This window comes from Cibotium barometz, chromosome 52 (assembly GCF_041138505.1).
Source record: "Cibotium barometz isolate CiBa-2024 chromosome 52, ASM4113850v1, whole genome shotgun sequence".
Lineage (NCBI taxonomy): Eukaryota > Viridiplantae > Streptophyta > Polypodiopsida > Cyatheales > Cibotiaceae > Cibotium > Cibotium barometz.
Genome location: NC_141097.1, coordinates 17,489,982 through 17,634,160, shown reverse-complemented (window position 1 = coordinate 17,634,160; position 144,179 = coordinate 17,489,982). Strand labels below are relative to the sequence as shown.

At 43.3% G+C, this 144,179-nt stretch overlaps 1 protein-coding gene across 3 annotated transcripts; it reads left to right on the top strand.

The window, feature by feature from the left end:
* The first annotated feature begins 44,107 nt into the window (after positions 1-44,107).
* Positions 44,108-127,166, top strand: LOC147608884 (uncharacterized). Of its 3 annotated transcripts, none has more exons than XM_086788384.1 (20): positions 44,108-44,269; positions 44,390-44,499; positions 44,905-45,013; positions 45,592-45,690; positions 53,289-53,375; positions 53,501-53,589; positions 53,786-53,896; positions 53,975-54,112; positions 77,199-77,323; positions 112,468-112,528; positions 112,616-112,714; positions 115,722-115,890; positions 116,386-116,469; positions 116,572-116,732; positions 116,900-117,066; positions 117,250-117,421; positions 125,010-125,099; positions 125,340-125,512; positions 126,670-126,793; positions 126,883-127,166. In XM_086788384.1, exons 1-20 carry the CDS (start codon positions 44,233-44,235, stop codon positions 126,964-126,966), a joined length of 2,289 nt encoding a protein of 762 aa, XP_086644510.1. In that variant the 5' UTR covers positions 44,108-44,232; the 3' UTR covers positions 126,967-127,166. The 3 variants fall into 3 exon arrangements, with proteins under 3 accessions (XP_086644510.1, XP_086644511.1, XP_086644512.1); XM_086788385.1 differs by having other exon boundaries at positions 44,111-44,269; positions 45,598-45,690; XM_086788386.1 differs by lacking the exons at positions 44,108-44,269; positions 44,390-44,499; positions 44,905-45,013 and having other exon boundaries at positions 45,599-45,690; positions 53,506-53,589.
* The last annotated feature ends 17,013 nt before the right edge of the window (positions 127,167-144,179 follow it).

Here is a 144,179-nt window from a genome sequence, read left to right as displayed (position 1 = left end):
ATTGTTCTTCTTCTTCTCAACAAAAGGTTCTACCAAAAGATAATGGAAATATAACATAAGTACTAAAATGCTATGTACATGTGGTCCATAATGTGAACACGCTAAGTGAGTGAACTGGCAAGATAAGTATGCCATAACTCAGTGGTGGACTAGTAGCTGGTGTAGTCCAGTTGTAGAATCACTGGTGAAGATCTATCATGTCAATATCCTACCAAACATGCCAGTGATGTAAGTGGCGGAAATGGTCACCCAAGCATATCATGAGTATCATCTCGTGTTGAGCTTGACATCTCAACACTCCCCCCTCAAGCTCAACTCCATCTCATAGTCCGAAATCTGCGAAACTTTCTTGCTCCCATGGCTTTCGTGAAAATGTCAGCTACCTGCTCCCCTGTGTTGACATACATAAGATCAATGTCTTCTACTAAGACCCTCTCTCTGATGAAGTGATAGTGGACCTCTATGTGTTTGGTCCATGCATGAAAAATCGGGTTCCTTGCTAGCCGTATACTGCTAAGATTGTCACAATAGATGATAACCTGTCGGTCAACCTCTGCAGCCCCAAATCACCAAGTAGCTTGCACAACCAAGCTACCTCACATGCTGCCATTGTAGCATTCCTATCCTCTACCTCTGTATACTCGACAAGGAAACTGTTATGGCTGCTTCTTGCTGCTCCATGTCACAGCGCCACTCCCAAAGGAGAACATAAATCCACTGGTAGACCTCCTATTATATCTGTAGTACTACCAGCCCAATCTGCATCGGTGTATCCAAACACCTGCAACTTTGTACCAGCCTCATAATAGAGACCATAGTCTATTGTAGACTTCACATAGCGCAATGTGAGCCTCACACCATCCAAATGTGGCTTCCAAGGAACCTACATAAACTAACTCTGCAATCCAACTCTATAGTTCAAATTTGACCTAGTGATCGTCATGTAAATCAAGCTGCCCACTATCTTCATGTACATAGTGGGGTTCTCCAAAATCTCACCTGCAACTACACTCAACTTGCCATTTGAATCTAATGGCATAAAAATTGGCTTACAACCAGCCATACCATATTTGGACATGTCCAATGCATATTCCCTTTGTGGCAACCATATGCCCTTGGTCGTCCTAATAACCCCAATGCCAAGGAAGTGCCTTAGCTTACCCAAATCCTTCATGTAAAATTTTTGCTTGAGGAGACATTTCACACTCTCAACTTCCTCTCCACTATCACCCCCAACAATCAAGTCATCCACATAGATTTTGATGACAACAAGGCCCCTATCACTCTTCCGCACATAGAGTGAATGATCAACATCTGCCACATGCAAGCTAATGGCAATAATATATTGTGCTATCTTATCATGCCATGCTCTCGGTGCCTATTTCAAGCCATATAAAGCTTTACACAACTTGCATACAAAATCAGAGTGACCCACATCTTCATAACCTGGTGGCTAATCCATATACACTTCTTCTTTGCAAAGCACCATGCAAGAATGCATTCTTAACATGCATTTGCTATAAAACCCATCCTTTTGATTGATGCAGCCACCACCGCAATAACAGCTCTCATAGTTGCCATCTTGGCAAAATGATACTAAACGTTTCCTCATAATCAATGCCATAGGTTTGAGCATAACCTTTGGCAACCAATCTTCCTTTATACCTACTAATACTTCCATTTGAGTTGTGCTTTATTTTGTACACCCACTTGCATCCAATGGCCTTCTTATCATCAAGGAAACGACATCCAATGGCCTTCTTATCATCAAGGAAACGACACCAATTCCCAAGTCTCATTTGCATCTCATTTGCATCCAATGTAGCCATTAAATCTTCATCCATGGCTTTTTCCCAATCTAAATTCCCAACAACTTCTTCAAAACATGTTGGTTCAACATCTTGCACAACTTTAGCCATATATGCATAATGATGAGTGACATAACCATCATATGTCAACTTGTCAATAGGTTTTCTAAATCTCCCTGACCTGGTTGTCCATGATCACTACCTAGTATTTTTACAGCTTCTCTTGCCTTTCTTAGACTAGGTGTTTTAATAGCTAGAATCCCAAGCTCATCATCAAGGCTCTGCTCCGAGCCACTAGACTCTCCATCAAGAATGCCTTGTAGAAATGTCGGGCATACCAACAGGTTCACCAACCTTCTCTTTGCCTTTCCGTGATGTATCAAATGCATTCTCAAGACTAGTATTTTTACGTAGTCTGCCACTCCATGGTCTATCAAAACAGATGCAACACAAGAGGACTCCCCAAGTCCACTTAATGACTGTGATTGCTGACTTGCATTTTGTGTAGTCACATTTCCAGCTACATTAACCCCAACATCTTTTTTAGCAGCATACTAGCTACTCATTTCATCAAAACAACATCTATGCTTACCCTCAACTCATGTGTAGTAGGGTTATAGCATCTATATCCCTTTTGCTCAAGGGAATATCCAATAAACACACTTTTTCTACCTTTGGATCCAGCGGCACTATGTGTTGTTGTTGTGATTCATGGGACTATTGTTGCTGACCATAATTTTGATTACTTATTCGGCCACCACCTTGACCACGGCCTCAGCCTCTACCTCATCCTCTACCTACACTTGTGTAGAAGGCATGTTGCCCCAAACTGCCTTTGTTTTGTGAAGACTGGTCTTCACCCAAACTCTTTTCTTCAATGATCAGCATTGACACCAAATCTGTAAAGCTGGGAATATTCTCTCGAGTTTGAATAGGCGTCTTGAATGCCTTGTATTGTGGCCTGAGACCACATAGACATACTTCCACCTTATCATCTCATCATCAAACAGAAACACTAATAGATGCAAGGGATTCAAGATAATATAGTTGCCATGCAGCTCCACTCTCGCGAAGAAAGCTCCTCAATCAGAGTTCGTTTTCCGGTGCCTCCTGAAGAGCTCCCGACAAGGGTGTAGTAGCCAACACAAAGGGGGAAGAGTAGGTGAAGCTCTTACCCTCGTACCGCTTCCTGTGCTTCTATTTCTTACTGCTCAGCTTCTTAGCATGAACAAGGCTCTGATACCATGAAAAGATGCAGGGAGGAAGAGAGCTTGAGTTCTTGCAAGCACACACACACTCACACAAACGCAATATGAGAGGCTAAAAATTGTTCTTCTTCTTCTCAACAAAAAGGTTCTACCAAAAGATAATGGAAATACAACATAAGTGCTAAAATGCTATGTACATACGGTTCATAATGTGAGCACGCTAAGTGAGTGAGCTGGCAAGATAAGTATGCCATAACTCAGTGGTGGTGGACTAGTAGCTAGTGTAGTCCTATTTAGAATCACTAGCAAAGATCTATCATGCCAACATCCTACCAAACACGCCATTGATGTAAGTAGCAAAAGATGAGGCAAATGTGGATGATGCAGTTGATGAGAAAAGAAGGAAAATTGATGAGTCTAAATGTATGCCAAAATGGCTGGTGCAAACACTACGTAATTGGCCACTCCTTTAGCTAGCAGAACACGTGAAAGCTCTCATCATGCATCTCTTGTTGACACAGGTTATGCTCTTATTTCCTATTTATGTGATGAAGAGGAACATGTCTCCTTTAATGAAGCAAAGTAATATGAAAATTAAATGAGTGCTATGCAATATGAGTATGATTCAATACTAAAAAATGATACAAGGTATTTGGTAGACTTGCCTCTTGACAAGAAGGCCATTGGTACAAAATGGGTTTATAAGCTCAAATGTACGGAAGATGGTAGCGTTGAATGATAAAAAGTTGGGCTTGGTGCAAAGGGTTATGCACAAGAGAAAGGAATTGACTATGGTGAAACCTTTACACCCACATGTCGTACGACTACTATGCGGACTATCATTGCATTTGCACCACATAAAGGTTGAAATGTCTGTCAATTGGATATCAAAACTGCTTTCTTGAATGGAGATTTTCATGAGGAGGTCTATGTATCTTAACCTTGTGGTTTTGTTCAAAAAAGTCAGAAATCAAAAGTATGCAGATTAAAGAAAGATTTATATGGTCTTAAGCGAGCTCCCAGAGCATGGTAAGAAAAAATAAATGCATACTTGGTTGAACAGGGTTTTTACAATAACCCAACTGACAATACCCTCTATATTAAGGGAACTAAGGATGTTTTATTGGTCATCATGTTATAAGTTGATGACATGCTGCACTCATAGGTCCCAATGATGATCATATTTCAGCTTTTATATATAGCTGATTTAGAGAAGTCTTTTGAGATGTCAGATCTTGGACCTTTGCACTATTATTTGGGCATTAAGCTTTAGCAGTGTAATGGTGGTATTGTTATGCTACAGAGGAAATATATAGATGCATTGTTGAAGAGGTTCAATCTTAAAGAGTGTAAACGTGTGGCTACACCTATGGAGCTAGGTTTATGACTAAGTCTTGAAGATGCAGGTGACTCTTTTGATGATGGCTTATATCAAGAAGCTATTGGATGCCTTATCTTTTTGTGTAATACTAGGCTTGACATTCAATATGTGGTCTCAATATTGAGCAGATTTATGCATAGCCTAGGCACAAAGCATTGGCAGTCTATCAAACGGGTGTTCCTTTACCTAAAGGATACTAAGCACTTTGGGTTATCCAAAGGGGGGTAAATCACAGCTGTATGTATTTACAAACTCTGACTGCACTGTATGTTATGAACATGAGTGTCCACGAGTGGTTTTTTCTTTTTCCTTGGTGATTCATGTGTATCATGGCTCAGCAAGAAGCAACCCACTATGGCCACTTCTAGCTATGAAGCTGAGTGTAGGGCAGTGTTTATAACTACAATTGAGTGTAGGGCAGTGTTTATAACTACAATTAAGTGTGTTTGGCTCAGGCACCTTATTGCTAATTTGGGTATTGGTGATTCCTCATCCACTACCATCTTCACTGGTAGTCAGAGTGCTATGGTAGTTCTGAGGAATCTATTCTTTCATGCTCACACAAAGCACATTGAGATACACTATCATTATGTCAGGGAGAGATGCTCTATAGGGGAAATCAGCTTGGCTTATGTGCCAACACAAGACAAATTGGAAGATTTGTTTATGAAGGCTCTCACATGAGAGAAGTTTGAAGATTTTTACAAAGCTTTAAACTTAGTTCCTTTTGGGAACTACTCTAGGCTCCCTATCACAGTCGAAAGAGCTTGGCACATCTCTCACATGAGAGAAGTTCGAAGATTTTTACAAAGCTTTAAACTTAGTTCCTTTTTTTGGGAACCACTCTAGGCTCCCTATCACAGTCGAAAGAGCTTGGCACATCTCTGTACTTCTAGTGCCAGCTCACCTCTTGTTCACATCATCACTCCCAGGGGGATTTGTAGCCATATTTGGTAGTGATGTGTGTAAACACACTTGGACCAGCTAGGGTACTTTTCCTCTCTTTTAGGAGGTTTTTTCCCTCATGCTAGTGTACATCCATCTTGGGGTATACTTATCATCTTTGTACAGCACACATTAATTATCTATCTATCATCTCATTGTGTGCTCCCTTGAGCTTCTCCATTGTGTGTGTATGTGTGTGTGTGTGTGTGTGTGTGTGTGTGTGTGTGCGCGCATTTTTGCAACCCTATTTCCAACACCCTTACCCATGTATCGCTTCCTTTTCTTGACTTTTGAGCTCTTTACATAATTCGGCACTTTGATACCATGAGGAGAATGCTGTGGAGGGGATGAGCTTGAGCTCCTTGGCAAACAAACACACACATAAGAGAGACGGATGGCTATTTTTTATTCCATAACATACAGAGATTTGCTTGTAAATTAAAGGGAAAGAGATCAAGTTATTCTTATACATGTAGCACTTCCTTTGCTTTCCTATTGATCTCTTCACACAAATCAACACTTTGATAACATGAGAAGAATGTAGGGGAGAGGATGAGCTTGACCTCCTTGTAAACAAACACACACAAGAGTAGATAAGCACACAAGAGAGATGGATAGTTGACTTTTCTTCCATAACATAAAGATATAAGAGTACCTACTATAAGGGAAATAACTCTCCTAGTATAACATATAAAGGTTGATCCATATTAATGTGAATATATCTACATGAGTTGGCACTATAACTGCCATAACTCCAATACACCAAAGTGGCTATATTATAGAGTCTATAAACCACTACTACTAGTGACATATCGCCCATAATCTCACCAACCCAGCCAATGGCATAAGTATGAAAGCTATCACCCAGATGGGTCATCAGTTCAGAGCACTAGTTGAGCTCAATATTTCACAACTTCTCGGACTGAGGATAAAAGCTGGTTTATTCAATCCAAAACCTTTTGGATTGAACCAAAATGGTATAGATGATTGGATAAGATTTTTTTTAAGCTTTGAGACTAGCTCTATCAAGAGCTCTATTAATCCATTTTGGGGTTAACAAGGGTTATCACTATAATGCTACATCAAATAGCAAAGATGGAGACACCAAAAGCATGTATAATCAAACTATGAAGCAATGGTGTCCAAATCTACAACTTGGATGGGGATTGGAAATGGTATGACAAAATATTTATGGCAATTCTTGCTCCCCAAGAGTGTGTGGCAACAAGCTAGAATGTATTTTCTATAAATTTACTTCATGTGTATACTATGTGATTAAGCATTGTATAAGCAACCCTTTATGAGCCTTGGGAGCTTAACCGAACATAGTTTAAGTGTGTGTGTGAACACTTATGTCCTTGTATATAAGTCACTTTCTCTCATAATATAGGATAGTTTTCATAGACAACGACATTAGTAGAGTTCTCTTTCTTTGAGCTTTGATTTATTAGAGGTAGAACTATTGGGACCCACATTGGATTTTAGGATAACAAGGGTTACCACTATAATGCTACCTCAAATAGAAAAGACGAAGACACCAAAGGCATGTATAATCAAACTATGAGGTAACAAAAATGGTATGACAAAATATTCTTGGCTATTCTCACTCCAAGAGTGTGTGGCAACAAGCTAGAATGGATTTTCTAGAAATACTTCACATGTTATCAAATTAAGCATTGTATATGGAATCAGCCATTTATGAGGCTTGGGCACCTAACGGCCACATTTTAAGTGTTTGTGAACACTTATGTCCTTGTATATAAGTCAGTTTCTCTCATAATATAAGGTAGTCGTCATGGACAATGGCATTAGTAGAGTCCACTTTCTTTGAACTTTGATTTGTCAGAGGCAAAACCGTTGGGACACACATTGGATTTTGGGGCTAACAAGAGTTACCACTATAATGCTACATCGAATAGCAAAGACGGAGGCACCAAAAGCATGTATAATTAAACTATGAAGCAACAATATCCAAATCTACAACTTGGATGGGGGCTTGGAAATGTTATGACAAAATATTTATGGTGATTCTCTCTCCAAGAGTGTGTGGAAATAAGCTAGAATGGCTTTCTCTAAATTTACTTCACATGTGTACTATGAGATTAAGCATTGTATGAGTAATCAACCATTTATGAGCCTTAGGCACCTAATCGGCCACAATCTAAGTGTATGTGAACACTTATAGCCTTGTATATAAGTCACTTTCTCTCATAATATAAGATAGTGTTCATGGACAATAACATTAGTAGATTCCTCTTTCTTTGAACTTTGAATGTCAGAGGTAGATTTGTTGGGACCCACATTGGATATTCCTTTTCTTCTTTGAAATCTGATTTGTCAAGTGGTGGAACCATTGGGGCCCACATTGGATTCCTTTTTCTTCTTTTCCTTACTTTCAAGTTTTAATTAATTTTTAATTGTATGGTCGAGCTTCTTGTAATACCGGCAAGTCACCTTCTTTAGCTTTTCAAAATCACCCTTAGCCTCAGAAGTTTTGTTTGAATTGGTCTGTTGAAATTTCTCGCCCTCCTTAGCCTTGGCTACTAAAGTGTAATAATTATTAGAAATCTTAGAGGTATTCTTTCTGGATTTTTCCTCCTATAACAGTAAGCTTAGCCTTGGCTACTAAAGTGTAATAATTGCTAGAACTCTTAGAGGAATTCTTTCTAGATTGTCCCTCCTATATAACAGTGAACTTACAAGCTCCTAATAGGTAAGAGAGATTGCATTGCCTCTTTAAAAAATCTATAGGGAAGTATTGAAACCCATATAAGACTTATATAAAGAGTTAAGGGTAATGTTAACTATGTCTTTGTTAAGAAGAATTTGAGAAGTTGTTCTCTTAAGTCCTGCAACTTGGTTAAGTTTTCACTCATGGACCCCTTCTCCTTCATTTTCTTATCAAGTTTCCTTTTAAGAGAAAAGCAACTCATGCATCATTTTTAGCCTTTTATACGTAGTTTCTAAGGTATCCCACGAAAGATTAGATGATTTACAAGAACTAATATGCAGAATAATAGACCTTTTAATTGACAAGGTAATCAATGCCAAGGCTTGAGCATCATGGGAATCCCATCTTCTTTGGTCAATAGTAGTTTGAGAGACTTGAGATTATGTCTCTTAGCCCTGACTCCTTTTAGGAGTAGCAAGATAAATTGTTCCAGGGCAGGGTTCATCACTACGGATAAAACCCCTTTAGCCCTTTGTGCAATAAGTACATTTATGACCATAAAACTCTATAGGGAGTAATTCAACCCATCTAATTTATCCTCTATGGAAAGAATGCCAAATAAATAATTTGTAGAGTTGTTAGCCATACCTAATTGTTAGAGAATTTAAGAAGGAAAGATGCAAAAAGAAAGCTTAAACTAAAGTCAACACATCAGGTACTATTGAATGAACAATCAAAAAACTATCAAAAAACTATTAGAAAGTAGCTGTAGAATCATCAATTGGAGTCTTGGATCACTGACGGCAGATCAAAAAATCTAACTTGGAAATGGGATGATCACAAAAAGTGGAATTGATTGATCATAAAAAGTGGAATCACCAAGGTAGTTAGATCACTGAAGTAGGGTTATATCACTGACAACTTCAAAACTAAGCATCATCCATCAAAAGGTAGAATTGAGTGATCAGACAAAGTGGAATTGATCAAATGACCAGTTGGATCGTCGTTCGAAGAAACCCACGATTTAATAGTTGAATCAATCAATTGTAGACCAAAAAATGATTACAAAATTGAGAAACTATACAATTAGATGATTGCACATAAAAATAATTATAGAATCAGGTGATTTTATTTGTCACACATCACCATTAAAGCGGTGTCGTGAATCGCTAGTTAAGTTGGACCATTTGGATAATGACACTGTTGGATCGTCGTTCGAAGAAACCCACGATTTAATAGTTAAATCAATCAATTGTAGACCTAAAAATGATTACAAAATCGAGCAACTATACAATTAGATGATTGCACATAAAAATAATTATAGAATCAGATGATTTTATTTGTCACACGTCACCATTAAAGCGGTGTCGTGAATTGCTAGTTAAGTTGGACCATTTGGATAATGACACTGTTGGAACAATTTGACGACTACAGTATGTGCATTTTCATGGTGGATCAAACATGATGATGAAGGCAACATTAAGCTAAGCAAAAAGAGTTAAGACAACCACATGGGATGAGGGTTAATAGCATCATAATGGTGGCAACATAATGATGAGAAAGAGAATGAGAGTATTTTACCCTTCAATTAGATGTGAGCTCTTATAGGCTAGAGTATAAGTGATTAGGCATGATTAACACTTAAGCAAAACCCTGAGAAACTCTTGAAGTGAGCATCCATTGCCTAGTTTTGATAGAAATCAAGATCCTCCTCCACTTGAGCTAGGTGCCTAGAATATGCCTCCTTGGATACTACATTGACCATAGTCTCCCAATTCTACTAAGTCTATTAGACTTATGAACCATATGCCCTTATCCCCATTGTCACATGTATGGTGAATTATTTCAACACTCTCCCTCTCAACAAAATATCCATGGCTACTAAGATGTCAATGATGCTAGCTCTAGTTACTATTTACAACTCTGGTTATGATGACCATCCAAGTGCCCATAGGTCTTACTAGGTGGTTTACAATGCCAAAGATGATGACAGATGCTAGGAATCTATTTATGTTTACATTTCACTTAGGATAGTGGGATGACAATAGGTAGGCTGGCCCTAGCTAGAGTCTAAGTAGCGTGTTTGCTGATGTAGCTCTTGATCTACATCCTTGATTTCATAAACCCATGTAGGTAAAGATAAAACATTTTCTCTCAATGTGTTCATAAAGCCTTACATGATGATGATGTCCATTCCTTTCAAAAGATAATGCAACAAATATGCATAAGGGAGTCTTAGTCTTATTCATGACCAGTGTCTTACCCTTGTATAATTGATTAATGAGTATGATTAATGATTACATGATGCATACAAAATCATAAATCACATTATTCTAAACAATTCTTATACAGATTTATATAATGTATTGGATTAACAAATTGACCACTCAAATCAAGGGAAAAATCTAATTGATGCTTTATAGAGGTTTAACAACATCCAAATATTTAGATCCAATCATGAAATGCCCAAAAAAACCTTAGATCATTAGCACTAATCAAGGTATTAGTGAACGCAATTTTTTGTTAATTGTGCAAAAAATACCCTAATTTGTAGTAGAGTACCATCGGAAGGGAAAATCAAGGGACTTTCTTAAGATGAAGCTTTGGCAAGTTATAACAGGTCCCCAATTGTATGATTTAACCCCCAATGGTCCAAAAATACTAGGATTAATGTTGATTAATCACTGATTAGTAGAGGCAATTAATTGTTTGTAGTGCAGAAGAAGGGACAACTTGGAGTGATGATTTAGAGTGGATAGGGCAATAACAGAGTAAAAGTGTCTTTGATAAGGCCTTCAATAGCAGCATATTGCTTATGATTCTAGCCCATAAGCATATGTTTAGTGATAGTAATCAAAGAGTAATCCAAGGTTTAACAAAGAGGCTTAGTGTGATACACAGAGTCGATGTGGCACTACGACCGTTTATTCAAAGTTTATTCAAAAATTGACGTCACAAGCAATTGTCCAGAGCACGATTTCATCCAGTTGAAGTACTTGGTGATAGCTATGCCTTTAAGCTGCGGAAATGCCCCAAGTATTGGTTTCAGCTCTAGATTAAGTGTGGGGAGAGAAATCACTAATTCAATGGCTGTGTTTCTATCCCACCAAAGATAAGACCAAAATCCTACATTTTCTAGTTAAAATTCCATAGAGAGAGATAATATTGAATATTGAAAATATAGCTGAATGGGATTCTTTCTTTTGACCTTGAGAACTCATGTGTTCAATTAGAATTCAAAACTGAAGTCAAATTGACAAGGAAACTTAAGTAGAAGGATTCCCATAGAAACACCCCCCTGAGGCCATAGAATTTAGAAAGAAATATTAATTTAGTATATGTCCATAAAGTGGCTAGTAACTTCTACTCCTAGTTGTTACATGAGGATTCAAGTGTCTTGGTCAAAATAACACATATAATCTTATTGGTACTTTTTGCTTGACCATTAGCTTAGGGGTAGTAGGGTGAGGATTTGTGGTGTACAATCGAAAATTTTCTTAGCAAGAACTTGATCACAACAACATTAATGAAGTGAGTTTCTCTGTCGCTTACTAGTTTAAGTGGGCACCCAAACCTAGTGATAATGTTTTCATAAAGAAATCTAGCTATTGCTGCATCTGCTTTCCTGGTGGCATGGACCTCAACCCATTTGGTGTAGTAGTCTATTGCTACAATGATGTATTGTACTTGTGTTCCTCATGTAGCCGGACGGATTGGACCAATAAAGTCAATTCCGCACTTTTCAAAAGGTTGCACGAAACTATCAAGTGCATGGGCATCTTGTCTCGGTTGTGAACCCTAGCAAAGTGTTGGCATTCATCATAGTCTTTTAAAATTTCAACTGCATCCCCAAACAAGGTAGGCCACTAGAGGCCTATCTAGAAGTACCTTTTTGCGGTTGTGTCTACGAAGAAATATCCTTTGGCCACTCCAGAGTGGGCCTCCTCAAGGATGTCAATAAATTCAAATTCTTGAGGACACAACCTCATAATTCCATCCTGGCCTAGTTTATATAGTTGGCCTGATCAATTAATAAAGGGAGTGGCCTTGTTAACAAGGTGTCATGATCTATCTTGGTTAACAAGTCCCTCTTTGGGAGTTCATTAGCCAAATAATGGGTTGCTTCTTCTGCCCATTGTGGAACAATGTAGAGTTTGAATAATGGAGCATCATGTAGTTTGTCTTCTACCCTATTATCTCCATTAGGGATGCATGATAAATGGTCAGAATGCACAAGTTGAGAACCCTTCCATACTATGATGATGAAATCAAACTCTATCAAAATCAAAAGCTAATGAGTTATCCTACCCATAGCGTACGGCTTATTGACCAAGTAAAGGAGAGCCTAATGGTGGTCCACAAAAATACGAATTTGGTTGCCCAATAGATAATGGTGATATTTGTTACTGCGTAGACTATCAAATGTCTTTCCCTCTCCATCATGGTGTAGTTCTACTCAGCATCATTTAGCTGGCTAGCAAAGCTTACAGAAAAATCCATGTTATGCTCACCCAATTATGTTAACACATAGCCCATTTCAAAGGCCGAAGCATGAATGTGCAGGTGGAAGATAATATCCCAGTTGGGAGATCTTAATGCACTTGCTAAGGCTTTCTTGAGAGTATCATAGGCTCTCTGACATTCCTATGTCCACCATTCGAAGACAATCAGCATCCTATACAAAGGTCTTGCTATGCCAGCATATAGGATTATGAACCATCTATAGCCGTCATGTCCCATGAAGCACTGGACACCTTTAAAATTTGTAGGTGGCAAAACCCCAAGGATGAGTTGTATCTTACTATCATCAGTAGGAAATTTTGTGTTTGGATATGATGTGGCCTAGTATAACCCGATGTCTTGTCCAAAATTGGCATTTAAGAGGGTTTAACGCGATTTGGTACAACCTGCATTTCTCAAGCACTTTCCTTAGGCAATTAAGGTGCACTTTCCATCTAGAGTTGACACAAAGATCATCCATGAAAACCTTAAGCACTTTCCTTAGGCAATTAAGATGCAGTTTCCATCTAGAGTTGACACAAAGGTCATCCATGAAAACCTCAAGGAACTCTTGAAGGCATTTCTCGTATGCTGTGCACATGAGTCTTTAGAAGGTTCCTAGGGCATTGGTTAAGCCAAATGGCATAACCCTATATACTTGAAGGTTCCTTGTATGTTGTGCACATGAGTCTTTGGAAGGTTCCTAGGGCATTGGTTAAGCCAAATGGCATAACCCTGTATACTTGAAGTGCCCCACACTATATCAAAGGCCATTTTATGTTGGTCTTATGGGTCTATGTCTCAAGGGCTTTTCTCCCTCTACAATAGGAATGGTATGTTTGACCACTTTGGGAGGCACACCTTTCATGTCAATGTATTTCCATGTGAAGTAGTCTTGGAACTCTTTGAGTGCATTTCTCCTCTTCTTGAGTTAGGTCCTACCTAATGTAAATTGATTTTGGATCCTCATTAGGTCATACCAGGTTGACTTTAGATGTTCAAGGTGTCAAGATCTCTCCTTTCCTTCTCAAAATGTACAAAGTGGTTGCCCACGTTCAAGGTGTCAAGGTTGACTTTAGATGTTCAAGGTGTCAAGGTTGACTTTAGATGTTCAAGGTGTCAAGATCTCTCCTTTCCTTCTCAAAATGTACAAAGTGGTTGCCCATGTTATACCATTTGAAGTGATCAGTGACTTGCATTGTAAGATCCTCCATTTGGGTACTCTCTTATAGAATGAGTTTGGCCTCTTTTTCTACCTCTGTCAGAGCTTTGTCCTTGGGCTACCCTTTTGGATGATTCTTCTCTTTCTATTGCCAAATAGCTTGATAGGAACTTTGGGGAGACTATTGCTTGAACATATTGTAGCCAATGGTCTTCATTTTTCCCAATGGAAAAGATATAAATATTCTCCCCTTGAGTGTTTAGGTCCCCAAGCTACTTTCTCTTGATCGCATGAGTGTGTCTCTTGAATTCTGGATTATGTTGCATCATTGGCGGCACTCAACATATAGGCTGAGAGGTAATATCCTTCCTCATGCTGCATGTCCTTGTTGGAATGATGGGTGTGCATCCATATAGGCTGAGAGGTAATATCCTTACAGTCTGTGGTGTCATTCCTCATGCATGTCCTTGTTGGAATGATGGGTGTGCATCCAATTCTCAGAGTCTTCCTACTCCGATAGTGAAACATACTGCAAGTTCTCACATTCTCGTCCAACGTTTTATGATAGGTGAGACACATGTTTAAGTCTATAGTATTGCTAGCGTAATTGAGGCTTTGGCAAAAGGTCCACCACCCATGGGATGAGTCTTCCACATCCTTAGATTCACCTTGATGGTTTCACTCCTTTTGCGTATGTAAATGTGGTATGTGTCCCAATCATGGAACATTCTAGCCTCTCTCATAAAAGGTATGCCTAGGATGCAATCATAGGAGTTGGGTTGCTGAGACAAGTTTGTGACCACAAAGGAGTGGAAAAATCTTAGGTCAAATGTCTTGATTCTGAGGTTGTGTAAAATCCCCATGGGTTTTTTAATGTCTTGATTCTGAGGTTGTGTAAAATCCCCATGGGTTTTTTAGTGTCCCCATTAGCAAGCTTGAATATGAGGCTGGTGGTGTCTAGGGTAGGTTGTCCCCATTTCTCCTAGCATTGCTTCTAGCCCCACCATTTAGGATGGCTATGACTTGACTATCCATATATCTTACTGGGAAAATAGTATTCATGTCCTCGATCTCAAAGTAGTGGGCCAAGCTTATTTAATAAAAATTTTGGAAAATCTTGGTGAGATGCCTCTCCCCTAGAGGTTTTCTCCTCATCAGACTCGTTGGATGAGTATGGCAAATGATTGCTCATCCATGCGTGCCCGTAGGCTTTCATCTATTCAATCTTTTATGACCTTCTATAAACTTGGCCTTCCTTTATAGCAAGGAGCCGATAGATATATGGACTTGAGAGGAGAGGAATGCAATGAGTCTTGCTATGTCTCATGGTGGGGGTATATGGGATGCGCATGGCCCTTCTGACTATGGAATTCTCTTGTTCTGTCCCAGGATCTTGGATGCCATGGCTTCAAAACGTTGGTCCTCTTTGTCCAGCCCATTTTTGAATCTTTTTTCATTACAAAACCAACTGGTTCCTATTCTGAGATCCTCTTTAACAAAGTGAAACTAGGACCCACTTTGGCTCTGGTCCCTATCATGTGAGCAACTGGAAGTTCTTCTTCCATTTATGCTTGGCATGCTCTTACCAATTCTTGAGCAACTTCTAGTCTGCTTTTTTTAATTGAGATATCGAGCTCAACTAGTGCGGTGGACATTGATGATCCACCTGGGGAGGAATAGGCCCCGCATTTATTCCACTGACATAGTTCATGAGATTACCGTTGATATGCCACCAATGGGGATGACAAGCTATGTGGCATGAACATTTAGGTCACAAGAGTATGGCATAGTTACAGCACCAGCTCATATAGTTGGGTTCACACTATGGACCAACCATTTGTATATTATAGTGTGGAGAGTACTTTCCCATATACTATGTACTATTATCCTTATGTTCATTAAGTAGAGAAGAAGAAGATAGAGAAAAATTCAGCCATCCATTTCTCTTGTGTACTTGTCTATCATTGTGTGTGTGTGTGTGTTTGTTTACAAGGAGCTCAAGCTCACCCCTCTCCCCCAAATTCTTAATATGGTATCAGAGCCTAGTTTGTTGTGAAGAAATTGAGAGGAAAGCTATAGGCAAGCAAGAGGTAAGCAAGGAAGTGGTACACGGGTAAGGGTATCTTCATCTCTTTACCTTTAAATTCAAAGCAGGTCTCCACATGTAGCTTTGCGAGACGAGCAGGTAGCGGGGTGGCAGACAACAAATCCTATAGCCTCAAATTGGGTTGACCTTTTGGGTGAAGGAAGTATACCCTATTGTGCTCAATAACTTGTTAATAAGATTTTGTAGTCGGATTAATGTTTCGAGCGCGTTTCGGGCCCCATTTTGGCTCTGCAAGATTTTTGCAAGCAATCTGAGCAGAAGTACCGATGGTGATAGTTTTTTATTGTGCACTATTTTTGTGTGGCATTTGCACAAATTATTGTGTGTGCAGTGGGTTGATGTACTGTTCCCATAGAGTTTTGGGAGATTACATATGTACATTCATGTGATTAGTTCACATACAATGACTGTGTAACATACATACTGTTCCCATAAAGTTTTGGGAGATTACATATGTACATTCATGTGATTAGTTCACATACAATGACTGTGTAACAGACATACAGTTCGTAGGTCATTGTAGACAATTGCAAGTGCAGAAGTTTTCTGTAAATACTATTTGGTGTGCAGGTAAAAGTTCCTATTTTAGGTTAAAGATGGCTAACAGTTTGTCTCAAATTGTTGGTGAGAAGCTAAATAAGAATAACTTCCAAGGATGGAAGTTTAGGATGACAAACTTCCGCATGGGTAAAGGTCATTGGGAGTTTGTCTCAAGTGAAGAGGAGCCGTAGCTTCTAGAAGAAAATCCCACTCCACAGTAAGTGCTGACCTTTAAGACATGGCATGAGAGGGCCAAAAATTGTTGGTGTGAGAAGCTAGATAAGAACAACTTCCAAGCATGGAAGTTTAGGATGACAAACTTCCTAGTGGTGGGTAAAGGTCATTGGGAGTTTATCTCAGGTGAAGAGAAGGAGTTGTAGCTTTTGGAAGAAAATCCCACTCCACAGCCAAGTGCTGACCTTTAAGACATGGCATGAGAGGGCCAGAAAGGTCATGTATTAGATCTCTCATTATTGTGTCAAATGCTATGGATCAGATACTTCTGGATGCAGCAACACCAAAGAATGCATGGGATACCTTGTTTAAGTTGTACAGTACAAACACCAAGGCAAGGAAGATGTAATTAAAGCAAGAGCTGCATCAAGTGTAAAAAAACAAGTTGAGTATCAATGAATACTCGTTGAAGGTGAAAGGATTTGTAGATTCTCTTGCCTCTATTGGGGGCACCAATGGAAAATGATGACATGGTATCCGTTACATTGAATGGGCTAGGTAAAGAGTATGACTAGTTTTGGACATCTATCTGAACTCGAGAAAATTTAACAAAATTTGAGGATCTGATAGCCCTTTTTATCATAGAGGAGATGAATGTTGGAAGTAAGTCATCTTTCAGGAATATGCAAAAGTAGTCCTTCTACTCTTACACAAGTAGAGGTCGATGCAGATCATCATCTAAAAGCCAAGGGGAGCAAGGTGGTTTGGAAGAGGCCACTCTAGAGGCAAGGGGAGCTAGAGGGGCCATGGTGGATGGCAAAGAATCTAGCAAACAGATAATAGCATGGAGTGCTATTATTATGGCAAACCAAGACATATGGCAAGAAGCTGCTACAAAAAGTAGAATAACATTAAGAATGGAAAGTTATAGCAAGGCAACTATGCATCCTCAAGCAGACAAAGTGAGGACAAAAGTGAGCAGCTGTTTGTGATGCATATCATATGCTCAATTCTATGATAGGGGATGTATCAAAAGAAGAATGGAAAGTTATAGCAAGGCAACTATGCATCCTCAAGCAGACAAAGTGAGGACAAAAGTGAGCAACTGTTTGTGATGCATATCATATGCTCAATTCTATGATAGGGGATGTATCAAAAGAAGAAGATATTTGGTATACAGATTCAAGTGTCTCTAACCATATGATTCAAGTGTCTCTAACCATATTTGGTATACAGATTCAAGTGTCTCTAACCATATGACCAACATGGTGAATGGTTTAGAGATATGTAGAGATTGGAGAAACTAGGATATATAGAGATAGGAGATGATGCTATTGGCACATCCTATTGCACATGTTGGCAAAGTGCCATTATCCATGCGTAGGATGACATTGAGAATGGAAAGTTGCAAAGCAGCAAGGAAACTATGCATCCTCACAAGCAGACAAAGTGAGGACAAAAGTGAGCAGTTGTTTGTGACGTATATCATATGCTCAATTCTATGATAGGGGATGTATCAAAAGAAGAAGATATTTGGTATATAGATTTAGGTTCCTCTAACCATATGACCAGCATGGTGAATGGTTTAGAGATATGTAGAGATTAGAGAAACTAGGATATGTAGAGACAGGAGATGATACTGCTGGCACATCCTATTGCACACATTGGTAAAGTGCCATTATTCATGTACTTCACATTCCAAACATCACCAAGAATCTAGTTTCTATTAGATAGATGGTTGAATAGGATCTACAAGTGAGGTTTCATCCTCAAGGATGCTTTGTGGAAGATTTCAAGAATGGCTATCGCTTAGTTGCCAAAGGAAACAAAAAATGGCAGAATGTTTACTTTGGATGTTGGCATGCTTGAGATAAAGGTAGCTATGTTTGTGCATAGGATGGGTGTCATTAGATATTAATATATGTCACAAGCACATTGGACATGTAAACATACAACAACTGAAATCTATGCAGGCCCAAAATATTGTTATAGGTTTGTTGAAGTTCAAAGTGGATGTTATGCATAAAGTCTGTGAAGCATGCCAGCAGCAGCTGGCAAGTAGCCCAAACATGATTTTCCACATGATAAGCATGTAAGTGCAAGGCCATTAGATGTGATACCCTCAGATGTATGGGGACTAATGAAGACTGCATCATTGGAGGTTGTAGGTATTATGTAACATTCATTGATACAAGAAAGGTGTTGGTCTATTTTATGAAGGAGAAAAGTGAGGTGTTCTCTCACTTTTAGAGGTTCAAAGCATTGGTTAAGAAAGAAAAAGGCATACTGATTAAATGCCTAAGGTCAAATGGTGGAGGAGAATATTTCTCTAATGAGTTCAATAATTTCCTAAGAGATCAAGGAATCAACAAGCAATTCACATATGTAGGTACACTTCGCAACAACAGAATGGTGTAGCAAAAGTGGCTCGTGCATTGATGTGAGTGAGAAAGCCATCCCTGATTATTTTTGGGCTGAAGTAGTAACAACTATTGTGTACATTATCAAAAGGACCCCACTACAGCAATTCATAGCATGACACCTGAACAGAAGTTTACTGGTAGAAAACCAGATTTGGCACACTTGAAAGCATTACTTATGTACATGTGCCATATATGAAGTGAGAACTAAGCTGTATCCTAAGTTAGGAAAAAGGCATATTTATCGGGTATTCCCTAGAGCAGAAAGGGTATAGATGTTATATCCTTGTTACACATGAAATGAGGGTAAGCAGGGATGTTGTCTTTGATGAAATGAGTAGGTTGTATGCACCTATGAAGCATGTTTCTGAGTATGATGCAAGAGACATAGTGGTTGCCCAAAGTGAAGAGCAGCAATCATAGGTACTTAGTGGACCTGGAGAGTCATCTAACAATGGTTTTACCGTAAGACCATGGTCAGGCAAGTTGAGGTAGAATGTGAGACATTCTAACATGTCACTTGGTGGTACTACAAGTGCTAAAAATTCAGCAAATTTACATGTATCAAACACAAATGAAAATAGAAGGTTGATCATGTGATGCTTGATGTATTAACAGGACATTCCAAACAAAGCTTTAATGAGGAGTTTGGGATAGAGTTGTGATACCAGTAGTTAGAACACCTAGTGTAAGAAAGACAAGAGCAATCTTGAAAACACCTACTAGTGAGCCAAGTGTACACAGGTCTAGTTGGGTTAGATACCATGTTGGCAGATTAAGGTTTGATGGGTATGCAACACATCATTATGCATACATGGTCAATGCTATACACGAGGTTGAGTCCACTTGCTTTGAGTAGGAATTTGGTAATCCAAAATGGGAAGATGCCATGGATGAGGAAATGGAAACTTTGGATGCTAATGTAACATGGGAGTTGGTGCCTTTGCCTAAGGATAAGAAGGCAATTGGATGCAAGTGGGTGTACAAGGTGAATCATGTGAGTAGGTATAAGGCAAGATTGGTTGCCAAGGGTTACGCGTAGACCTATAGCATTGATTATGAAGAGACATTTAGTCCTGTTTATAGGATGGAAATTGTGAGAGCAGTCATTGTCTAAAGCTACAACAAAATGATGGTCTTTACATCAAATTGATGTAAAGAATGCCTTCTTGCATGGTGATTTTCCAAGAAGAGGTTTACATGATGTAGCCACCAGGTTATAAGGATGTTGCACATCCCAATTTTGTTTACAGGTTGCTCAAGGAATTGTATGGTTTGAAACATGCACCTAGAGCATGCATGGTCAGATAAGATAGGACCATATCTTGTCACTATTGGATTTCATATATCCAATGCAAATTTTCCACTTTATGTGAAGAAGATAAACAGGGGGATTGTGCTTATAGTCATCTATATTGATGACTATGTTCTCATAGGTGACAATGATGAGGATGTTCATGATGTGAAGATGCTATTGAAGTAGAAATTTGAGATGAAGGATTTGGGTGAGTTGCGGTATTTTCTTGGCATAGAGGTGGTGAGATCACCACATGGCATTATGTTGTTTTACAAAGGCAATATGATTTGCATATATTGTCCAAGTATGACCAAGTATGACCAAGTATGATCTATGACAAGTTATAATCCTATTTCAGTGCTATTAGAGCAGAACAATAAGCTTTCTACATATACATGTGATTTACTAGAGGACCCTACTATGTACAAACACATAGTAGAGAGTCTTATCTACATGACTATCACAAGGCCAGATTTGAGCTACGATGTTGGACTTGTGAGTCAGTTTATGCAGGCCCCTAGAAAGCCACACTTAGATATGGCTAGATGAATTCTCAAGTATATAAAGTCCACAGTTAGATATTGAATTGTTTATGAGGCTGGAGTGCAGGTATAGGTACAAGTGCAAGGTTATGTAGATGCTGATTGGGTTGGTAGTATTTTTGACAAGAGTTCTCCCAATGGTTTTATGTTTTCATTTGAGAGTGTTGCTATGAGTTGGAGCACCAAGAAGCAACCAACGGTTACTTTATCGAGTACAAAGGCATAATATAGGGGTGTTGCTATGGCAGCATGTGAGGTAGCTTGGTTACAGAAGCTACTTGTAGATATGGGAGACCCCATGGATAGGAATGTTGTCATTTATTTTGTGACAACATGAGAAGCATATAGTTGGCCAACAATGTAAGATTCCTCCCCAGCCTCTCAAGATGTCCAGCATCTTCCCCCAGTAATCAAATCCCTCTTTAGAAATATAAAAGATCTTGTTTCTACCTATTATGACCTAGAGAGAGAATATTCAGATTTTGAATATTTTTGGATGGAAAATATTTTTGAATATCTCTTCTTATTAAAATAAGTTCCCCCGAAATAGGAGTTCAAAAAGATTTTCAGAAGGTGCATTAGAAATCAAGTATAATCTATTCATCAAGAGGCCTTATCCTAGAGATCCATATTTTCAAAAATTTTTAAATTAAGGTTTTGAAGGGCCAATCAAATTCATCCAAATATATGAAGAAGATAAATAGAAGAAATAAAGAAAATCTCCCCAAAAATGAGTAAATACTCACATAAGATGAAGAGTGGACTAAGGACCAAAGGAAAAGCTTAAAAAATGGATTTTTGACACCTCACAATGGGGATTCCCCCCTCATGAATGAGGCACCTACTTCACATGTGGGGTGGAGTTTTAAATCTTCAAAAATTGAGATATTTCATCTCTCCTCTCTCCTAATTCAAGTCTAGCTCCAAAAAGTAAGCTAAACTGACCTAAAAATGGTCAAAAATTGACCAAACTGATTTGAAAAATTCTAGAATCAGTTTGCTTGGTTAGGAGCTCACTTTTTCCTATAAATAGAAGCCTCCCCCTTTGATGAAAAATAATAGTGTTTATGCACTGTTACTCTACTCCTCCCAAGAGCCAAGAATTGTGAATTTCTTAATAATTCACTAGTTTTGGACCTTTCCCTCTTCCAAAGATTTGGTGGCCACTCTTGATACAAACAAGAGTAGAACCCTCAAACCATCAAGCCAAAGGAAAGCTTCCAGAATTTATGTAAGTTAGAAATTTTATATTTTTCTTTATTCTTTTTATGCTTTTCTAATTTTTGTGTTGTTTGAAATGATAAATGGATGCTATGCCTTGGTCGAAAGGCTTTTCCCCTCTCTCATTCTTAAAATCAGCCCTTCTTTATCCTAGTTAAGTGATAATAGTTCGAATTAAACTTTTTATATTTTTTTCTCTTTTATAAGTGAATTTTGATTACTTTAAACCAATTAGAGTTAATTTTTAAGAAAAATTAAATAGAAAAATTTGAAAAATGATCAACCATACAAAGGAGGTTATGGCAAAAAATTTTAAAATTTTGAAAATAAGTATTATCTTTTATTATTCAAAAAGAGTAATCCCTATCGTTTCTATATTCTAAAAGTGTCATTTTCATGCATAGAAGATGCATATTGAATATTTTTTTATGCATAAAAGAATATATATTTTTTTAATTATGAAAGTGTTCCTTTCATCAAAATGGATTTTTATGCATAAAAGAATAATTTTTATTATTATGAAAGTGTTACTTTCATCAAAATGGATTTTTATGCATAAAAGAATAATTTTTATTATGAAAGTGTTACTTTCATCAAAATGGATTTTTATGCATAAAAGAATAATTTTTTTATTATGAAAGTGTTACTTTCATCAAAATGGATTTTTATGCATAAAAGAATAATTTTTATTATTATGAAAGTGTTACTTTCATCAAAATGGATTTTTATGCATAAAAGAATAATTTTTTATTATGAAAGTGTTACTTTCATCAAAATGGATTTTTATGCATAAAAGAATAATTTTTTATTATGAAAGTGTTACTTTCATCAAAATGGATTTTTATGCATAAAAGAATAATTTTTTTTATTATGAAAGTGTTACTTTCATCAAAATGGATTTTTATGCATAAAAGAATAATTTTTTTTATTATGAAAGTGTTACTGTCATAAAAATGAATTTTTATGCATAAAAGAATAATTTTTTTTATTATGAAAGTGTTATTTTCATCAAAATGGATTTTCATGCATAAAAGAATATTTTTTTTTATTATGAAAGTGTTACTTTCATAAAAATGGATTTTTATGCATAAAAGAATATTTTTTTTATTATGAAAGTGTTACTTTCATCAAAATGGATTTTTATGCATGAAAGAATATTTTTTAATTATAAAAGTGTTACTTTCATCATTATTGATTTTTATGCATAAAAGAATTTTTTTATTATAAAAGTGTTACTTTTATCATTATTGATTTTTATGCATAAAAGAATTTTTTTATTATAAAAGTGTTCCTTTCATCATTATTGATTTTTTATGCATGAAATAATGCATAAAAGAAATTTTTTTTTTGTAAAAGTGTTACTTTCACCAATATCAATTTTTATGCATAAAAGAATTTTATTTTTATATCAAAATAACAGTTCTCTTTAATCCTATGTCTAATTTCCATGAATATTGGTAAATGATTAAGTAAATACTCTGTGAAAGAAAATCCTACCGTTTTATATTCTCTAAGATGACAATGAGAAAATTCAGTGAAGCTATCGAAATCGAAATTTTAGATAAATGATTCCTCATAGGAATTCGTGATTAGTTTTAAATTCAGTAAAGTAGTAACTGAAATATTTCCCTTTGATAAAGATAGTTCAAGAAGAACCTTTCCAGACTCAAAACCTGAATCAAACTATAACCAAGATATAACTCCTTCGTCAGTTTCAAGAAATGACGATGTGACCAGTTCCATAATCTACACTCAAATCACCCACCAAATCTGAAACTAAGTTGAGACCTTTGATTTTGATCTGAGGATTAAGAATTCAGAATTCGAGAAATTCTGTTTGGGAATCCAGACTGTGATCTAGAAGTCTTGGGATACGGAATTAAGATATACTCATGTATTCAAAAGAAAATCAAAACTAAAAACTTGCATAGAAACCTTGTTTTCTTAAAAGACTGTCTTATGCCAGAATGCTGGAGGGAGCATTTGGTATATGTGTTTTCTAAGGGAAGCTTGGTTGCAACAGCTGGGGCGGCGGGGAGTGTTCAAAGGACGCGACAAAGCTTGCCCAGGTCTTGACCAACCTCGGTATGGTTAAAATGGTGCGCTTCCGGTACGATGGACGAGGGCCGATGAAGCGGTCCCTGAGTGAAGTGCCAGGACACCTAAGGAGGATCCTGGAGGGTTCTGACCAAGCGATGCACAGGCTCGCGATGTCGAGGACACCCATGCGTATGTCGAGGAAGATATTGCAATTATGATGGACCAATGTTTATTGTAATCTATTACTGGATCTCGTTGTTGACCCGCTGGTCTCAACGGAGAGTCCAGAGTGATCCTGTTTTGTGAGAAACAAAGACTCAATGGAAATTTCGAGTTATGACATGTGTAACCAGTAATTGTTTGTCAATGGATTGTTTTATAAGTTAAAGTTTAAAGAGGAGTGTGTGCGTACCTGTATTCTAAAGCAAAAGTTAAGAAAGGCATTCAATTATGGGTGGATGCGTACTTGTCTGGTTCTACTATTCCAGTGGTTGGGCGGTGGCTAACCCATGGGCCGCGGATGGGGTTAGGCTAGAATCAGTAGAGTTTTAAAACAACAAAATTGAATAATAGGAATACGCTTAGAACTTGAGTAGTTAATTAGAATCCTGAAGACTTCTCTAAAGAATAAATCAACGGCTGTGCTTGATTCAATCAGGAAAAAAACGTTGATTCCTTTAAGTTAAGTCTGTATAGTTTCCCTTCTATCTGGTTTATTAGAATGAAGGTTAGTTCAGTATCTTGACCTCGTTAGAAAAATCCATTTTTTTTAAATGGTGGAATCGTCCCCGCTTTCTGGGCATGGGAAATTTTCCCGGTTTCGGTTTTTGGAAGGACCACCAGCTTAGTCTCGTGCCCGGACATTCGAGGGCGAGGCCCCGAGTGAGAAACCCTACCCCGCGCAAGAGAAAGCTACTTTCACTGCTACCATCTAGGAATCCGGTGCACATAGGGGGTAGTGGGATCTCACAGTTGGTATTTTTGTGTTGTTTGAAATGATAAATGGATGCTATGCCTTGGTCGAAATGCTTTTCCCCGCTCTCATTCTTAAAATCAGTCCTTCTTTATCCTAGTTAAGTGATAATAGTTGGAATTAAACTTTTTATATTGTTTTCTCTTTTATAAGTGAATTTTGATTAGTCTAAATTACTTTAAACCAATTAGAGTTAATTTTTAAGAAAAATTAAGTAGAAAAATTTAAAAAATGGTCAGCCATACAAAGGAGGTTATGGTGAATTTTTAAAAAAATTTAGAAATAAGTATTATCTTTTATTATTCTAAAAGAGTAATCCCTATCGTTTCTATATTCTAAAAGTGTCATTTTCATGCATAGAAGATGCATATCGATTATTTTTTTATGCATAAAAGAATAATTTTTTTATGCATAAAATAATGCATAAAAGAAATTATTTTTTTGTAAAAGTGTTACTTTCACCAATATCAATTTTTATGCATAAAAGAATTTTATTTTTATATCAAAATAATAGTTCTCTTTAATCCTATGTCTAATTCCCATGAATATTGGTAAATGATTAAGTAAATATCTGTGAAAGAAAATCCTACCGTTTCATATTCTCTAAGATGATAGTGAGGAAATTCAGTGAAGCTATCGAAATCAAAATTTTAGATAAATGATTCCTCATAGAAATTTGTGATTAGTTTTAAATTCAGTAAAGTAGTAACTGAAATATTTCCCTTTGATAAAGATAGTTCAAGAAGAACCTTTCCAGACTCAAAACCTGAATTAGACTATAACCAAGACATAACTCCTTCATCGGTTTCAAGAAATGATGATGTGACCAGTTCCATAATCTACACTCAAATCACCCACCGAATCTGAAACTAAGTTGAGACCTTTGATTTTGATCTGAGGATTAAGAATTCAGAATTCGAGGAATTCTACTTGGGAATCCAAACTGTGATCTAGAAGTCTTGGGATACGGAATTAAGATATACTCATTGTATTCAAAAGAAAATCAAAAGTGAAAACTTGTATAGAAACCCTGTTTTCTTAAAAGACTGTCTTACGCTAGAATGCTGGAGGGAGCATTTGGTATATGTGTTTTCTAAGGGAAGTTCGATTGCAACAGTTGGCGGGGAGTATTCAAAGGACAGCTCACGCGACAAAGCCTGACCAGCCTCGGTATAGTTAAAATGGTGCGCTTCTGGTACGATGGACAAGGGCCGATGAAGTGGTCCCTGAGTGAAGTGCCAGGACACCTAAGGAGGATCCTAGAGGGTTCTGACCAGGCGATACACGGGCTCGCGGTGCCGAGGACACCCATGCGTATGTCGAGGAAGATATTGTATGATGGACCAATGTTTATTGTAATCTATTACTGGATCTCATTGTTGACCCGCTGGTCTCAACGGAGAGTCCAGAGTGATCCTGTTTTGTGAGAAACAAAGACTCAATGGAAATTTTGAGTTATGACATGTGTAACCAATAATTGTTTATGGATTGTTTTATAAGTTAAAGTTTAAAGAGAAGTGTGTGCGTACCTGTATTCTAAAGCAAAAGTTAAGAAAGGCATTCAATTATGGGTGGGTGAGTACTTATCGGGTTCTACTATTCCAGTGGTTGGGCAACCATGGGCCAGATGGGGTAGGCTGGAATCAGTAGAGTTTTAAAACAATAAAATTGAATAATAAGAATACGCTTAGAACTCGAGTAGCTAATTAGAATCCTGAAGACTTCTCTAAAGAATAAATCAATGGCTGCGCTTGATTCAATCAGGAAAAAACGTTGATTCCTTCAAGTTAAGTCTGTAATAGTTTCCCTTCTATTTGGTTTATTCAGATGAAGGTTAGTTCAGTATCTTGACCTCATTAGAAAAATCCGTTTTTTTAATGGTTGAATCGTCCCTGCTTTTCGGGCATGGGAAATTTTCCCAGTTTCAGTTTTTGAAAGGACCACCAGCTTAGTCTCGGGCCCAGACATTCGAGGGCGAGGCCTCGAGTGAGAAACCTTGCCCTGCGCAAGAGGAAGCTACTTCCGCTGCTACCATCCGGGAATCTGGTGCGCAAAGGGGGAAGTGTGATCTCACAGTTGGTATCAGAGCGTTGTTGTAAAATTTACTTAATCGTAGCAGAAACTGCTTAAAATTTTAAAGTAAATCTGGGAAATAATGTTTTCACCTGTTAATGTTATGTTGAATAAACTTCAAAAAATTTGAAAACTTATATATTGAATTGGAAATTATAGATGGAAGTTCCATACTTATCCGGTATTCCCGACCTCACCTAGTCTCAAGATATGCCTGCGTTCGCCTTCGAGCATCTCATCTCTTCCACTTCAACTCGAACAAGCCGAGCAAGACTCACAAGCCATTTCGAGAATTTATATTTTCCTGACAACCCAACGGAGAGACGACAACATAAGTGGTTTGCAGGGCAGTATGTCCACGCCTCTTGTGATCGGCGTGCAATGTTAAGGCAGAACCTCTCATTGGCAATGATTCTGTTAAAGCTGAAAATGGTGCGTGGTGTCATTCTATATCATTCAACGCCTCGGAATTTCAGACTTTCATGCCAAGTCTACAGACTCCTTAGTTGCTTTATTCCTAAGGAGAAGATAATAGCTCCCTTGTCAGTAAAGTGAACGTTTGTATCAAGGCATGGCTATGGCCTAGCTATGCAGTACTGTCGTCTTATGCATCTCCCGAGGAGATTTTGAATTCTAGAGCCGCGAGCTGCTCTATGTACATATTGCAACTTTTATATAAAAAAAAGAAATGTTTTCTGGAGAAAAATTCCCTGTTGTATAAGTGATTGTTTATGGACGATATGATAAAGAAAAAATTCCCTATTGTATAAGTGATTGTTTATGGACGATATGATAAAGAAAAAATTGTTATCGGACATAGATCATTATCTTGTTTAAGAAATTGTTTTTCGAACCTCTTAAGTCTTAGGATCTCGTGGATGATATCAAAATAAAAATTTTTGGCAGAATCATGATATCTCGTGGATGATATATAAATTTTTGGCAGAATCATGAGACGAGGAAACCATGGCCGTCAGCAGACCCTATCTCTGAAGATGACGAGCTTGACCCTGATGTTCGCAAGGCTCTTCATATGACTCAGCCCACAGGACCCTTCAAAGGAGAAAGGGAGAACCTGGGCGAGGCTGTGGAGAAATGGGTGGAAGCCATGGAAGAATATTTTGACGTCATAGGCTACAATGAGCGGAGCAAAATGCTGGAGTCATGTTAAGTAGTTACACAATGTTAGATAAAAGGATGGTGAAACTATCCGAGATTACATCAACAGGGTATTAAGATATCTCCACTCCCATTGTAGTGCCAAAGATAAGTTCTCTGACGACGAAAGGCTAATTGGGAGATTTCTAGAAGGCCTAGATGGCGTGCCCCTACACAATTCTTTGTATACCTTGGCCCATACCTCCTTTAAGCAATGTTGCATGAGTGCTATGGACTTCGAGCAAAACTTTAAGGGAACAAGTTCCGAAGAACTCCACGAGGGTACGTCTAAAGCCTTATTCAAGACCACCAACACCAAATCTGAGGAAAAAAGCGAGTCGACCTCGGGACAACAGGTCGAGCAGATGGCCGCCGCCGCCGCTGCATTAAATGCAGCAAATGACCCAGCATTGGAGAACCAGTCAAGGCTGGGATCAAGTTGGTCAACCCCATCTCTACCCTAAGAGGGAGATATTATAGTGCCCGATTTGTCGAGCTAGCACATGGAGTGTCCAAATTTACGACCTCGTCCCACCCTCTACTGCACATACTGCTAAAGATGGGGCAATCATGAAATCACAAAATGCTATTAGAAGGGCTGCTCAAGCCCACGCCCTACCTCAAGCCTTGCCCCACAGCAAACCCAATGCAATCTGGCCTTGCCAACACATGTGCTTCACAACGTACCTCAACCAGGCTAGGAAGTGGCCCAAAGAGGAATCCTTAGGGTACCAGAGATGCCCTTACCACCTCAATACTCCCACCTCAACCCCCATTGCCACGAGTCACACATGTTCGTTAGCTAACCCTAACAGAAATTTTTGAAGAAGGGGATGAGGGAGAAGTTGCTGCTGGAGGTCCCACTTACAAGCCTTCGGAGTCAAATAGTCCACCCTCCTAGATTTTAAGCCATTCCATGATGGAGAGGGACCAAATGTTTCATGTATACTTAGCCGCTCTGATTCCATGCAGCCTAGACATGAATACTATGGCTAAACGACCACCCATGTAATGTTACCATTTCGCAGGACCTCCCCAAGTAGCTGAGTGTTGAATTAAAAAAGGGATGGCAAGTACCTCTGTAGGTGCTTCCACATTAACACCTTTATGCATTGGGTGTGGGATAGACCACATGTATAAGGATTGTCCGCTCAAAGCAGGTACATTAGGAAAACCACGTGAAGAAAATCCCAACGCCAACATTAACTTGCTGAGTGTAAGAGACGGCTTCATCCATACGGTCCCTCTCAACGCCGTGACCAGATCATAGAACAGACAGAGGGCCACAGCTTACATTGTAGCAAAGACATCTACCTCGCAAAACCAGGGACATGCAAAGGTTTTATCTTCAAAGAATGTCTAGGAACAAGCGCGTGCAACTAGACGATGCTTGAGAAAGAAAACCATGAAAATCGGCAAAGGGGATAGCCAGGTAGTTATTAAAAATGGTTTGGAAGATAGCACAACCACCCATGCATCAACCTCTTCGTCAGAAGAGGAACATCTGCTACCATCAGCCACCCGTGCTAGGGAGCCACCCGACACTAACCAGCTCCCTAAAAAGCTAGCCGAATACCCTAATCCCATTCAAAGAAAAGGAAAGGCTCTTGGTAGCCCAAGAATTGGTCAGGGACTACCAAGCTCAGATAGAAGATGAGCCTCCAACTGTTTACCTAGAACCATGCCCCTTGATCTCTAACATATGACCTATTGAAGAGGCTCACGTATATAATAGAGAGCTCCTAGAGTAGTCACCCCCTCATAGGCCAACACAAGCAGTAGCATCTACTGCAACAACTACTCCCCACCACCAAGGAAACGAGGTAGCTGAATATCTCAAAAACCTGGGGGATGACCATCTCAAAAGAACAGACACAGAGGTCCCAATCCAAATACCCTATACAAATAAGATCTTGAGGACAAGCTAAATTGAACTTCCTCAAGGAACACCCTCTGCTCCTATAGACATTGTAGGTCTCTCTTCCTTCCTCTCTTCTCAGATCTAGATCCCCATTGGCACCTTGCTTCAAGGTAGCCCAAGCTTATGGAAGGATCTAAAAGATTAGATGGAGGGATGCCTTGAGGCAGGAATGTAGGAATCTGTGGAGCTAGATAGCTCTAATGAGACTGAGGAAGATGAACTCATTGAACCCCACGAGATCACTAGTACTCTCAAAGTTCGAGTCAATAAACTCGGACAATATTTTGAAAGTGATGAACTTAATGCTGCATTGCCAATAACCTTCGACGTCCTCCAGGTCACTGCAATCCTAGATGGAGGGCAGGAGTGAGCATTGTTTTACCAACAAACAATGCTGGGAAAAATGGGGGCACCAGCCATGGATGACACAACCTTACTGTGGTAAAACTCACTAATGGAGCCACCACTAGACCCATTGGTCTTTTGAAGGATTTAAAATAAAGATCCTTGGAACCACCTTCCGCCACACCTTTGTGGTGATGCACTTCGGCCGACAACCAGTTTCATACGACTGCATCCTTGGACAACCCTTCATGAGGGAACTAAAATGATCCATGACTGGGATACCAACCACATCTACATTCAGAGGAAAGATCAAATAGTTAAGATCAACCTACGCACGTGGAAGGTACATTCCATCAGTAACAATTACCTGATCCATTATAGTCCACCTGTGTCAAACGTGCCATAAAACAAGAAATGAGGAACAAGATATCGAGGAATGTGCACCTCTTTCAGAGCTAGAAGACTCTGAGAATTGGATGCATATCCTTGCTACCTTGGACGAGAAAAAGGTCGACGTGCTGATGGACACCGCCACACGGAGCTCCCTCTCCTTGCCATTCCTCCCCCCAGAGCCCATACCAACTCCTCGAGCTCCATTTCCAAACCATACGCCTTAATCTACTCCAACACGATATATTCCTCGATGAACCCCTCTTCCAAGCCACCTACTCCTACATCCAAACCAAACTTCCACTTCATAGCATCGCCCTCATGGCATCCTTCTTCTTTCAGGGCTAGATTTCATTCACCCACCCCACCATCTTCTTAGACTTCCTTACCCATCCCCTCCAAGCTAACCTCATCAACTAGTCCCATCTCCTCCACTTTTGGGTAGCCCACTGATCAAAACGACACCATAGACCTCTCCATCCGAGATGGGCTATGCCCTTACCGCAACCCCCCCCAACCGACACCCTCCGCTACCTCCACCGCATAGGCTGAGAGATTGTACATGTTGCCTACAGATCCCTCTGGTCGACGAGCTCCTACTATACTCAGCACCATGCCTCCTCATACCGGTGATGCCATCTACAGATGGAGGCTATATAGGCCACCAACATCATGCAGTTCAATGATTCACATGTGGCATTTCCCATGAAGTTCACTCCCAAAGAAGCCACAGAGGCCAAGGCATTCTTCCACTCCAAACTCCTCGTCCACTCCTAAGACGAGATGACAACGAGAAGGAGAACCAAGTACCCAACCCCCTCAACAACCACCACCCTTATCTCCCCCACATCAACCTCCTTCTCCTTGCTCCTCTCACCCCAGCATAAGCACACCACCACCCCCACCACCCGACACCACAACACTAACTCTTTTCCCCTCATATTCCTCTACACCCCCCCCCATCTCCACACTCCTCCTCCGTCACCAACTCCTCCCTCACCTACCACTTTAACCCTCAACTTAGACCTACCCAACGCTATCATCGATTTACCCTCAACATCGGCCAGTTCTCCCCCATTACTTACCGTAAGCCTCACCACCACCATCGCCTCGACATCAGCCACCCCTCCACATGCCACCCAAAATCCCCTCCCCCCACCCTTGGAAGAAGGAAAAATCCCACTGCTACCACCACGAGAGCAAGAGGAGATCGGCCATATGAATCCTACTCGGTCTAGACAACTCCAAGCGGCACCCACCATCACCAAAGTCATGGATCGAATGGACCTCCACATCATGCGACCTTACCTTGATGCCAAGCATCGCAAGCTTGAAGCACGAGCACCCTCGTCGACAACGCAACAGCTACCACAAGCCACCCGCGGCGGCTGCTTGTCCCATCACGTTCGATCTCATGGGCGAGCAGCTACCCTGGTGGCATCCATTCCTTCTCAAACCTTACATCTGGGACCAATACTGTAAGGTGTCACGCCAACTCACGAGATCAACCCCAAGTATTTATCGATTCGCCCCCATCGATGGGCATGGAATATTTTCCATAAGTAGGCCAAGAACCCAAAACTCCTCTACAAGTTCCCATGGTTCACTCCTCCAACGCCACAGAACCCGTGCACCGAAGCCAGAATGCTCAAGCGCCTAATTGAGTTCATCAAGCACCAGATCCCATTGTGGTCACCACAATCATATTCTTCAATCTGATCATCACACTGTTGGAGACCTTCCTAGATTGGAGCCATTACCACAAAGGCACTTAAGGCTGGGCCTTCGACATCAACAAGGGGCCAACACTGAAGCAACTATTTGGCTATTACGAGGCATCCATTGGATGCCTACATGGTGCCTCTAAACCTTTGATACGATGGAGACAATCTTCTGGACGAGTTACCACATCTTCCATCGAGCTCCCCCACATCCTACCTTGTGACGCAACTTTGTCCGGCAGACGTACTTGATCTACTACCGTTTGATCTTTTACTAGCTCCAAGGACGGACCTGAATTAGGGAGGGGGTATGTTAACCACTCTAGTTAACATCATTTTCAAGAGTGGTCATGCTTCTTATAACTTATCCTTTTGTAACCACGCAAAGCACTTATTTTGATAAACGATATATGGGATAACTGAGCTTATGACTTGTGTAATGCCAGTCGTAGGAATAAGCTAGATGTACAGAGAGCCAGAAAGCCCCTAATTGTAAATGGGTGGCCAGCCATTGTAAAAAGTGAGCTCATGTATATAAGTCATTTTATGGAATATGAAAAGGGACATCCCATTTGTCTCAATTGAGTCTCTCTCTCTCTCTCTCTCTCTCTCTCTCTCTCTCTCTCTCTCTCTCTCTCTCTCTTATGGTTGCATGCTTGTGTTGTATATGCTTGCTTGCTTGATTGTTGTATATGCTTGCTTGCTTGATTGTTGTGTATGCATGAAAGGGATGGTGTTAATCTAGCTTCTCTTCTCCTCTCCCTTGTCTTGTCTCTCTATCAAGATCCCTCTTCATGAAAGGGATGGTGTTGTGTATGCATGAAAGGGATGGTGTTGTGTATGCATGAAAGGGATGGTGTTAATCTCTAGCTTCTCTTCTCCTCTCCCTTGTCTTGTCTCTCTATCAAGATCCCTCTTCCATACACATTGGCATAGAGTGGAGGTAGAGCTTTCCATAGCTCCCTTCTTCTTTGCTCTTTACCTAGCTAGTGAATCTCCACTTGGGTGTGACACAAGTGGTGGTGGAGTGAGCCCCTAGCGGCCTCACATAAGGGAGTTAACCCTCATTAGGGTTGGCTAAGTGCTATTGTCCGAATCGACCCTTGCATGGTTGCATTTTCTTCTTCTCTCCCTCTCTTGTGCAAGGTAGTATGTTTAGGTTAACAAGGGATCAAACTATGAAAGGTGGAGGCCTCAGTCTCTTCCATGATGTCACTTGGCACATCTAGAGATGTGGGAATCTCGGTAGGTGCGTGAAGGTACTAGGGTGTACAATATCTAACACTCTCACTTGCTTGGGTCTTGGTTCAAGCTCCTCTTGTGTTTTCATAACTAAATCACTAATTTCTTGGAATTACTCAATCTTGTTCTAAGGGTCAAGATAAGAGCCAAGTTTTGTCATGTGTGATCTAGTTTCACGAATCACACATGTTCCCGTGGGGTCTCCTTCCCTGTGCTCTTGGTTTTAGAGGGTATTTCCCTACCCTGTTCAAAATCAGCCCTTGTGTCGAAGGAGTTTGAGTCCTCATCTAGGTCCCTAATCAAGACTGGCTCTTAAGGCGTCCCAAGATTTGTCTTTTTGTTTTCCTTCATTTTTCCATTTTTTACTGACTTTTTTCTCCAATTTTTCTTCTTCTTTTTAGATTGGGCTATGGAGGCCATAGATCATTGCTCAAGAACATGCGAATTTTGGGCTTTTAGCCGGGTGATAACATTCAAATGTGTGTGATCTTGATTTTAAGGACCTGCCTTTGAGTTTAATTACTTACCCCAATCATGTTTAGGGGCACGATGATGGGTCTTGTTTGTGAGCGTGTCCCCACAATCTTGTTGGGCCGCCTTAATCCAACGATCTTTGCCACAATTGTTACAACGGCGGCATGTTTGGAGGCAGTACTTGGTTGAGTTGAGGAAACTTCAATGGGCATTGCGAAGCTTAATGGGAACCTTGACAATGGTAACATTGAAGAGGCATTCTTCTAGATGTGGCGTTAATGTCCCAATCCCTTCCCATTGCAGCAAGTTGGTAAAAACTGGCTTGACTCCCTCTCTCCCATCTCATGACATAATAGTTAGGATGAAGCTCTGTGGGGTCCTCAAAGAGGTGGGGGGTGGGTTCGACATCTACCTCATATTCTTTGGTAATCAATAGGCTCCTAGAAGATTACTTGATTAAGAGGTGTCGCCCTTGGTGGAGGTGGTTGAGATCTCAAAATTGGTGGAGGTTATGACACATTTTATTCATTGTAAATCCCCCTTGCAATAGGTTGTTGTATCATTTGATCAACATTGGAGTGAGACATTGCCGTAAGAATTATGGATTGTGGTTGTGTGATGGGGACAATAAAGCCAATTGTTGAGGCCTAGAAGCATTAGCAAGGGTTTGCAAACGTGTACAGCACTATGAAGCCTCATGACCATAACGTCCACAAAAAGAACAATTGCCATTATAGCGTGCCCTTAGGACTAGACACTCACACTGGTCGAATGTCCTTGTCAGCAGATTTGTTGAGAAATGTGGTGCCATGGAGCACAAGAAAGGTAGGGAGTGAGTCACATGAACAAGAGAAAGAGTATGCACATTAGAAAAGGAATAGACTAAGAGTACATTGGAAAATGTTGATTTGTATGGTCATTTGTAAAAGGTGAAGTCAAAGGTCAAAAAGGTAGTATATGGAAAGTGCAAGGGAGCACGTGTAGTGTGAGCATTAATGAACACATGGTTGGCACTAGGGTGCACACAAAGCATGGATTGGAGCCCTTCCTAAGGCTATAAATATGGGTGTATGGAACTTGATTATTGCAATGAGATTATGTGACATTTTGTGAGCATACCATTTGTTAACATCTTGTTTACTTTCTTAATAACCTTATTATTCTCCTTAATCATTTCTTTGTTGATCACTTGCTTTGAGCCCCCCTAGATCCACATTTGTAACATGGTTTCAAAGCCTTGGATCTTAACAATAAATTAGATTGATTGATTAGGATTGTTGTCTTTCATTTAGATGTTTTTTTGCCTTTCTCTCTCATACCAGCAATTTTGCTTGGTAAGGCACTAGAGACAAGCAAGCTTGCTTTGTAGATTGCTATTGTGAGCCTCATACAATAGAAGCAGAGCCTCATCATCACCTAGAACACATCGGGGACCAAAAGAGAGAGCACAGCTTGCAAGCAACAGCACAATCAACACATTTTACATTAAAAAGACGCCAGCAACAACAAAGAAGAAGGCGATTGTCAGGCCAAAGTAGAGGATGGGGCAAGCCGTACTGGTTGTGTGGCAGTGAAAAAGGTAGATAGCAACACACAAAAGCAAAGTCAAGCTGGGATAAGCGGTACTGGCTATGTGGCATTGGCAAAGGTGGAGAGCAACACACAAAAGCAAAGTCAAGCTACTCTAAACAACCATGAGAGAGGAGAGACAATAAGCTCATCAGAGGTCTACAAAACGAGCAGGTTCAAGTCCTATGCGAAGGCTGCATCAGAAAGGTGCAGAGCCCATAAGAAGCAGGTCGCATTTGTAGGTATATCAGCAATATAAGAGAGAAAGGTCATGGGCGTTGAAAGAGAATGTATTGGTATCTCTCCCCTTCGATTTGTTGTTTATTTTTTTACCTGCTCAATTTTGTGCACTACTGCATATGAGTGCAAGGATGTAATGAAAGGGGCTTGAGTTTGTACATAAAGAGAGGCTCATGGCATGGATATGGTCGGGCAAGTATGAGGCCCAACATTAATGAGTGTGAAAAGGTGGGTAAGTATATAAGTGAATATTGTAACTAGGGGCATTAATGACTAATCAAATCATATTTTCTTGGAGCTCTATGCTTCTATGGCTATGGTGGTACTCCCTTGAGTGCATGTGGTACTCCATCATGAGTGCACTTTCTTTCTTTCTCTCTCCATCATTACAAAGGAAGCACTATTACTAGAGATATCTTGCTTCCAGTCGTTTGATGTCCTTGAGCCCACGAACAATAGCTCCAAAGGGTGATATGAAGAATCAGAGGAAGGCAAATACAGTAGCACAGGTCCATCCAGATCGCAGATGCCTGAAAGCGATAAGGTTGTTTTTTTTATTTTAAAAAAAACAAATGGCAAAGAGAGCTACAACAACGACACTGACACAAGTCGCAACATCGATATTATTATCATCGTCAATTATTTTCACGTAACCCTTGTAATTTTCACCACCAAATGGGCAAGTGCTCACACTACATGTGCTCCCTTGCACTTTTCATGTGCTACCTTTTTGACCTTTGACTTCACCTTTTAACAAATGACCTTTCATGTGCTACCTTTTTGACCTTTGACTTCACCTTTTAACAAATGACCATACAAATCAACCTTTGCCAATGCACCCTTAGTCTATTCCTTTTCTAATGTGTATACTCCTTCTCTTGCTCAGGTGACTCACTCCCTACCTTCCTTGTGCTCCATGGCACCACATTTCTGAACACCCCCCCTTGGTGCCATATTTCTAGGCTACTCAAGGTGGTTGGATGCGGGGTTGGCACTAGGGTGCACACAAAGCATTGATTGGAGCCCTTCCCACGGCTATAAATATGGGTGTATGGAACTTGATTATTGCAATGAGATTATGTGACATTTTGTGAGCATACCATTTTGTTAACATCTTGTTTACTTTCTTAATCACCTTATTATTCTTGTTAATCGTATCTTTGATCACTTTCTTTGAGCCCCCTTATATCCACATTTGTAACAAGATTGAGCACCATTGAAGCTCTCTCCTTGGGTATATATATATGTTTTTGGGGGCTCTGTTGGCTTTCATTCCCTCTTGGAGTGCTTTCATGAAATTTGTGAAATTCATCTCTGCTAAAGTGTTGCCTTTAGCAAGGGGTTTAACTGTAGAAGTGCTATGTCCCATGACTTCGGAAGCACTAGATTTAGAATCTGATGCTTTAGCTCCCTTGACCATGAGAATATCTTCTAGTTGGATGGCATTTGTTGTGACTTCATCTCATGTAGTGATCCCTCTAATGACACGCTATTATAGATCGCTTCATGGTTAAGCCCATGGATGAATCTAGCCAACAATTGATTAATTAAAAAAAGCGTTCATGTGGAAGGCAACGAGAGTTTAAATACTTGAGATGGCTAATGAAATCTCTAACAAGTTTCTCTTGTTCTCTCTTGGCTTTATGTAGCTGTGAAGCTACACCCCAAGAGACTCCTTCATGCACAAATTGCTTCAAGAACAATCTCCTAAGAGCAGTAAAGTTCAAGCATTCCTCAACCCTGAGAGTTCTATACCAATCCCTAGCCTTACTATCTAATGTTAAAACTAAAGGCATTGGTCTTGGAAACCTTATTTTGTTCTCCTAGGGCCTTACACACTTGATCAAATACTTCCAGATGTCTCCTAGGATCACCATCTCCAGTGAACTTATGAGTTAGCTTAGCTATCTGCGTAGCCTTTCCATGGCTCTGCTGACCACCATCTCTCACAACAGGCACTATGCTTTCCGCTACCGCTCTTCCCAAGGCCTATGCAAAAGCAACTGGGTATGTAGGTAGAGCTGGTGCTGGAATAACAAGAGCAATGATAAGAGTAGGTGGAGGTGCAACACGTGGTACTGCATGAGGATGCATTGGTTTAAAACCCTGGTGAGGGTGGATGTGCTACATAAGGTATGTGTCCTACTAGCGCCCCAATAGGTGCTTTAGTCATGTGGGCTTTAGGTGCAGTCGGTCTCATAGCAGGAGTTGGTAGCACACTCACTCTAGGGAAGGGATGTTTCATGGGTGCAGATGTGACCCCTCTAGGAATGGTAATACTAGATATGCTAGGCGGCGCAGGAGGCGGCTCCATGTGTGAAGTGGTTTTGGCTACCATAGTAACCATGGGCATGTGGCTCAAAGGTAATTCTACGTTAGTCACATAGGTGCCATAGTCGGTGATGTGGTGCTTACCACCACTAGATGAGGCAGTGTACTAATATTGTCTTGTGGTGGGTGGGGGCAATTCTAGGATCTAAGAAGGTGAAGCTAATGCTAGTATGCTCTTGAGTCCCTGCAACATGGCCTTGGGAATTAGAAGATGTAGGTTGGTCCATGGTATAGCCAGTGATACTACAAAAGTAGGATCCACTGGGCTCACAGGAGGTTTACCATTTCGCTCATTGTGGACATTCTTGTTTTGGATGTCCCAACTTGTGCCATAGGTCTCTGGATCCTTTCATGTTCAATGACCCTATATATGCAATCGTAGATACCGTGCAATTGTTCCTCCTCTGTTGTGGTCCTAGATATGGATTGGTCAATCCCCTCCCAACTAACACCATAAGCTTGGCCTGTGGCGAAATCAACAAGAGTCTCTGTTAATGCGTTATACTTCCAATCATTTGTGATGAGAAGACGTTGATCCATGATTTGCAAGCCTAGCTCTTTCCCTAAGGTAGATGTAATGTTATTACTTGTGTCGAGACTATCGAGCACTTCTAGCGCAGTCCTGGCTTGGGACTCATTTTGGGTGTATTGGGCTGTTTGGGCTGCTAATCGTTGTTGTGCCAATTGCAAAGTCTCCTCTTCCTTTTCTCTAGCTGCTTGGATTAGTGCCTCTACTTCCTACAGCAATTCTTTTAATGTCCTACCATTAGGCATAAGCACTTGTGCAGGGGGTGGTTCGATGGTCACAGTTGTAGCAAGTGTAACAGGAGCTGTATGGATAGGGATATCAATGTGAATGCTCCCTGCTTGCAACGATGAGGGTACACTAGGTGTTTCTCTAGAGTTTACCTCAACTCCTTCATCATATGGTCTATAAGATGTAAGATTTGGCTCAGAGGTAACGGTTGAGGCCGAACCTCTGAGGTAGCTAGCTATATGGTTAAAAAGACTGGTGGCTGGCTTAACTGGTGAGACCTGGTTAGGGTTCTCACTTCTTGGGACTGGGGATCCTTTCATTGACTCAAAATTTGACGATGTATCACTAATCCCTAGTACAAGTCCTTATACAATGCTAAACTGGGTTTCGATTAAAGGTCTTGAGCCCAATGTAAATTGGTATGCACCTAGCTCGATAGATGCACTATCGTCTATATCGGCCTCTAATACATGCCTAGATCATAGGTGCATGTGAATATGGGGTGTTAGAAGGTCCTACAGATGCCCCATACAAGTTTGAAAATTTTTAAAAAAATTAATTTATATTTTTTTCATTTTTTTTGGACTGACCAAAGTTTTTCTGAAACACGTCTAGTACGAGAAATAGTGTATTTTTTTCGGGTCAATCAAGCACTACGGGTGCTGGCTCCCATAGTTAAGGAAGCTCCTTAACTATGTAAAATTATAAATTTTTCGAGTGTCACGCAAGTTGTGTTAACACGATCACAATAGCCTCAAACATATATTAAGCAAGTTTGGGTGAGCACTTTCCGAAAAATTTATATATAGTCCTTGGACCTTTTACCTTTTCACTTTTCACTTTTTTATTTTTATTTTTTATGTTTTTTGTTTATGATTTCGATTTTCGGGTTTACCAAAAAGAGGTTTTCCTTGAGTCTTTGACTTGGCGCCTGCACGCATTAAATGTGTATAGCCACTCAAAACAAACTTTTTGCTTTTTCGGCTACCTAGTGGCCTAAAAGCCTGCACACATTAAAAATGCGGCCAAAAAATCAAGATGCCCCAAATTAGAGAGAAGATTAAGAATAATTAACTCATTAATTACACTAATATAAAAACGCAAAATGTGCAAAAAACACAAAAAAAAATGTGTTGTCAATCGTTCCCTAATTTCTGTTTTTATCCCAATTTCGTGAAAATTCAAAATTGGAATAAATATTATGTTAGGAAACCAATTTTGTAGTCTATTTCACCCAATTCTTTTAATTTAATGTTTAATTGACTGTTTTTTTATTTCGAAATTATAAAAATGCAAAGAACTAGAACATGCAAAAATCACAATTGAGCTTGTAAATAATATGTGGGAGAAGAATTAACCTAAATGCACAAATTGTAGAACTAGAACATGCAAAAATCACAAATTGTTGAGCTTGTAAATAATATGTGGGAGAAGAATTAACCTAAATGCACAAATTGTAGAACTAGAACATGCAAAGAACTAGAACATGCAAAAATCACAATTGAGCTTGTAAATAATATGTGGGAGAAGAATTAACCTAAATGCACAAATTGTAGAACTAGAACATGCAAAAATCACAAATTGAGCTTGTAAATAATATGTGGGAGAAGAATTAACCTAAATGCACAAATTGTAGAACTTGCAGGAACTGAAAAACATGTAGAAATTGGGGAAATTTAACAATATACAAAAATGGCCAAAAATTACAGATTTCACAACAATGCCACAAAATGGACACATTTTTAGCAATTCATTTCTACCCTTCTTGAAAAAATAAAAAACAAAATTATAATATAATTCATTCATGCACACATGTATTCAAAATGCATTGTGGCTATGCGGTCATGCTATTCCTCGGCAAAATGACGTCATTTATGGGAAGCCCTTGCACCATAGAAAGAGTGCAGGAACTAACCAAGGTTGTAGGGCTTTGCCCAACCGCACTCGGGAACATAGAACAACTCAAACCAAGAAGCTAATCTTCCATAACCTAGTTCATAATTGCATGAGCAAGGTGTCACTCACCTCGTGAACACTTGTGCTCGGATTCTCATAGGAGACGATGTTGCCACACAACCACACTCCAAAGCTCCACTCCAACGAAAGCTCGATGCTCCTCTCACTCAATCTCTATCACATACACTCACACGTACACAATTAAGCATATAGAATTAGGTGAGCAAGCAAGACACATAAGAGAGCAAGAGAGTAGAGAAGAAAAGCACTCTATTAGTTGCATAAGAGAATGAATGATGAGAATACAAATTGACCCTTATCTTGGCCCCTAACCTTCACACCTTGGCCAGCCATACTTAAAAAATAGGTCCATGGCTATCGAAGGGCCGCCTAGGCTTGTGCAAACACTTAATTTAAGAATGCAATCTCCATAATTAATCCCATCGCTTGCCTTTAGACAAGCGGTGATCGTACACGTAAAATATACAATGTTAGCATTTTTAATGTCAATGGCCAAATGAAGTGATGGTTGCCAATAGATGGCGTCGATGCTGGAGAGGTGTCCAATGAGGGTTAACAGCCTATGTTTGGGTTGGTTGGGTAATAATTATACTTAATATCAGGGTTGGTTAGCAATTATTGGGTAATAATTATCCTTAATGCTCTAATAATTATAACTAATAATTGTAAAGGATAAGAATTTTTCTTAGAATTTCTTGCTAGTACAGATTGTGTGACATGAGTATGTATGTCCTAAACATGAGTATGTGTGTCCTTACAAGTCTTCAAGGCAATTTTACTTAGTCGGTATAATATTTCTAGACCCATATCTCTAGACTCGTGTCTCCAGGCTCATGTCTACCTCTAGACTCATGTCTCTAGGCTTAGGTCTCTAGGCTTGTGTCTATGTCTAGACTCACGTCCATAGACTCACACCTCAAGTAAGAGGCAATCAAAGGAAGCGGTACATGGGTAAGGGTAATCCCATCTCTTTCCCTCTTTGATTTTAGAGCAACACATTTGGGTAGTTATGTGATAGCTACATGCAAATAGGGGAGTCACTATCTCAGATTAAGGCATCCTCTTGGGTGAAGGAAGAAGACCCTCTTGTATACTTAACTTTGTTAACTGAAATAAATACCACCCCACAACAAGTGCAAGCATATAAAGCATGGCATGAAAGAGCTAGGTGTTATACTAGTTGTGTGTCAAGTGACATACTCTATGATTGTGCATATAGAAGATGCACAAATGCCTATAGAGGTTTGGGATACCTTGGTGAAGATGTACACTATAAACACCCAAGCTCGGAAAATGCAGCTAAAGTAGGAGATGCATAATGTGACTAAAGGAAAGTTGAATTAAAATGATTACTCGGTAAAGGTTAAAGGGCTTATAGATGCCCTTGATTCTATTGGATCACCAGTAGATAATGATGATATAGTATTGGGGTGACCTTAAATAGTCTTGGCAAGGTTCAGTGCCATTGGAGCATAACACAAAGCTTTGTAGATTCAGGTGAGCTTTTGGAGGACCTTGCTATGCACATACGCATAGTAGGTAGCTTGATCTACATGTCTATTACTAGACCATACCTAGACTTGTGAGTCAATTTATATAGGCTCCTTAGAAGCCACACTTGGATGTGGTTAGATGGATTCTTAGGTACGTAAAGTCCACATCTGATCATGGACTTTTCTATGAGGCTAGCATAGAGATAGAACTACATGGGTACACAGATGTTGTGAGTAGGCTGACAATGTCACATACCAACAGCTTTATGTTTTTTTTGGGAGTGCTGATGTGAGTTGGAGCAGTAAGAAACAACTAACGGTTACCTTGTTCAGTACATAGCCAGAGTACAGGGGCGCTACTATGGCAGTATTAAAAGAGCATAGCATTTGTTTTTTTAATAAAGCGAGATGCATTTGTTTTTTTAATAAAGTGAGATGCATTTGTGCAACTCACATGGGCGTACAAATCTAAACAAGATGGCACCTAAATGAGTAAAAGGACCGGTAGGTATTATGGACTCTACAAGGGTATGCTAATAGATAAGGTGACACCTAAATGAGAAAAAGAATGAGTAGGTATTATGGAGTCTACAAGGCTATGCTAATAGGTAAGGTGGCCAATTAGAAGATAAATTCCCAAAGGAGAGACCCCAATCAACCAATTCGAAGGTTAACATGGTTTCACCCATCTCTCAAGTATTAATTGGGGTTAATCACTTCGTAGGTTAACATGGTTTCACCCACCTGAGCTACCGTAAGGCGCTTTGCCATAATCTTGATTGCTCACCTTGTGCCCATTGTCAAATTCTTTGACAGCAAGATAGGCAGGCTAGTTGTGTAAAGTCCTTTATCATTAGTTGAGCATCGCATTTGCTAGTAAGTGAGATGCATTTGAGCAACTCATTTGCAAGGGGTAGTTTGCCACATAAAATCCCTTAGGAGAGAGGTGGATAGGATGAAAGTGTTTAGGGTGCATCTACCTTGTAAAGGGTAAAATAGCAAGAACGGTCACAGTAAAAGCGAGACAATCCCTTGTTTCTTTCAGTTCGAATGGATAGTTTATTATTCCTTGGAAACATGCTTGATTTTTCATGGAGAACCTTCCTATGAAAAAATCAAATGATTTTTTAAACACACATTAGAATTTACATTTTATTAAGGCAAACCACTCGTTAAGCCTACTTAGGAAGCCACCCCTTGGAGTCTAATATTTCTTTCATGTATCGGGCAATCTTGTAAGTCCAACTTGGTGCCACGCGGGTTTGTTTTTTCTTTTTTGTGATAGAATTCAGCTTGCTCGACGGGCTTTGTTCCAACTCGAGCCATGACGAGCCATACCAACTCAGCCCAACACAAGCACCCAATGCCCATGTTGGTTGAGTCCCAACTTTTGTAGAGAAGGCCGTTTCAGACTAACGACGGCCCTGCAACTTGCCTGTCCGGCCGCCCAACAGTAGTGTAAAAGGGTCTCACTGATCTGTTTCTTGGTTTCTTATCTTTGTGTGTGCATGCACAACCTACTGTCTTGCAGACAACCAGCAGCTACAGAGCCATGCGACTTTCACTTCTTCCCCTCACAACCTCCCCTCGTATCCCATCTGTTTATTTTTCTTCAACACGTTTGTCTTTTCCATTTTCCATTTTCTTTTCTTGGAAATTCTCAGAAACAAAACGTACATTTGTTTTTCCTTAACCTTTGAGTTTTGCAGATAAAGACTGTGTTGCAGCTGTGGGGTGGAACTCCTCCAATGAGCTCTATTCCTGTAGCCACGATCATAACATATGGCGCTGGAGTAGGAATGCTGAAGCTCTTTGTAAGGTAAGTCATTCATCAATCAGCTAAGCATGTATACGGTAAGTCAATCATCCAATTCTATCTCCCCACACACTATTTTTATCTTATATTCGAGAACCCTCAAAGTGAGAGGCTCTCATTTAAAGTACTAAAAACAGTGAAAAAACACTTCATAGTTCTGTTGATCAATCTCCCGGAGCTCAAAACTGTCGTGCAATGACTAACATAATGATCGATGGAAGTATATGTACTTATGGATGGCTTATAGTAGAGTATCTTAAAGGATGAGATAAATAGCATACTTAGTGATGTTTAAAATGGATGCCGAAAACAGTTTAAAAACCTGGAAAGGAAATTGAAAGGAGTGCAAATGCTTTTCTATTGAAGGGAATATGGCAGCTAAGTAATGCTAATGTTTCTGGATGACAGGTTTGCACATGTGTGGAAAGCTTCATAGATATGCATTGGTATCCACCCATATCCCAACGCCATCGTGGAGTATCAGGTGGCGAGATTTTTGCTGTTGGCTACTCGAATGGTAAGACATCTACTTACAAGTATGTGACCCTTACATTGTTTGTTGGTCTCCAAAAGCTCTGAAACTGTCTCCTCCTTTTTGGCTTATTCCCACCGAGTATGATAGAAGTACAACTTAAACTGTCTAATTGAGACGACTGCATGGCCATTGTAGAGACAGCTCTCCTTGTAATTTTGTCAATGAAGTCTGCAGGGTGGCATATGTACAACCCCTAATTACATTAGTATTCCTACTTAACCTTGTGATCACACGTTACTTTGCGTACAGTAGGGAATGTTCTACACACTCTACAGAATGCAAAAGTTTCTTTAAAAACCACTATGGCTCTGTTCGTCCTTGACCTTACTAGTACTTTTTGTACGAAAATGCAATATACCTGACGTATTCACTGCACAAACAATAGTAATGTTCCTAATTTACCTTACTCATATTGTATATGTATCATATGCAAATAAATATAATGATGTTATGAAATTATGAGTAGTTGATCCAATATATGAGGTGTGATGCTAGATGAAGCTAGTGGCAGACTGTGGTGCAGGAAATAAAAGTTCAAGGATAATGAAATTACTTGATAGTTGCAGGGACATTTAGTGTCATCAGCAAGGGGGGACGAGAGGAGAGAAGGATTGATGCACACAAAGGAGCTGTTCTATCTTTAAGATGGAACATTGAAGGTTAGATGATAACTCTCATGTATAATGAACGTATATAATCCTTTTTACTTAATTTTACACTAGAAATAATTTGGTGGATTGTTTTGCAGCTTGTGGTCGATGTACTACATAGACCCTGCGTACAATAAAGTAGGCAGCAGAAGAACCTCATGTGTCCACACAGAGAGAAATGAAATGATATATTAACGTCTCTAAGAGGCCATAATGGCCTATGAGACCAAAACTGAGAGTACATCTGAAGTTGGTGTCTCATCAAAGAGAACAACCAAATGAAACTAAAAAGTACAATAAATTGACTGTCTTACAGTTATAAGAACTGTAAGTAAGACTCCTTGATGATACTGAGTAGAAAATATTGGAAAATGTATATCAAGTAGATCCATGTATGCTGATCAGTTGAAGTGCTGCCCTCTCCTCAGATCAAATATCTTCGCCATGGGGCTGTCTAGAATGGAGAGGTCGTAGAAGCGAGGTAGGCACCTTTGATGCCGAGCAATAATGGCTCTGATCTGGCGATGGTGAGGATGCTGTGGTGAGGATCCTGGTGGGCGTGGTCGACGAGCACGACATAAGATGACCGCTCTATCAGTGGTGACTCCCTGGGAGCGTGGCTGGTGCCTTGATGGCCTGATGGAGGAGGTATCAAGAGGTGTGTGGGTTGGGCTGCTGGTGCTAATGTTGAAGAAATATGTCAGGATCCTTTGTCTAGGTACATCATGGCTCAGTCTCTTGTTTGCCAAGAGAGTCTCTTTGTGTCTCTTGAGCTCAAGTAGGAACAATCCTAGGCATCTCTGATCCTCAAATTCCATGACCCTGCGTAACGGCCCAAAACCCTCTCGAAAGAGGCAATGATATCGCCCTCGGATCTCATAATAGACTGTACATCGGCAAATGAGAGGGAGGGGATCAGAGAGGGAGAAACACCTACAGAGGCAGATTACAGACTTCTTTCGGCCAGAGATTGAGCAGTCAGGCCAGCAGGCATTGCAGATAGCCCCAGAGTATAGCCGCACCAGAGGCACTGATTGATCGGGCTATAGAGCTGGGGCGGTCCAGGCGCCCCAAGATGAGAGGCCCATCCCAACACCGACGGAGACTACAACAGAGGATTAGGACCATACTAGCACGGCATGGGAGACGTCCAGTCAGAGTACTCACCATGGAGGACATTGAGGATATCCGCCATCGATCGATGAGAGACATATTTGGATAGTGATGTATATGATGCTTATCTTTGTTGCTGGAGTTTTCCTTCCTAGATGTTATCCATTAGGAGCTCCTAGTACCTTACTTTTCCTCATAGTTGTAGTTTCAGTTAGTTGTTTCGTTGTTTTAGCTTTTCTTACACAGACATTGTATCAGATCCACCAATTGTTGTAACCTTTTTGGTCTCATAGGTCATTTTGGCCTTTTGAGGACGTTAATATATCATTTCATTTTGTTGGGATGAGAGAGGATACTCCATACAGGTACTCCGATTTGTCTCATAGGCCGAGTTCGGTCTTTTGGAAGACGTTAATAAAATCTTTCTTTCTTTCTTTCTTTCTCTCTCTCTCTCTCAAAGATACGGGCTGGACATCAGCACCATATCCAGGAGCGGCTAGCTCACTTACACTCACACCCGGAGATCATGCTCCAAGGTATTTTTGCCTCGCCATCGCCTATGTATCACATATTACACCCCCATTATGGTATTGGTTGGAGCTAGACAGATCTGCATTGCATTCTTGTATACCCTACGCATATAGGTTGCATACTGAGCCTCTAGCAGTAGTGCTCCATCCATCACACCCCCCCACTAGCTCAGTACTTTCATACTTTATTTCATGTTCATTTTGTCCTTTTTTTTCTGGACATCCAGAAGACATTGACAGTTGTACATTGATTTGTCTCATAGGTCGAGTTCAGCCTCTAGTAGACGTTAATACAGCTCTCTCTCTCTCTCTCTCTCTCTCTCAAGAAAGTGGCGTATCTCAGCGGATGGATTCATACAGAGACCTGGATACATGGATACATACATGCCACACAGGGTCAGAGTGGCCATTGGTCAGCTTAGAGTATCATCACATCAACTTGAGATAGAGGCTGGTCGAGCATCACGCCTCCCCCGCACTAAGAGGATATGCAGACTCTATCAGGAGGAGATAGAGAGCAAGAAGCACTTTGTATGTAGATGGAGAGCATACAGCACTGTCCGAGAGAGATACCCCACTTTCTTTAGGGAGCCCCACTCATTGCGCCAGATCATGGAGTCGGTAGACGAGCGCCGATTTGGGCAGTTCCTGATAGAGATACAGCGACACAGAGAGACACTACTACAGGTAGACAGCAGTCCCAGATTACAGATTTCTTTCAGAGAGCTACGCCGCCACCCCCACCACCACCACAATAGGGGGGTCACACTTCAATGCGTAGAGGATCTCCGAGCTCGACGGAGACACAGAGCACCAGGCTCCCAGACCCCCAGACTTCATGAGAGAGAGATCACTTAGATCCGGTCTTGCCACCAGCTTTATGTCTAGGAGAGGCTCACACATTTTCGATCAGATCTAGGGAGGATCCTATAGGTGGTCTTTGCCCCTCCCCCACTTATGTACACCATCCTACATCCCCAGTATGGTATTGGATGGAGCTAGCTAGATTTGCATAGCATGATTGTATACTTGATGCATACAGTACTGCACATTGAGTCCCTAGTGATAGAGCTCCATCCATGCCTCGTCAGTTTTGATGGTCCACTCTCCCATCGATCCTTAGCTTTTCAGTTTTTAGCTTTTCAGCTTTGTACCTTGTACCTTTTTCTATTATTTGGATACCCAAAGGACATTGACAGTTGTATATTGTTTTGTCTCATAGGCCGACTTCGGCCTCTAGTAGACGTTAATAAAGCTTTCTTTCTTCTCTCTCTCTCTCTCTCTCTCTCTCTCTCTCTCTCTCGCACGCGATCGCAGTCACCTCTTCTCTTTCTTCTTCTTCTCCTCCTCCTCCTCCTCCTCTCTCCCCCAATTTCTCACAAATTTTTCAAAATTTCCGATTTCCTAAATTCTCAATTGCCCAATTTCTCATAAATCCCCAATTTCTCACAATTGCCCAATTTCTCACGAGTCACAACTCCACAACTTCCCAATTGCCCAATTGTGACCACAATTGCCTAAGCTTTTACCATATTTTAAGTGCCTAGCTAGCACTAGGTAGGCCTACAAATAATTCTACAAACTACAAGTTCTAAACAATTTATTGTATTTATATAGCAAAAACTACGAAACCTCTGCGTTTCTTAGCCGAAAGACGAAATGTGTTGTCAAAAACCTCGAAACGTTTCTGGTGACTATGGCCACTGAGGCCACGAACCAGGACTCATCTTGGAATTCAAGAGTTGCCACATCGCCCATGGTGTGTCATGATACACACCACGAATGACAGATGGCTGGCCAACATATGTGCCCAAGGTGCTTTGTAGAGCTGCTAGCACCCTTGGAGGCATACACATCCGCATGGGCCTAGGTAGTACGGAGCCTTTGTCATGCTAAGGCAGGTCCCCACTTTCCCTAATCAGCCCTCCAGTATTCTACAAAAGACAAGCTTGGGGGAGCTGAAAATAGTTGGGGTCCCTTTGGACCATAGTTGCGAGGTGTTTCTAAAACAGGAGGTATGAAACGGGTCTCATAGCTTTCGTACGAGTTTCGTAAAATGTAAGAAACGGGTTTCGTTCGGACTAAAAAATAACTATGGAAATTTATACATATACAAAATATGACTAATGTCATGACACATACATGAGACATAGCAAACACATATTGATCATGATTCATCATTGTATACAAAAGCATGTTGCATAAATGAACATTCAACAGACAACAATGATTATAGCACTAAGCAGAAGCAGAAGCATAGACGAATAATGACTCAAACGAGATTACATATGAATCATGTAAATGAAATCCCTGCACTCTGGAGTCATCGATGATAAACCATGTCACAGACTCACATGATTCATGAAGAGACTAGAATAAAATTAATGTAAATAACACAAGTCGAACTGTAAATGAAATCCTAAATCCCGAGTCCCAATTCCTACAAGAGAAGACTCAAGAGTCAAGACTCATCATTGTCTTGACCCTCAGCTAGATCCATATCCTCATCTGTATCATCAATATCATTAGCCTCATCCTCACTACTAGTGCTACTCCCAGAAGACTCCTGAAATGCATCTTCATCAAGTGGAGATGCATGCGAAGTACTGGCACCAGCTGAAGCTCCTGCCTGAGATCGTGTGCCGCGAGATGGAGCAGTGATTTCCTCGTAGAGCATGGTGTATATATCCCTCTCCTCCTGTGGAATATTGGGTAGCTCATTGCAGTTTGTGATGTCTATCTTGTTTGGGTTGACTTGGCGGGGCTCTATGGGGTAGTCCTTTTGCTCGAGCAATCGTAGATTGCAGTGGCAAAAGACTAACCTCTCCAACTGTGTTGTGGACAGTCTGTTTCTCTTCTTGGTATGGAGTAAGGCCCATGTAATCCAGTTTCTCTCACAAGGCCCAGAGCTACAGTCCTGAGAGAAACTCGCATAGCTATGTGTCTCTGAAAGAAAACAAGATAGACATCCTCATTGCTCATATTATAGGAACATGCTTTAAATTTCTAATAACAAACTATTGGGGCTAAATCTCGAGTCCCGAGTCTTACCAAGTGAGGTGCCTCACTGCCATATTTCTCCCACCAAGAAACTGGTTGCAACTGAGTCTCCTCTCTCTTTGCAATGCGCGACCCAAAAACACCGTTGCGATTGCGGAATAGAAGACGTTCATCCTCCAGCTTCAAGAGCAGTTCATCGTCATCTCCCACAAGCTTGCTCATGTAGGTTGTCCATCCATCTTCTAATTCTCTATTCACATACTGAAACACTCCTCCATAGAGGATGAAGGATATGGACAACGGCATGGATGGGCCTGTGAAACCAGTCCCAACGTTGGTTCCATATGCCTTTCAGATCCTAGACCCTTTATAAGAAAATCCAAGAGTAACAAAGTTTAGAGAGAATGAAAACGTAAAGTTATAAATATTCTTTAGCCATGGGCAATTCCTAAGAATGAGTATCTAGCTGCAAACAATGCAGTACATAAGTCAAGAGCTTCTCCTATTTGCAACTAAGGATCAGAGAGCACTGAATTTGATGGGAAGTTTTTTTTCTTTTACAGAATGCGCACACTTATATACAAATTTCTTAATGTGCACGCACTCATATACAAATTTCTTTCACGTTGAACCGATGACTGGACTCTGTCGGTTACCAGAAATGAATTCATAAAGAAGGCCATTAGTGCTCCCCTCCATGTCTGTTAATTGGAGAATGCTGTACATGGGGTTCATCGTCTTCACTAGGCTTGTTGCATCCTGCCACCAAGCATCTCTCATGACCATGCGACAAAAAGCCAGTGCCTGCCTTAGGATCATTCCTATCCTCCCATTGTTTAGGATCATTCCTATCCTCCTATTGTTGCCACTCATGGAAAACAACTATACGCAGCAAGCCATGTCGTACTCTGACAAGCCTCTCCAAGACTATGAACATATACGCAAACCTTGTCTTCGAAGGCTTTAGAAGCTCAAGGTCATTGTTTGCCTTGTACATGCTCAAGACCTTGGGTCTCTTGCAGGCAAAATTGACCATGCTTGATGTCGCAGAGAAAATATGAGACACCCAAGGTAGCTTCCCCACATCCTCAATCATGAGGTCCAGGCTATGCGTGCCACAAGGTGTCCAAACTATTGTGTAGAACTCCTCCTCAAGCATCCTCCCCATGGCCACACAGGTTGACCCATTATCTGTAATGACCTGCATGATGTTGGTTGCACCTATTTCATTGATTGCTTGGCGTAAGTGACCATATAAATGCACCTGTAACCACAATCCCTGCAGTTGATGCATCTATGGCACGGAGAAACATGGTTCCTTTGCATGAAGAAACCAAAATATTTTGTGCATTCCTCTTTCTCACATCTGACCATCCATCGCAAAGCAAGGTACATCCATACTTCTCCCATGTTGCCTTCAAAGGCTCCAGCTCTCTTGTCAAAGCTTCCTTCTCATAGTGAAGCTCCTTGGTGTGCAATGTCTCATAGTTCGGACCCTCCCACTCACACCCAATGCGAGAGATGACACGCATGGCTGACTTCCATCGAGGAGTCCGAGTGATATGAAAAGATAATGCACATTGCACAAACAACTTCGTGACCTTCCTAGTTGCCTCCTTCATAGCTGCCTTTTGCATGGCTGCTCTCATATCTCCTCGCTTGAATAGAGGAAGAGCACTTCTCTTGGCTGTTGGCAAGGACCTTGACCTTGCAGCTTGCGACACTTGCGTGCTCTCAACATCATCGCTCACATCGACCACTGGCCTCTGAGATGCTAGAATAGCTGCGGGAGATGTCTCAGGCTGATCCCATGCAGGCACTCTATCAATAGAAATGCCCAACATTTCAGCTTTCCAGGCCTTGAGGCTGTCATAAACATTCTTTGGCACTTGTGTACAAGGGCCAATGCCAAAGCCCTTTGTTCGGGAAAAATGAGCCTTCAATCTCTGAGCAATTCCACGGTGCTTCTTGGAAAAAAACTTGCAAGTCCATTTCGTTATGCCGCTCCCACCATATCTTGCATTCACAGCATCGAAGGTCTCACAAATGAGAGCTCTTCCTTGGCATGATGAGATTTGAGAGAGAATAGGCTGCAAGCAAGAACAAGAAGAGAGTGGGTGAAGGCCCAAGAGTGACAGGTAGCAGGCTGGTCCCAGGAGTGCAGATGCCAGAGGTCGATGTTCTTAGGAAGAAAGGCGGCGGGTACTGAACGCAGGTGTACTTTCACATTCGCTTGTGGAAAACGATGCAGCCCGTACCATTCGTTTTTTGTTTTTAGGTTTAAAAAAAGTTTGTTTGAAACCACGTTTCCAACATATGAAACGTGTAGACGTTTCATACATGTTTCCTAAATGTTGGAAATGCGTTTCATTGCTACTATGCTTTGGACTATATATATCCTTTCATCTTCCACACTGCCTTTGCATGTGGGATTACTAGGCATCCCTTTTCCCATCTTACACCCTTTTAACTCCAATTGACTTCTTTTCATGTTCCCAGGCCAGTCTCGTTGCCTTGAAACCTAGTGACAGCACTGCTGGCGGGGTCCGCATGTTTGCTGGGATGCCACATGCAAAGTGGAATTCATAGATCATGCTTGTAGATAATAGGCACAGGTTGTTTGGATACTTAAGGTCAAATCCCAGGTACTGGTTTAATTTGTGAACCTTGAGGATTTTCAGTAGTTTGAAATCATGCTGTGACTGCTTGGCAAACAAAATCTGAATAGTGAGCTTTAAAGATTGCTTTGCCTAGGAAGCTAGAACTCCTGAATAAACTTTCTTTGGTTGCTTCATGTTTCTTGGTAAAATACTACTGGTTAAGTAAGCAGTGCTTAAAGAGGGAAGCATGCTTGTAATTGGATTTTCCTGCAAAAGGGTTATATAATCTATACAACAATTACCTCTAAAAAAAAAGAGAGTAAGCAGTGCTTAAGATAAAATGTAATCTGCCAAATCTGCACAGGCACTGCGTTAGCAACAGGAGGAGGAGATGGGTTTGTGAAGCTCTGGTCACGCAATGGCATGCTCAGATCTAATGTCTTCCAGAATGGTATGACTAAGGTTTAGCTATGCAAGTGTATAGAATCTCTCTAATAAAGCATGCTTAGTTGATAAGTTTAGGATCGCCAAGGTAAATTAAGGCCAATAATTTTGTTGTGCAACTATCTAGTGCAGAGCAGGCTGTATATGCTTTGTCCTGGGCACCTGATTCAAACCAACTTGTTTTCACCTCGGGGAAGAATTTGGTGATCAAACCCATTCAGGTAGGCTGGATTTGGCCATGAGTATCCGGGAAGGAAGTGAATGGCATCAAAAATTCATGATAAAATCTTTTACCAGAGTTTTTGCACTATGCCAATTTATGGCAGGAAGCGCCAAAAGAATAGCCTTAGGTGCCATTTATCTTGATGTTAGTGTTTAAAATAACACTCTGACTATTCTCTTACATCTTTTGGCCAGTCCGCAACCAAACATACTCAATGGGAAGGTCATGAAGGTCTCGTGGTGAAACTAGACTGGAATCGTGCAAACAAGCTCATTGTTTCTGTTGGGGAGGAGGGCTGTTACAAGGTATCTTTCTTTTTGCATCTTAACCAAACAGTCTATTAGGCTTCTTTATGTGACAAGGGAGACGTTAATGCTTTGTAGGTATGGGATTGCTTTGGAAGGCTTTCGTACAAGAGCGAACCTTTTCAAACCAGCCTTGCTTCGGTATCATGGTGTCCATCAGGCGAAGTTTTTGTCATTGGTGCCCACAATTTGATAGTGCTCTGTGATAAAACAGGGGTAAGCTCAACCTTCTGTTGTTGCTAAATTCACCAATGCCTTCTCAAAGGTCTTACAGGAATGTGAGGTGACTACTCATAGTTTGACAAAGAAGTTGGTGTTTTCGTACTTATGAAGGCTTAAGGGTTGCTTGTAGTGTTTGATTTTTTATTTCATGCTCCTTTTTGGTGTAGTCTTTTTCTTCATTCTTTGCTTCAATTGGAATCATTGTTCTTGATTTGAATAACCTTTTTCTTTTGTGTTTGAAAAAAATGTCCATGAGAGTGAGAGTCCATGAAAGGAGAGATTTTTCTCTGAATCATTGTTATGGGAAACATAAAGGGAAACAGAAACCCTTTTTTTTGAGGGGGTTGAAATGGCGAAATACCAACTCACCAAGGGAAGTACAAGCTAAGAAGAAGTAAGGAGAACATGAGAGAGATGGGAAAGGAGGGGCTGGAGAGAAAATGTAAGAGAGGAGGAAGAGAAGAAGAGAAAACATGGGTGACAAAACATAAAATCATTTGACTTAACATGACCTGAAATAGGGGGTGTGCAGGGAAGGCACCAGTTGTTGTCAGGAAAATGGTTGAAATGGTGTAGGGAAATGACCTAAACAGTTCAATTTGAAAATGGAAAATGGCTGAATTGGCCGAGACTTGTTTTCGGAACCAAGGAATTTTCCAGTCTGGATTCCCTGCATTTTGGCCATTTCCAAAACTATACTCTAAAGAAAGGACTTATAAGAGCTTGTGGGATATACATCATCACATCACAGCAATCACCCCATGCTTTGCTCTCATTGGAGCACTAGAAAATGACATGCGAGACAAGACTACACGGCTTTGATTACTTGAAGGAACAAGAAAAGAGAGATATAACAAGTGAGAACTGACCCCTTTTTTATAGGAACCTTGCTGCCCTTTGAAGTTTGAGGAGGTAGCTTGTTGACAATTCTTTCAACTAACATTGGAAATGGATTAGATCAAGCAACGGGCTCAACTTTAGGGTTCAAAATTATGAGGATTAGCATTTTAGAATTGCAAATAGTGTCAGGGGGCCCTTGCCTAGTGGCTATTATACCATGCTGCCCCCCAAGGAGCGTGAGTTTGAACCTCAAAAGTATATACATGTATGTGTGTGTCTCGAGAAAAGATCGGAAAGACACAAAGGAGTTTCTACTGAAAGATATGATTTCTAACATCAAAAGAGTGCATCAGGGAAAGCACGAGAGAGTTTAAGATCTACAGATACATGTTGTGAGGGTGTGGTGTGCAGTTTTATGCATCGACTTGCCATTGTATGCTGTACCAAGACATTGAATGCTGGAAGAGGCCTATTTAGCTGATCAAGAGATGTGAATAGAAGAGCCATTTAAGGATGAGGAAAAAAGAGCTGACGGCCTTTCTTTCATGGGTTCTACAGAGGCACCTTGAGGCTGTATGGTGCCATATTATGCATTGATCAGCCTTATATGCTGCCCGGAGACATAAACATAGACGTAGAATCCTTGAACATTGGTTTTTATCTTGATATTCAGTGCAGAAGTTGGTGGTTAAGGGTTATGTTCCAAGAGAGCAGCCATGCAAAGCTGTTCTAGTCAATTGACTTATGAATTACAGTTCTAAACTTGGCTGGATGCCTAGATCTAGATGGATATTCACATAGACAGGAAACCCTTGATTATGAACACTCCATGCTTATCTGTAGGCACCGAGCCCCAATAAAAGCACCCCTATCATTATAATAGTTGCTTTAGACACTGGGCGCCTGCCCGAGGTAACAAAGCCAGCTTGTTATGATGACCTTTTGGTCTCATAACATATTTCCTTCTTTAAGCTAGACCTCCCCGTCAAAGGTTGAGGTTTCTAGCAAGGAAAATGCCACTTGAAAAGCCATCCAGGCTTCCAAGCCCAACGCATCCACATAATGCTCTCTTGAAAACATTTGCAATTCATGATTATTCCTAAGCCCACAACATCCACATTACTCTTTTGAAAAGATTTGCAATACAAGATTATTCCTCATTTTATCTGCACATTCTTAATACTCCAGAGCTTCTGGAGTTCTGAGAAGAAATAGACTATTGAATATTTTTCAACCAAACGAGTTCACCATATGAACTCAATGCTATGGAACAATAGAGATGGCCGTAAGCAGCAGGGAGAGTTTAAGGAAGCCACACAACAATCATTCCACAAGAAAATGGTCGTACAACAGGGTAGAGAGGAGCCATACAATTTGCAGAAACAGGGGATACAGTTGTACAGCTCACACGTGCAGGAGAGAGCTGTACAGCTATATGTAGATGGACATTGGACATATAGCTGCTGAACTGCAGAGTGAATGATTGTACAGCAAACAGAAGGTGATACGGTACTGAAATACTGAGGAGTTGGTCGTACAACAGCTACTATGGATGTACAACAGGTTGGCAAGGAGAAGACAGCCTGATAGCATAGTCACAAGGGACGGAGGGGACGGACCCTTGGAATGGGGGGACGCTGTCCCGGGAACACTTTGGGACGGGGACAGACGGGGACGGATGGACGTCCCCAGCTGGGTGTCCCTCACAAGGGACGGCATTCCGGGGATGGATCCAGGAGGGGACGGCTGTGAGGGACAGCTGCATGGGAACGCCCCAGGTTACCGTTTGGGCAACGGTCACATTTTTGACCCTTTTTTTCTGGCCGTTTGGGGGGGAGGCTTTTCGTGGGCCTTTAGCCTTGGCCCATAGGCCTTGAGGCTTTGAGCCTTGGCCTCTCTTGCCTCCCTCCCTTTAAGAAGACACACACACACACACTCCCTCTCACACTTCAAGCTTAAGCTTCACACACACACACGCTCTCTCTCCCTCAAGCGGCAAGCCTCAAGGGCCAAGGTCTCAAGTTTCAAGCTCTCACACAAGCAAGCTCTAGCCTCTCAAGACTCACACACTCTCTCCCTCACACACTCTCTCAAGCTTCACACACACACACACACCCACCCACCCTCACACTCAAGTTCTCCCTCAACTTTCAAGGCTCAAGCCTCACTCACTCTCTCTCTATTGCTGCTTTGTGGATTTCCGCAAGGCATTTGACACAGTACCACGAGAGAGGCTCTTTCAGCGCCTGCAGTCTCTTGGCATACGAGCAGATATGACATGGGGCATCTATGCATTATATGAGCAGGTTTTTGGGCGAGTCAGATGTCCAGGAGGTATGTCCGAGACTATTGCTAGCACCATTGGTGTGAAGCAAGGATGCCCACTTTCCCCCATGCTATTTGGGTTATACATTGATGAGGTGGCTGACTTCATTACACGGGGAGGCGGAGATGGAGTTGATTTAGCAGGTACCTCAGTACATATTATGCTTTATGCTGATGATATTGTATTAGTGTTTGAGTCTCCAGGAGGTCTACAGCAGCATCTACATGCACTCCATGATTTCTGCACACAGAGGGGTCTTACTGTGAACCTTGGGAAAACCAAGGTTATGGTCTTTCATACATCGAGACAGGGCAGGAGTTCGCTGACATTCACTCTCGCAGGACGCCAGGTGGAGGTGGTGACATCATACGTGTACCTAGGGGTTACCTTCTTTGCAGCAGCCACACGCTTCACCATGGGTTCAGCAGCCAGAGCTAGATTGACACGGGGATATGCAGCATTGGCTATGCTAGAGAGACAGTGCCACCAGGTGCATTTTCAGGAGCCCCGGACAAAGGGGTGGCTATTTGACACATTAGTCACACCGGCACTAATGTATAGAGCAGCGATATGGGCTCCAGGCCTTGCTACCCATTGGTGGACACAAATAGAGAGACCACAGGCCCTCATAATGGCACACATGATACGCGCAAACCGTCAGTACCTCACGACATTATCCGAGCAGAGTTTGCTGCGCCTCCTATGATGGTAGAGGCCATATTCCAGACTATATGCCTGCTAGACAGATTCAGAGAGATGCCACAGGACAGATTGTCATACAGTGCTTTTGAGGCATCTAGACAGTTGGCTGAGGCAGGAGACAGAGGATCATGGTATGCACAAGTCACACATTGGTTCTCACAGCATGGCCTAGACATGGATCATCTACCACCATTCCAGTATGACAGGGATGCACCACATATCCGTCTCAAGCTATCAAGCGACAAGGAGGCATCCATCATCCATGGCATCCTCCTCACGTGGTGGCGGCACTTCAAGTTCCCGTAGAAGGACGACGGGATGGACATGGTGGGATGAGGTCAATCACACCCTATCCCCTCATGGAGGCAGTGCACGGCCATGGGCATGCAAGCTTTGCCCGTATAGGCGAGTGGGTGGTGCCGACAAAGTAATTTTTAAGTGCCGTTCCTACCCCCGTTCCCGTTCCCTACATACTGCCGTCTCCCGCCCCATCCCCGTCCCCCGTCCCTTGTGACTTTGCCTGACAGGCTGTAAAGTATGGCTGTACTTTGGATGAGAAAGTCTCATCGAGTGCCCATAGAGCTACGTACACTTCGAAAATTTGCTAATAAAGAACTTGTAAGAAGGGGTGAAGGGGAGAGTATTATGTACGTGGTTACTAATCTTCAGATTAGTGGGGCTAATCCAGCAGGGTTAGGGGGCCCTGGGATTAGGAGATTGCAGGCAAATGTTGGGGGCTAAGGTTCAGATCTAATAAAACTTGGCTACAAGCCATTTATGGTAGTTGGCTATTTATAGCATCAGAGTAGTTAGTTGTGCGGTGCACTTTGACAGGTCTGTTCCTGGACCAAAGTTCCTACTCCTGCCACGGACATGGCAAAGCACATATAGTCTTGCCGAGGGCCCCTATGGGTGGGCACTGGTGGTATGGGACGCCAGAGTTGACTGACATGTATCTGTGGTGTGGAGCCTTAGCCCCATGCTTGGGGGTGGATCGAAGTATAGATCTTATGGTTGGGTGGTGAGCTACCTTGCACCCTTTATGTTTGGTTTACCCTAATCTTGTGTTGGAGTGTGTTTAGGTGGTTCTTTGTTGGAGAGGTCTGTTAGCAGTCATCTCCTGTCCCTACCATATTACTCAGTAGGGAGTGAGGGCCTCTATTGTGGGTGTGCTCGCCCGGATAGGAGTTTTCTCCATTTTTCCTCATTGTCCATTTTTTCCCTGTTTTTCTGGTCATGGGGGACTGTTTTCTTCTGGCCAACTTGATTTGACAGTGGCCAATTGATGTTGCACTGGCCGACTTTGATTCAGGTGCTAGCTGACTTTGATTCAGGTGCTGGCTGACTGGATTTTATCCAGTTGTGGGCAGTCTTGCTACTTTCGATCTTGCCCCCCACACCATTCTTGTACTGGACCTCTTGTGTATATAGTAGAGTTTATATAGCTTCTCTCTCCTGCGGTTCTGCGTTTTCTTTCTCACAGCAGTTTGTCTCATTTCCGCTGCCCATTCCGACATGGTATCAGAGCCCCAGGTGGCTTGAAGCTTGGAGACAGTGAGACCTTGAGGGTTTGCTTTTTTTTTTTGGGGGTGTTGATTGGAGAATTTCTTGGCTGTTTGGGACGTTGAGAAGCAGCTAGAAGGCGGCCATCATTGCTGGACAGCCACCTTGCAAAGCAGTTGCAGCCTCTTCTTCATTTTTTTTTCCCACCCACCCTCCGGAGCTTCACAAGACCTTGTGAACCCCCGAGACGCCAGATTTGCTTGAGATGGCTGAGAAGCATGTGAAGATCCCCACCCTCTTGACATTCCTGGTGGACCAAGAGTTGGACGGGACCAACTATGGCATCTGGAAGGTAATGATGGAGTCTGTCTTAGAGTCTTATGATTTGGCTGATTTCATTGTGGTTGGAGTTCCACGGCGAGCGTTGGAGGAGGAGGAGCTTTCACTGTCTACTAGGAAAGAGCGGGAGGCTCAAGCATAGTTGTGGGGTCGTGTCAATGCCCGTGTGCGTTCTTTCATCTTTCTTTATTACACACCGCAAGTGATCAATCACATCAAACACATGACGCTAGCCCGAGGGATTTGGCAGCACTTGACTTCTTTGTACAATAGGGTATCGCCCATGAAGAGAATTTCCTTGGAAGTGCAGATGCGAGTGATTAGTCTTGCAAATTTTTCGACGATGCAAGAGCACATCAACAAACTCCAGGCTCTTCAGCAGGAGATTCTTCAGGTTGGGAAGGAGATATCTTCAGAGGATATGGCCATCACTTTGTTGTCTCATCTTACCCCTCAGTACTCAGCTTTTTTTCTTCTTTGATCACCAGTGGGACTCGAGAGGCTTAGCACCATCACATGGGAGGGATGTTTTTGGATCAAGAAGTGCGGTTTACGAACCCTCCACAGAGCGGAGGTTCTGAGGCCTTGACTAGCCAGCGGCTGAAAGGCCGCAACAACAACAACAAGGGCAAAGGGAATTCGTCACAAGCGAAGTCTTCTGGGCAGGAGCCCGACTTGGATCGTGATGCCTTGACGGTCGAGCGGGGACCTGTAACCATTGTGGCCAGTGTAAGCCCAACGGGGTGTGCAGTGACAGACTCAACCATGTGTCCAAGAGATAAAGATATAGAGAGAGAGGGGAGAGAGAGAAGGGAATAGGGATCTTGAACAATACACCACACTGAGCGGGAAACAGGCCTCGTCTCCTTTCAGGAATTTATTCAGAAACAATCCATGAGCACGCTGGCCAAGATCAATACAATCAATGAATACAAAACAAAGAGATATGCCGATGTCGGATATCCAAGTCGATGTCAAAGGCACAAGATCTCTAATGCCGAGCACACCACAGGGATGACCCACAAGTATCTCTCATCGCGCTAGTACCAGATCCAATATCCAATGAATCCAAGTCCAAGTCCCAATCCAATGTCCAAGTCCAAGTCCATATCCAAGTCCAAGTCCAAATCCAAGTTCAAGTCCAAGTCCAAGAATTACACTCTCATTCCATGAGTAATCTCCACAACTCCTATAGCCTTGTCGATGAAGAAAACCATGGAAAAGCTCTTTTTGGCAAGAAAACTGATATAAAACTTGTTTTAATGGTTTTTGGGCGATAAAAACCTCCAAAAAGCAATTTTTAGGGTTTTTGAAATTTTCTGTCCACACAGTTCCGGACATTGCCGCACGGTTGTACGGATCCGTACAGTCGTACAGGCAGATGATGACATGGCACTGCAATTGATGGAGGCACTCTGAATTAGTGGGCAACGATGAAAAACTCCATGATTTGGTTCATAGATGATGATGGAGAAGATGATCTCCACGCTTCAACGAAGATGGCAATACAATGAAGAGGTTCTTCTTCAACTTGATGCTCAAGAGAGGCTCATGCTTCTTTTATTCTTGGGGAAGCCTTGCTTTTTGCTAAAAAGTGATGCTTTTACTTTTCTTTTGCCTTTTACTTTGCTTTTGGTTTTTTTAATAGTAAAATATTACTCAACTTTAGTCAAAAGTTCTTTTCTAGCTTCAGGGTCTTGCTTTTTGGCCTTGGAGCTGCTTTTTGAAAATGCAGCTTTTAGCTTTTTTGTCTGCCTCAGACTTCTCTTTCCAATGGTGCCCTTGACGCGTGGTCAACCCTGTTTGACTTTTTACTTTTTTCTTGCTTTTTGACCAAGAATGGTGCTTTTTCTTAATCGAACCTTATGGACCCTGTCCTTATGTCTTCTTCGACCTATCTGGTGTTCGGGCATGGGTTTCATCATGTGAAACAGAGCTAGGAGGGCCAAATAGTTATAGCCAGAAGGGTCACTACTCGAGAAAATGTCCTCGGCAGAGCACTGAGAAACGTGCTGATTCCTTAGTTGCAACCGTGCAGACTCTAGCTTTTGTGCACTTGGAGATTATGGACACCGGAGCTTCATCTGCTTTGAGCAGGGAGGCGGTTGGTCTCACCGCTAGGGATATACTCGAGAGTGGATTCTAGACAGTGGTGCTTCCAGGTACATGACTTATTCCCGAGAGTTATTACAAGATCTTCGAAGGTAAACAGGTCACATCCTTATTGGTGACAAGTCCACTATCCCGATGGGCTGATTCATAGTGAGGGTAGGTTGGAGATCATTCCCGATGGCAGAGGGGGGAAGCATTCCTCCCATGTTCTTTATGTCCCATCTCTTGGTTTTCATCTTTTGTCAGTGCATGAGGTTTGCAAGACTGGCATATGAGTGGAGTTTGATGAGCATTTTGTTGTTCTCCAGGACAAAGCAATAGGCGAGGTTGTTTGGGAAGACAAAGTGGAGAATGTAATTTACAAACTCTTAGCACTCTCTTCTCTGACAAGTACTCAGTTAGGTGATTTGTGGCAGTTTCATCATGGCCACTTGAATGTGGATACGTTGTGGCGGGCTTTCCGGGACTAGATGGTGGATGGCTTGCCAGATGTTGGTAGTAGATATAGAGACATTCTAGTTCTTGCGTTCCTTAGTCAAAGGAGCTTTTACAGGCAAATTATGCATTAACATCTCCTATCATTCGGGACAAAGAGCCTACTTCAGTTAAGAAAGCTCTTTCCTAGGAGACTTTGAGGAAAGCCATGCAAGTGGAACTTGAAGCCATAGAGAAGAATAACACTTGGGAGTTGGTTCCGAGGCCGTCAAAACGGTTAGTATTTGGTGTCAAGTGGGTTTACAAGACCAAGTATACGTTTGATGGATCGGTGAACAAGCACAAGGCCAGACTTGTGGCTAAGGGCAATGCTCAGTGGCCTGGCATCGACTACGAGGACACTTTTGCACCGACAACTAGGATGACCATTATTCAAACAGTTCTTGCCCTTGCCTCTTCTCAATGGTGGCCGGTGTATCAGATGGATGTAAAATCTGCGTTCCTGAATGGTGACTTGGAGGAGGAGGTGTATGTTGAGTAACCTCCAGGCTTTGAGGTTCCGGGATCAAAGGGAATGGTTTATAGGTTACGGGAAGGCCTTGTATGGTCTTAAACAGGCTCCCAAGGCTTGGAATCAGAGGATTGATTCCTTCTTTCTGCGAAAGGGTTTCTAGAGATTAGTTGAAGATCCAAACTTGTATCTCTTTCGGGAACGCGGTATGATTATCCTCTATGTGGATGATCTTATTCTCACTGGCGGTCATGTGGAGCACATAGCTTTGACGAAGGCTCCCTTGTCAAAGAAGTTTGAGATGACGGATTTAGGCTGCTTTGACAAAGACTCCCTTGTCAAAGGAGTTTGAGATGACGGATTTAGGCTTACTCCATTTCTTTTTGGGATTGGAGATTTGGCAGACCAAGAGGGGGTTCTTTGTTTCTTAGCAGCGGTATGTTCATGAGTTGCTGGAGGCCTTTGGGATGGAGAATTGCAAGCCTATTTCATCTCTGATGGACCCGAATACCCAACTTACAGTACATGATCTTGTGAGCAGGTTGATGCCTCCTTGTATTGGAAGCTTGTTGGTCTATTGATTTGGTTGCTGAACACCAGATTGAACTTGAGTTTTCTAGTGGGGCTGTTGAGCTCATTTATGTAGACACCTTTGAAGACTCATTCGGACACCAGATTGCGGATATTGCGCTATCTTCGGAAGGATCTTGGACTATTCTATGACACTAGAGGGGGAACGACAGACCGAGTCAGTCTCCGAGGTTGGAGTGACTGTGATTGGGGAGGAGATCCAGACACATGGAGATCTACATCAGGCTATGGATTTACCCTTGGCTCAGGAGCTATTTCTTGGAGCAGCAAGAGGCAGTCAACTTTTGCCTTGTCTTCTACTAAGGCAGAGTACCGCGTTGCTTGTGGTGATGCTTGCGATGTGTGGGGTGGTTGCGGAGGTTACTTGGCGAGATTGGGTTTCCATAGAAGGAACCCATGGTCATCCAGTGCGATAACCAGAGGTGTATAGTTATTGCTCGGAACCCGGTCTTCCATGCCCAGACCAAGCATATAGAGATACAATATCACTTTGCTTGTGAGAAGATTTTGGCTGGTGACATCTTGCTTATCTATTGTTCGACGGAGGACAATGCGGCGGACCTCTTCACGAAGCCTCTGCCTCAACAGATGCTCCATCGGCACTCTAGCTCACTGGGGTTGGTTCCACATCCAGGAGTTGAGAGGGGGTGTTAGCAATCATCTCTTGTTGTACCATATTACTCAGTAGGGAATGAGGGCCTCTATTGTGGGTGTGCCCGCCCGGATAGGAGTTTTCTCCATTTTTCCTCATTGTCCATTTTTTCCCTGTTTTTTTGGTCGTGGGGGACTGCTTTCTTCTTGCTGACCTGATCTCACATTGGGGCCGACTGATGTTGCACTAGCCGACTTTGATCCAGGTGCTGGCCAACTGGATTTTATCCAGTCGTGGGCAGTCTTGTTGTTGTCTGCTTGTTTTGCTGTGGCCGACCAGCAGCCCAGGGTGGTGTAACTGCTTTCTTCTCGCTGACCTGATCTCACACTGGTGGCCGATTGGATTTTATCCAATCGTGGGCAGTCTTCTGTCAGCCTGTTTTGCTGTGGCCGACCAACAGGCTAGGGTGGTATATTATATACCACCCTTTCCCCCCCACCACCATTCTTGTAACAGATCTCTTGTGTATATAGTAGAGTTTATACAGATCCCTGCAGTTCAGTATTTTCTTTCTTACAGCAGTTTGTCTCATTTTCGCTGCCCATTCCGATAAGGTCTTGAGGGCTTGTTAGAGAGAGAGAGAGAGAGAGAAAGAAAGATATATTAAGCGTCTACTAAAGACCCAATGGGCCTATGAGACCAAAGTGATACAATAATGTCATGGCATATCTCATCATGGAATGGAAAATAAAACAGAAAGAAAAGATAAACATAGCTATCTCATTGAGGTGATACAAAACTGTCCATGGAATACTAAGAACATAGAAACATGAGAGCAACATCAGCTCCGAGATGGTATACCACTCTCCAAAATATCAAGCATGGGGCTAATGAGTATGGCTGAGAGGTCTCCCTCAGCTATGTCACGTGGAAAGGTAGCTCGATGGCGGTGGAGCATGTCCTGGATCTGGAGTTGATGAGGTGATTGTGGCCGACGGGGGGTCGAGGGCGTCGGGCATGCTGGAGTGCAGAGGCTCGGTACGAGGTAATATGATCCAGGTGCTCAAGTGGTGAGAACCTTAAGGGCTTTTTATGTAATTGTGCAATTAAGCACTCATACATGCTGTATGATGTGAGAAATCGCACATTTGGGCAAAATTGCAGCAAATTGCAGCAAATTGCAGTGCAAATCAAGGGGCTTTTGTGCCGATTTGGTTGATTTGCATGCAGGCAATCGCATTTGATGCTGTGGATAATGTGTTGATGCCTTACAAGCACTCAATGTGCCTGTAAATCAAGGGGCTTTCATGTATTTGATGTATATGTGGCCAGGGGGAAGCATCGTGAACACTCTGGATGCCTTCATGTGCGCCAATGTACCATGCATGATCAGAAATTGATCTCAAATCAAGGGGCTTTTCAAGTTTGTATGCTTGTTGAGCTTGGCAAAGCAGCAGGCAAGACATTTATGCCTTGAATCCTCAGAAATCAGCTTGCAGTCAAGGGGCTTTTGCCCAATTTCTGTTCGGGACTGTTGTATGCAGTGTACAGGACTGTAAAAGTCTGATTTTCACTCATTTGGACAGCCAGTAGAGCATTTATTGCTACTGTACCTGCTGGTACAGATTTGGCACAGCTTTGTGCATGTTTTGGAATGGCTGTACACTGTTTTGAGTGACCAAAAGGTTCAAATTCAGCTGCTGTACTTGCCGGTACAGGTTTGGTACATCATTTGTAAGCACTTGGTACTGTTGTACAGTACTTTGGAAGGGCAAAAGAGCACATTTAAGGTGCTGTCCAAAATCTGCAGCAACCAGATTTTGGTGATTTCATTACATAAAGTGGGAGAAAAGTTGCATTTGTGCTTCCGCAGTGGGAGATAAAGCTTGGGAGAAAAACTGTGAGCACTTTGTGTGCTTTTGGTGCAGTGTTTGCACATTTGCAGGGAGTCAGGCATTAAAGGTTGCATATTGCTATGGCAACCACAGGTGAGAGCTCTTCATTGCTTCACATCAAGAAGCTTGAAGGCTCGCATAATTATGATATTTGGCAAACCCAGTGCTACAATGTGTTGCTCCAGAAAAAGCAGCACAAGCCTATCAAAGAAAGGGGTGTGATGCCCGCTTCTCTTACTGCTGAAGAGTGGGAAGATATGGATGAGCTGGCAAGATTTACTATCATGTTGTCTGTGTCAGACTCATTACTTTTCAGCATTCGTGAAGAGAAGACAGCTTGGGGAATGTGGCAGAGATTGCAGGACTTGTATGCCCAACAAAGTGCCTCAAGCAAAGTGTATTGGTTGAAGAAACTCATAGGTCTTCAGATGAAGGAAGGGGCATCTATGACAGCCCATCTAAATGAGTTTAATGGTATTGTCAGCCAGGTCATTAATCAAAAGTTGGCAATGGACGATGAGTTCAAAGCCACTTTTCTGTTATGCACTTTGCCAGAGAGTTGGGACACATTCAGGACAGCCACTAGCAATTCGCATGCTATGCTGTCATATGCAGATGTTGAGGGTGCTCTTCTTCAAGAAGAGATGAACAGGAAAAACAACTCTGTTGGAAAGTCCAATGCAATGAATGCACGTGGGAGATCCCAGCAAAGGGGGAAAAGCCAAGAAAGGGGAAGGAGCAAGTCTCGCTCCAAAAAGGATTTGGAATGCCATTATTGTGGCAAGAAGGGACACATCAAAAAACAATGCTACAAATGGAAAAATGATCAAAAAGAAAAGGAAAAAGGCAAAGACAAAGAGAAGGATGAAGCCAAAGATGTAAAGCCAAAGAGCAAAAGTGGAGTCAAGATCGAAGAAATCAATGTGTCACATGCAGGTGGCAGTGAGGATGAGGTCCTCTTTACGTCTTCACTTGATGCCCATTCACTTCTTACAGGTGGTCATGGTATGCACTCATGGATCATTGATTCAGGTGCCTCCTTTCATGTCACAGGTTGCAGAGACTTGTTTGTCAGGTATACTGCTGGCAATGAAGGAGTGGTTTATTTGGGTGATAACCATGCATGCAAGATTCTTGGCAGAGGTGATGTAAGGCTTGTATTTTCAGATGGCTCACAGCTTATGCTCCATGATGTCAGGCATGTGCCTGAGATCAAGAAGAATTTGCTTTCTACTGGACAGCTTGATGATGCTGATTATGTTACCACATTTGGTAGTGGAAAGTGGAAAATTAGTAAGGGCTCACTGGTTGTTGCCAGAGGCTCTAAAGTGGACACTCTTTATTTTATGCATGCAGGTGTTTGTCACCATGCTAATGTAAATGCAACCGAGCTGCCGGAAATTTCTATGTGGCATAGCCGGTTGGGACACATGAGTGTCAAGGGAATGGAGCAATTGTCTCGTTTGGGTTACTTGCCTTCTCTAAAGTTTTCAAGTTTTCAGTTTTGTGAGCATTGTATATATGGCAGGTAACTGCAGTGCCCCCACAAGAAAGCTCTTGGACAGAAAGATGCTCAGTTAGAGCTTGTGCATACAGATGTATGTGAGATGCCTCAGCTTTCTTTGGGAGGGGCAAAATATTTTGTCTTTTATAGATGATGCCACACGCAAGGTGTGGGTCTATCCTCTTCGTTTGAAGAGTGATACATTCTCAGTGTTTCAGAAGTTTGTTGCTCTAGTTGAGAATCAAACTGGCAAAACACTGAAGGCTTTGCGTTCCGACAATGGTGGAGAGTACATGTCCAAACAGTTTCAGGACTTTTGTGATGCTAAAGGCATCAAGAGGAAGCTCTCTACTCCTTATGATCCTCCACAAAACGGGACAGCAGAGAGGATGAACAGGACCATTCAGGAGAAGGTCCGTTCTATGTTGTCACATGCTGCATTACCTCATGGTTTTTGGGCTGAAGCTGTTATGACAGCCGTTCACCTTATAAACAGGTCACCTAACACGAGGCTTGGTGGGAAAGTGCCAGAAGAAGTATGGACAGGGAAGCCTCCGTCATACAAGCATTTGAGAGTGTTTGGTTGCGTTGCGTACGTGCACATACGCAGGGAAATGCGCACCAAACTTGATCCTAAGTCTCACAAATGCATATTCCTAGGATATGGTGACAGAGGTGAAATGGGTTATAGACTTTGGGATCCCATAAATAGAAAGATCATACGCAGCAATGATGTCATTTTTGATGAAACATGCATGTATAAGGAGCCTGCAAGGCAACAGGAGCCTGGCAGAGTCATCTTTGATGATGATGGACATCATGGACAACAACAAAGGGCTGTAAATCAGCCATTACAGCAGGAAAACCAGCCCTTAAATGGTGCTGAAAATGGTCCAAATGGACAGCCAGATATGGCAGAAGATATCCCTATGGATATACCACAGTTAGAGGAGATACCGGGCATGATATTTCAGCCTTATGGCATGGAACAGGAGCCACCAATGGGTGATATGCAGGCTGGACAGCAACCTGCAAATGATGGTCATTGGGTACGGAGGTCCACAAGACCCTCCAGAGCCCCTGACAGGTTTGTTCCAGGGGTTGACTACTTGATGCTCACTGACTGTGGGGAGCCCTCATGTTATAAAGAGGCTTTACAGAGGGCAGACAAGGCTCTTTGGGAGCGTGCCATGAAGTCAGAGATGGATTCTCTGCAAAAAAATGGAACATGAAAATTGGTGCCTTTGCCTGCAGGCAAGAAGGTTTTGCCATGCAAGTGGGTATACAGGCTCAAAGTTGCATCAGATGCAAAGCCAAGATACAAAGCCAGGTTAGTGGCTAAGGGCTTCAAGCAGGAATATGGTGTGGACTTTGATGAGATCTTCTCTCCAGTGGTTAAAATGACCACACTTAGAGCTGTGTTAGCTTTGGTTGCACATGATGATCTGGACTTGCTTCAGATGGATGTGAAGATTGCTTTTCTTCACGGTGATCTCCATGAGGAGATATATATGCAGCAGCCAGAGGGTTATGCAGTGAGTGGAAAGGAGAAGCTTGTATGCAAGCTGAAAAAGAGTCTTTATGGGCTCAAACAGGCACCAAGGGAATGGTATCATAAATTTGATACATTCATGAAATCTCAGAAATTCAGGAGAAGTGACATAGATCACTGCTTGTACACCAAGAAAGCTTTGGATGGCAGTCTATTGATCCTCATCTTGTATGTTGATGATATGTTGATTGCCGGGAAATCTCGTAAAGAGATGGATGCCTTGAAGAAGAGGCTGCATGAGACCTTTGATATGAAGGATCTGGGTGATGCAAATCACATCTTGGGTATGCGGATACTTCGGGACAGAAATCAGCATGTGTTGTATTTGTCTTAGAAGGAATATATTGGCAAAGTTTTGCAGAGGTTCAATATGGACGGGGGGGAAGAAGGCTAGTACTCCTTTGCCTCCATATGTGAAACTCAGTGCTATGGACAGCCCACAGTCAGATAGAGACAGGGCTGATATGGCCAAGATTCCGTATGCTTCAGCTTGTGGCAGTCTCATGTATGCCATGGTTGCTACTAGGCCGGACATTGCATTTGCAGTGGGAGTGGTTTCTAGATACATGGCCAACCCTGGCAAGAAGCATTGGGAAGCAGTGAAAGGTGTCATGAGATACCTGAAGGGCACACAGGATTTGTGCATTTGCTTTGGCAAACAGGATGCATTAGTGCATGGTTACACGGATTCGGATTATGCCGGACATCCAGATAACCGGAAGTCTACTACCGGTTATGTGTTTACATTCACAGGAGGTGCTGTGTCATGGATATCCAGGATGCAGAAGTGCATTGCCTTATCTACTACAGAGGCCGAGTATATTGCAGCCACAGAGGCTTGCAAGGAGGCATTATGGCTATCTCGGTTAGTGGTTGATTTGGGTTATACAGGGGATATTCCATTGTTGCATTGTGACAGTCAGAGTGCCATCCAGTTGGCAAAGAACCCTGTCTTTCATGCAAAGACGAAGCATGTGGATGTGAAGTATCACTTCATCAGAGAGGTGATAGAGAACAAGCAAATTCAGCTTGTTAAGATTCACACGGATGACAACCCGGCTGATCTGTTGACAAAGAGTTTGCCTCCGGAGCGGTTTGCTCATTGCAGACACTTGATGGGCATTGGATGAGGCCATTTTCAGCCTTGATATGGCCTTGTATATTATCATGTACATGCTGATTTTTCTTTTCCTTTACTTAAGGGCACTTTGCCTTTAAGTGGGAGGTTGTTGGGGTAAAGGCGTTATGCCCACCCTTATAGTGTGTACAAGCCCATAAGTTATAGTACATAGTACACTTAGTACTTTTAATGTACTAAGTGCACTATGTGTACTAGTGCAATATACATGTGTGATAGGGGAGTCACACACTCATGCCTCATGAGTTGACTTATCCCCACAACTCTCTTTCTCTCTCCCTTGCTTCTCCCACACAAGTGAAACCCTAACTGTTTCTCCCCATCAAACTCCTCTCAGGCGAGGTAGGTCCAGAGCAGCTCATGGAGGGTCCACAAGATCCACTATGTCAGTGTCCTCCACCTCCTGGGTCTGGAAGAAACTGGTGAAGGTTGGCTGGTGAGGGAGGGGGCGGGTGGCTGGGGCCGAGGCTATCGCAAGGTGTCCCTGTGTCCGCGGAGCTCAAGCAAGAAGAGGTCAAGGCAACGCTGGTCTTGGAGAGTGGACCGAATCCCTCACGAAATAGATGGTGAAACCTCCCGCGGATCTCAGTATATACTGGGCAGCGGCATATGTAATGCTCCTCCATCTCAACCTCTGTGTGGCATAGTCCGTAGATCCTCTCCTCTCTGGGTCTCCGTATGAGCTTCCCGGCTCTGAAGATGCGCTCAGCTCTACCTGTCTGCACTCTGAGGCGGTGGGATGAAACCCGTATACTGGCCAATCGCAATCTGCATGTGAACACTCAAGTAGCCTGGCTGCTGGATGAATCCATCCCCAATGAGTGTGAGGAAGTGATCTCTGTAGAAGTGCATCTTCGTGGGGAGCTCTGGAGGTGTGATCCATGTGCAATGTGTGTAGAGACTGAGAAGATCTAACCGGATAACCTAGTTGGTATCCTTGTGAGACAGTTGGAGAAAAGGGAGTCCAAACTGTACTGAAGGGGGGGTAGGTCGTCCATGCAGAGCCCATATTCTGAGAACCAAGTGGAAACTAGTGCATACCATACTCCAGAGTGCCCCTCAAGTGCTAGCTGTCTGGAGGACTCCAGGGCAAGCCTTGGGTACTTGTGGGGATCCATGTGACTGATACGATGGAGGTATGTGACTGTCTGGAAGAGTGCATCCACCACCATCGGGGTTGCAACAAACTCTGCTTGGATAATCTGGTGTGGGACTAATGGTTTGCTGCGGATCATACGGGAGAACATCATGACCTGGGGCCTCTCAATTCGCTGCCAATCCTCATCGGATAAATTTGGCCCCTTGAAGGCTGCTCCATACATCAAGGTTGGTGTGATGAGGGTGTCTAAAAGCCAGCCCTTCGTCCTGGGCTCCTGGAAATGTGCTTGGAAGCATTGCTGCTCAAGTAAGCTCAAGGCTGCATATCCCCGCGTCACTCTGGCATGTGCTACGGGAACCATGGTAAAGCGTGGGCCATTGAAAGTGACACCAAGGTAGACATAGGATGAGACAATCTCCAGAGGATCCCTTCTATATGTGAAGCTCAATCTGGATGTGAAGGGGCGAGAGGTATTGAAGACCATTACCTTGGTTTTACCAAGGTTCACAGAGAGGTCCCGCTAAGTGCAAAAGTCATGTAAGGCATCCAACTGTCTCTGAAGGCCTTCGACTGAGTCTGAGAGGAGGACGATGTCATCTGCATAAAGTAGTATGGGGATCAATATGCCTGCCAGTGTGGGACCAGCCCCACCTAATCCATCAACGAAGCTCGAGATCTCATCAATGTAGAGGCCAAAAAGAGTGGGTGATAGAGGGCAGCCCTGTTTCACCCCAATAGTGCTGGAAATCTCCTGTGACGTACCTCTTGGGGCTCTCACTCATCCGGTGACGTACTCATAGAGGGCGATGATGCTCTAAACCATGTCAGATGGGACTCCGATCTCTTGTAGATGATGTAGGAGGCGGACTCGGGGTACAGTCTCAAAAGCTTTGCGGAAATCCACAAAGCAGCAGTAAATCCTTTGATGTCGTGCTCTACCCTCCTGGATGATGGCACGGAGGGTGAAGATGTGGTCAAGGGTAGAGTAGCTCCTCCGAAAGCTAGCCTGTCCTGAGGCTCTGCATCCCTGGCTCTCTGCAAATGAACTGAGCTCCGCCTCTAGCACTGATCCATAGAGTTTGGCCAATGTGTGTCCAATCATGATCGTCTTGTAGTTATTAGGATCAAGTGGATCTCCAGCTTTGAGGATGGGGCTGATGGCGTTGGTGGACCAAGAGGGTGGAAATCCTTCACAAAGGGCTCTATTGAATATGTAGGCTAGTAGGGGCACCAGGGTATCATCGGCATGCGAGATGTACTTGTGGCAGTGAGTCCCTCATGATCCTGGGCTCACCCATTGCGTAGTCTACGAGTGGCCTTGAGGACCATGCCCTTTGGTGAAGAAGGTGGAGGTGGTGGGGCGGGGATCTGGTGGGTGGGGGTAGGGGTGGCTGATGGGGGATATGAGGGAGCATGCATAGGAGTGCCATGTGTCTGGGCAGGTGATAGGTGTGGGAGGGCGATGTTCTCGGAGTTTACTCTAGGCCTCTTTGTAGTTTGACTCATCCTCTTTCCGAGCATAGAACTCATGTTTCTTGCGTTGGGTGAGCCGTTGAGAAATCCGTTGCACTTGGTGCTTCGTGATTTGCCCAATCCGTACCTCATGCTTAAGACGGGAGCGTGTGATACCAACAGTTCTGGGGCATGGAACCGCAAGGTGGCTTGGCGGTAGACCCCACGTGCAGATGAAAGAAGCAGTGGCAGATGTGTGGAGTATGGCGGTGAGCTGTGCTGTGAAGGTGGATAGGGGGACAATAGGTTCCACATCCTGGAGTTGGCGGTAGATGTGGTTGGAGTAAACAAGGTCAAGCTCGTGATCAAAAAGGACCTGAGTGTAATGTGAGATGGGGGTGGTGGTGGAGGGACGGATGGGTGCAGGTAAGAGTGAAAGAGAGGTAGGCATGGTCAGCTTCAAAAGGGGGTGGCGGAATGGAGAAGTTGGGGAGAAGGTGTGCCAAGCCGGAGATCCCATAAGGTAGTCCACAGTGCTAGTACCTCCCGAGTGAGGGAAGGAGGTGAGGGTGCCGGAGGAGGGCAATCGGGACATCCCATCATAGATAACGAGACCATGTGCAGCTCCTAGCTCTAAGTAATATCTCCCATACACTGTGACCTCATGTCCTGTGATGATTGCTGCAACCCTGTGTCAGTGATGTCCAGCTCCTGTAGTCTGATAGGGTCGTCTAGAACGAGTAGTGGGACCTGCTGACTTCCCATCCTGGCGTTGGAATCCCCGAGCAAGAGGACTTCCCCAGCTGTGAGAACTCCATGATATCCCCATATAATGGTAAGTACAGTGATTGGCCATGCTGTGCGGCGTAAGGGAGTGGCGTGTGCAAAATAACACACAGCAATGTGGATGACTCTGTCACTGCTAAGCTGTAGCTGCACTCAAAGATACCGTGCATCCTCGTCCTTCCGGATGATGCTGAGAATCTGTTGGAGATGGGATCTAAAAAGGACAGCTACACCCCGCGCCCCCCGCGCCCCCCCCCCCCCCCCCCCCACGAGCCACGTACTCATCCTGATGTGCGGGTCTCGCCTCGAAAAGCTAACTCCCACTCATACCCGGCTATGTATGGTAAGCCCCTCTCAGGGCTTTGATGAGTCTCTATATAAAAACTGACATTCCTGCCTGTGAAAATCTCGCTCAAGCCTCCTGGGTTCGACCACAGCATGCCATTGCAATTCCATACTGCCAACCTCAGGTGTTTGGTCTCAGAGATCCCGTGTCCCTATGTGGGATGGCGCTCAGTGATAATGACTCTTACCATCTCTGTAGATAGCCCACTTACCTGCCCTGTGGGCCTCATGAACAGTCACCATCGCCTCACGCCACTGTGCCACCTGTGTTGGAGTGAGATCATTTCCCATATACACCTTGTGTGCCCTTGAGGGCAGCCTGCCTGTCTAAGAAGGGCCTGTCTGCTGGTGGCATAAGGGAATCTAATGATGAGGGGCCGCTCTCGTGTCATATCCTTGCCTGCCCTCCATGTATCTGCAGGGGGGGGGGGGGGGGGGGATCCTGTCCACTTCTAGCATGTGGCAAAGCATCATGGCATCCTCCTTGGGGTAAGCCCCCGCATGTAGCCCCCGTACTCGCACATGGAGGGCCCTATCCCTCCTGCGTTTCTCCTCCTCGAGAGTCTCATGTATGATGCTCTGTGGGGGTTTGTGCTTCTCCACCACCTCCACCCAATCTTTCTTAGTGGTCTGCAGTTCTTCCCGCAGCTTATCACTCGCAGCTTTCGACTGCTCCAAGTCAGTCCTTAAACCCTCCTGAATTATTCAGTTCCCCTTCCTCCACTGTATGGTCCTTGACCGTGGCCTTTAGGGCTTCCATTTCTGCCCAGAGTTCCCCTATCATTGGGGCAGCCTCTGGCATTCCTGTTTGTTGCAGCTGGGTCTCTTTCAACATTTGAATCACCTCTTCCTGGTGGTTCACTTGGGCTTCCAGCTCTTCAATCTTGTTGTTCTTTCCCTGTATCTCCTTGCGGAGGCCTTCCAACTGTTTTTCATGTTGGTTCAGAACCCTGTCCAGCACCTTATTTTGCTCGCCCAGTAACTTCTTGGTGTTGTCCTCCACTGTCTTGATGTATGCCCCCAGCTCCTGTAGGTTGAGAGAGAGAGAGAGAAAGAAAGAAAGAAAGATATATTAAGCGTCTACTAAAGACCCAATGGGCCTATGAGACCAAAGTGGTACAATAATGTCCATGGCATATCTCATCATGGAATGGAAAATAAAACAGAATGAAAACATAAATATAGCTATCTCACTGGGGTGATACAAAACTGTCCATGGAAACTCGTCATGGAATACTAAGAGCATAAAAACATGGGGTATACCATCTACTCGGAGCTGATGTTGGCTCACTCTCCAAAATGTCAAGCATGGGGTTGACGAGTATGGCCGAGAGGTCTCCCTCAGCTATGTCACGTGGAAAGGTAGCTCGATGGCAGTGGAGCATGTCTTGGATCTGGAGCTGATGAGGTGACGGGGGGGGGGTCGAGGGCGTCGGGCACGTTGGAGTGCAGAGGTTCGGTCCGAGGTAACTCCTCTCGGGTGGGGTAGGTCCAGAGCAGCTTGTGGAGGGTCCACAAGATCCACTATGACGGTGTCCTCCACCTCCCGGGTCTGGAAGAAACTAGAGAGAGAGAGAGAGAGAGAGAGAGAGAGAGAGAGAGAGAGCCCATCTTCGGCCCCTAGTCTGGCTTACTGTGCACAGATCACAACACTCATAAACATAGGTGATCTTGCATCCATGCTATCTTGCTCCTGAACATGACGGGCCATCACGGCCTCACTGGTGGCTGTTAGCATTGAGCTGGCAAACCAATTTTTTTTTTGCGGGGGGTGGGGTGGTTTGGGGGGGGGGGGGGGGGGGGGGGGGGGGGGGGGGGGGTTTGGGCTATACTAAAAAGCTGAGTAAAGATCGATGCAAGGCGAGTACCAGGTGATGGTGGGCAGGAAGGACCAAAGTCCTCCCGGTCGCTCTTCTCGTTGTCCCCATCTCCCCTCTCCTGTGCTCCACTCTCTACCCGCCCCCCCCATCTGTGCACCTTCCCGCTCCCCTCCTCCTTGCCTGTGCACCCCCCCCCCCCCCCCCCCCCCAAAAAAAAAAAAAAGCTCTGCGGGCCAACCCACACACCTATTCGCTCCCCCCCCCTCCCCCAACTCTAAAATCCTGGGGTGTGCAGGCAAGGAGGAGGGGAGCGGGAAGGTGCACAGGCGGGAGGGGCGGGTAGAGAGTGGAGCACAGGGAGAGGGGGACAGGGCCGAGAGGGAGAATGACCAGGAGGGGGGTTGTGGTCTGCTTCTTGGGGAGCTCCAGCTCTCTTGCAAAAGACAAATTCCATGTTCTTTGCTTTGTCAAACCGATTTGGTGCTAATGCCTTGCACTTTTTTGCATAATCCACATTGGTCTTCAAAAGTAGTTCTACTCAGATTGCATTGGCTCTATCCATTTTCAGTGCTTCCACGAGAGTGATTGGCTCTCAAACTCCTAACACTTTTGTCAGCAAGGCACATTGACTGGGTTCTCTGAAGTGGTTCCTTGCCTTTCCAACCTTCTCATCAGGTAATGTTCACAGATAATACTACCTCCTTGGTAGTTTGGCACACGTGGATAACCCAGCTTCTAGTGGCACGGAAGGTTTGTCTTCACCTGCCAGTGCTATCACCTGTTGATTCAAAATGAGAGGACATTATCAAAAATGTTCATGCCTGTCTTCACCTGCCAGTGCTATCACCTGTTGATTCAAAATGAGAGGACATTATCAAAAATGTTCATGCCTTGAATGCCATTTATTGTTATGTGAATCAAGTTTTTAGCTAAGGCTATAAAATCATCCTCGGTGCCTTGTCTAGTAGACAACTTATAAGCTGTTCCTAGCAAGGTGAGCGGCCTCTTTTAAGTGAGTGAGGCCTCCTTATTTCCCCAATGAGCGTAGGCACAAGTCCCTTCTACCGTTTCCGTTCAAGCATGACATCACACTGCATGAATCTTGCCATATCAAAAAGTCTTTGTAATTGCAATGTAGTGTTTGGATCTTGTAAGTCATATCAATCACCTGCTTTGGTCTCTTGCCTTACTTTAATTGGAAAACAAATGCGAAGCTACTATGTGCCAACACAATTACTGTTGCCATCTCAAAGAGATCATGCGCAGTCATCAAACATATTTGGCACACTATTTTATTTTTGGATTTTCTGAAGGCCTACATTAGTGATTGCTAACATATTTTAAGGGGATCTATGTACATGTAAAGACCTCTTGCTTAAGATATTATGTTCATCAAGTATTAGAGATACACCACCATTTGGCTTAGTATGAGATTGGGTATGATTTACAAGAATTTTTTGCAACTAATGTGAAATTAAGTGCTACTCTTCTTGAGTTGGAATTGAATTTTCTCTCATGAATTTTGTTATGTTCCTCAGCGCATTCTTTCCAAAGAGAATGTAGAAGTTGGTACCATGAAAGCCCTGGCATGGAGCATAGATGGAAGCCAGTTGGCAATGGGATGCACAAATGGTACAGTTTTATTTGGTCATGTTATCCACAGGTGCGCTATGTTTAGTGCATCAATAAGTTTCTTAGTTGTATTAGATCAGCTCTTCTTGAATCTATTTCCATTTTTAAATCACATCAGTCTCATAAGCCTCAGGTCTAAGACAAACTTCTTGCCAACTCGATATAACCTTGCATGCAGTTGGTTAGAGATAGAGAGAGTTTTGGAGGAATGAGGGGGAATAGTCGTGAATTAAAAGGAGTTAGAATGGAAAAATGGTGTGTATGTACTGATTCTTGTGATTTTCTACTGAATGGAAGAAAGATTAGGGTTGGGTTATTGCTCAACTTGTGGGCTGATTTCTGCTCTTTTTCTTATTCACCTTTGCTTCAACCCATTAATCAAAGTGTGCAGCACTAATTTCAATTTTCCCATGACATCTTTTGGTTGAGAAGCACATCTACATCAAACTCAACTATACACTGTACTTTCACCCCTCCATATGTTCACATCACCCACCATCGTGGCATGTCACCATTTCCCTTCCACATAACACGTCCAGCCCTATCATCCCTCTCCACACCATAAGGATCACTGCTGCATTTTTCAGCATTCTTACAGCAAACCATATCAAATTTAGGAGCATTCTCCCCTCATCAACATGCATACCATGAACATTTGAACCCTCCATATATAATTTATGGTACAACCAGTCCATGAACTGATGGCACTCAGCCATGTGCTTGGCCTTCCAGTGGCTGTCTATCTCCTGTGACATGGCTGCCAACATGAACATCATCACATAACTCTGGAGCATAAACATCAACTGCGACTGCACATCGAGACTCATCCATGGCGGCCATCAAAGAGCTCTCACGTCTCTGCCACTTGTGGCATCAACCTTTTTATCAGGCTCTTTACCACCTGAAGGTCCTGCCGAGTATCACACTCTTCCATGGCAACTGACAATAGTCACTCGCATTTGTCTGCATAGTCGGCAAGCCCTCAACAACATCACACTTGCATCCCTGCCATGGGTTCCCACCACTCGAGAAGCAACAGGGCATGACAGCACCTTGTGTTCCCTTTAGTGACACGAAATACCAGTCAGGCAATCCGGAGGTCTCTATTTGCTGGAGAAAATGAGGCTAATGCAGGTGGTGAATCAAAAGTTCGGAGGGAGATTACCTAGAGGGGATATCAGTTGGACGGATGGGACTTTTGCAAAAGCCTAGCCATGATGCAAAGTGTCTTATAATGATGATTAAAGGTCCGATGTGAATCTTAGAACCAAGGACGTGCCGAAATAAAGGGTGAGGAGGCCTATTGAAGCTCGCTTATGCACTCCAGCCTTATATAATTATGTATTCGTCTGCAGCATGCCACCTTGCCAAAGAGTCTTCTGCCTCTGGAGGCCATGGTGGGCTCCACAGAAGGTGGGGGGTGCTACTGAAGACGACTTAGGAGGTCCGCTTCTGAAAAGGGGAAATTGAGGCTGGCCTCAGTTGGGGAAGATGGAGCAGCTGCCATGGAGTTCTCTGATGGGGAAGGCTTATGAACACAATCACTAGGGAAGACGAGAAGCAATAGGAGAGAGAGGGCAGAGAGGCTGATGGTGGAAGGGACAAGAAAAAGGTTTAGGGAGAAGGTCGGTAGCCGGGAGACAAAAATGACAAAACACGCAAGGTGGAGGGGGAAGTTGTAAGCAGCTTAGCAGGGTGGAAGAAAGCAAAGAGCCCCCTCGGGACCCCGCATGGGAATGTGTGCAAAATCCGGGAACAAGGAAAGGCTGTGCAGAAGAAAAAGAGGGTTGCAAAAGGGTGACAGCAGGGCTGTTGTAGGTGGCCACAAATGAGGTGTAGGAGGGGCGACACAAAAGGAAGAAGGAAATGCGAAGGGACAAGGAGGGGGATGAGACTAGGTGTGTGCAAGAAATACGAAGGGAAGGGAGAGATATTGGGGGTTTTTGTGTTTGGGGGGGGATGCTCACGTTGTCAGGAGCTCAGTGTCCAGTGGAAAGCATGTATGGGGAGCTCCTGAGGATTTTGAAGAGATAAACATGGTTCTACATGGTACTCACATACATTTCTAATAAGTTGGAATACAAAGGAACACACTGTTGGGTGTTGGACTCACACACTCACACACACAAACCTGCACATTAGGGTTAGGTGCAGGGTAGAGAAGCTCACACACAGAAATGAGAGAGAGAGAGAGAGAGAGAGAGAGAGAGCGTGTCCTTTCACACTTGATGTCCAAGGGGAAAAACCACATGGGAAAAAGTGCCCTTGGTTAAGCCCTGTTCACACATAGCACTACCATAAGTGAGCATATGCTCACAAATCCCCCCTGTAGTGGAAGTGTGAACCTGTACAAGGTAGCAGATCACTCTCTGTATGAGAGTAAGCCCAAAGCTTTGCGGAAAGCTTCAAACTTTTCTCGAGGTAAAGCCTTTGTGAATAGATCTGCAACATTATCCTGTGTAGGGCAATAAGATAAACTGATCTCCCCTGCATGTAGCCTCTCTCTGACATAGTAATATTGAATCTCTATGTGCTTGGTGCGTGCTTGAAATACTGGATATCGTGCCACGGCCATAGCACTCTGGCTATCAGTGAGAATGGTGGTGGGTGTTTGCTGACACTCACGAAGATCAGCCAATAGTCTCCTCAACCATACACAATCTACTGTAGCTGTAAAGACTGCCCTGTACTCAGCCTCACAAGTAGATGTAGCAACAGTGGGTTGCTTTTTACTCAACCAAGATATGCATGAGCTGCCAAGAAAAAAACAATTCCCACTGGTGGATTGCCTGGTATCATAATCACCAGCCCAATCTGAATCACTATATGCATAAAGCTGCAAGCTGCCCCCCGGGGATAGAACAAACCAAGATCCAGGGTACCCTTAAGATAACGAAAAATGCGTTTGACTGCTTGCCAATGCTTTGTGCCTGGGCTGTGCATGAATTTGCTCAACAAAGACACTCCAAAAGATATGTCTGGTCTCGTGTTACACAAGTAAATGAGGCATCCCACTACCTGGCTGTAAATGCCGGCCTCAAAAGGCTCTCCAATATCATGCATAGTAAGCCGTACACCTGGTTCTACCGGAGTAGAAATGGGCTTACATTCATCCATGTGAAACCTTTTTAGCAAACTTTTTATGTACTTAGTTTGGTGCATAACAATGCCATCATCTGTATGCATAAACTGTATGCCGAGATAGTAGTGTAAAGGCCCCAAATCTGACATATCAAATTCAGCTTTCAAATCAGCTTTGAAATCTGAAATTTGTGCTTTGCTTGTACCTGTAATGAGCATGTCATCTACATACAAGATGACTATGAGAATATCGGCATCGGTTTTCTTCACATACAATGTGCTTTCAGTAGGACTATTCTCATAACCTTGGCTGGTTAGATGAGCATGTATCTTATCATACCAAGCTCTTGGAGCTTGCTTTAACCCATACAATGCTTTGTGCAACCTGCATACTTCATGTTCCTCACCAGGAACTACAAAACCAATGGGCTGATTTACATATACTTCCTCCTGTAAATCCCCATTTAAGAATGCAGTTTTGATATCCAATTGATGCACTTTCCATCCTTTATGGGCAGCCAATGCAATCACTGATCTTATTGTGGTCATTCTCGAAGTAGGAGCAAAAGTCTCTTCATAATCTATTCCCTTTTTCTGGGAGTAGCCTTTAGCCACAAGTCTTGCTTTGTACCTGTCAATAGTACCATCAGGCTTTCTTTTGACTTTATACACCCACTTTGTTCCAATTACATGCTTGCCTTTAGGCAATTCCACAAGATCCCATGTATTGTTCTTCATGATAGAAGAAATTTCAGCTTGCATAGCTTGCAACCAATGCTCATTCTCATGTCCTTTTTCATAAGAAGAAGGCTCTTCTGAATCAAAGAGACCACCCATTGCGAATGCAAACTCCCCACGATGTACATTCAAAGCATGGCTGGAACTAGCCCTTGTTCTACCTGTGAGTGGAGCTGGAAGTTTGCTTTCTTGCAAAGTTTTCAGCAACCATCTTGGCACTGACTTGGCTGTGTCTATGGCTGTTTGCTCTTCCCTGACAAGATCTTCCACTTCTTCCACAGAAGGGGGCTGAATGGCTGGCTGGTCCACATGTTCTACATGTGGATTTTCTTGTGTAGGGGCTGGCTGATCTGAATCCCCCCTAATTGCAATGGGTAAAAGTCCATCAAACATGTCCTGTAAGCCTGTATCATTGCTTTTATACAAGCTGTACATGGGCTGTTCTGAATTTTCAGCAAATACCACATCTCTACTGACAAAAATCCTTCGTGTAGTTGGATTATAAAGACGGTATCCTTTGCTCTCATTGCTGTAGCCCACAAAAATGCATTTAATTGCTTTGTCATCTAGCTTTGTTCGGAGTTGTTTTGGCACATGTGCATATGCCAAACACCCAAATGTACGCATATAATCCACTGTTGGCTTTCGGCTATACCAAGCCTCAAATGGTGTTATGGTTTTCAAAGCTTTTGTTGGACACCTGTTCAACACATGAGTTGCACACATTATAGCTTCCATCCAAAATTTGTGAGGCAACTTTTGTGCTTTCACCATGCATCTTGCCATCTCCATGAGAGATCTATTTTTCCTTTCAGCTACACCATTTTGCTGCGGTGTATAAGGCACAGTACATTGGTGTTTGATGCCCTTTTGAAGCATATAATTCTTGAATGCATTTGACATGTATTCTCCACCTCTATCTGAGCGGAGTGTTTGGACTTTACATGCACACATATTTTCAGCCATTGCTACAAAGTGTTGAAAGCATGTAAACACATCTGCTTTCGCTTTCAAAGGGTAAGCCCAAGCAAACCTGGAGTAGTCATCAATGAATGTGACGAAGTAAAGATGCCCCCCTATGGATGGTGTCCGCATTGGACCACAGACATCACTATGTATGAGCTGTAATTTCCTTTCAGCTCTAACAGCTCCATCTTTGGGGAATGGTTTTCGTTGCATCTTTCCCAAAATACACCCCTCACATACATGTCTTGGTGGAGACTCAAGAGGCGGCATATTATCAACCATATGATGCTTCTGCAAAAGCATCAAACTCTGAAAATTTACATGCCCAAAACGAGCATGCCATAGCTCTGCATCATGCATAGCAGGAGTGTGGGCAGCCACTGTATTTGCATCATAAGTGCACTTGTCATAGCTGTCCAGCTTATACAAGCCTTTGTATCGTGTTCCAGAAGTGACTATTTCATAACCCTTTGATGGGTCTTTTACCAAACATTTCCCGTCTTCAAATTCAACCTTTAAACCTTGGTCGTTTATGGCTGAGACGGAGAGCAGATTTTTCTTTATCCCTGGAACATACAATACATTTTTCATACATATATTGGCACCATTGGCTGCAATAAGTATGACATTACCAATTCCCTTTACTGGATATGTGGTATGATTTGCACCTGATACAGTGCGGCCTTTTGAAGCATAAACCAAGTGCTGAAATACATCTTTGCATGAAGTGATGTGGCTCGAAGCACCACTATCAAAATACCATGATGCATTCTGTCTGTGAGATGCAATGTAGGACATATCAGTGTCCGAAGCACTTGGTGTGTCACTAGTGCATGTGACCAAAAAAGTGTACTCTTCTTGGATTACATTAGCTGATTGCTGTGCTTTGTCATCAGAAGAGTCTGCTACTGCATTGCCTGCTTCTTTCCTTTTCTCTTTTGCAATCCGCTTCCTACTTTCACTGATGTAGTGTCCAGGCTTATGGCAGTAGTGACATTTGCCCTTCTTTTTGGGCTTGTTTGCATCCCCTTTGTCAGACTTTTCACCACTAGAAGAGGGCTGTCCATGACCAGCCTTGCTAGACTGTTGTCCCCCATGCTTAAAGCTCTTTGCTTTACCCTTATCCTTGGCTGTAAATGCCTTTTCTCCACCACGGTTGCTCGATAAGTTTGCTCTTGTTTGCTCTTCCTGCAAGAGTAAACCCACGAGCTCTTCAAAAGTGACGGGATCACCACCTCCTCTCATTGAGAGGTTGAGAGAGGTGTGAAAGCCCAAGTAGGAAGGCGGTAAAGAATGAAGAGTGTTGGTGACCATCTGTCTGTCTGGGATAACCTCATCAATGTTGAGGAATTGTTCCTGCAAATCTTTCACTTTGGTGAGATGATCTGCCATGGAGTCACCCTCATCCATAGAAAGAAGATCCAATTGCCTCTTCAAGTAGGCAACTCTTGCCTCGTTGCGTACCTGATACATTGCTTCCAATGTGTCCCATGCAAGCTTCGATGTCTTGCATGAACGAATGTGCGGAATAATAGTCCTTTTCACTGAAAGGGCTATCAATGACATGGCCTGTGCATCTCTAGAGTCCCATCTCTTCTGCTCTTGTGTGGGAGCAGGATGTGGGAGCAGGATCTACATCAGGAGCTCTTTGAGCACCTCCCCTTTGAGGCGTGGCTGGCTGTATAGTAAGTGGGCGTGTGTCATCACCACACACGATGCCCCAAAGCCCTTTGGCTACCAGCAAATTACGGATCATGAAACTCCAGAGGGAGTAGTTAGATCCATCCAGCTTGTCCTCCTGGGTGAGCACACCAAATACATTTGTAGCATTCTGTGCCATGTCAACAAAATATATCTGCAAGCAAGCCAAGCACCAATGTGCACTGCCAGGCAACCAAATGTCCTGTGCAAATGTATGCCTGCAAATCAAAGCAAGTGTAAACCTGCACCAAATTGTCCAATTACACACAATGTGTATACATGCGCGACAAATTGCAGCTGTAATGCCCAATTACATGCTCCAATCTGAAAATCCCTAATTTTTATGCACTCCAATCGCTTCAATGTGCATCTAATTGGCCAATTTTCACAAAAGCTCCAAATTTCTGCAAGTGAAAGAGGTTCAATTTGTTGATTTTGACCTCAATTTTGAAAACCCCCAAATTTCTGCAAATGAGAGAGGTTCAATTTGCTGATTTTGACCTCAATTTCAAAAACCCCCAAATTGCAGTCAAAGCAACATGCCCAATTTTTTCAATTTGTCCTGAAATTGAGAAATCCCCCAAATTGCACCTGTAATTTTCCTGTGAATTTGACTTGCACAGAAGTGTCTGCTAAATCTGCATATGACCTGCACTGTAATGGCTGCAAAATATTGTATTTGTATTTGACCCAAAATGTGCACAGAGAAATACCTTCCTGCAAGGGCAGCAGGCTTGGAGCAGACAGTCGAATAGAGGGAGCCAACAGGCTGGCCAAGTCGTTGCAGTTGGAGAATGAACGGTGTTGGCCAAGTCGTTGCAGTTGGAGAACACACGGAGCTGCAGGCTGGTGTATGCACGTGGCAGCTGGCGGAGGCGTGCAGAGCTGCAGATGTCGTGAGATCTGAAGAGCTGCAGATGTCGAGGAGGCCTGCAGAGCGTGGGTTTGAGCAAACGTCGAACCAACCAGAGGCGGGCGTGTGCTGGTGTCGGGTAGGCGAGCAGGCGGAGCCGGCAGCCGTGGGCCAGCACGGGGAGCTCTGGGCGCGAACAGAGGGTGCCTGGAGTCGTCGATAAAGGACGTCCGGAGCAGAAACGGCGACCGGTGTTGGCTCTGGGCGTTGGCGGAGCAGCAGAGGGACGACGTGGGCGGCGGTTCGAGACGGAGCACAATCGGCCTGAACGGAGACGCCGGACGGCAGGAGCGACGGAGTCGTCGGCCAGCGGCTGCTATGTGACGGAGCGCAGGGCGGCGACTGGAACGGAGACGCCGGACGTGGTCGACGGCCAGAAGGGAGCACCAGCCGGAACGGAGCGTTGTTGGGCGCGTCGCCGCTGTGGGCAGTTAAGCCGCCGGCTGGAGAGGGCGGTAGCTGGGCGGCGGCGGTGGGCTCCCCACTAGTGCCGCCCGTTCGTGGTGGCCGGATGGTGGAGCGGCGACGGAAACAAACCACGGACGGACGGACGGTGACGGAAAAAACACAGCGTCGACGGAAAAACACAGCGTTGATGGAATTTTGTAGTTTTTCTCCAGCAGCAGAATATCAGGGCCAGCTCCCAGCTCTGGTACCAAATGTTGGGTGTTGGACTCACACACTCACGCACACAAACCTGCACATTAGGGTTAGGTGCAAGGTAGAGAAGCTCACACACAGAAATGAGAGAGAGAGAGAAAGAAAGAAAGAAAGAAAGTTATATTAACGTCCACGGGAGGCCGAATCCGACCTATGGGACAAATCAGGTACATTCGACCTATGGGACAGAGAGAGAGCCAAAAGTGTGGTATCAACAAAATGCAAGTCAACCCTTGCATGTGTGCCACATCCATATAATATAGAAGTACAAAATATTATATGTGTCCTTTCACACTTGATGTCGAAGGGGAAAAACCACATGGGAAAAAGTGCCCTTGGTTAAGCCCTGTTCACACATAGCACTACCATAAGTGAGCATATGCCTACACACACTTCTAAAATTTAGGAGAGTTGCTATTTTTGGACAACCTCCAATGGAAATTCCGTTCACGTCATTATGTCCATAAGCCATAGTTACGGGAAACGCTGTAAACATCGAGTTTTGAGAGAGGAAACGTCATTTCTTGCAGTACAGGGGCTGAAACGCATTTCCGTCCATGAAACGTTTCCGTTCGCCGGAAACGGCGAGTTTCCAGCATTTCTCTCTAGCTTTAACGTTTCCTAGCCAGTAAATGGGCCGTTTCGTGGCTCTCATGCCACGTGGCAGGCAAGCCAAAAAAATGCATCACCTCCTTATAAAAAAAGGGCGAAGGGTGGTGGATTGGAGCAGGTCGCCGTGGTGTGGTGCATGGTGCATCCTGGCTACTGAGAAGATCGCCGTGTGCAGGGCTGCTGTGTGCATAGGCTTCAGGCAAGGTAGCTGCGCAAGAGCTTCAGGTGCTGCCGCCGCCGAGTGCAGCGGCCGCCGCCGCCGCCGCCGCCGCCGCCGCAAGGTGGTGTTGCTGCTGCTGTTGTTGCTGCTGGGTGCTGACAGGGGAGCTGTGCGCATGGCTACAGCCAGGCGGGCTGAGCGCATGGCTACAGTCAGATGGGTTGCTGCCAGCAACAACAGGACACCAAAAGCTATGTGCACGGGTTGCCAGCAACCAACAACCAGACAGGTAAGGAGCCAGGCAAACGTCAGTTAGGCGGACAGCCAGGTGAACGCCAGGTGAGGGAAGGCGGTGCAGAGGATGGGCACGCAACAGTGAATTTGTCCAAGTACTAGCGGTTGTGGAGCAAGTTACTTGCATGTGACAGCCAGGCAGGCGGGTTTTCTGCAGCATGGAGCAGACCGCATCGCTGAGGCATCTCCGCAGCCAGACCGGACAAGCTTAGACCAGCATGATGGAAGCGGGTCTATGGGTTTTTGGCACCGTGATTGGATGGTGCATATGTGGATTTATCTGTCATGGAAACAGGACATTGGTTTTTTCGAGAAGAAAAGAGGACTTTGGTATCGAGGATATAGGCCTATGGTTTATGGATACAGGTCTATGGTTTATTAGATACAGGTCTTTGGTTTCGTGTGGAAAGCATGCCTTTGGATTCATGTGAACAGGTTCTAGTTTTTCTCGAGGTTACATGCAAGCTGTGACTATAGGAAGGACATGTGTTTTGGTTCAACACTACTGCTGTTTAGGAAAGGGTTGTGGGATCCATGGTAGAGATGGGGAAGACCTTTTCTAGCAGGAAGGTGTCGTACATGTGTGCCTTCTCTATGGAATGCTTTGCTGTAATAGCGAGAGTTCTTATTTGGAAAATCCTGGGTGAAAAGCTAAAAGGGATCCTATTGGTAAAGGATTCGACAAGATGTACTTTGTACTCATATTTGATCAAGTAAAGAAATACCGCAAGGGGCGCCACTGCGTTTTGGGGCCAATCGGTGTCCTTGTATTATTTGCAGGAGCACTCTAGCTCCCCCTGTTTGTTTCCTTTTTCTAGATTCCCATGGGTGATGAAGTGTTTTGTGTGCGAGTGTTTGTTCCACCGACCGTCAAGTTTTTGAAGGCAGGTTACATGGTTCCATCGCCGGGATATTGTCGACTTTCTCAAGGAGGGGAGCTCGTGGTTGTTTCATGAGAGTCACATCAAAAGCTTCAACATGTGGAAAGTGAAAAGGAAGTGCAGGGAGACAGTGCAGGATTGTGTATTTTTGCCCATATGAGGTGAAGAGGAAAAGCTAAAGATGAAGCTCAGAAGAAAAGACACCAAGGACAGGAAGTAGTCAGCCAGGAACAAGAAGCAGTTGAAGCATTATTGTGCAAAACATGGGTTGAAGGCTATGGCTTTCGACACTTTGTCACCAGTGGTATCTTCACGGAGGCTTCATGGAGTTCGGAAGGCAACTTCTTTCTATGTTTAGTAGTGGTGATCTACCATGCTTCATTGGGACTTGTGCTTACCACTCGGGTGGAGTGCAAACAGGTTTTGGGTGCCTGTGGATGTATCAGATGAGGCTCAGACAGAAGCGGAGGAACTTGATGAGGTTCTTATTCCCGAGCAAATACTGGCACATAAGGAAAGAAAGGTACAAGGTAAAGTTTCCCGTCGCTATCTTGTGAATTTTAAAGAACTATTCACCGATGGATGCGAAGTGGATGGAGGAGGGTGACTTAGCAGATTCACCTTGGGTATTGCAGCTTTATCTTGATGCCTTTGAGTTGGAGCCGACTCTTGCTACGATTCATTCAGGTTCAGCAGAGCATGGGTCTGGAGCATTGCCTGATGCTCAAGAGTGGTGTAGCACCTCCACTCCCTTGTTACAGATAGGCTCAGTTTTTCATCTAGGAGTCGCTTGGTGACATCTTTGTATTCACCCGAGGTACTGAGGCTGACAGTACATCTGCTTATGGGACTTCTATGATATTGTGTACTAGTCACATGAGATGGTAAAGTTGGGTATGGTTCACAGTCGGCCGCACCATGAACTATAACTGCAACTATGGATAACTCTGTCTACATTTATGGGTAACAGAGATGGTTCTTGCCTTTGGAATGGCATGGTTTGGTTTAGCTCAAAGTCTGTAGCAACCTGAGTTAACATTCGAGACTCTATGAAGGTCATAAGTCTTGCGAGCAGTCCTAGAGTTGGTTTGGTTCATATATGGATTGAACTCTATTTGTGCATGTATTTATACACTTTCCGAGGTATTATGGAATTCTGGTGCCATTGGATCCTGGTACCCTTGAGAATACATGGGTAATACTCTGGTTGTGTCAGGATGAGATGCATGTATATTGGTATGATACATCAGGTACTTTACCATGTTCATGGTGTATCACTAAGTGTGGCCCCTGCGGGATGGCCATATACAGAGTGGGTAAAGCATCAAGAGGGACATATGTGGGAAGTACTTCGTGGATGTACTGTTTGGATGCATTGATTGCTTTCATATGCTCATGTTGTACCATCAATCATGGGTCCTGCAGGATATACATGGGTGTAAGGCTTCCGAGCAACCCTGAGACTGTTAATCTGGAGTAGGTAGAGCACCTTGAGGAGCATATTGTTTGCGAATGCATATATGTGTCATGCATATGTGTGTCATATGTAGAATGATGCATGGTTTTGTTTTTGGCTAACACAGGTTACGTGTTTCCACTTGGTTTTAGACTTTTGCTGCAGGTTTTGAAGGAACAAGCAAGAGTTGTTTCTCACTTTGACGTGATGGTTTGGCCTTATTGCTCAGGATGATTGTTTCATCACCTTGATGCACTAGAGGGGCATTGGTTTGGTCATATGGGGAATCTTTTGGATGCTTACTGTGTTATTGAGTGCAATCGAGGACGCTTGCTATTTTTCAAGAGGGGGGTATGTTACGACCTGTGTTTTTCCCTCTGGACAACAAGCAGGTGGGCACGGGATGGACAGTGTGGTCAGGCATCCGTTAATATGAAAAAGAAAACTCATAAGTGTGGCCAGCCCAAGTGTGAAAGGGGACAAAAAGGATTTTTAAAGCTATAAGGTTTTTAAACCTTCAATGATTTAAAGTATTATTTTTTATTTTGAAAAGCATGCGTTTCTTTTAATCCTTGCTTTTGGCGTTTTTGAGAGAAAGCGCATCACCTCCTTATAAAAAAAGGGCGAAGGGTGGTGGATTGGAGCAAGTTGCCGTGGTGTGGCGCATGGTGATGGCAGGCGCATCCTTGGTTACTGAGAAGGTCGTCGTGTGCAGGGCTGTTGTGTGCATAGGCTTCAGGCAAGGCAGCTGCTCAAGAGCTTCAGGTGCTGCCGCCGCCGAGTGCAGCCGCTGCTGTTGCCGCCGCCGCCGCCAGGTGGTGTTGCTGCTGCTGCTGCTGCCGCGCCAGTTGTTGTTGTTGCTGCTGCTGCTACTGGGCGCTGACAGGGGAGCTGTGTGCATGGCTACAGCCAGGCGGGCTGAGCGCATGGCTACAGTCAAATGGGTTGCTGCCAGCAGCAGGACACCAAAAGTGCTATGTGCACGGGCTGCCAGCAACCAGCAACCGACAAGTGGGCAGCCAAGCAAACGTCAGTTAGGCGGACAGCCAGACGGGCGGCCAGGTGAACGCTAGGTGAGGGAAGGCGGTGCAGAGGATGGGCACGCAACAATGAATTTGTCCAGGTACTGGCGGTCATGGAGCAAGTTACTTGCATGTGACAACCAGGCAGGCGGGTTTTCTGCAGCATGGAGCAGACCGCATCGCTGAGGCATCTCCGCAGCCAGACCGGACAAGCTTAGACCAGCATGATGGAAGCGGGTCTATGGGTTTTTGGCACCGTGATTGGATGGTGCATATGTGGATTTATCTGTCATGGAAACAGGACATTAGTTTTTCGAGAAGAAAACAGGACTTTGGTGTCGAGGATACAGGCCTATGGTTTATGGATACAGGTCTATGGTTTATTAGATACATGCCTCTGGATTCATGTGAACAGGTTCTAGTTTTTCTCGAGGTTACATGCAAGCTGTGACTATAGGAAGGACATGTGTTTTGGTTCAACACTACTGCTGTTTGGGAAAGGGTTGTAGGATCCATGGTAGAGATGGGGAAGACCTTTTCTAGCAGGAAGGTGTCGTACAGGTGTGCCTTCTCTATGGAATGCTTTGCTGTAATAGCGAGAGTTCTTATTTGGAAAATCTTGGGTGAAAAGCTAAAAGGGATCCCATTGGTAGAGGATTCGACAAGATGTACTTTGTACTCATATTTGATCAAGTAAAGAAATACTGCAAGGGGCGCCACTGCGTTTTGGGGCCAATCGGTGTCCTTGTATTATTTGCAGGAGCACTCTAGCTCCCCCTGTTTGTTTCCTGTTTCCAGGTTCCCATGGGTGATGAAGTGTTTTGTGTGCGAGTGTTTGTTCCACCGCCCCTCAAGTTTTTGAAGGCCGGTTACAGTTTGGCATAGGTAAATGCGAGAAGATTGCTCCAGCAGATGCACAAAGAATGGAACGGGAAGCTTCACCTCCTCCCCCTCCAGCAAATACTCGGCGCAAGGAGCGTACAATAAGTGCTCCAACTCAGCATTCAGCTTCTCATGGAACTCCTGGAAGTGCTACATTTGGCCATCCACCCACTTCTTTGCATACTGCATTATCTCTTGGGAGTGGTGGAAGCTCATTTGATATGCCTACACATGGTCCTCCCAAAGGAATGGCTAGGCAGTCCATTCTTCACATTGCATGGCATCCACAAAGAAAGGCACAGGTTGATGTTGCTGTAGCACGTTTTTTCTACTCTTGTGGGATCTCTTTTAATGTTGCCCGCTCACCATTCTTCAAAGAGATGGTGGCTGAAATTGCAGCATTTGGTGGTGCATACACTCCACCCTCTTATGATGCCTTGAGGGAGAGATTGCTTGAGAATGAGATAACATCCATCAATGAAGCCATTGCACCTGTAAAGGAGGAATGGAGCACATATGGGGTCTCTTTAATGGCTGATGGGTGGAGTGATATACGCAACCATTCATTAGAAGGCGTTCTTGCAGCATGTAGAGGGAATCCACTCTACATAAAGTCTACAGAAGCTGGGGTGAGACAAAAACTGCTCCTGTGCTATGTGAGTTATGGAGTGAGGTTGTTGAGTATGTGGGTCCACAAAATGTGGTTCAGTTTGTTTCAGATGGTGAGAGTATCAACAAGGCAGGAGGGGCCTTATTGGAGCAGAGGTACCCACACATTACATGGAGTCCATGCATGGCACATTGTCTCAATAACTTGCTTAAAGACATTGGAAAGTTGCATTGGGTAAAGGCCACCATTGACACAGGCAAAGAGGTTGTTTCTTTCATAAGCCGCCACCATTACTCTCTTGCATTATATCGCAGGTTTGCAATGAAAGAGTTATTGAAGTACTCCGACACCCGCTTTGCATACAGTTTCATGATGCTTCGTCGTCTCTTTCATGTGAGACCAGCCCTAAAGCAGATGATGGCATGCCCTGATTGGGAGTCGTGGCCTACTCATAGGCAAGCACTTGGGCAGCTTTGCTATGCTACTATTACACATGATGAGTTTTGGCCTTCTGTAGAGCATCTTCTCAAGTTATGTTGGATGATTGTTAAGGTTTTGAAGCATGTGGATGGAGATGTGCCTTACATTGGGAAGATTTATGAGGACATGGATCAGATGGTTGAGAACATCTGTTTGATAGAGACCGATGCAGATAGAAGACAAGAATTGGAGGATCTTGCAGTGAGTAGATGGAACCAATATGATTCTCCACTACATACAGCTACCTATGTGCTTGATCGAGAATTTCAACACAAGGGAAGACAACAGCAAGCAGACGGTGAGGTGGTACGTGGTTGGAATGCCACTTTGCAAAGGTTGGTTGGTACTCCAGAGGAAAGACGCAAGGTGAAAGGATCGGCTTGCAAACTACCTCAACAAAGAGGGAATGTTTGGATGGAGTGACGCACAGCATGACAAGTTGAAAGCTGAATTTTAAACCTTTATTTAAATCTGTCATATGAATCTTTATTTCATGTTTGAAGTGTAATTGTTGTTTTTCAAATTGTCATGTTGTAGGTTTCATGTTGGTGCTTTCACTTGGTGGGAAGGCTATGGTGCAGAAACGCTAGAGTTTCAACAGTTGGCCATTCGTATTTTGGGGCAGGTGTGCTCTTCATCAGCTTTGGAGCGTTTATGGAGTACCTTTGGTCACATACACTCGAAGAAGAGGAATCGCCTTGGGAACACGAAAGCAGATGAGCTCGTCTTTGTTAATGCAAACTTGCGTTTGCTAATAAAGATGAAGCATGAGTACACGCATGATAAATACATTGGCTTTCATAAATCGGAGATAGACACGGGCTCCATCATTGGTGATGTAGTTGAGGAGACAGAGGGCGATGGTCAAACACATGAAGATGGCATGGAAGAAGCTCCACTAGAGGAGGAGCATGAGGATGAGCTTCAGGAAGATGAGGCTATTTCTATAGCATAGAAGAGTCTTGAGAAGTCAAGACTCAGGACTCTAGAATCTAGACTCTAGAGAGTAGCTTCCTTTGACATTTGATTTTACTCTTTTTTGTAATGGCTAGTCACTAAGGACTTGGTCTTGACTCTTGATTGATGATTGAGTAATGGATTTAGCTTATTTTGTGATTATGCCAAGTTCTAACTTCTAAATGCTTTGATTTATCATGCAACTTTAAAGTTTAAAATTGTAAAGTTTCAAATCATGATTCATAAATGTACAGTGTAGTATGTACACTATGGACTTTCCCCATACCGCCTTCTTAGGATAACTTGGGATTACGTGGCGTTTCCGTTTCCCCCATCCTCAAAATTGCCGTTTCCATTTCCATCTCCCCGTTTCCCATAAGTATGCCATAAGCTAAGTAAATGGAAGGACTTGTTGTGTTACGACCCTGTGTTTTTCTCTTGACAGTATGCAAGTGTGCATGGGGACATGGTGGACAGTGTGAATGGCACAGTGTGGGCCCAAATGATTAAAGTCCCTTCTCATAATCCATGGGGACAAAGTGACGGAGGGGACAAAGGTTTAAAAGCCTTAAAAAATAAATGAACTCCTTTTAGGGGATAATCGTGGCCTATGCTATTATTGGGAGCCTATGCTTCTTTTAGGAGGAGGGGGCTGGTGGCTGCAGAGAGACGCTTCTCTCTTGGAAAGGGACTGCAGCTCCACGTAAGGGTGCTTACTCTTGGACAGCTGGTCACCTGGAAGCACAGGCGGCGCACAGAGATGCAACGCAAGGCTAGCTCTCTCTCTCTCTCTCTCTCTCTCTCTCTCTCTCTCTCTCTCTCTCGCTTGGCACACGGGCAGGCTGGACTGCAGGCGCACAAGACTGAAGGTCTCTCTCTCTCTTGGAGATGACCTCACACTCTCGCAACTTGCCCACATGAAAGAAGTTATGCCCGAGATAAGGGCAGCCCGAGAGAAAGGGAAAGTGGCCTTCTATAGAGATGGTAGAGTGGTGATTATGGAGAGGCGCTCTTCATGACGACGCGAGACCTGTGGGACTACACTCAAAGTTGCTACTTGGAATTGTAATGGATCTCTACGCCTTGATGTAGGGGCTTTTGAGGATAGTTTCACTGGGAGGGACATCATCTTCTACTGTGAGACGCATCAGGCTCTTGGACAGTCCATGCCACATGTTAGTGGATACCGATGGGAGACAGCGTGTAGACAGGAGACTCGTTGAGAGCATAGAGGACGGGGCTCAGGAGGAGTGGCAGTATTGTTTAGAGAGGAGCTACAGCCACTAATACATATAGTCCGTAGAGATGAGCAGGCTAGGTACATGTGGGTTAGACTGAAGGCAGAGACGGGCAGATATCTCTACATTGCTATATGCTATTTTGCTCCTAGTACATCAGTGTATGCATCACCTAGCGGGCAGTCTCCCTTTTCTATTTTGGATGATGACATTCGGGAGTTCTCCAGGGATGGTGACATCATTCTCTTGGGGGACTTCAATGCCAGGACCGCCCATAACCAGACAGTATTTTATGATACCTCAGAGGAGATGTTGAGGGAGCTTGATGTCAGGGATATGGGCCTATCTAGACTCTCACAGGATGAGGAACATACAGTGTATGGGCGGTATTTGATAGACATGGGGACTGCACATGGATTGGCCATCCTGAATGGCCTACAGAGATTCCCAACATCGGGCGGTTTCACTAGCTTTCCACATCGGCATGGTGCTAGTACAGTGGACTATGTTATGGCTCAGCCTAGTCTCATTCCCTCTTTTCAGGATTTTATGGTAGGCACTAGGCCGGTTGAAATAGCAGTGGATCATGCTATCTTGTCCTTCACTCTCACATTTCAGTTCAGCACCGCTCCATTGGGACAGGTCTCCACAGACACTCGTTATACCTTTACGAGGGAGACTGACATCGTGTACACGGATGAGATATACAGACGCTTATGTGCCGAGGAGCCGAGACGGCCATTAGATGAGCTCACTCAGATATTGATAGAGACGCTTCATGCTGCAGCATCAGAGGCATATCCCCATAGTCAGCCTACACGGAGACGATCTGGGAACATGCCCCAGAACAGTTGGTATGATGAGGAGTGTAGAGAGATGAGGATCAGATTACAGAGAGAGGTGCTCATGAGTGTTACCACTCACAGATAGTCACGGATTACCTTCCGGCACCTAGTGCGACGGAAGAAGAGGGGTTATCTTGCTCAGTTAGAGAGGGATTTGTATCAGTTATTTATGAGTCAGGACTCAGGCGAGGCATGGAGACTATTCCATGAGCATTCACCATCACCAACCATTACCTCCACAGAGATTTGGGGTGAGTATGTAGCATCCCTATACATAGCACCAGGACTGCCGCCCCTGCCAGACCCATCGGAGCCATGCCCAGAGACATGTGCTTTCTTTACTGCTGCTGAGATGGTAAGGAAAGCTATTGATAGGATGAGGACTGGGAGAGCATATGATCATGATGGTTTGGTAGCAGAGCACTTTATTCATGCCAGAGATATGCTTGCAGAGCTTATTGCTATATGTTTAACCGAGCCATGTGTGAGGGTTTTCCTGAGACTTGGAATATGTCCACGATTGTGCCTATCTTCAAGTCAGGGGATCCCATGCTTCCTGGGAATTATCGTACCATCATGATTGGTCACACATTGGCTAGATTATATGCATCTATTCTTGAGCAGGAGTTGAGTAGATGGGCAGAGAGAGAGGGCATACGTGCATCAGGGTAGGCAGGGTTCAGGAGTGGTTTCTCCACTCTTGATCATATCTTGACACTCAGAGCTATTATTGAGGAGGGCAGATTATATGGCAGGAGGATTTATTGTTGCTTTGTGGATTTCTGCAAAGCTTTTGACACAGTACCGAGAGCCAGACTGATGCGCAGACTACAGGAGATGGGAGTGCCCACAGAGCTGATTTGGGGAATCATGGCTTTATACAGGGCAGTTGTGGGACAGGTACGTCTACTCAGGGTATATCTGAGATGGTTCACTCCACTATTGGGGTGAAACAGGGCTGCCCCCTTTCTCCCACCTTATTTGGGATGTATGTGGATGAGGTTTCGGACTATGTAGAGCAGGAGGGTGACAAAGGAGCACAGCTAGCAGGGACATGGATTCCGCTGTTATTGTATGCTGATGATATTGTGTTGATCTTGGATTCTCGAGAGGGGATGCAGCGTCATTTGGATGCATCGCACACGTTTGCACAGGACAGTGGATTGTCTGTTAACCTTGGTAAAACCAAGGTGATGGTGTTTAACACCACAGCACAGTGGGTTAGGAGGTCAGCACCCACCTTTACATATGGTCAGGAGACAGTGGAGTATACAGATGCATATACTTACCTTGGTGTGGTTTTTAGTGGCCCACTATTTTCCTTGAGGAGAGTAGCGGAGACCAGATTGACTAGAGCTTATGCAGCATTGGGGAGACTAGAGAGGATGTGTTCACAGGTTCAGTTTCAGGAACCTTGAACAAAGCTCTGGCTAGCCAAGGCCTCCATACCACATGATATTATCCGCGCAGAGATGGCTGCCCCCCCATTGGTAGTAGAGGCACTCACTCGATCAGTCTCCTTTATACATAGCACTTGGGCTCTCCCTAGAGACAGATATGCTCGCTTAGCCCTGGAGTCTTCACGAGAGTTGGCATCACAGGGAGACGGATCATGTTGGTATGCACAGATGACAGCTTGGTTCCAGCTGCATGGCTTTAGTATGGATAGGCTACCTCCATTTTAGTACTCCCTGGATGCACCCTCCCTCTCTCTCACACGGGCAGAGATTACCAGACTTATCAGGCAGGACTTGACTCAGCTGGACACTAGGAGGACATGGATACAGCCGACACACGAGCTTGGTACGAAGATGGCTTTCTATAGAGATCATCTTCTCCAGCTCACACAGGATGGGTTTGTGATTAGACCCAGCTACATGGATACTCATCTTTCTCATGGGGTACGGTGTGCTATTGGTCAGATGCGCACATCCTCACACCAGCTAGAGATTGAGACTGGCAGATTCAGAGGAGTACCAGCTGAGGCCAGGATTTGTCAGCTGTGCCAGATGGAGCCAGAGACAGAGTTACATTACATATGTCACTGTCCAGTATATTATGAGATACGAGGCCGTTTTCACTGCCTGTTTAGAGGGTTTCGGACCACTTTCTAGAGTCATGAGATACCAGGATCAGAGATGCCTCGGATTATACTTGCTGGAGCTTCGTAGACATAGAGAGGGTCTCTTGAGAGGGAGGGGATCAGAGAGGGAGAGACACCTACAGAGGCAGGTTACAGACTTCTTTCGACCAGAGATTGAGCAGTCAGGCCAGCAGGCATTGCAGATAGCCCCAGAGTATAGCCGCACCAGAGGTACATGATTGATCGGGCTATAGAGCTGGGGCGGTCCAGGCGCCCCAAGATGAGAGGCCCATCTCGACATCGGCGGAGACTACAACAGAGGATCAGGACCATACTAGCACGGCATGGGAGACGTCCAGTCAGAGTACTCACCATGGAGGACATTGAGGATATCCGCCATCGACCGATGAGAGACCTCTTTGGATAGTGATGTGTATGATGCTTACCTTTGTTGCTGGAGTTTTCCTTCCTAGATGTTATCCATTAGGAGCTCCTAGTACCGTACTTTTCCTCATAGTTGTTTCAGTTTCAATTAGTTGTTTAGTTGTTTTTAGCTTTTCTTACACCGACATTGTATCAGATCCACCAATTGTTGTAACCTTTTTGGTCTCATAGGTCATTTTGGCCTTCTGAAGACGTTAATATATCATTTCATCTCTCTCTCTCTCTCTCTCTCTCTCTCTCTCTCTCTCTCTCTCTCCACTGTTCGCCCGCCTCTCTCCCGCATGGGCTGGCCCCTCCCTAGCCCGTCCCTCTGCCCCCCTCGCTGTTCGCCCCTGCTCGCCGCCCCCCCTCTCTCCCTTTGTTCGCTTCCGCCGCCCCTCTCTCTCTCTCTTCGTTGTTCGCCTGCCTCTCTCCCGCCTGGGCTGGCCCGTCCCTTTGCCCCCCTCGCTGTTCGCCCCTACTCGCCGCCCCCCTCTCTCCCTTTGTTCGCTTCCGCCGCCCCTGTCTCTCTCTCTCTCTCTCTCTTCGCTGTTCGCCCGCCTCTCTCTCGCCTGAGTTGGCCCGTCCCTCTGTCCCCCTCTGCCCACCCACCCTTTCTCAGGCCCCCAAGGCAGCAACATAATTCTCTCTCTCTGTTGAATCTCTTCTCTCTTTCTCTTTTCCCTACATGGCAAATTCCCCCCCCCCCCCCCCCCCTTGCTGCTGCTGCTGTTTCGCGCTGCGCGGAGGTGCCATGGATTAATTTCCAGTCCATTGGCTGTGGGAAGTTCTGCAAAAAGTCATGGCCAAGACCGGAGTTAAAGAGGAGCTCGTGAAGGTGGAGGACAAGCTCAGCACAATTATCAAAGAAATCAAGTGATGGTGGACTCTTCCGTTACCGCAATCATAAACCGCCTCTCCAAACTCGAGAAGGGATTTGACAAAATCCAAGAGCTCGAAGAGAGAACATCCAAGCAAGAGGCTGAGATTTCAGCCTTAAAGGAGGAACTAGTGGAGGCCAAATTGCATGCTAAAAGTCAAGCGGCTGAAATCTCAGCCCTCAAAAAGGAGTTGGAAGCCACTTCAAAAGGCAAGCTTGAGGATGGAAAATTTCAGCCCTCCTTTATTGAAGAGCTGAATACCATCAAGGAACAAATGAGGATCATTCGAGAGGAGGAGGAGCAACATAAAGAGGAGACATCTTCATGGGTGGAGGTGATCACAAAGACACAAAAGAAGATGGACAAGGCGGAAAAATGGATCGAGGTGGCCAAGAAAGGGAAAGGTAAAGAATCGCCACCCATCCCCACTCCCACCATCATCAACATGACCCTTGAAGAGGAGCAAAGGAGGAAGACCCGGGCCTTACATGTACGAGTGTCCGGTCTAAAAGACCGTGATGATGCGGAAGGGGAAACCAAGGAGCTCTTCTCTATGATGGGCATTGAAGCCACGCACACAGAGGCATGGAGAGAGGGAAAGAAGAGAGAAGGTAGTGGCGAATTTTCTAAGGAGAGAGCACTTATCATTCGTTTCCCCTCCATGGAAGCGAAGGAGGACTTCTTGAAGAGACGCCCTACACTCAAGAAGACGGGAATATTTCTTGGAGATAACCTCACACTCTCGCAACTTGCCCACATGAAAGAAGTTATGCCCGAGATAAGGGCAGCCCGAGAGAAAGGGAAAGTGGCCTTCTATAGAGATGGTAGAGTGGTGATTATGGAGAGGCGCTCTAAATGACGGCGCGAGACCTATGGGACTACACTCAAAGTTGCTACTTGGAATTGTAATGGATCTCTACGCCTTGATGTAGGGGCTTTTGAGGATAGTCTCACTGGGAGGGACATCATCTTCTACTGTGAGACGCATCAGGCTCTTGGACAGTCCATGCCACATGCTAGTGGATACCGATGGGAGACAGCTTGTAGACAGGAGACTCGTTGAGAGCATAGAGGACGGGGCTCAGGAGGAGTGGCAGTATTGTTTAGAGAGGAGCTACAGCCACTGATACATATAGTCCGCAGAGATGAGCAGGCTAGGTACATGTGGGTTAGACTGAGGGCAGAGACGGGTAGATATCTCTACATTGCTATATGCTATTTTGCTCCTAGTACATCAGTGTATGCATCACCTAGCGGGCAGTCTCCCTTTTCTATTTTGGATGATGACATTTGGGAGTTCTCCAGGGATGGTGACATCATTCTCCTGGGGGACTTCAATGCCGGGACCGCCCATAACCAGACAGAATTTTATGATACCTCAGAGGAGACGTTGAGGGAGCTTGATGTTAGGGATATGGGCCTATCTAGACTCTCACACGATGAGGAACATACAGTGTATGGGTGGTATTTGATAGACATGGGGACTGCACATGGATTAGCCATCCTGAATGGCCTACAGAGATTCCCGACAGCGGGCGGTTTCACTAGCTTTCCACATCAGCATGGTGCTAGTACAGTGGACTATGTTATGGCTCAGCCCAGTCTCATTCCCTCTTTTCAGGATTTTATGGTAGGCACTAGGCCGGTTGGAATAGTAGTGGATCATGCTATCTTATCCTTCACTCTCACATTTCAGTTCAGCACCGCTCCATTGGAACAGGTCTCCACACACACTGGTTATACCTTTACGAGCGAGACTGGCACTGTGTACACGGATGAGATATACAGGCGCTTATGTGCCGAGGAGCCGGGACGGCCTTTAGATGAGTTCACTCAGATATTGATAGAGACGCTTCATGTTGCAGCATCAGAGGCATATCCTCATAGTCAGCCTACACGGAGAGGATCTGGGAACATGCCCCAGAACAGCTGGTATGATGAGGAGTGCAAAGAAATGAGGATCACATTACAGAGAGAGGTGCTCATGGGTGTTACCACTCACAGACAGTCACGGATTACCTTCCGACACCTAGTGCAATGGAAGAAGAGGGCTTATCTTGCTCAGTTAGAGAGGGATTTGTATCAGTTATTTTGATTTCCCAGATGATTAGGGCCAAGGCCTCCGTACCACATGATATTATCCGTGCAGAGATGGCTGCCCCCCCATTGGTAGTAGAGGCACTCACTTGATCAGTCTCCTTTATACATAGCACTTGGGGTCTCCCTAGAGACAGATATGCTCGCTTAGCCTTGGAGTCTTCACGACAGTTGGCATCACAGGGAGACGGATCATGTTGGTATGCATCCACTATGTTTGTGCACCAGCATATGTATGTGAGTTGCACATGCATGGATGACTTGTTTTTGATGCCTGGACATTGCTTGGTATTTTGGCCTGTGAATGTCCACGGGCACCGGGGACTCCTGGACAACCCGTGGATACGCGTGTGCACACCTGTTTGGGACTCATATGGTTTCCTTGTGTGTTTTGCAGGTGGTAAGTTTGCACACTTAACCCAATTTATTCATTATTTCATGTTACTAAGGTTTATTGGGTGCAGGGTTCACATTCACTTAAAGTGTAGGCGGACGCACTTATAATTTTATAAGTGAGTTCACATCAGGCGGGACTATTTTTTATGAACCAAGGCCAATTATGAGAGATGGGCACCCGGGCACTCCCAAATAGCTCCACGAGTTGCTATTCTGGGTGTGGGAGGGCCAAAGTGGGCAAGCCCTGACTTGTAGAGCACTCATCTAAAAAACTTGGGCTGTTAGGAGCTGTTTGGACAGGAAAAACAGGAAGTCTACTCATTTGCATGAGCTACAGGTGGAGTACAAGCCAAGAGCAAGAGTCCCAGGGTTGGCTGGCTCCTATTTCTCTCTCTTTCTCTCTCTACAGGGCTGGCCGATTGTATCTATAGGGCTGTAGGCTGTTAGATTTGTTTCTAGAAGCTGGCGCATGGCTGTTGGGACTGTTTTTGTGCTACTTTGCTAAGAACAGGGCTTGGACGGAGTGAACACAGCCTCAATAGGAGCTGGCTGACTATTGTAAGGGCCATTATTGGCTGTTTTTACAGGTTTGTAGGAGGTTTCTCGCGACGAAACTTGAGCAAACATGTCCCTAGACAAGTATCAGGCCTAGGGATGTGATCTGGTGGAACCTGTGGGAGGCCAGTGAGCCAAAATCATGGCTGGTTACTGTTTTGCAGGTTTGGGACAGCACTTTGTTAGAGGGTTGGTGACCGCTCCATCAAAGTATAGGAGTGGTTGGTGATCACTCTACCCTGGTTGGTGACTGAGGGTATTTCTACAGGAGCGGTTGGTGATCGCTCAACCTTGGTTGGTGACCGAGGGTGTTGCAACAAGAGTGGTTGGTGACCACTCAACCTTGGTTGGTGACTGAGGAGTTGCAGGTAATGTATTTACCTATGTTTTCACAGTTAAATAAATCTGGTGTCGGCGGCTGGATGAGTGTGTACTCTCCGGGCACCCGCATCTTGTACATATAAATACTTCTGTTGGTAATAAAGATACCTTAGGGGGGGCTGGCCCAACTTCACCCCCTAGTGCTGTGTCATGTGCAAGTTGGTTTATGTTTGCAGGATGTATATGCTCATGTAATGTTTCACAATGATGGTAATCATGTATATGCCAGGAATGGTTGATGTATGTATGCCGTTTTGGTAGTGAATTGGTTCCGTATACACGTGCCCGTTTGTGACACATAGTTTAGTAGGGAGCATAGGCGGGCAGACTGTAGGCAGCATATAGCTCAGCAGGCTCACCCACTGGCTTATCTCTCTCCTTCTTTGCAACAGGCTAGCGGCCAAGATTGCAGGTCAGCTGCAGCTTCACGAGAGGGTGCTATCACGAGTGGGAAGGGTGGCGGGCAGGGGCTGAACAATAGCCGCAACGCTTTCTTTCTCTCTGTCTCTCTCTTGTTTGGAAGAGGGGCGTGCAGAACTACAGGAGGACCAGAGGACTATTTTGAGATTGTTTATGGGCTGTTTTGGTTGGCTGCAAGTACAAGTCACTTGGATGTGTTTCTTGGCATGGAAGTGATGCAAGCTCGCATGGGTGCATATTCATATAGTAGATTGCTTTCTTCCTGCTTGAAAGGAACAGAGGGGCCTACAGTAGTGGGCATATCTATGTTTCTAGATATTTCATGAGGAAACAGGTCACTGCATGTATGCCGTTGTTGGCACTGTCTTTGAATGGTGCTCACTGCTGTGTATGGTTTTGTGTGGAAACAGGACGAAGGTTTCAAGGGGAAACATGCCTAAGGGTTTCGTGTGGAAACAGGTTGTAGGTTTCTCGAGGAAACATGGTTTTGGTTTCTCCAGGAGATAGGTCACATACAGGCAGTGGATACAGGGATTGGCACATGTTTTGTACAGCCTTGCTGTTGATTGGACAGCGGTCGGGGAATCCATGGCAAAGCTGGATAGTATCCTTAGAAGGTAGAGAGGGTTGGTACAGGTGTGTCGACTGTATGGTATGCTGTGTTGTGATGCGAGTTCTCTGTTTGGAGTTTTTGTTGTGATGTAGGGAGTACTGGATGTGTCAGGGTGTGATGTTGTTCATAGGGTGAGAGGCTATGGATGGTTGTGGTAGCTTGATCATGGGAGAAAGCTTCTGTATGCAGACTTAATGTGTGGGAGTCTTTTGATGTGAACAATGGCTGGACTTGTTTGTGGATGCTGAGTGGACAAAAAGCCATGATGCAGGGTCTTTGCAGGCTTCAAGAGTTCTACTGTGACGGCTAAGTTTCCAGGCTTATTGTAATCAAAGCTCTTATAATCAATTAAAGAAATACCGCAAGGGGCGCCATTGCGTTTTGGGGCCAATCGATGTCCGTGTACTGTTTGCAGGAGCATTCTAGCTCCCCCTGTTTGTTTTCCTTTTCTTGGTCCTCAAAGGTGTTGAAGTGTTTTGTGTGCAAGTTTGTTTTTGCACCGCCCTTTGGTTTTGTTTGAAGACCAAGGCCGGTTTACATGTTGAAGCATCTTTGACAGACTGTCTACGAGTTGAGATATTTTTAGAGATGAAGTTTATGGGAGGGACCATCTCTTAAATTGGGACATGTGACAAGACTATGGATCAAAGTGAGAAAAGTGGCCTCACACTTGTCACCTCAGCTCTTCACTTGTGATTATAGCTTTTACTTTCCATTCTAGCTCATGAGAGTCCCAAATCTATACCTCGGAGTCCTCTCTCTTCATTTGAGCAAGCTCTAGTGCCGCAAACTAGCCTCTATCATGTTGGCAACTCTTCTCTATTCTTGCTGGTTCTCTAGTCCAAGGTTATGGCTCTCTACCACCGCTACAGCCATGCCAGATCCCACAGTGATGGGCCGAGGGGTCACTTTGAGGAGAGCAGAGGAGATTCGAGCATTGTGGCGTCCACGAGCGCCCGGATACTGCGGTACCTTCCCATAGACATCGACATATGATTAGGGACATTCAGGCACGACACCAGAGGCAACTACAGGAGAGAGGACAGTTGGGACCCATTGATCTAGCAACCATCTTGCATATCATTACAACTGGCGCTGACATGTATGACATATTACACCCCCCCCCCCCTCATCACAAGATGGAGCTGACTAGGAGCATGCTTGCATTGAGCATTGTTGTATCACCCTGGCATATAGTTGTGCATTTATCCCAGTAGTGCTCCATCCTTATATATGTACATGCATCCTCACCTCACAGTAGCAGTTTTCTTTCAGTTTTCTTCCAGTTGTTGTATTGTGCACTGAGCACCATCTAATACTCAGAGATATCACATACATTGTACATGGTTGTCTCGTAGGCCAATTCTCTTTGGCCTGAGAGAGACGTTAATACAATCTTTCTTTCTTTCTTTCTTTCTTTCTCACTCTCACTCTCACTCTCACTCTCAGGCTGCCCATGAAGTATATTGGCTGTTAGGGACAGGCCTCCATCGTGAAGAAATATTGAAGGGAAGGGTATTTAATCATTGTATTATGATTTCCAGCCATTTTACTTGTTGTATTAGTGAGTGAACCTGTTGTACCACGTTCTATCTATTGTACCAGTACTTGTACTTATTGTACTAGTCATTCCAGAAAACTTCGAATCCCTGTTACTCACTATGTCACAAGGCAACCCATACAACTTTAAAAGCTTCTCAACAAGCTGTTGCGCCAAATCACTTGCTGTAACGGTTGACCATGTGGGTAAAAACCTCACCATCTTTGTTATTCTGTCACCACCACCGAGATGGCATCATGCTCTCTGTTGGTCCGTGGCAATCTGATAATAAAATTCATAGAAATACTTTTCCCCTTCCCAAAAGGGATCTCTAGGGGATGTAATTGTTAGCAGTCATTTCCTGTCTGTACCATCTTACTCAGTGAGGGCCCTTGTTGTGGGTTTGCCCGCCCAGGAGTTCTCTCCATTTTTCCCCATTTTTTCCATGTTTTCTCCCTGTTTTTTTGGTCGTGGGGGCTTTCTAGTGCTGGCTGACCTGATCTGGTCGTGGCCGACTATGTTTTCTCTTGGCCAACCATGTCTTCTGCTGGCCGACTGCACATGTGCTGGCCGACCGATCTTTTTCTTAGTCGTAGACATATCTGGGGGCTGTTGGCCTAGTTGCAACTGGCCGACTGCATGCCCTAGATAGTATATATGCCGGCTGCCCCCCCACACCAGGTTTTTGTACCGGATCTTTGTGTATATAGCAGAGTTTATACAGCTTCTATCTCTCTACACTTTTGCATTTTGTTTCTCACAGCAATTGTCTCATTTTCTCCTGTGCATTCCGACATGGTACTAGAGCCCCAGGTGGCTTGAAGCTTGGAGACAGTGAGCTTGAGGGTTTTCTATTTTTTGGTGCTGATTGGATATTTCTTGGGCTGTTTGGGACTTGGAGAACGGGTAGAAGGCGGCCATCACTACTGGACAGCCACCTTGCCTAGTGTTTGCAGCCTCCTCTTCATTTTTTTTCCCAACCACCCTCCCTTCACAAGACCTTGTGAACCCTTGAGATGGTAGATTTGCTTGAGATGGCTGAGAAGCACATGAAGATCCCCACTCTCCCCACATTCCATGTGGATCGACAGTTGGACGGGACCAACTATGGCATCTACTGGGTAATGATGGAGTCTGTAATGGAGTCTTATGACTTGGCTGATTGCATTGTGGTTGGTGTGCCATGGCCAGAGTTGGAGGACGGGGAGCTTTTACCCTCTACTAGGAAAGAACGGGAGGCTCAGGCACAGTTATGGGATCATGTCAATGCTCGTGTGCGTTCTTTCATCTTCCTTAATTGCACACCCTAGGTGATTAATCATATCAAACACATGACACTGGCCAGAGGGATTTGGCAGCACTTGGCTTCTCTATATAACAAGGTATCACCCATGAAGCGGATTTCCTTGGAAGTACAGATGCGAGTGATGAATCCTACGCAAAGTCTTTGACAATGCGGGAGTACATCAACAAACTCCAGGCTCTTCAGCAAAAGGTTCTTTAGGCTAGGAAGGAGATATCTTCAGAGGACATGGCCATCACTTTGCTATCTCACCTGACCTCTCAGTATTCAGCTTTCTATTCCTCTTTGATCACCAGTGGGAGGCTCAGAACCATCACATGGAAGGAGCTTGTGCCTATGGTCTTGGATCAGGAAGAGCGTTTTACGAACCCTCCATAGGGCGGAGGTTTTGGGACCTTGACTAGCCAGCGGTCGAAAGGCCGCAACAAGATTGGGGATGGTATGGTGTAGTAAATCTGTGTTTAATCCCCAACCTCTTGGTCAGCTCTTTGATTAAAAGGGAAGTCTTCACAGGAGAAGTCTTCTTAGCAGGAGCTCGACTTGGATTGTGATGCCTTGAAGGCAGGGCGAACCTGTAACTATTGTGCCACAGAAAGGCCACTATTGGAGGAAATGTCCTCAGCGGAGCACCGAGAAAGGTGCAGATTCCTCAGTTGTAACCGTGAAGACTCTAGCTTTTGTGCACTTGGAGATTATGGACACCGGAGTTTCATCTTCTTCGAGCAAGGAGGTGGTTGGACTCACCGCTAGGGATACTCGGGACTGGATTCTAGACAGTGGTGCTTCCAGGCACATGACTCCTTCCCGAGAGTTATTACAGGATCTTCGAAGGCACGCAGGTCACATTCTTATTAGTGACAAGTCCACTATTCCTATTCACAGTGAGGGCAAGTTAGAGATCATTCTCGATGGCACAGGGGGAGAAGCATTCCTCCCAGGTTCTTTATGTCCCATCCCTTGGTTTTCATCTGTTGTCAGCGCATGAGGTTTGCAAGACTGGTGTACGAGTGGAGTTTGATGAGCATTTTATTCCTCTCCGGGACATAGGAACAGGCCAGGTTGTATGGGAAGCTGGAGTGGAGAATGGGATCAAAGCACTCTCTCTTACAGGTTCTCAGTTAGGTGATTTGTGGCAATTTCATCATGATCACTTGAATGTGGATACGCTGTGGCAGGCTTTCCGAGACTAGATGGTGGATGGCTTGCCAGATGTTGGCAGCTGGCAGGGACATTCTAGTTCTTGCATTCGTCAATCAGAGGAGCCTTTACAGGTGAACTATGCTTTGATGTCTCGTATCATTCGGGACAAAGAGCCTACTGTAGTTGAGGAAGCTCTTTTCCCGGGGACTTGGAGGAAAGCCATGCCAGTGGAAGATAGTGATTAGTAGGAGGAGGTGTATGTTGAGCAACCTCTAGGCTTTGAGGTTCCGGGATTAAAGGGGCTGGTTTACATGTTAAGGAAGGCCTTGTCTTCAGGAGACTCCGAGGACTTGGCATACCAAAGTTACAGTTGATGATCCTTGTGAGCAGGTTGATGCCTCTTTGTATCAGAAGCTTGTTGGTTCATTGATTTTGTTGCTGAACACCAAATTGTGTGAGGGCAGAAAAGACCAAAGGACCGAATATATGAGAGATCAGAGTAAATCACACAGCATGGAAAGGGTGAATAAATATATATATATATATATATATATGTATATATATATATATATATATATATATATATGATAAAATCCAGTATAGGAGCTTTGTGTGAGACTCCGAAGGAGCAAAGAGGGCTGCTGTCCTGTGATAATGGAGACGGTGGTGAAGGCCACGATCCGAGGCAGATGGTATGCTGCTGTCCTGAAGAAGTGAGCAGAGAGGGCTGCCGTCCTGAAGAAGTGAGCAGAGAGGGCTGCTGTCCTAATGTCGAGGTCAAAGGAGTAGAGAGGGCTGCTGTCCCATAAAACACAGATAACAGTGCTGAAGTGAACCTGATGAAAGCGCCAATATAAGCCTGATGTGAGCCTGAAGTAAGGCTGCTGAAAAACGCTGATGTCAGCCTGAGGTAAACACTAAAGATAGCCTGAAGTAGGGCTGCTGAAAAACGCTGAAGCTGCACCCCTGGTGTAGGCGATGAAGCCGGTCCTGACGTAGGCGATGTAAACTGCTGAAGACAGCCCTGGTGTAGGCGGCCAGTCCAGCAGCAGAAAAACACTGAAGCTACACGAGATGTAGGCGGCGAGTCCTTTTGGGCAGGATAAAATGGCATATTTCCACACAGATTGGACTTGAGCTTTTCAGGGCTGTTGAGCTTATTCATGCAGACGCCTTTGAAGACTCGGGATGCAGGATTGCAGATCTTGCAGTATCTGTAGGGGTACGAAGGATCTTGGACTCTTCTATGACACTAGAGGGGATGGAGTCAGACTCCAAGGTTGGAGTGACTCAGAATGGGGAGGAGATCCAGACTCTAAGGCAGCATATCGGGCTGCTTGTGGTGCTAATTGCGAGGTGGTGAGATTGTAGAGGCTACTTGGCGAGATTGGGTTTCCACTTGCGGAACCCACGGTCATCTAGAGTCACTTTGTTCGTGAGAAGTTTTTTGCTGATAACATCTTGCTAGAGTTTTTTTCGACGGAGAACAATGCAGCGGACCTCTTCATGAAGTCTCTACCTTAGGCGATGCTCCGGCAGCACTCCAGCTCATTGGGGTTGGTTGCACATCCAGAAGCTGAGAGGGGGTGTTAGCAGTCATCTCCTGTCTGTACCATATTACTCAGTGAGGGCCTTTGTTGTGGGTGTGCTCGCCGAGCAGTTCTCTCCATTTTTTCCATGTTTTCTCCCTGTTTTTTTGGTCGTGGGGGCTGTCTGGTGCCAGCCGACCTGATTTGGTCTTGGCCGACTGTGTTTTCTCCTGGCCGACCATGTCTTTTGCTGGCCGATCAATCTTTTTCTTAGTCGTGGACATATCTGGGGGCTGTCGGCCCCCAGATAGTATATGTGGCGGCTGCCTCCCCACACCAGTTTTTTGTACCGGATCTTTGTGTATATAGCAGAGTTTATACAACTCTCTCTCTCTCTCTACACTTTTGTGTTTTGTTTCTCACATCAGTTGTCTCATTTTCCATTGTGCATTCCGACAGTAACAACCCTCCAGTTTTAAGGCGCTTGGCCTTATCATCTGACATTGATGACATTTCACCACATGGTCCTAGACTTCTACCTTCATCTTAGGCCAGTAAAACATCCATTTTACCGAATCATAGGTCCGTTGTATCCCTGGATGACCTGTTGTAGGAGAGTCATGACATTCATAAAGGATTCTTTTCCTAATCTTAGCACAATGTGGTACTCAGACTCTATCATCCGAGAACAATAATCCATTCCGAATCAAGTACTGACTACTAGTCACCCTAACAGGTGGTATGATTCTGAGTCCTAGTCTAAAACTTTGAAGCTCCTTGCCTAAACCTGTTGCCAAAACCAACTAAAATGCCCATCGGTTCAACACGGCCCTCTCAAAGAATCATACTAGTCAGCACTAATCTTGGTGAAACTCAAAAGATTCACCTCCCCAATTCGACTCAAAGCATCTGCAACCCGGTTCAAACAGCCCTTCCTATATTGAATCTCCATGTCAAAGTCTTGCATAAGCTCATGGTGAGTCAAGACAACAAATTTGGATCCATACAAATAACGTCTCCAAATTTTCAATGCTTGTATAATTGCATACAATTCTTTCTTCTGAGCATGCCACTTGACCTAGCTATCATCAAGCTTCTTGCTTTCAAATGCCACAGGTCGGCCTCCCCTGAATAAGGCTGTCCCTATCGCCGCGTAATCGTTGGTATCAGTCTCAACCACAAATGGTTGGCTAGCATCCGGTAGGTCCAAATAGGTGCTTCCTTCACCTTGAACTTGATAGTACGAAAAGCCTCATCAAGCCTTTCATTATCGGTAATAGGACTATTACCGATAATGAAATAAGGCCTCCCCTGAATAAGGCTGTCCCTATCGCCGCGTAATCGTTGGTATCAGTCTCAACCACAAATGGTTGGCTAGCATCCGGTAGGTCCAAATAGGTGCTTCCTTCACCTTGAACTTGATAGTACGAAAAGCCTCATCAAGCCTTTCATTATCGGTAATAGGACTATTAGACTTTCGTCCGTGTCCTATAAGATGGTTTGTGAAAGGAACAATAATCCTTCACCAACTTTCTTAGAAAGACAGTGAATCCCAAGAATGCCCTAAGTTCCTCACTGTCCGAGGAAGTAGACAATCCAACACCTTCTAGATCCGTTCAATGTCAATGCTCATACCATCCTGAGAAATTCAATGACCTAGGTATGTGAGCTCCCGACGGAAGAAATCACGCTTAGAGAGTTTAGCATACAGTCGTTCTCGTCTTGGTATCTCCAAGCCTACCTTGAGATGCTCAACATGCTCCTCAAGGGTATGAATGTAAACTAAAATATCATCTAAGAATAACACAACAAACTTCCCCAAATAATCAGTAGGAGCATTCGTGAGCGTTAAAGGTAATACGAGAAACTCGTAATGTGGCCATATCGTGTACGGAAACCTGTCTTAAAGACATCCTCCTCAGATATACCTATCTGGTGATAACTAGTGTGGAGGTCAATCTTCGTAAAATAGGCAGCATCATGCAACCAATCTATCAAATCATCTGCTTTGGGAAGAGGATACCTCTTCTTAATTGTAACTTTATTCAACTTTTTATAATTTACACACATCAGCCCAAGTACTGTCCTTCTTGCGCTTCACAAGCACTGGAGCTCCCCAGGGAGATTTACTCGTGTATATGTCCCATCATAAGATATTCTGACGACTACTAGGCAATCTCATCCTCTTCCAGCTGGCTTATCTTGTCAGGTGCTATACTCTTCCAAGCATGGTCCATATGCAAGAATATGCAAAACTAGAATCAAGTGCAACGAAGGGCAAGCTATGGGTCATTAGAAGGCAGCTTTCTAAGTGTTTTTCAATGGGACAGGAGAATCATCAGTTTCGGGTATGTATGCAGCCAAGGGGAGTTGCACATGGACATGATTTTCTTTTAGTTTTGAGGTTTTTTAGACCAAGGGGAGTTGCACATGGCATGATTTTCCATTGTAGCCGCTTGTTGGCAAGTTCTAGGGGCGTGTTTGGACCAAGAGGGCAATGTCAAAAAACCTCAAAACCCATTAAAAAAAATGAAACCTAATTTGGGCAAAACTGTTGTACTACAGAGGTTTCAAGGTTTTTTGAAACTATTTTGAGGTTTCGAAAGTTGGATACGGGTTTTTTTGTGACTATGACTGAGACCCCGGAAGCAAATCAACCTTATGATCCACCGACCTAGTGGATTGCAAACCATAAGGTAATTTAGCAGGGAAGACATCGGTAAAATCCGTCGTAATGCCTTGTAAAGCTTGTATGTCCCAAGTGGGCATCGGGGAAAGGGTGAAACTCAAAGTGTACATTCCAACGTTTGAGACAAGAGTCTGCCACCTCTTGTGTCCTCTCCTTCTCGCCTGCAAAAGCGTCCGGTGTGAAAGAAGGTGCTACAGCAATCATACCTGAAATAGGTCTGTGCATACATGGGAGCTGGTCATGGTTACATGTGTACACAATTTAACAATGCGGGCGGCAGGGGTTACAGCAGCGCACAGAACACACAGTGTGTACAGGGCGGACAACAGCAGAGTTGTGAGCTGCTGGTTGTACAGCCCAACCCTAAATCCCTTCTTTCTCTGGTTGGTGCTGCGTTGTAGTCATCGTTGCTTTGCTGGGCTGTGTGGATCTTCTGTGCATACATGGGGGCTGGTCATAGTTACATATGTGCACACAATTTAACAAGGCGGGCAGCAGGGGTAACATCAGCACATAGAACACACTCATCAGGCAATCTATCCACAAAGAATCCAAGAATAGTAATAGGATCCATGTGAGTGGCCCGAGCCTGTAACTCTTGGAACTTTTGCAAATGTGTGTCACAAGGCATATTCTTCATTTCCAAGTTCTTAAACTTGGAGATAATGTCGTACTCATCCTCGGCCTACAGGAAGTCTTCCCGGAAAACCTGCTCAAAATCTACCCACGTAGTGGGTTTCATGCGTAACTCTTTCCACCAAGTAAGGGCCTTTCCTGTCAAGAAGCACTGAACCATCCATATCCTTTTATCCACAAGGAAAGGGTGGAACTCAAAGTGTGTAGCCCACCTATGGAGCCAGGAGTCAACTGTCTCCTTCTCCCCCGTGTAGGGCTTTGGAGTAAAAGGTGTAACCAAAGCTGTTCCAGCATCCCCTGCTGTCACCAAACCTGCCAACATTGCTTGCATAACAACCATGGTGTCAGTGAGGTTCGTAATCTATTGCTCTAACAAGGTCATCCTGGCCTCGAAGTCCACCTTAGTGACTAGGTCATTGACCGTCACATCATCATCTTGATTGCCGTTGTCAAATTGGACATTGTTGTCCATCCCACGATCGTTCTGCACTTCCTCAGCCATGACAAATCCAAGATAATTTGTTGCTCCTCAAGGGAAACTCCCGTGTTGAGATGAAATGTCACCCACGATCCCGTTCATCCACAATCACAAGTGCCAATCCCACTCTTGGAAGCTGGCCATGTACTTTCAGCCCTCTTAACCAAGGAGATTGTTAGTTGAATGTGGAGATCATGAGCAAATCCCTCAAGTCAAGAGGTTCACTTGCTTTTTGAGTTTTTGTTCAAAAAATTAAAGTGCTTTCCATCTGGCAGCAGGACCCCTTCCTCTCGGACAGTGCCAGTGACCTCACTTGGCGCTACAGGCGGGGACTACCTGCACCAGTGTTTTCCCTCTTCTGAAGGTTCTGAGCGTGTACTCAGCTTGTTGCCTGGTTTTTCATATAACTAATAGAAAGATAGAAAAAGTCAAAAAAGTGTCACTCATTATAGTAAGTGTAACACAAACGACCTTTCCAGCTCTCTTTGAGGAATTTATGGTCTTCAATTTTACAGGAGAATAGAGTGGTTAAGATTGAAGGCAACTTTGGAGGATACACACCATATTCAAATACAGGTCTTAATGCAATTATTAGAATCTGGAATTAGTTATATATACACAAAATAACGAAACCAGTACATCAATGTGCTTCAATCTTTGCAGGACTTTTTGGGTGAGAAAGTGAAGAACCTAGAGTTCCAAGATTTTATCATTAATGTGTCACTAGGTTTTGGTCACCTCATTGTGACCACCACCTCACAGGTAACTTTTTATCTCTGGAAGTGCTGCCTCACAATTAACTTACTCAAATTTTACATGGATTCCCAAGGGTATTAGTCTCAATTATTTGAGTTGCTGGGTAAGGGTGGATATTAGTTTTGTAGATGATGTTTGGGAGCTTGTTAAATCTTGTTTTGGCCTTTTAGTAGGTTTTCTTTGTCACGAATTGCTTACACTTTGTGGTTTAAGCAAGAACTTCCCCTGATTTGGACTTCCTCAGAAAACTTTACTGTGCATTCTCTAGGGTTGGAGACAGGAGATTTAAACTTGCAAATATATTGCAAGGTTTTGACCTAATGCCTTCTAGTGGTTGCTGCAGGACTGCCAGACCTGCTGAACCACGAAGGAAAAATTGAAAACCCTGATGTGTGATGGGCAGCGATGCGGGTCCAATTTCGTGTCCCCAGACTTCAGTTGGACAGCTTGTTGTCCCTGCATATTGTCCCATACTTGCTATGGATGTTCTGAGAATAAGGTCTGGCTGAAAATGTTGGTCGGAAGACTGCTGTCAGCATTTTGCTGCTCAAGGAAGGGTCCATGGCTAGTCATTCTCAGAGAGGGAAACTACCTCATATTTGGGGGGGGTGCACCGGCAGCTTGTAATGCCAAGTGATCTCCCTGACCCAATCAGAGCCCTGTCGCCATGTGTGCAAGAAAGCCTCGCGCCGTCTACGCATGCAATCCGATCCACCCTGAAGCTTTGCCCACACTGGCCATGGAGGGTGTGAATGATGCCAGTCCAAATGGAATGGATGGACTTACCTTGGGGTTGATTTGGGGGGGGGGGAGTTGTGTTGTGCTCAATCTCCTCGCTGCAATGGGCCCACTATATATGCCATGCAGCTATGCTGTTGATCTCGTCTTTATTCCTATTACCACCCCTGGTTTCCTGAAGGTCATAGTGGGGATATCTTTCTTTGTCTACATGGCTCATATAAGAGCCTCTTGTGCCCCTAGTAAATTCTTTAGGCAAGCATGTCTATATGCCTTTGTAATGAGAGGATGCATGGGACATCCCCTCCTCCTCAACTTGAAATAGGGGTGGGAGGGAGATGCCTAAAATGCATGAACTTGGTCATATACCAAGATGGTTATAAACATTAGGTATGAGAGTAGGGATAACATAAGATACATTAAGTGCAGGCTCATGGAAAAGCATATGGAATGCATGGATGAGGCATAGAGGCCGCCTAATAAGGCCTAGGACAATCAAAAACCTTAAGATTTATATAGAAGCTTGTGCATTTTGTACGGAGTATAGAATGCCTTGTACAGTATGCTGGCATTATGCAAAATACCGTATGGACCACGAGGTTGAGTACGAGTTCTATGGAGCCTTGTGATGAGGTTTGTGCTAAAACCAGTGCAAGCGTATCTGTTGGGTAACAAAAGCTTATGCAGTCCACCAAAAGTCTGTTGGTTTTTTGCATGATATTATAGCCCAAAGTTTATGAAAGAGAGCGTTTGATTTCTGTTGACTAGCTTCATTTAGTATTTTGTGATCTGCAAATACACCATTCTTTAAACTTGACATCATTTTTCATTAATAAAATATTTATTTAAAGAGAGATCATATCAAGCAGTTATCACCATTCCTCCCCAAATGACGCAACAATTAATTCGAATTCTCCATCTATTTTTTGAACCACATAATACCTTCTTATTGACAAATAATTCCCGGAGATAGGTCCTAAAGTCCAAACAAGTTCATGATTTTAGCCAACTATCTATTTAGTTTAGCTATCAGTCCAACTTTGGTCAAGCGATTAGCTTAACACTGAGACTGCAATGCATATAAAACCACAATCCTCTTAACTCCATCAGTACCAATTGCATACTATCCTTTTTAACTCCATAACATAAACACATTCACAACCTCATTATCAAGAAGGTCGCTTCTACTTCACCTATTTCCTAGTCATGGTGTGCAGCCCATAAGGCATAGGTGGAATCCCCTTTGATTTACCAGAATTGAGGGCTGAGATGCATTTGTAGGACCTAGGCCACACGTGGAGCATCATTGAGCTTCAGATCAGAGAGATTCTCTAGACACAGAAGTGCTCCACCATGGGCAGTAGAGAAATAGAGCCTGTATAAGGTCACAGATGCAGAGGATAAAGCTTGATCCCCTCTTTTGCTAGATAGACGGCTTGTACTTCTGCTTCCCTCCACATGTTTCAGCCATTACAGGACTACTTTGTAACAATGTCATTCATGTGGCCATTTCGTTTCTTTTGGTATTTGTTTTTTCTTTTTCCATGAAACTCACTTCGTGGATGTATTATAACGTTTTTGGTCTCATAGACTCTTTCGTCTTTTGTAGACGTTAATAGAACTCTCTCTCTCTCTCTCTCTCTCTCTCTCTCTCTCTCTCTCTCTCTCAAGCGTGTGCGTGCGCATACACACAAAAAATGCTACAAGGTGGTGCCACCCTTCCAAATATTTTCCAGTTGAGGCAGCAGACAAGCTTCACAGGTAAACCCCAATTCTCACGGGTCTTGGTGGCTTTCAATTGCATTGAAAAACCTGCACTCTTGTTACAAGAACCACACATTGGAGACAAGTTGCAATCTTTGATGCCTTGGTCAGCCAATGTTCCTGGTCAAGCGTTGGCAAAGCTTTTGGACTCGATTACAAGAGGATGTTGTTACGCAGTCACCATGTATGAAGGTGGAAATATCGGGTGAGCTATCTATGGTGTCCAATGTGTGGTTGTGGTGACCTCCATTCACAATATGTAACCACGTTAGTCCCCCTGTTACAATGCAGGGAAGTCCATATGATTTGAACCCATAACATCTCACGGGAAGTCTGAACCAGGATAATACCTGGGGGGGGACAATTGCCTTCATTTTATACACGTTTTTTTGGATAATGACCTTTAGTAGGGTTAGATATCATCATATCTGTAAGGGTTCTTTCTTGTTTTTTGGGGCATGGGCAAGGGGAAAAATCAATCTCTTTATTAAAAATACTTTTTTCGTGGCAGTGCATAGTGTACCCAATCCAAGATTGGAGAACTCCTCATATAATCGATGTTAGGGACATAAGCATGATACTTAAGCAGTGTGCTCACTGCTTCTTAATTGCAGACTTTTCAAATGAACTTCAGCTTTTCACCTATGAAGGAAGAAAGATGTCAAACCCATGTTTTCCAGGTAAAGTAAGGGTATACTGAAACCTCCCCCCCCTTCCCTTCACACGAAAAAAAAAAACAGCACACACACACCCTCCTCCTTGCCATATATATGATATAATATTGGTGGATTTAAAGGAGCAAATAATCCCCATATCTGGTCCCCTTAGGTGCCTTTGATGAAGAACTAATCAATGTACTGTATAAATGTGTTTATACAGCTCAGTTGTGTTTATAAACACAACTGAGCTTCCTTTCCCTCTTGTTCTTCCCATGTCTTGCTAGTGAGAGAGTGAGAGTGAGCTATTGTCTTTGTGTGGTGGAATGCGATCTTCACTAGGGGTACTATCAGGGCCCACACTAGCACATAAAGGTCTTCCTTACTACATGAACTAATGAATTGGTAGCATATTTTGGTGTTGGAAGTAAATCATTTGCTTAGTGAATGAATAAAGTTTGTAATTAACATATGATGTGTGTGTGTGACTTGCTAAGTAATTGGAGCATTTTCATGTAGGTTTGAGAATAGAGTTGTTGAACAATCAGAACATCAGTCTGTCGAAGGATACACTGGCTGTGGTGGACTGTGACGACCCTAAAAGTTTGTGATCAATCTACACCATTACCTTTCAAAACTTATCACAATCTTAAGGCAATATTTCTCATACATAATGGGAAAAGATGATGATTGTATCTTTGGCAGCTTTGAAACTTTTGGATACAAACACTGGTAAGGAGTTTGGAGATGTTTTGCAGCACACTACACTCGTTATGGAAGTTGCCTTGAACCAACAAGGGAACAAATCTGATAGGATTCTTATGTTTACCGACTCCAATAACGACCTCTATATTACTTCCATTCTTGTATGATGCTTTTCCACATTATCACTAATTATAAATCAAATTATCTTGTTAGCTTATTGCTAGTTATTTACTCATAGTTTGACCTTTCCACATGATTAGGGGAATTTAAGGATAATGAGGATTGCTTTTATTCACATTTAACTTTCAATGAAATGATTTGCGGACAGAAACCATGCATCACAAAGTTAGCTTCCATGACTACAAAGGCCTTTTGGAGTAATGATGCACACATTGTTGCAGCAATGGTGGATCAAAACCTTGTAATATGGTACTACCCCCAGGCAGTCTTTATTGATGAGAATCTTATCAAATTTTTACAGATAAAAAAGGAGAGGTATGTACTTTTGTGTTCCTTACAAAGTCTAATTGTCTCTAGAAATTCAAAGTCAAAATCACGACCCCTTGAGTAGGGTGGGTCGTGAGCTAGCCAGTCAGGCAAGAGCCTGCCGACATTTGTACCTGCTTTCAGTGACAGTGTTGACACTTCTAAGAAAAGCTTTTTCTTAACATGCTGCAGTTTTAAAGGAAAAAATGCAACAATATATAGTTTCCAGGCAACACGTTGTACCATTCAATATGAAGATGGCACCTTAGTTACCATAAGCCTTTCTCCTACAGCTTTTCTCTTGTTCGAGTATGTTGCTGCAAACCATTGGGATCAAGCTAAGAAATTGTGCTGGCTATTTAAGGTGACTATAACATAGTCATTCTCTCCCCTTTTTTCTTTATAGTTGTCTAATGATGTGAACAAAGAATTTGGTATAAGAAAATTGTCATGGTTTTATTTTTTGAGGCATTAGGTGTATCTACTACTTAGTATAATTATGTATCGTGAGATCGAATGAGGTGAGAGAGGAGATGTCCAAAAGCAGAAATCGACATGTGGATCTCAATGTGCCATGCCGATCAATAGAGAAGATGGGGCTCATTCTCTCTCAAACCTGTTGGGTGGCCTAGGAGTCTTATGGTATTGGTTGTGTGAGTCTGAACCTCATACCACAAATGAAAGCATGATCTTGGCCTAATCCATCTGCAGTCACCACCCACCAGAAGATCACCATGTGCTAACAACAACGGGAGATGGCAGCTGATCCACTTGAGATTTTCTTTTTAGTGGGAATAAATCTTGCCAACTTAGTGAGTTTCTCAAATACTTAGCTTTATTTGACTTGGCATTATTGTCAGTTTCCAAATATATTGTTCAACATCAGCTTTCAGCTTCGGCTAAAAGAAATCCATAAAAGGATATAACAAGCCACCATATTTCAAATGCTTAGCTTTATTTGACTTGGCATTATTGTCAGTTTCCAAATATATTGTTCAACATCAGCTTTCAGCTTCGGCTAAAAGAAATCCATTCTGACTAAATGTTCATTTCTCAATACCTTAAGATGTTGGAAATAAGTGCACACTAGGTGTACTATTTCTCTAGTCTACATTTGTCTAGTCTCAGTTTTTTTCTTAAGTCTTGAGTATGTGCCATGTGGCACCTCTATAATTGTCCCATAAGTCAGTCTGCTCTATCTTGTACTTCTCACCTATATATTGTGGGTGTCACATCAATGAAAGTATCAATCTTGTGTCTTGTCTACACTCATCTCAAGGTATGTCTACGCTTTGTGTCTTTTTCTAGTCTTGCTTTCATTTCAGTTTCAGTTTCAGCTTTGTCTCTACCCCAGTTTTCATAACATGGTATCAGAGCAGGTTTATCCTGGCTCCCCTCATCTTTGTCCCTGTTTCTTGTGAGCGACTGCCCCTCTTCTCTCTCTTGCTGCAGTCACTTGGTTCAGAACAGGCCGCCGCTTAGCTGGGTGTTGCCCCTGCTCTTGGTAATCGACCTGCTGCTGTAGCAGATTAACTATCTGCCGCCACATTTTTGGGAGCTGCCTCACGCCTTTTTTTGCATCTCACCGTTTCTATATGTTCGCTCCTGTCCTCTAGTATTGCACATGCAGCTCGTCATATCAGTAAGCAACCCGCCGGCCTGAACTTTCTGTCCGCCCACTTTCTTGCTGTCCGCCCTGTTCAGGCTCATACAGCTCGTTTTCGTGGAGCTGCTACTGTTCTCTTTCTTGGAGCTGCTGCTGCCCGTTGTACTATTGCTGCTCTCCTTTGGCTGCCTTCTTCATCGACTCAAGGGTGCGCATCATCTAGAAGCAGCTGCACATCGACTTTCCTCCTGTTAACGAGGTATTTGCTGCATTCAGTTCTGCCATAGCTTCCGCTTGAAGAGTCTACAAGGTACTGTGCATTGTCTCCTTCAGTTTGCTGGTCAGTCCTTTTCTTATCCTCATATCTGCAAACTGCTAGTTCCTCATGCTTCGATGGGCTGTCACATGCTATGGCCTTGACAACTGGTGAGAGAGCCGGCTTCTAAAACAGTTTGGATCTCTTCTTTCATTCATTTCTGCAATCTTGTAAGGGAATAGACACTGCCCTTGCATTTTAGCAAGAGGTAAGACCTTCCCACATGGCCTCTTCTACTCATTCTCTCATGTCTATCGACAAATTCAATGGGTCCAACTTTCATACTTGGCAAATCAAAATCAAGTGCCATCTTATGAAAGAAAGTCTTTGGGACGTTGTTCACCATGCTGCTCCGGAAGATTCCGACATTGAGCAAGTTATCACTTATGCTCCCACTGCCAAGAATGACAAAGCCTATGCTATCATCTTGCTCGGTCTTGGAGATGATTACATTCATCACATCTCCGACATACAGTCTGCTTCTTGAGCATGGATCACTTTGGATACCCTTTTTGGACCCCGCTCTAAAAACTCTAAGATTGCATTTATGATCTCATTCTTTGATCTATATATGCAGGAGGGAGCTACTATAGCCTCTCATGTCAATTATTTTCGCAGCCTTATGGTTCAGCTTGCATCAGTGAAGTCCCCCATCTCCGAAAATATTGCTATTGCTGTGCTTCTCAAAAGCTTACCTAACACCTATGCTACTCTTGTCACTACCTTCAAGTATCACAATAATCCTACTCTTGAAGGTATCATCAATGCTCTCCAAGAAGAGGAAAGAACTCAACAACAAAAGGTAACTGACACTGCATTTTTAGCAAAGAAAGGAAGCTCTTAGGTAAGAAAGCCTTGCACCCATTGTGGAAAAACTAATCATATGGAGAAGGACTGCTTCAAGGCTCATCCATGCACCATTTGTGGCCGTGATAATCACCGGGAGAAGGACTGCTACTCTAAAACCTCTACATCAGCCCCTGCATCTACCTCAGCCCATGTTGCTGCAGCATCTCCATCAGCAAATCTTGCTGTTCATTCCTCATATGATGAGGAGTGGGCTTTCTGATTACTTCATCTTTCTTGTCTACCACTTTGACCACTGATGATGTAGGTCAAAGGGTTCTATGTCTTACTCATTCTGCTTTAGGACCTCTCTCTTGTCCCTACCCGAGAGGCAGAGATTGCCCTTGAGGAGGGGATGTCTTCAAGGTCCATCTATTTGTCTACAGTCAGTCTTCTGTCTATCTAGTCTTGTCTGTCTGTCTATTTGTCTATCAATCTGACTGTGTCTTGTTTTAGATCCATCTTGTCCCTATCCTTGTGGACCCATATGAGGATATCACTTGAGGAGGGGTGTCTCAGGATCTTTGTCTGTCATGTCTTCTGTCTTGTCTCTCAGTCTATAGGTTTTTATGTCTGTCTTCTAGTCTTGTCTTTCTGTCTTTCTCCTAGTGTCCACTTAAGGAGGGTGTTGGAAATAAGTGCACACTAGGTGTACAATTTCTCTAGTCTACAATTGTCTAGTCTCAGTTTTTGTCTTAAGTCTTCAGTATGTGCCATGTGGCACCTCTATAATTGTCCCATAAGTCAGTCTACTCTATCTTGTACTTCTCACCTATATATTGTGGGTGTCACATCAATGAAAGTATCAATCTTGTGTCTTGTCTACACTCATCTCAAGGTATGTCTACGCTTTGTGTCTTTTTCTAGTCTTGCTTTCATTTCAGTTTCAGTTTCAGCTTTGTCTCTACCCCAGTTTTCATAACATAAGATTCGCATCAAAGGGCATGTCATAGCACTCAAACAAGATGTGATTTCTTGGGCACCATCGACTGCGATTAAAGAATTTGTCTCTTATATACAAGTCCTTAAGAGAGTTATAAAGGTCGGAGTGAATCCCAATAAATGAAAGATGATTCACATGTCCAATTCTATACAAAGCATCTATCACCTAATTGGTTGATCCTTTTCAATAATGTATTTCAAAGTCAAATTCTTACATAATCTCTAACCAACAAGCTTGTCTTCTCCTCAAACCCGAGGAATTGCAAAAGTACTATAGAGAAGAGTTATCCACATAGACCAAAAAAGTAGATTCATTTAAATAATGTCTCTATTTTTTTCAATGCATGAATCACAATGTAGAGCTCCTTCTCATGTGTAGGCCATTTATACTATGGGTCAATTAGCTTTTTACTCTCAAATGCCGCTAGCCTACCATAAAGCCGTTCCAATCGCATAATTATTGACATCCATTTCAACCACAAATGGCTTATTTGAGTCCACAATTTGGAGAATAGAAACCTAGTAATTTTGTGTTTCAACTCCTTAAAACACTTATATTCAACTCCTTTCTCCATTCCATAGCCTTGTACTTAATGTTCTTGTCTTTCTCTACGCTTTTTTGAAAGATTTGAAAGAGCCAAAGGGATCTTTGCATGACTCTAGATTAAGGTTTAGAAGAAGTTTACAAATCCAAGAAAGGATTTGACTTTGGGTGGTTGTTTTAAAGATTAGCCATTCCCACACTTTTTTGGCTTTCTCATAGTCAATATGGACACCATTAGCATCAATGATGTGTCCAAGATATAGAAGCTCTTGTTTACAAAAGTCACACTTTCTTTTGCAAACAAGAATTCACATTTGAGAACTACCAAAACAATTCTTAGGCATTGACCATGCTCATCGAGGGTCTTACTATAAACCAAGATGTCATTTGAAAAAATTACCATAAACTATCCCGGATATGGACAAAAGATATTGTTTATCATCTAATGGATAGTTATTGAGGCACTAGTGAATTTAAAAAAAAACCAAGAACTCATAATGCCCATATATGTAGTCTTATAGAGATCATCCTCAAATATCCTAATCCGATGGTATCTTGTTCTTAAATCAATCTTTGAGAAGTACACTGCTCCACAAATTTGATCAACGAGATCATTTGGTAATGGATATTTGTTCTGACTTATTGATGTTGGATGATAGGTGAGAGCTCACGGAGGATGATCTTCCTATGTGTGAGGAGCCATTGCTACTATGTTGCTCAACGAGAGAGAGAGAGAGAGAGAGAGAGAGAGAGAGAGAGAGAGAGAAATATATTAAGCATCTACTAAAGACCCAATGGGCCTATGAGACCAAAGTGATACAATAATGTCCATGGCATATCTCATCATGGAATGGAAAATAAAACAGAAAGAAAACATAAACATAGCTATCTCGATACAAAACTATCTATGGAAACTCATCATGGAAATACTAAGAACAAACATGAGAGCAGCATTAGCTCTGAGCAGATGGTATACCACTCTCCAAAATATCAAGCATGGGGCTAATGAGTATGGCCGACAGGTCTCCCTCAACTATGTCACGTGGAAAGGTAGCTTGATGGCGGTGGAGCATGTCCTGGATCTGGAGCTGATGAGGTGATCGTGGTCGATGGGGGGGCCCAGGGGCGTCGGGCACGCTAGAGTGTGGAGGCTCGGTCTGAGGTAACTCCTCTCACGCGAGGTAGGTCCGGAGCAGCCCACAAGATCCACTATATCGGTGTCCTCCACCTCTTGGGTCCAGAAGAAACTGGTGATGTTGGTTGGTGAAACCAGACAGGGACCCAGAACAACAATAGTTGACCAACAATTCAAATACCAAATACAAAGCATGAAGACACAGCAGAAGAACCATGTAAAATACAAATACACTGCATAGAGCCAGAACGGCCGGCCCCCCGTAGGAACTTCTTTATTCACACAGAAGCTTTTACAAGATACCAAGGTGCGGGTGTGAACAACACCAGATCTTTCCACGAAGCATCAACACAAATCTTGTTCAAATAATCTATCCGGTGCCAAGATGCAAACACCTCTAGAAGCTGTCCAAAACTGTCACAAAACAGTCCCCAAATCAGCTCATAAACCATCCATAAATCAGCCTGGTACGGAGCCAAGAGTTGCCCCGAATTCCGTGCCAAAACAGTTCCAAAACCGAGCCTCGGAAACTGTCCCGGATTCCTCCAAAACAGTCCCAAATCTCAGCTCCAAGATCAGCTAGATGTGCAAGAGATAAGAGGTCTTTTGACACCACCAATCCGTTGTACGGCCTGCACACAGCCACCCTCAACACCTGCACAGCCAGCGCAAAGAGAGAGAAAAGATTGCTCTGCCGCTGTACCACTGTACGGCCAGTAGAGAGAGAGAAGCCAATATCTGCTGTACGACTGTCGTACAGACAGCAGCACAAGAATCCTGCCGGTCAGCACTCATCCATCCACTACAGGGTGCGGCCAATGCAAGTGAGGAAAGAAAAGTCAGCTGTCCCACTGAAGAAAAACAGGTTGCTTGCTGATCATGTGTACGGCCAGCGTTATGGAGAGGAGAACAAGCATGCTGCTGCATGGACAGATCAGAGGGAGACAAAAACCACAGCTGTACCACTGTACGGCCAGTAGAGAGAGGAAAGCCGGTTGCTGTCCTCTGCTCGACCTGCTGAAGAGAGAGATAAAAGGTGTTGTACGGTCAGATGAGGGATCTGCTGCTGTAGGCCAGTGAATCCAAAGAGAAGCACTGCTGTCCCCCTTCCCTGTGTCTAGGCGCATCACTTCTCTCCTCTTTTATAGAGTCGACCTCCTCTATTTTCAGCATGTGCTTGCTTTTCCCTTAGCTAAAAGTGGCCTCTCCTCATCAAAATATCCAAATTTGTGCTTTATATAGCCAATCACTCTATAAATGACCCAACTTTCCATCTTTAGAGTCCAGATTATAAAAATACCTCATAAAAGGTAGGCGCCTGGCTTTTATTGACTTTTTGAGCCATGCCCAAATACTAATATGTCCACCCCTTTGTTAATAGTGTATGAGAACACTAACTCATCACTTTAATGATGAAAATCCCATGCCATCTTTGTCCAGATGCCATCTTCCAGGCCAAAACCTTGCCAGTTAATGCTCCCGCTATTCCACCTATGATCATGCTCAACGGGGTTTTATGTGGGGTATGCTCTGGTGGTATGGGATGCGAGTGTATTCCCATGAAGAGTCTCATGAGACTAAGACTTCGCAAGCGCGCCCCCCCACACCCCCCCCCACCACCACCACCCCCTCCCTCTCCTATTTGACCTAGGGCCCAAGATCTTCCCATAGTCACCATTGTTTCACCTCTCATAGGCGCCCACCCGTAGCCACTTTTTTATCTGCCTGTAGGCGATGCCGGCGAGGAAACACTGTGTGGGGTTTTGAACCCAAGACTTTCTAACATCTCTACCACTGGAGCTATCACCTCATTGGCGACGTCGCGGGTTTCTTGTCTGCGACACTCTAAGCTTAGCCAACCTTTGGTAACTGTGAGGAGCAATGCAAGAATGAGTGACAACAAGACAAGGGACTTTCTTGGTTTTCTGAGCATTGGCATGTCACTTGGAGGGTGAGAAGTTTTATGATTCATCACACAATCTCTCGTGATGACCAAATGGTATTGATGCACATTGATGCATCAGGCAGCCTCGGAATTCGGTCTTAGACTGAATGTCTAGAGCAGTTGTTGGTTGGACCGTTTGATATACTAACTTTGGATCTCACAATGGTCAGAGATATTCCAAGTGGATGTGAGCATCTACTGGTTATGTGTGAAAACACAATTGTTGTTCAGTCTTAGATGAGGATTGGACAGGGAAGTTCTTGTGGTTGGAATATTGTACTGGAAGTTCATGGCACTAGGACTTTGTTTGTACATTAAGTGGACTAGCCTTGCCCCCTCCACTGTCAAATGTTTGTGCATTAAGTGGACTAGCTTTGCCCCCTCCACTGTCAAATGTAGTCTCACTTTGAGAGTGGCCAGCCATGAAGGGATCACTGCGCTCATATACAGATTGTTTCTTGGCTAGAGTTTGGTATCTGCTCTCATGCAGATGTACAATTCTTTTACCAGTAGAATAATATTTCCTTGGGAAAAAAAAGATCCATTTTGAGAGTGTGAGGAATGTGTCTACTTTAGAAAATGTCATTTCATGCATTAGGCCTGGTGATTGTTTTGCAGGAAATGTCATTATGGGCTGCAATAGCAGCTACAGCAATGGATGCAAAAAACTTTGCCATTGCAGAAGAGGCATATACGGCACTTGATGAGGTGAATTTAACTTCTGTTGCTATCCCAAAACTTGGTTGTTGACACAGAGGGATCACTAACATGTATTGTTTGTCACCACCTATAAACTCAGTTATATGTAAAACCACATAAAAGGCATGAAATCCTTATCCTTTGAATTCTTGTCACGTGTTCGTGCTTTTCAGCTTATACTATGTTTGCTGTTATGTCTTATTTAGGGCTAGAGTGAATGTATTGGTTTTCTATGGCATTCTTCAACAGGTTGATAAAGTCAAATTCATCGGTCATTTGAAGGCTCAAACTTCAGAAGTGGTTCGTGATGCCGAGTATGCGCTTTTTAAAAGGCAGTCCAAGGATGCAGAGTCAATTCTTTTAAATTCTGGATTAATCTATCGGGCGATCAAATTGAATCTGAGATTGTTCGATTGGGACAGGTTCCACCCAACTGATGGTCACTTTTTTTTATGAATAACATGCAATGTTGCTTTCATTAAGGTTGCATAGTTACATCAAAATAAGAATACACCATGGACAAGTTGGTGGCTGCTCACTCAACGACAAGGATACTAGCAATAAGGTCAGGTGAGTACTTGAGCTTACATCATTCCTTGACTTGCTGTGAGGAGGCCTGTCTCAACTAGACTTGGTCTCAAGAATTAACTACTCTTCAGAAAGAGGTAGATAAGGTGATTCAGGTGACATCTAAAGGGGATTCGACCTCCCATTTACTCGTGGGATTCTTGCAAAACAGACCCCTTATATTTTGGATATCTATACATTCCTTATCAGTGTATGGATGGCTCTCTTTCGAGCATGATGATTTACAAGGCTTCTTTTTTTTTTGACTGGCCTCAGGCCCAAGATCCTCCCGTAGTTACTGATTTTCCACTGCCCATAGGTGCCCGCCCGTAGGCGCTTAATTATCTGCCCATAGGCAATGCCACCGAGGAAGCACCAAGGGGGGTTTTGAACCCAGGACCTCTTGGTCCTAGGCAACCACCTTCACCACTTGAGCTATCACCTCATTGGCTTGTAATACAACAGCTCAAGAACAACAGTATTGTTATAGGTTTGCCTAAGTTCAAAGAGGATGGAATGCACACAGTATGGGAAGCTTGCAATTGGGCAAGCAGGCTAAGCATGCATTTTTGCAGGATAAGCATGTAAGTCAAAAACCTTTGGATGTGCCCCCGCAAGAGATGCACCTGCTTGACTGGGTTTGGCTGCTGCGGCAGACTCATGGACACCCTGGATCCAAGCTTATCCGAGGCTTGCCATGCTGATGAGATGCAATTAGGGCTAGTCCAATGGAGGTGCGTGCTACACCTGGGCCCACCCTTCCCCTGAGAATCAACCCACCATGTGGCAAGTGCTCCAAGTTATACCATCCTCGCCTTTAAACTAGATAGGTTCAAGGTTCCAGATGCTCTGAAATTCTTCCCCCTGTTCCTGCATAACCCTGCTGCTTCCTTAAAGGTGCTCCGAATCACCACTCAGGGTATTAATGAGGAAATGAGAACAAGATTCTCATGGGGTTTCATGTGTATCAATAAAATGTATGCATGGTCATGTTTATACTTCTCTCTTGCAGGGCGTTGGAGGTTGCATTATTACACAAAAGGCATGTAGATACTGTGCTCTGGAAACGGAGTGAATATTTGCTGGATACAAAGCAAAAGGAAACAAAAGAAGCTTTTAAAAGTCTGATAGGCCAGGTGCAAAACTTTCACACGACATTAATGAATGAATAGTGTTGGTATTTCAAACAATTTTTACTTGGCTTCTATGTCTGGGCTTGCTTCAGGTGCACATTGATGTTGAAAAGATCAAGCAAACAATCTCTGAAGAAAAGGATCATGAGAAAAACTTAAGAGAAAGTACAGCTTAAGGACAGTTCATGGGAACCAACAGATTTGTCTTGAATATTTGTTGACAGCAACAATGTTGAATAGAGGAGCCCTTTGTAAAATCTCACCAAATCAATGTAGTGTTTGTAACGTGCCCATTATTTTGATTCTTCAGGGTGCTTATATATTGCCCCACAGAAAACGGTTTTTTTTTTTAGTAATAGATGAACATTTGATGGGAAAAGTATCCAGGTTTGACTCACTTGCTGTTCTTGAAGATGACACATACTTCGCAATGTGTCTAGTTTTGTGGATATATGTGTGGTTTAGATGTGAGGCGATGGTGTTCAAGGCATGCATGGCACTTGGATCATGGAAGACTGTATAGAACACACACTTATTTCTGCAAGAGGCATGTGTTCATGTGGATGATGTTTGTTGGTTTTGGAAGCCTTAAACATATTGAACACGTACTTATTGCAACAAGTGGTATGTGTTCTTGTGGATGATGTTTGTGGGTCTATGAAGCCTTGAATTATGCAAGAACATATAGAACACGTACTTATTATTGCTACAAGTGGCATATGTTCTTGTGGATGATGTTTGTTGGTTTACAGAGCTTCTTGATAACACACACTGGCATGAGGCACTACTAGCTGTGGCTAGAGTTGAATATCAAAGCATGGGGGTATTCATGGAGATCTGTTGGTTAGATGAGCACATTAGGTGGCAAATATGTAAGCAAATTAAGATTTGAGTTACACAAATGTATCAAGTCAATTCCAAATAATCCTCACAATTGGCATGACCAACATTTGCCTTCAAAACATGTTAAAATCATCAATGCATTCCTTTCTTAGTTGTGCCAATTGCAATTCGACCTTCAAAGCACACTTGCTTGCCTATGCATGTGGTTGCCACTATATGTTGCCCTAGTAAAAGTTTCCCCTCTTTGTCTCTCTCCCTTATTTCATCCATGACAAGATTTCATGGACACTGCGTACACATCATTTTGGTCTGATAGACCCTTTGGGTCTTTTGAAGACGTTAATATACCTCCTTTTTTTTCGTGAAATGGTTCACATCAGCCACATGGCTCACACAGAACCTATGGCCCCAAAACCCCCACAAAAGATCCTCTAAAGGATCATGACCATGCAAACCTGTACACTAATAAGAAAGCCTCCTAGCCAAATAAGCATCCCAGATAAAAGCATCAAAGATTAGCCAGCCGAGCCGCCGTAGACCATAACGAAATAACATCTGCATCCAGTAGCTGAGCTGAGAGAAGAGAAGAAAATTGCCAAAGCAGCAAACCGCGGATACGTAGAATGTGCCCATGTATTCCAGATAAGGAGTCAAAGATGAAACCATTCCGTGTAGTCCAAATATGCCAAAGTCCTGTCCATCTAAGGAAATGGAGTATCACAAGGTGACTGTCCGAAGTAATGACTTGAGGACAAATCCCAAATATCCACTGATGAGCCGAAACAGTAGACCTCTCTACTGCCTCCCAAACGCGAGAGACAAAAGACCAAATCTGACGGGCCATTGGACAACTCATGAACAGATGCATAACTGTTTCAGTGCATGTCATGCAGAAGAAGCAAGAGGCCAATGTAATTTTACGACGGTTGAGTTGATCCCGTGTAGGTAACCCTCCCACCAACATCCTCCAAATGAAAACCTTACCTTGGTAAGGGAGTTTAGACTGCCAACCACGCATAAGAGTTTTCTGCCACCATGATTTAGACTTGTGCAATCCCCACACCTTATTGGCCTTGGCTGAAACCCAATCTTTCTCTGATACGAGCTTATGATAGACCTGGTTAGCTGAAAGTGATATCAAGTCACCAGATTTACATAGTGCCCAATCAAGCCAAGGCTGATCTGCAGATGGCCGAGGCAATGGAGTAAAAGGCTCAACTGCATGCATGATGTCAACCCATAGCGGCTCAAATGTCCGAGGAACCCTAAAGTGTTGCCGAACACGACGAAACGAATATGGCCTGTCACGACCAGGTATCACAGCATCTCAGATTCTAACCAAGCCTAACCTGACCATGCGGTTGAGTCGTATGCGTGAAGCATCTCTGTCTGGCTAAACAATGATACGCGACTCCACAAATGTTTCGAACTGCAAAGAGTTCAAAAGTAGTCTTTCATAACCAGGATCCCATCGAGCCAATAGTAGAACTTCATGCCAAGAAAGGAGAATATGCGATAAAATGTGAGATGAGCGAATACGGACAGGATGAGCATTCACAATGTCCCACCATGAAGCCTGCACACGTGTCCGTCCATATGACAATCCCTCCAACTCAATCAAGCCACGAGCCATGAATACCCAAGGCTGCTCCTGCAAACACATATCCTGAAAAAGCGCCCACCTACGCGCCACCATATGCAAGGGGACATCCAATAAAGCAGCCCCACCCATTCTTTTGGGCGTCGTAATGTGATTCCAAGCTATCCATGTTTGACCCATAATATTTCCTTGCCTCTTCCACAGCATAAACTGAATGGGAGCAACCAAACAGAGAAGAGATTTGTGCGTCCAAGGTAGCAAAGGCAAAAAATAGGAAATCATGCTAAGCATAATAACCTGAGCTACCTTAACCCTCACGTGCATAGGCCACCCTTGAGCTTTCCAATACACAAATTTATCCGAGATCTGAGCAGAAATCCAAGCAAGAAGCGCTTGGGGGTCCACATCCACACCCATCGGATACCCAAGATGACGAACAATGTCTCCTGTACGCACCACACGGCCTTGCCACCCTAATGCCTCAAGATCAAATTATGTGCATACAATGAGGACTGATTTTGTTGAATTTATTTTTAGCCCGGAAGCCAATGTAAAATTATTCCAAGCTTCCATTGCTCGATCTATATTGGCTTTTTCGGCCCTGAGAAACATAAAAGTATCATCCGCAAGGGCTTGAGCAACCAATTGCTTGCCATGAGGGAGATGCAAACCAATTACTTCACCATGCGATGCCATAGCATCTAGGCGAGATAACATAGGATGAGTGGCAATGGCAAAGAAAAGAGGGCTAAGAGGACAGCCCTGTCGGAGAGAACGGGTGAGAGAAATACCATTCGAAAGTCCTCCATTGAGCATAATCAGCCAGAGGCAAGTAAATGCAATCTCTTGCTTCTTTGCCTTGGCATAATCCACTCCAATTTGAACATTAAGAATATTATGCAAAATATTCCTGCCATGCACAAATCCATATTGATATGGATGAATAAGAGTAGGAAGCACCTTCTCAAGCGATTGGCAAAAATCTTTGTAAAGATTTTATACATAATACCCATAAGTGAGATCGGGCACCATTGAGCCAAAGAAGTAGGCGAAGGGACTTTGGGCAACAAACGAAGTATGCCCAACTTCCAATCGGCAGGCATATATCCCTCATCCCAAACCCTTTGACAAATAAGCGTCAAAGGCTCTGCAAGCTGATCAGAATATTTTTGAAAAAACTCATTTGTCAAACCATCCCAACCAGGGCTCTTTCCCATGGGAAGTTTGGAGAGAACAGCTTCCACTTCCCCTTGAGTAACAGGAGCATCAAGCTGAACCGCCACATCAGCGTCAACTTGATATCGTACTTCAGCAAACAATGACTCCCTTGCAGCCAGGACAGCTGGCGAGACATCCTCTCGAGGGACAAGCAAATCTTCATAAAACCTGATGCAATGCTGAATAACCTCAGAAGGTTGAGTAACAAGGTTGCCTTGGGCATCCATCAGCCTAACAATATTCTCACGCATATGTTTTTGATGCAACTTATCATAGAAGCGATGAGATTGACAGTTAGCATCCCGCAAAGCATCAAGACATGCAAGTAGTTTAAAGCGAACATATTGTGCTTCCTGCACCCTCGATAGCTCCTTTTACAGCCAGTTTATGGCATCCACAACTTCAGCATCCATAGAGTCAGTAAACATGAACGCCTGCAAGCCCTTTAAAAGCGACTCAAGAAGAGCCACATTCTATTTTTGTATAGAGGCATTAGCAAGATCATAATGCCGCGCTAATTTTCGAGTGTTGGTAAGGAACACTGGCCAAGCATGATAATCAGCCATGGACACTCTTGTGGAGAAATGTCGTATCAACTGACGCATATAAACATCAAAAACTTCATGCTCTAAAAAAGTGTGATTTAAGCGCAAAGGCAAGCGTCCCAACAAGCCTTTATATGCATCCACAGGATGATAGACCATTTCAAACACAAGCGGCCAATGATCCGACAAAACCTGTTGTTGCTGATCAACCATCATAGTAAGAACCTCTGGCAAAAAGAGATCTTGATGTAAAATATACATCCTTTTCGCAACCAAGACCACATGTCTTGTTTTAGCGACCTTGCTGCAAAAGCTTCCCACGCCATTCTCTCCAGGCCATCCATTACAGAATGAGGCGACGTGGCTTGCTCCCTGGAGACACACATATTAAAGTCTCCCATCACAAAGCCAGGATGAGAGATTGAAAGAGCACACAAGTCATTCCACAGCAAACGGCGTGCACGAGCATTATTTGGAGCATACACCCCTAACAACCATAAAGGCATATCATCCCAAACAATCTGTATCACTAGAAATCTTCCATGAACATCTTGAATCACAAGAGAAGGCTGAAACTGCGAACGAATAACAAACATAACACGTGACTGCGAAGCAGGATGTCCGCTATAGAAAACATGAAACCCCTTATATACATAGGCTTTGCCAGCCAACTTATGCTGCTTATGTTCAACTGCACACAAAACATCCCAACCATGACAAAAAGTTGTACGCCAAAGCCTGAACTGCTTTTGGCGCGAAGAAATACCCTTTACATTCCATTGTACAATTTTCATAAGCCTTCCCAGAAAAGGAATCAACAAGGCCGTGTACTAGGCCCAGGACAATCTGCCAAATCACGAACCTTTTGAAGCATTGCATTTTTAGACATGGTATTTGTGATCTCAAACTGCCCTTGGAGTTCCCAGGGTAATGACCATCCCATGGCGAGATGACCTCACTCTTCGAACCAAACACAAGAGGCAATTGTTGTTGTGCTTCTTTTGTTAGGCGGCTTCTAATAGAATAGTGTTCTACTCTATCCACCCCAAGAGCCCCTGTACCCTGAGAACGTTGGCCTCCCGGCCTCTCAATCCTGGTCTGTTTGCTGGGCACCTGAACCCAAAGGGCGACGAGTATATGTATGTAAGGGCCCGTGATGAGTACGCAAAGGCCCCCGCCAAACAGCATCTGAGAAATCCCCCCGCGGGGCAACAAATCTTGTCTTTTTACCACGTACTTCCACCCATGGCTACTCAATCTCATTCTGAACATCCACATGTACATCCATGTGCTGGGCATCATGTAAAGGAGCATCATACTCATCTTCCACGAGCAACTACCCACCATCAACGATATCCTTGGTAGCAACAACTTGTTCTTTCTTAGGACATTCGGAGACAAAGTGGCCCATCTCACCACATTTGAAACAATGGCCAGCAAATGTATCCCACCTCAATTCATACATTAAAGGTTGCAACCCAGCCATATTGACACGTAAATGTGTCAGCCTAGGTCTCCCAGTATCCCACAACATGCATAGATGATTTCGGTTTCTAGATGTCATTCAAGGCACCACCAAGACATCACCAATGCCTCGCATGAGACCTGGTAAAACATGCCAAAACATTGGTGGGAATTGTTCCACTTCAACCCAAACTGGGCAAGCCTGGCGCGACATATCTTGATACTCTGCCATAGGCTTCCATGGAACCACATGAACCAACTGCCCATCCAAAAAGAGTGGCACCTGCTCCAAGACTGCCCTACGGGTTTTCGAAGTGCAAAAAAGTATTTCATAAAGGCCTCTCGGACCATCATAAATCTCCTCAAGTGCCTCAGGCGACACCAAGCGGCCCAACCATGCTCTAAGACGAGGCAACAAACGGAATATGCCCAGTAAAGAAGAAGATAGCAGCACGATCATGAAAATCTGCTAGCTGTTGTAGCAACAAAGGAGTCTCCATGCATACATCAACCACACCACCATTATCTACTGCAGCCATTTGCATGCTATTTGCCTTCACATATTCTTGCAGAAGCTCACCAGTGATCTACAGCAAGCGTGCAAACTCCGGAGAAGGTACTTGAGAACTTTCCTCTGCATTCTCTCCAACATTCACCGAAGTGTAGCTTGCATCAATATCAAGCCTTTGACGTTTTTGTTGCTCCGAGGCATCTGAAGCATAACCCACATCCTTCTTGATCCATGTTAAGGCTATTGGCTGCCATGCCACCAACAGCAGCAGCCGGGTCATCCAAATCCATGTACAAAAGCAAAGAAAACCCGTTCTCTCAAACCCTAATTCAGCACCTGCAAACCCTAATTCAACAGCCGTAAAATATGTGCTTCCTTTCTTTGCAAAAACTGCAAAGATTTTCTGGCTATGGACACGGTGTGCAGACTTTTGCAGACCTGCAAAACGAATTTCTGGCGATGGAAAGCACTCAAACGGGAAGCCAGAAAAGCATATTGATGAAGACTGTTAGGTTAGGCGTGGCGTTTTTGCACAGATAGTCTTCGGAGGAGGAAAGAAAGCGATGGCAAAGAAGCTTGCCAAGTTACAGCGATGGTTCTCTCTCTCTCTCTCTCACACACACACACACTTCAATTCATTTCTCTCTCTCTCTCTCTCTCTCTCTCTCTCTCTCTCTCTCTCTCTCTCTCTCTCTCTCTCTCTCTCTCTCTCTCTCTCAGACACACACACACATTGTAATGTATACATGTCACTAAATAGACACTTTGGGTTGTTCTCACCTAGAGATAGGTTTTTTTAGTGATTTAGAGCTCAATGAAGATAGACCACATCACAATTTAGCTTTTTTTTTTAAGAACCAATTAAAAAGATTGTTGAGATCAATGACCATTATTTTACAAGCATGAAGGGATGAACTAGGACATGGTTTTCCTTCTCTCCTTCATTGGGGTTGGTGATTTGGTTACATTTCTTGTTGCCAATACATGTTTAGAGGAGGGTTTATCTGTTTTATTGATGTTTTTTACCATAGGTAGATTGGGCTTGTTAATTTGTGATAATTGAGATGATGGGGAGTTATTGGTAGATTTATTAATCACCCGAGGTAATGGCATTTTTACATTGGTTTGTGTTGGATTAGAGTCCTTAATTGTAGTGTTTTTTCGCAAGCGAGTGGGGGTTGTGATCGGCTTATCTACTTTGTTTTTGGATCTATCATTAATGTGTGCATTATGAACCTTAATCTCAATCGAATCAATTAATCCAGACTTGCTTTTAACCTGTATAGCAAACAATTAACCTTTTATATCTATGCACATCATAGTGATTACACATTCTAAATTGTGCATAAAATGTTTTATATTAATTAGTTTGCATTACCATAGAGTAGAATTCGGTACACTCGTCCAATGCTTGCCTTAATTGGTCTACACATTGGTTAAGGTAAATCTAAAATTGTCAAAACATATTTTTCAGTTATTAATAGTACCTTTACCAATTGGATCTTTTCAACCAATTAAAACAATTTGATTGTTGAGATGTCTTAATTATTGATTAGAATAGCAACTTAATGGTTCTCATTAATGGCTTAATTATTGATTACAAAAGTTAGAATAACAATTTAATGGTTCTAATTAATGGCTTAATTATTGATTACAAAAGTTAGAAATATTTAATGGTTCTAATTAATGGCTTAATTATTGATTACAAATGTTTCAATTTTAGATCTTATGACCAATTTAACTCTTCATGGCTTGGGGTAAGATACTAAGCTAGTATTAGGCTATCTGCCAAAAAATCCCTAGCAGCATCATTTTGAATACCCTAAATCCCATAGCTACTGGAGATCTAGGTTGGTATCCGTACATCAACATGAATTGATTGTGACCAATGGTTGCATAGCTACTGGAGATCTAGGTTGGTATTTTTACATTAGCATAAACGGACTATAACCAATGGCCACATCCTTAGCACTGTTATGGGCATCCGTACATCAACATGAATTGATTGTGACCAATGGTTGCATAGCTACTGGAGATCTAGCTTGGTATTTTTACATTAGCATAAACGGACTATAACCAATGGCCACATCCTTAGCACTGTTATGGGCAAACTCGACCATTCGGATGCACCTCTCCCAGTTTAATGGTCTCTAGGAGGCGTATGCATAAACCATATCCTCCAAAACCTAATTCGCCTTTTGCGTCCATATCCTCCAAAACCTAATTCACCCTTTGCGTCGTTTGCCCATAGGACTAAGAATGACAAGAGGAACTCAAACAAAGCTTGGTCTCCAATTTCTAACATACTAGCTGCCAAAAGCCTTTATTGAGAAGAGCTCTTATTGATGGGTTCCAATTAAATTATTGTGAGGATTCATTGATTATGCTTCTCTCTCTAAACACACACACTCTCTCTCTTTCTTTACCCCCACCCTCTCTCTCTCTCTCTCTCTCTCTCTCTCTCTCTCTTTACCCCACCCTCTCTCTCTCACACACACACACCCTGTCTCTCCCCCCTTCTCTCTCTCTCTCTCTCTCACTCACTCAGGCACACGCACAGCCCCCTTTCTCTCTCGCCCTCTCTATCTCTGTCCTCTCTCTCTCTACGCGCGCGCGCACACACGAGGGGATACGCTAACTGCTTTACATTTGACAATGGTGAGATTCTACATACGTGTTCCGCTGCAAAGGCTTGGCGAAGCTCATCGACAACCTCGTCAATGTCGTAAGCGTTGATTTTGGAGGCTTTTTCTCGAAGGAAGGCAGCAAAATCGAAGGCCAGCGATCCATGAGCGTCAACACGATCCTTGCTACTATCATGATCACGGTGAGTAACGCGAGAGCCAGCGCCAGCCGTATTAACGACTGTCTTCTCTGATGATGGGCGCTGCAGGCGAGGCTGGTCTTGCGTGATCAGGAGGGTGTCGTTACGATGAGGGCGATGGCGGAGGCCACTGAGTGCCGCTGTTGTTGTGAGGATGTCGAGCAGGGCGAGGGCTTCCCTGTGCACGAGCTCGTTGTCTTGGATGAGAGCGTGGCCTATGATTTGCTGCACGACGCCTTGCTCTGCAGGGTTTGTGATCACACTCGAGCATATCACGTGCCACAGCAAAGGTTCCACCTTCACCCTCGCTTGCTTCTGCATGCTTTCTAGCCCGTTACTACCGTTATCAGCTTAGTGGGCCTCATACCCTTATGACTCCATATGACCCTTACTACTCCATATATACCATGACTCCACATGGGCCTCATACCCTCATATGACCCTTCTGACTCCATATCACCATGAGTCCACATGGGCCTCATGCCCTCATTTGACCCTTATGACCCCATATGACCATGAATCCACATGGGCCTCATACCCTCACGACTTCGTATCATCATTGCCCCATGACTTCAAATGGTAATGTCAACTTACCCATTACATTACCATACCTTCCACCATGGTCATCGTACACCAGCTCCTCAGGAGGCCTTCCCATGTGCTTTATAAATACCTAGCTAACCTTCCCAAACAGCTGCTCACTCTTTCACACCCCCCACGCTTAATAGTCATGTTCGAACTCAAACATGAGAGCATGCTTATCATACACAGACTCGGAAGGGCTTCAACCACGTGTAGCAAATGCAACTGATTAGCTAATAGTGTTTACTATCAACATACTTTCATTGACCACCTATGACATTTATGTCAAGTATCCAATGTGAACACACTTTACACACAGTAGTCAATTGAATTATCATGTGTGAGTTACATAAGGATTTTTTTTCCAAAGAGGAGGTCACACATGAGTCAATATTTCACATGGGGAGAGAGGGAGAGAGAGAGAGAGAGAGAGAGAGAGAGAGAGAGAGAGAGAGAGAGACCTCAAATTTGGTTTTGATCTAAATACATTCATCTAAGTGCATCTTGCATGCAATCATTGTATCCTAATTACCTCCATGTTTTAGTGCCCTTGCACTTGGCTAGCTACCATAGCGTCGTAGATTTTAGGTGCTCTAATCTTTTCCTTTCCCCTATTTTTTAAATCTAATTGTCATATAGACATGGATACCAAGTTTGCCTCTTGCACGTGGGTTTGTTATTATATGATGCATTATAACCTCTCATATGGTTTTTTAAGTAGTCCATTTTTCACATACTTGCATCTCTTTTTATGTATGTGATTTAAGAAATTTCTAGTTATTCGTATAATCATCATTATCTCAACACAAAAGATAGTATCATGTTTTGTGGGTTATAATTTATAGTTGCTTACATGTAATTTGTATAATTGAAATTTTCACATCAATGAATTTATTTGTTTTGTCTAATGTAGTTGCTTACATGTAATTTGAAAATGTGTTTCTTTGCATTCAAGTGTGAAAATTTTTCTCTAGTATGTAAAATTACATGCGGGGATTAATTTTTAGCTAATACATAGGTGTAATCTTTCAAGTAAGCATGTACACACGGTTTTTTTTTTAATGATTGAACGTGAATGACGGAAAATAAATGAGATGAAGTTCCCATGGTCCAATGCAATTATGGACCTAGAAATTAGATTCAAAATTATTCAAAAGTACTCATGCATAGATAGATTTAGCATTGCATCATCATACATATGAATACATGGCTACAAGATAACAAAGATGATGCAAAATCATAGTTCATAATGAATGAGAATTCATTATACATATTGGAGAAGTCTTAAGCATTAAAGGGCAATGAGAATATAAAGTTTGTAAATTTAAGGTACCATGTGTGCAAAGAATCCCATATTACTTGAGCATAGGGTGTGTGTGTGTGTGTGTATGTGTCTGGTAGCACTACCCCCCATTGAGTAGTAAAAACTAATGGTAATGAAAGGTTGGCAATGTTTAAAATAAAGCATTAAGGGTAATTAACCGAAGTTAATATAGGCCTTAATGAAAGAATTCACATTTTGATGATAAGTTCTTGCATGGTAAATCAAAACAAAAGATGTAACAGTATCTCTAAAAATGTACCAATATCTCTAAATTCCTACCAACAATTAGGAGAGCTACTCTTTTTTAAAATACTGCTTACAAAACATAGATCTAGGACAACTTGAGAGAAAAGGTTAATGGAGAAGAGTAGAAAAGTGTGTTATTATTTGATAACCCCAAGATTTCTCATTTGACGCTGAAAAAAAAATAATAGAGTTCGTGTGAATTTTTTTAAAAAGAAAATACATGTCTAAACAATAACTACTCATGGTCAAAAGCTAAAAATTTACGACCATTGTATGGAAACTTCCAATATTCCTTCTAGGATTAGCATTGGAAGTATCAAAGATTTGTTAAAGTATATAATTTCCGAGATAGATCGCGTGACATCATCCAAACCATAACGTCATAGGCGAATGATTGTTACTTGTCACCATCACAAAAATAAAGGAAATTACTACTTAGAACATGTTTGAAGGAAAGGTATAAACCAACACCCATCCAAGTCCTTAAGTTGTGAGGTAAAGGTAGATATCAACACCCATCTTCATATCAATGAAGGATTTGACATCCCACTGATATCAAGAGAAGAAATCAAGCTTGGAATATTTTAAGGAACCTTCAAGCAAGGAGAAGATCTTAAGAACAATCAAAGACCCTTAAAGATTTTCAACATAAAGTTAGAACCCAAATAACAAAAGTAGGTGGATGACCTTAGAAAGACTTTCTTTATACGCAGACTTTAATAGATGAATGGAATGGCTTATGGAATAAGACTAAAAAATGATCCTGAGGAAGGGAAAAAGCTTGAGAGAAGACACCACTCGAATATGTGTGGCTAGAGAAATTCGACACGTTTAGAGTTTTAACCAGAGAGTGTCAAGTTTGAGATGGTTTACACTACTTTGGATATGAATATGGTGTATATTGTTCGAAATCTTGCTTTATTGTTTGGATACCATACTCTTGTGTGATGTATATGTGTTGGATACTGTATTCTTATGTGATGCATATGTGTTGGTATACTGTATCCTTGTGTGATACATATGTATTATTTGTGGAAGCATTTGAAGGTATCACATAGGTTTATGGATTGGCGTGTGGGTGTTATCCGCAAGGCACATCACATGAAGGTGGTCATCCGAGACCTTGATCCCTCTCGTCCAAATGTGGGTGTGCTCCTAGCACAATTTATGTGATGGACAGGAAGCAACTCTAGAGGGAAACGGCTAGGGTAGTTCCTGGTGGATAAGTATGCATGTTGGTGTTGGGCATTTCGGAGTCTAATATACATGTGCATGTACCCATGTTTATGTACTCGTGTGTGTGTGTGTGTGTGTGTGTGTGTGTGTGTGTGTGAATAGCCCCTAAAGGGGTGTGAGCACTCACTTATGTGTAAGTTTGCTTACGTGTGTGAACCCACCCTTAGATGAATAAGATATTGTGTGTGTTGGAAGTAGTGATGTCAATGGCCATGCCATGTGCCACTCACCTAGAGTGATTTGTGTGAGTCACAAGATAAGGTTTGTAACCTATAAAAGCATGTACTTGGTGTACATCATAACATATCAATGTAATAAATCTACATTGATTCGTGCAATCATCTCTATGTGCTCTCTCTCTCTTACTACATGCATACATTCTCACGATGGATATCTTCTATCCTCCTTAAGTCTATGTTATGATGTACTTGGTGTACATCATAACATATCAATCTAATAAATCTACATTGATTCGTGCAATCATCTCTATGTGCTCTCTCTCTCTTACTACATGCATACATTCTCACGATGGATATCTTCTATCCTCCTTAAGTCTATGTAGTGGTAACCCTAACCCTAGGCTTATGGCCATCAATTGGTATGAGAGCGTAAGGCCAAAAAACAAAGCAACAGCGAGATCAAAGACAACGCAAGGCCAAAAGTTAGCATTGATCAGAGATAACACAGCAAGATGATGGCTGATGAATCTCACCCATCAACAACCAACTATGCCACTTGACCCCCCCCTCTCTGCTATAACTAATCGTCACCTGTTCTTTGCACGACAAACCTACAAACCAGATGCGCTTGTCACCATCATTGTTGTCACCTCCACACCTTCATCAGTAACATCATCATCATTGCCATCATTAATAAACTGGTAAAGAAAAATTAGGGTTTTTAGGATTTAGGCATCAAAGTGATAATCATCTAATTAAAGCTCCTATATTCATTAAAATTTAGGGCTTTTATTGAATTTAGTAAAAATCATGAAAATTGAAGGCCTTGTAAGGCAACAATCATCAAAATTAAAGGCCTTGGTTTCAATTAGGGGTTTTCTCCAAAAATTATTAAATTGAAGCTATTGTAATCAATAAAAATTGGGGTTTTCTCAAAAATCAATAAAAAATAGCCAATTAATCCCTTTGCACACACCCAAATTTGGGATTTTTGCTTAAATTAGCCAAAATTAGTTAAATGGGATAGCCATTCGATGCATCGAGGTTTTCATAAGGCCATGGAGGAGTCGATAGCGTCGAAGAGATACTGGAAAAGGCGATACCACAAGCATCAAGGGAGATTTCACTATGATTTCCTGAAATTTGTAATTTTTGTATTGTGTGTGAGTCAGGGTTTTCTGGCTTTGATGTCTCCTAAAATCTGAAAAATAATCTTGTGTGTGTTACATTTTTCCCGTGTGTTTTCCCACCTAGCTATTTGTATCACCTTTTGTTATAAAAGACTCTATAATTTTCTCGTTAACCTTGTTTTGAATCGAGGGGCAGTTCTAGAGGGGCTGAAGAATTGTGGTCAAGCTCCATTTATAGGCTTGACTGTGATCTATTATATCATGCCTAGTATGGCCATTGTGATCTTTTGCATCACGTGGTGCCGTGTGATTGAATAACCTTGTTTTGAATCGAGGGGCAGTTCTAGAGGTTGAAGAATTGTGGTCAAGCTCCATTTATAGGCTTGACTGTGATGTGTTATGTCATGCCTAGTATGGCCATTGTGATCTTTTACGCATCACGTGGTGCCAATGTGTGTGTGTATACACCTATTTATATACTTGTATGTGTGTGTGTGCATCGCATGGTGCCAACGTGTGTGTATACCCCTGTTTATGTACTTGTGTGTGTGTGGGTGTGTGTGAACAGCCTCCTTAAAGGGGTGTGAACACTTACCTATGTGTGTGAACCAAGTCTAAGGTGGATAAGATATTATGTGTGTGAACCCACCCTTCAGTGGATAAGATATTATCTATTAGTTTGCTTGTGTGTGAACCCATCCTTAGGTGTGGATAAGATATTATGTGTGTGTAGTAATAAGCAGTGATGTCAATGGCCATGCCATGTGTCACTCACCTTAGTGTGATTTGTGTGAGTCAAAAGATAAGGTTCGTAACCTATAAAAGCACGTACTTGGTATGCTTCATATTAATCTAATCAATCTACATTGAGTCGTATAATGATCTCTCTCTAGAACACTAAGTTTCTCTCTCTAACTCTCTCTAACTACCTGCATACATTCTCATGATGGATATCTTCCTCACTCACCTTAGTGTGATTTGTGTGAGTCAAAAGATAAGGTTTGTAACCTATAAAAGCATGTACTTGGTGTACTTCATATCAATCTAATCAATCAACATTGAGTCGTACAATGATCTCTCTCTAGAGCATTGAGTTTCTCTCTCTAACTCTCTTTAACTACCTGCATACATTATCATGATGGATATCTTCCATCCACCTTAGGCTATATAACGCTAAACCTAAGTCTAATGCTAACCCTAACCCTAACCCTAACCCTATGCATATGGCCCCATCAACAGCCTAGTACTAAATATATGTGTCCCCTTCTATCGGTACCGAGAGTGTTCATGCTTTTGGGATAGGTGATGACCAATAGATGCAACACATAGGATTATTTGACCCTTGTGTTGAGGTGGATGTGAGGAATGTTTGGGCTAATTGGTGCATACGGTCTTGGTCTAAGGATCACGATCGTGGTGCGAGGAGATTTATGATGATGATGTGGCATTGATGTGTTACTCGTGCTATGTGATGTGGATATATGATATATGCATGTTATGGAAAGAGTTGTATGATTTATGTTTTTCTTTTTTGAAATGAATTTTTTCAAAGGAGCCTATGTGTGTGAACTTATCTTAAGTGGTGTGTGTGAGTAAAGTGGCAATTTCAATTATGGGTATGTGAGTTCACATTGGCTCCAGAGGTCTAGTGGAAGGTAGAAGGCCAGACCCATGGGATTGGACAGGGCTAGGTTGAGCTTATGGATCTAGTTTAGGTAGAAAAAGTATTAAAGACTAGAAAGTGGATTAAACACTAGAAACTGGGTGGCAAGGTAGACCCAAGTTGTGGATACTTTCTAAAATGAAACAAACTTGTGTTTTTTAGAACAATGAAACTTGTGTTTTTTAGAATAATGAAACTTGTGTTTTTTAGAACAAAGAAATTTGGCAGACGAGTATTTTATTCTGGTAAACATAAATTGGGATAGAAGAATTGCCTTCATAATCTAGGAGTTAAGCTTCAGGGAGCTGCTCGCAATGTGACTTGCTTGCAAGAATTATGAAGGGAAAACACTTGGAAGAATCATTCATCTTTCCTGCATATAAGGATTGTTCTAGTCAGCAGACTGAGAGGAGATGATACAATAGCCAAGCATTAGAACATTGTGATCTATCCTTGGTGTGATTTTCTTGCCATAAATAGAGGGGTAGGGGTATCACAGCTGGTATCAAAGCTCAGCCAAGTTTAGATGTGAGCTTATTATGTAATATATGATTTTATCATATGGTACACAGTGTGGAACTGAAAGTTACAATATTTTGCTGGGTTTCTCCTTCAGATGGAGCTCTAGGTGGCAAGACCTTATCTATCAAGACTCCTTGGGTTATCTTCGGAGGATGACATAATAGCGTGTTCACCTGCTCCAACAGAAATGGGTCGGTTCGTCTAGCAAATAGTTCAGAGAATTAAGCATGGTAATTGATCATTCTATTTTAGATTAATAGGAGAACGAAGGCGTCCTAATAACCGGGTTTACAGCCCTGGGCAATAATGGACTTGAACCAGTGACTCTCTCGGTGTAAACGAGGCACTCTACCGATTGAGCTAATTGTCCCCACTACTTGAGCTAATTGAATGAAGGGTTTTCACCCCGTTCATTTAGCTCAAGCACCTTCTTTTCTTGGCTCATTATGAAGATTGGATCATCATGGCTAGGCACTTTGACAGCCTCTACTTTCTAACCCCTGTTGATTGGCGATATAGGTGGTACACAGGGTAATGGATCATGGTGCCCTACAGCTAAGATTAGAGGTTTGTGGAAACATTGCCCAAAATGATTCTCATTCGGCTGGATATGAGAGGAATAGTTCTCTATATCTTAGAGTTCATAGGTTGATGTATAGAACTCTTAGAACTACATTCCTTGTCATATAGGATCTCGACTACTAACCAAGCATTTGATCGAGTTTATTATGGCATGTCTATTCGCATGTATCTCCGCACCCATAAAAGCGAGACTCGGTCAATAGCTTGATGACCTCTTTCAATGTACTCAAATATAATTTTTGGAATAAAAAATATATTACCTTGTCTTTTGTTTGTAAGAATCTTATCTTTTTTGAGTAATTCTATGTAAAATTAAAAATGTAGTATGGCCTAGAACTTGTCTTGTTTCTAGGAATGACAAGTTTGATCATTTAGCTAGTGACGAAGTAATGGCCAACCTATCTCAATTGCAGAGAATATTACTTTGGGAAACCTTAGCAATCCCAATTCATGTGGCATCTCCAGTGGACAGGACAAATATCTTCCACATTTTATACCTCGAATCTAAGTTTAGCTATGATTATGAAAACTTTGGACTTTGTAAAAGAGTATAGGTTTTGTTGCCAAAAGTATCTTTGCCTTGGATGAATATTTAGATAGGCTTAATCATCTTAATCTATATCTACCTTGTAGAAAACTTGTAATTGTAGGCCAGTATCATCATTTCCAGCTTTTTAGATCCCAAGATTGAGATCTTTTCCTAGCAATGTAATGAAAATCTTGAGGAGATAAAAGAAATATCTTTCTCATTGTTTCCAAGATTTTGATTCAAGAAAATTTTTCTTTTAAAAAAAATCACGAGACGCATGCATCAAGTGCAAAATTCTATTCTTGAAATTGAGGCATTGGTTGACAATTTCATGGATGCACTTTATAGGTCTCAACCAAGGCCATTCCGAGGTGAAAGTAACATTCGGGGA

Coding starts and splice junctions, on each gene's coding strand:
- LOC147608884 (XM_086788384.1), top strand. CDS start 44,233: ATGCGACTTTCACTTCTTCCCCTCACAACCTCCCCTC. Junction 77,324..112,467: donor TTTGGTCATGTTATCCACAG/GTGCGCTATGTT, acceptor TCAATTTTACAG/GAGAATAGAGTGGTTAAGAT. Junction 117,067..117,249: donor TTACAGATAAAAAAGGAGAG/GTATGTACTTTT, acceptor AACATGCTGCAG/TTTTAAAGGAAAAAATGCAA.